Source organism: Oryza glaberrima, chromosome 11 (assembly GCF_000147395.1).
Source record: "Oryza glaberrima chromosome 11, OglaRS2, whole genome shotgun sequence".
Lineage (NCBI taxonomy): Eukaryota > Viridiplantae > Streptophyta > Magnoliopsida > Poales > Poaceae > Oryza > Oryza glaberrima.
Window position 1 is genome coordinate 19,168,459 of NC_068336.1, and position 141,637 is coordinate 19,310,095.

The 141,637-nt window shown below is 41.0% G+C and overlaps 12 protein-coding genes, 1 long non-coding RNA gene and 1 pseudogene across 16 annotated transcripts in view; 5 read left to right on the top strand and 9 right to left on the bottom strand.

Moving 5' to 3' along the window:
- Nucleotides 1-11,343, top strand: part of LOC127754013 (uncharacterized) — an 11,643-nt gene extending 300 nt beyond the window's left edge. Inside the window, exons 1-9 of the mRNA XM_052279467.1 lie at nt 1-1,402; nt 1,506-1,634; nt 1,720-1,791; nt 8,194-8,394; nt 8,835-9,092; nt 9,184-9,292; nt 9,910-10,043; nt 10,798-10,881; nt 10,971-11,343. The exon at nt 1-1,402 is cut by the window's left edge and continues 300 nt beyond it. Of these exons, the coding sequence (XP_052135427.1) occupies nt 1-1,402; nt 1,506-1,634; nt 1,720-1,791; nt 8,194-8,394; nt 8,835-9,092; nt 9,184-9,292; nt 9,910-10,043; nt 10,798-10,881; nt 10,971-11,057 (2,476 nt within the window). The 3' untranslated portion in view covers nt 11,058-11,343. The remainder of the gene's footprint in view (nt 1,403-1,505; nt 1,635-1,719; nt 1,792-8,193; nt 8,395-8,834; nt 9,093-9,183; nt 9,293-9,909; nt 10,044-10,797; nt 10,882-10,970) is intronic.
- Nucleotides 11,344-18,929: 7,586 nt separating this feature from the next.
- On the bottom strand, nt 18,930-22,375 carry LOC127754014 (purple acid phosphatase 17-like). Its single transcript, XM_052279468.1, has 7 exons — nt 22,107-22,375; nt 21,113-21,269; nt 20,670-20,777; nt 20,349-20,476; nt 20,094-20,222; nt 19,662-19,729; nt 18,930-19,555 (listed from the first exon to the last, which is right to left on the bottom strand). The coding sequence occupies exons 1-7, from the start codon at nt 22,272-22,274 to the stop codon at nt 19,348-19,350; spliced, it is 966 nt and encodes a 321-aa protein (XP_052135428.1). The 5' UTR covers nt 22,275-22,375; the 3' UTR covers nt 18,930-19,347.
- Nucleotides 22,376-25,341: 2,966 nt separating this feature from the next.
- LOC127754055 (purple acid phosphatase 4-like) lies at nt 25,342-30,531 on the bottom strand. The gene is made up of 7 exons (XM_052279516.1): nt 30,252-30,531; nt 27,682-27,841; nt 26,802-26,912; nt 26,541-26,659; nt 26,271-26,399; nt 26,046-26,113; nt 25,342-25,798 (listed from the first exon to the last, which is right to left on the bottom strand). Exons 1-7 carry the CDS (start codon nt 30,447-30,449, stop codon nt 25,591-25,593), a joined length of 993 nt encoding a protein of 330 aa, XP_052135476.1. The 5' UTR covers nt 30,450-30,531; the 3' UTR covers nt 25,342-25,590.
- Nucleotides 30,532-34,333: 3,802 nt separating this feature from the next.
- LOC127753649 (CASP-like protein 4D1) lies at nt 34,334-35,811 on the bottom strand. The gene is made up of 3 exons (XM_052279064.1): nt 35,639-35,811; nt 35,009-35,147; nt 34,334-34,749 (listed from the first exon to the last, which is right to left on the bottom strand). Exons 1-3 carry the CDS (start codon nt 35,809-35,811, stop codon nt 34,546-34,548), a joined length of 516 nt encoding a protein of 171 aa, XP_052135024.1. The 3' UTR covers nt 34,334-34,545.
- Nucleotides 35,812-40,334: 4,523 nt separating this feature from the next.
- Nucleotides 40,335-49,528, top strand: LOC127754787 (uncharacterized). The gene is made up of 16 exons (XM_052280368.1): nt 40,335-40,560; nt 40,691-40,774; nt 41,498-41,638; nt 41,727-41,797; nt 43,149-43,242; nt 44,124-44,201; nt 44,943-45,009; nt 45,597-45,682; nt 46,381-46,431; nt 46,692-46,739; nt 47,415-47,535; nt 47,963-48,143; nt 48,653-48,790; nt 48,881-48,993; nt 49,106-49,174; nt 49,312-49,528. Exons 1-16 carry the CDS (start codon nt 40,420-40,422, stop codon nt 49,395-49,397), a joined length of 1,569 nt encoding a protein of 522 aa, XP_052136328.1. The 5' UTR covers nt 40,335-40,419; the 3' UTR covers nt 49,398-49,528.
- A 189-nt stretch (nt 49,529-49,717) lies between these two features.
- Nucleotides 49,718-52,675, bottom strand: LOC127754788 (phosphatidate cytidylyltransferase, mitochondrial). 2 transcript variants are annotated; one of them, XM_052280369.1, is made up of 9 exons: nt 52,385-52,675; nt 52,196-52,255; nt 52,013-52,081; nt 51,796-51,888; nt 51,490-51,594; nt 51,323-51,400; nt 50,571-50,696; nt 50,201-50,294; nt 49,718-50,131 (listed from the first exon to the last, which is right to left on the bottom strand). In XM_052280369.1, exons 1-9 carry the CDS (start codon nt 52,562-52,564, stop codon nt 49,941-49,943), a joined length of 996 nt encoding a protein of 331 aa, XP_052136329.1. In that variant the 5' UTR covers nt 52,565-52,675; the 3' UTR covers nt 49,718-49,940. The 2 variants fall into 2 exon arrangements, with proteins under 2 accessions (XP_052136329.1, XP_052136330.1); XM_052280370.1 differs by lacking the exon at nt 51,490-51,594 and having other exon boundaries at nt 49,747-50,131.
- A 598-nt stretch (nt 52,676-53,273) lies between these two features.
- LOC127753865 (uncharacterized) lies at nt 53,274-59,046 on the bottom strand. Of its 2 annotated transcripts, XM_052279318.1 has the most exons (10): nt 58,411-59,038; nt 56,903-57,152; nt 56,699-56,770; nt 56,517-56,591; nt 55,961-56,044; nt 55,064-55,133; nt 54,879-54,970; nt 54,281-54,322; nt 54,019-54,099; nt 53,289-53,930 (listed from the first exon to the last, which is right to left on the bottom strand). In XM_052279318.1, the coding sequence occupies exons 1-10, from the start codon at nt 58,476-58,478 to the stop codon at nt 53,853-53,855; spliced, it is 912 nt and encodes a 303-aa protein (XP_052135278.1). In that variant the 5' UTR covers nt 58,479-59,038; the 3' UTR covers nt 53,289-53,852. The 2 variants fall into 2 exon arrangements, with proteins under 2 accessions (XP_052135277.1, XP_052135278.1); XM_052279317.1 differs by having other exon boundaries at nt 53,274-53,930; nt 54,879-55,133; nt 58,411-59,046.
- A 292-nt stretch (nt 59,047-59,338) lies between these two features.
- LOC127755019 (probable protein S-acyltransferase 23) lies at nt 59,339-65,692 on the top strand. The gene is made up of 13 exons (XM_052280648.1): nt 59,339-59,822; nt 59,922-60,062; nt 60,833-60,945; nt 61,608-61,687; nt 62,196-62,359; nt 62,570-62,699; nt 62,794-62,893; nt 63,091-63,139; nt 63,414-63,488; nt 63,666-63,764; nt 64,371-64,449; nt 64,522-64,670; nt 65,119-65,692. The coding sequence occupies exons 1-13, from the start codon at nt 59,541-59,543 to the stop codon at nt 65,311-65,313; spliced, it is 1,656 nt and encodes a 551-aa protein (XP_052136608.1). The 5' UTR covers nt 59,339-59,540; the 3' UTR covers nt 65,314-65,692.
- Nucleotides 65,693-67,018: 1,326 nt separating this feature from the next.
- LOC127754043 (uncharacterized) lies at nt 67,019-69,438 on the top strand. Its single transcript, XM_052279495.1, has 3 exons — nt 67,019-67,457; nt 68,451-68,558; nt 69,125-69,438. The coding sequence occupies exons 1-3, from the start codon at nt 67,074-67,076 to the stop codon at nt 69,245-69,247; spliced, it is 615 nt and encodes a 204-aa protein (XP_052135455.1). The 5' UTR covers nt 67,019-67,073; the 3' UTR covers nt 69,248-69,438.
- A 6,148-nt stretch (nt 69,439-75,586) lies between these two features.
- On the bottom strand, nt 75,587-80,882 carry LOC127755763 (disease resistance protein PIK6-NP-like; annotated as a pseudogene).
- A 932-nt stretch (nt 80,883-81,814) lies between these two features.
- Nucleotides 81,815-84,745, top strand: LOC127754082 (uncharacterized). Its single transcript, XR_008012759.1, has 3 exons — nt 81,815-82,561; nt 83,373-83,512; nt 83,599-84,745. It is a non-coding gene; the product is annotated as an uncharacterized LOC127754082 (long non-coding RNA).
- Nucleotides 84,746-85,992: 1,247 nt separating this feature from the next.
- Nucleotides 85,993-91,850, bottom strand: LOC127754239 (uncharacterized). The gene is made up of 2 exons (XM_052279728.1): nt 91,081-91,850; nt 85,993-87,066 (listed from the first exon to the last, which is right to left on the bottom strand). Exons 1-2 carry the CDS (start codon nt 91,451-91,453, stop codon nt 87,050-87,052), a joined length of 390 nt encoding a protein of 129 aa, XP_052135688.1. The 5' UTR covers nt 91,454-91,850; the 3' UTR covers nt 85,993-87,049.
- A 9,058-nt stretch (nt 91,851-100,908) lies between these two features.
- Nucleotides 100,909-101,814, bottom strand: LOC127755764 (uncharacterized). The gene has a single exon (XM_052281420.1). The coding sequence runs from the start codon at nt 101,812-101,814 to the stop codon at nt 100,909-100,911; it is 906 nt and encodes a 301-aa protein (XP_052137380.1).
- A 24,338-nt stretch (nt 101,815-126,152) lies between these two features.
- On the bottom strand, nt 126,153-136,969 carry LOC127754057 (disease resistance protein RGA5-like). 2 transcript variants are annotated; one of them, XM_052279518.1, is made up of 5 exons: nt 136,884-136,969; nt 131,342-132,440; nt 128,507-130,399; nt 127,530-127,653; nt 126,153-126,964 (listed from the first exon to the last, which is right to left on the bottom strand). In XM_052279518.1, exons 2-4 carry the CDS (start codon nt 132,163-132,165, stop codon nt 127,569-127,571), a joined length of 2,802 nt encoding a protein of 933 aa, XP_052135478.1. In that variant the 5' UTR covers nt 132,166-132,440; nt 136,884-136,969; the 3' UTR covers nt 126,153-126,964; nt 127,530-127,568. The 2 variants fall into 2 exon arrangements, with proteins under 2 accessions (XP_052135478.1, XP_052135477.1); XM_052279517.1 differs by having other exon boundaries at nt 126,153-127,653.
- Between the last annotated feature and the right edge of the window lie 4,668 nt (nt 136,970-141,637).

Below are 141,637 nucleotides of genomic sequence, written 5' to 3' on the forward strand. Positions count from 1 at the left end.
CGGCTCGCCGCTCGCCCACACCATCCTCGCGGAGGGGCACCGCGTGCGGGGGCGCCTGGAGGGGGCGAGGTCGAGCCTCGAGCGCGCGGCGGCGCTCGCGCCGGGGTGCCCGCGCACCGCCTTCATGCTCGCCGCCGTGCTCACGCGGATGGGCCTGCTCGACGAGGCGATGGAGGTGTGCGACCGCAGCCTCCGCGTGCCGCAGCCCACCGACCCGGCGCGCCACCTCCCCTACCCGAGGAACCGCATCGTCCCCAAGGACGCGGAGCATAGGATCGCTTATACCCGACAAGGGATCCGTCGGCTGCGTCTCGGGGCCGAGAAGTGCAGGGGAACCGCGGTTCTTCCACCGGAGTCCGCGTTGCCCGCGCCGGACTTGCCGCCGGAAAGCGCCGAGGCCAACCTCCAGGTGGTTCGCGATCTCTGGCGCGGCATGAGCGAGGAGGAGCAGCAAGCCTTCCTGAAGGTGAGCTTTCAAGATATGAAGTCGTACTGCCGCTCAGGAGGGGAGCTAGAGATGGTAAGTTTGCTCTCGGATGCCGAGCAGTTCGTCAAGTTATCTGCGTCGTCTTCGTGTTGGACTTGCCCTTTGTGCGGGTTCAAAATTATCCTTGATGAAGAGCGCTTCATGGTGCACATGGAGAACTTTCACATTGAGCATGAGGAGTACAAAAAATTGCGGTCATCATTACCTAAAAGAGTCCCTGACAATGAGATGGAGCTTCTCAAATCATGGAGATGGGAACCGATGCCAATCGATGGAGATGATTTGGCAGAGAGGACAGAGATCTTGAGCAAGCTTAAGAAACTTGTTTCTCAGCTCATTGATATGGAGGCCGTCTCTCTGTGCCTTCTGTATATCATGCACAAGTTCATAATGAGGCGGGTCAGGCCGGTGACACCATTGGTAGTATCCATGTGCGCGTGCTGTGGGATCAGACAGTTGAGTTCTGTGCACCTCAAGGAACTGTATGAATTTCTCCAGAAGCTTACACCTATCCTTGCAGATTATGTACATCAGAAGGCTCAGAATGGTGAACAAGAGAGCCAGCAGGATTCGCTTGCTGTGACTACCTGGTTGAAAGAGACAGGCACCTTGTCTTTTGATTATGGGAAGATTGTGTCAAGAAACACTGATGGTTCTAGCAACCCAGATGAAATTGTTGATGGTCTATTCCACGAATCTTTGCTTGAGGATCCCTTGGTATCATGGGGTGGTGTGTGGCAAAGATGTCTTGATCTTGGGCCTGATATCCTTAACAAGATAAGTGAAGCATTGAATAAACTGAAGGTTAACTGCAGCTCATGTGAAGAACTAAAACAAAAACTCGGAGATGTTTATTTCCTTCATGACGCAATCTTTGAGACTGATATTGACGTCAAGCCTTATTTTGATGATGGGGTATCACCTTCCTTTTTACCGCATTCTGTTTGCTCTCCAGTTCTGTTAAAATGCATTTTAAACTTGTTGATCAATGCTGAAATCCCACTTGCTGTATTTGCAGATTGGCTCTGTACAAGTTGAAATGCTATTAATTGATGCTGAGGTGGATTACCAGAAGAAAATGCTTTTGGAAGCCTGTAAAGTGGATTATCTTGCAGCCATTTTACCTATTGCAAAGGCTTGCCTTCGGGTCAGTACAGTACTTCTATCACCAACTGAACTCGTATTCACTTTTTCCATAACTTTTTCTTATGTATGATATTTAATGTTGACAGGCCAAAATGAATAATAACCTTCGTCCACCAAATGGTCTTGAACTACAAGCACCTTTGAATATTATTCTCCGGGTAACTTGTGTTTGCCTCGTTCAGTTTTTTATATTTAGCTATTGGTTTACTTTTCTCTAATTTTCTCTGACTATCTGCAGTCTTTGTGGCACATAAGGCGATTCCATGATACTCTCCAGAAGATACCATCTAAATGCACTGATGTTAAAGATGGAAACTCTCAAATTGGGTAGACATTGTGTAAAATCTTTGATTCTTGGGATAATGAGAAAGCGGGTAAACCATGTGACCCGTGTGATTCAACAAGATTTGCAGATTTTACAAATTCTCTGGTTTATAAAAAGGTCTGTTGCGTTCACTATTTGTCCCACCTATCTAATTGCAAATCTGTGGCCTCCAGCAAACAGTAACAACGTTCTTTTGTAACCAAATTGTAACCGTCTCCATGTTGTCTACACTCTACTCTTAGATCTTAGTTATATCAGATAAGTTGTTAATATAAATAAAGTGGATGAGCTTCTATTCCCTATGCTTGTTCTGACTCCGTTGTCCCCTTGAGCAACTCTTTTGGCCATTTTGTGCACCTCAATCTGCAGTTCTTTGGAGTAGATTAGATTAAAATCCTGTTTTTCTGGACAGAATATGACAGATTAAATTCTGCTGATGATCCTGTCACTAATTTGATCCATGAATCACCTTTATGTTGTCTCTAGACTACAGACCAAGTTCTGTTCCACATGCATTTCTGAGTGCATATTGACTGTAACATACATTTTTTTGTGCCTCATAGGCTCGTAGCTAATCAGTAAATCGGTTGTTGTTTGCAGGATGGACAAAGGAAAACTGCAATTGACATTGTGAAATTTATCTTTCGGAGGCTGCACACGTCACAAACTCCTTTGCATTTTGAGTTTAAGGGTGAAACTTTGGACCATCAAACACCAGTCGAGCCATCCTTCCTGGGTTGTATATGCCTAGTGCATGATCTTTTTGGGTTGCACATTTATGAAAATAAATTCAACTGTGTGAATGAGGTGTACACCGAATATCGGTATACTACATTCCTCCACAGCATTGATTTGGGTGCTGTTGGAAAAACTAAGGTGCGCACTGCACAGTGTATCCATTTCTCCTTTCCCTTTTTATGTATTTGGTTCAATTAGTTAGTAAACTAACATCTTTTCACTTATTCAGGTGGAATCTTTCAGTGAACTCTTGAAAGCTCGGAAGTCCAGGATTGAAAGTTGTGGGCATATGGTTTCCCAGTACTCTCTTGAATGTCCACCACGTTTGTTCATGACCGGTAGGGTTGTCTTTTCGACTGATATTCAGAATGTAATTATGTATATATCTTTCCTCTATTTAGGAGAAAAATATAGGTCAATTAAAGGAATCATGTGATCAGTATGCCATATGATTTTTTATTGCTGAAAACCAAATCAACTATTGAATATAAACATACCATATGTGCTAGTGTAATGATAATACAAAGTAATTAATGCCATGACATACTCCTGAGTTAATTTGAAATCAGCCTTCCGTACCCATAGACAATTTTATTCATTTCCTACAATTTAGGGAGCACCTAGGATGAAATAAGTATTGTTTTTATTAATATGAAGAAAGGAACTATGGAGGACTCTTAAGCTAAGTAATGGTGATTTTCCATGTACCGATCAGTACAGCATCTGCAGCTTTCATGAACTAGTAGAACAGAAAATATCTAGGAGGAACTAGATATATTGTTTCATTGAGGAGAACACCTCGATGTACTTGATATCTGGGTTTGGATCTCACATGTACTGAGCTTAGCTCTCCTCCTAAGTCCTAATGATAAGCTTTACACTTAAAACTTATTTGCTTTCTTTTCTTTTGCTGCTTTCTCACAGTTTTTGAATGGAAGGAAGACAAGGTGGGCCACATTAACATGCATGAAGTATTGATGAGCCTAGCTGTAGAGTTGGACATTAGTCATTTCTATGGAGATCTGCATTCAGGAAGCAAGTATACTCTGGTTTCTGCGGTATGTGCTGAGACAATCCTTTGCTATCTATGTTCCTGAGGTTAACATGTGCTTTGCTTTTCTTCTACGTTTTAGTGTGCTATCAACCGAGGCTTGGGGTGGGGTGGGTGGGGGGGGGGGGCAATGGGGAATTAATTAACTTGGAAGATGTTCAACTGTCATGATAATTAGAGGTGTGAATCCTCTATGACCGCTCTGCTATCAAATGTTAAGACTGGCCGTTATTCTTCCCTGGGATACACACATGATCATTTCTACTTTTTGTTTACTACAGATCCTTAAGTAAGCCCCAGATGAGATTTTAATATGGACTGCAATTTATACTTGTCAAATTAGTTGATTGAAATCATGAAATGTTCCATTGATTTCATCTTGAGAAAGTGGCGCTTCTGGTACATCATTGTAAATTTTGTGATATTTTCTTTTTCGACTGCTCAGTTGCTTGGCAATAGATGCTACACTGGTTCATTACTGTCAGGTTATCCCAAATGATAATACTTGCCTTACCAGCGCGGAGTTTTATTTCTGTTATTCTTGCAATACATCCTGTCTAATGCCTACCTTGGTAATTTTCACACTGTTTGTCAGGTCTGCTGTAATGATCAGGGGCAATACTTTTGCTTTGCTCGCGACAACAACAGATGGCTCATATATGACAACAACAGAAGACCCATGGTAATTCCCGGTCAACTTTGCGTATTTATGTTTTGACTCACATTTGGTCGAGCATTACTCGATATCATTATTTGTGTTTGTTTTGTCCTTCCAGTATGCTGAATCCTGGGAAGCATCAATCCAGCAGTACAGTCAGGCCAACCTCTGTCCTGAAATCATCTTCTTTGAGCGTGTCGAGGATCCAGAATTGGGCACCCACCGCCACCAGACTGCGCCTTGAACCATTCCATTCCTTTTAAGGTTTGATGTGGCTCAGTGGCTGTAGAGATTGGTTGGTTTTACCATTGGAGGCTTGCTGATTGTTGTGGTGCTTGTTTGCTGGGGCGTTTTGAGTGGGGAAACTCCTGTGCTTTTGAGATCATCGTGCCCACGGCATTCATGCTCATGTATATATACTGGAGTACTTGACGTTCTCTGCTTGGCGATGGCGAGATCTGGCATTTCTTTGCTGGCCTCTGGATCATGTAGGGTAGGAAAGTAGTATCAGTCGTCTGTTTGTTCTTCCTTGTTGCTCCTGCAAATACCTTTATTGCTGTGCATACAACAACGTTCTGTAACGCAGAATTCTGGGTTCGTATATACGGCAATAGAGCTTTGTCTTTTCTTTGATTACGAGTACTGATCTAGCAATGGATATGCATTTGCCTGCTCCCCACTACAATTTTGGATATCTCCAGTACTCCCTCCGTCTTATAATATTAAGGAATTTTGAATGGATATGACACATACTAGTACTACGAATCTGGATAGGCATCACATCCCTCCAAAATCCTTATATTGGAATTGGACGGAGGCAGTACTGCAGTAGTAGCGATTGTTATATGGGAGTGGATTCTAATCCCTCGAGGGGATATCCCCTCGTATATATTTTTCTTCCAAATTCGATGCAAATAGTTGTGAAAAAATCTAAAAAAAATTGACAATGTATAGTATAATGATACCTACTAGTCCACCAAAATTCATGTTCAAATTCGATCTACACATCGAGAAACAAAAAAGACAAATTTAGATATAAACAGTATGCTACTATTCATACGCTGAATTTGTCTTTTTTATATCTCGACGTGTGAGTTGAGTTTGGACTTAAGATTTTGTGAAGTTGTATATATGTGTTGTATGAATGTTGTCAAATTTTTCCAGAATTTTTCATAACCATTTAGATAATTTTTGAGCAAACGAGGGAACATCCCCTCGAGAGATTAGAATAGTTTCCCATTGTTATACCCACCCAACTATGCTCATCAGTAGTAGTGACGCAGTTTAGGCCCATCCATTTTTAAGCCCGTACTTGAGCCCATTTTTTTTGGGCCGAAGCACGACGCGGCCCAAATACAAGGCGGAACATTCAATACGGTAGAATTCCTCGGTACGGTCATTCGGGAAGTCCCCCCGAGGACGACTTTTACTGCACGAATCTCAAAGCTCCCCCCTCCTCCTTTCTTCCTCTTCCGACCTCTTTCCCTCTCCACCTGCCCCCCTCCCTCCTTCCCGCGCGCCGGCCCCCCGCTTCCAGAAGCTTCTAGAATGGAAGCGCGGCCGCCGCCGTACGTCCTCCTCCGCCTTCGCGAGTGGGCCCCACCTCCCCTCGCCTCTCCCGCTGGCGGAGGTGGGCCCCACCACCCCAAACGCCCCAATCCAAGTCACGCAACCGCCTCCTCCCCTCAGCTCCCTTCTCCGGCCAACGGTTACATTTATGCACTACCCTTCTCTCCTCGGAGAGACTTGCTCCCCACGCCATCTCATCCCCCTCACCCACACCCACCACGCAAGCCCGCCTCCTCCTCCGCTTCGGCATTTCGCCGAACACCTCGCGCGCGCGGGGGCGCGGCGTCGTGAGGCGTCCGCACGGGCGCCGCACCTCCACCCATGGCGGGCGTCGGGGAGCCGCGGCGGAGCCCGAGCAAGAGCAACCGGGACTGGCTGGACTGCGACCGGCGGTTCGCGCAGCAGGCCGACGGGGCGATCCTCCAGGTGCTCCGCCGGAGCCCGGACGCGGTCGAGCGCGCGACGCAGCTCATGTGCCGCTACAAGAAGTCGCCGCTCGCCTACGCCATCCTCGCGGAGGCGTGGCTCGCGTCCGGGAATCTGGTCATGGCGAAGACTCACCTCAGGAGCGCGACGGTGCTCGCCCCGCGCTGCCCGTACATCTCCTTGGCGCTCGCCGCGGTGCTCGTCCGCATGGGATCCTGGGAAGAGGATCCGCCTGCTGCGTTTCCGGGCCGAGAAGGGCAAGGGAATCACGGCTCCAATTGCGTCGGTGGCGCCCAAGTGGCCGCCGGAGAGCGCCAACCTCGACCATGCTCGCCATCGCTGGAGCCGCATGAGCGAGGAGGAGCGGCAAGCCTTCCTCACGGTGAGTTTTCAAGATATGAAGTCGCATTTCCTTTCAAGATCAGGAACGTCGCGGTGGCAGACGAGACGTGCGCTCTCAGGTGCTGAGGAGCTCGTCAACGGGTGTGGGTCGTTTTCGTATCGGCTTTGCCCTTTCTGCTTCGTCATCTTTGTGGATGCTACGGAGTTCATGTCGCACATCGACAGCTTCCACATTGCGGGTTGCAAGGAAGAATTGCGGTCATCAATGCCTGAAAGAGTAACTGGCAGTGAGATGGAGCTTCTCAAATCATGGAGATGGGAGCCGATGCCAATCGATGGAGATGATTTGGCAGAGAGGGCAGTGATCTTGAGCAAGGTTAAGAGCATTGTTTCTTGGCTCATTGATAAGGATGCCGTTTCTCTCAGCCTTCTGTACATCATGTACAAGTTCATAATGAGCCGGGTCAGGCCAGTAAAACCTTCTGTGATATCCATGTGCGGCTCCTGCGGGATTGGACAGCTGAGTTCTGCACACCTCAAGGAACTGCTTGATTTGCTTAAGTGGCTTCCACATACCCATACAGACTATAAACAAGAGAACCAGAAGGATTCGCTTGGTTTGGCTACATGGATGGAAGAGTCAGGCACCTTGTTTTTTGATTATCGGAAGAATGCTTCAAGAAAAACTGATGATTCTAGCCAGCCAGATGAATTTTTTGATTGGCTATTCTGCGAATCTTTGCTTGAGGATCGCTGTGAATCATGGCTTGGCATGCGGGAAAAATGTGTTAATCTTGGACCTGCCATCTTTAAAAAGATAACTGAAGAATTGGATAAACTGAAGCTGAAATGCAGCTCATGTGAAGAACTAAAACAAAAAGGAGGTGTATATTTCCTTCCTAAGGCCATCCTTGAGAGTGATATTGACATCGAGCCTTATTTTTATGATGGGGTATCGCCTTCCTTTTTACTGCATTCTGTTTGCTCTTCAGTTTTGTAAACAGCATCTTGAACTTGTTGATCAATGCTTAAATCCTACTTGCTGTATTTGCAGATTGGCTCTGTACAGGCTGAAATGCTATTAATTGATGCTGAGGTGGATTACCAGAAGAAAAGGCTTTTGGAAGCCTGTAAAGTGGATTATCTTGCAGCCATTTTACCTATTGCAAAGTCTTACCTTTGGGTCAGTACAGTTCTTCTATCACCAACTGATGAACTCCTATGCACTTTTTCTGTAACTTTTTCTTCAGTGTGCTATTTATTGTTGACAGGCCAAATTGAATAATAACCCCCCTGAGAAGGTTTTACCTCTTCCTCCACCAAATGGTCTTCAACTACAAGCTCCTTTGAATGTGATTCTCCGGGTAACTTGTGTTTGCCTCATTCATTTTTCTATATTTAGCTATTGCCTATTGGTTTAGTTTTTTCTAATTTCCGCTGACTATCTGCAGTCTTTGTGGCACATAAGGCGATTCCATGATACTCTCCAAAAGATTCCACGTGAATGTCGTGATGTTACAGTTGGAGACTTTCAAATTGAGAAGGAATTGCTTGAAATCTTTGATTCTTGGGATCTTGTGAAAGACGGCAAACCATGTGAACCAAGTGGTTCGACGAGATTTGCAGATTTTACAAGTTCTCTGATAAAAAAGGTCCGTTCCATTCACTATTTGTTTCCAACCTATTTAATTGCAATCTGTGACCTCCAGCAAAAGATAACACATACTTTTGTAACCAAAGTGTACCATCTCCATGTCTCTACAGTCTACTCTTAGTTATGTCAGATAAGTTGTAAATATAAATAAAGTAGATAAGGTTCTACTCACTATACATTGTTCTGACTCCATAGTCCCCTTGAGCAACACTTTTAGCCATTTTGTGCACTTCAATCTGAAGTTCTTTGGAGCAGATTAGATTAAAATCCTTTTTGTCCGGATAGAATATGGCAGGTTTAATTCTGCAGATTATTCTGTGACTAATTTGATCCTTGAATAACCTTTGTACTGTCCTTAGACTAGACCAGGTTCAGTTCTACTTCCATTTCTGCAGATAGGCTCATAGCTAATGAGAAAATGTTTTTTGTTTTTTGCAGAGTGGAAAAATGACTGCATCCAAAATTGTGAAAAGCCTTTTTCAGAGGCTGCACTCATCACATACTCCTTTGCATTTTGAGTTCAGGGGTGAAACTTCGGAACTGCAAACACCAACCGAGCCAAGTTTAGTGGGTTGTATATGCCTAGTGCATGATCTCTTTGGGTTACACCTTTATGAAAATAAATTCAACTGTCTGAATATGGTGCACACCAAATTTGCGTACTCTATTGAATTGGGCGCTGGAGGAGAAACTAAGGTGCACACTTCACAGTGTATTTTTTTTCCTTCCTTTTTTTTATATATTTAGTTCCATTAGTTAGTAAACTAACATCTCTTCACTTTTTCAGTTCAAGTCTTTCAGCGAACTCTTGGTAGCTAGAGAGTCCAGGAATGGAAGTGTTGGGCAGAAGGTTGCCCAGTACTCTCTTTTATGTCCACCACGTTTGTTCATGACCGGTAGGGTTGCCTTCTCAACTGAACTGACATTTCAATGTAAATTGTTTGAATATGTTTCATCTATTTAGGAGAAAAAGTAAGGTCAGTGGATGAAATCATTTGATCGGTATGGCATATGATGTTTTTTTTCTGAAAAGTGAACTAATTCAATCGTTGAATATAAAATATACCATATGTGCTAAGGGTAACGATAACATAAAAAAATTAATCGCCATGACGTACCCCTGAGTTAATTTCACATCATAAACCATTTTGTTCATTTCCAATAATTTAGGGAACACTTGGGAGGAAATAATTATTGCTTTTATTAATATGAAAAAAGGAACTATGGAGGACTCTTGTGCTGAGTAATGAGGGTCTTCTGTGAATTGATCGGTACTCCTGTGGTACATCTGCGTCTTCCATGAATTGAGCTAAGCGTAGAACTTAAATCAAGAATGTCTAGGAGGAACTAGATATATTGCTTCATTGAGGAGAAGACACCTAGATCAGAGCTAGAGGATGAATCTGGGTTGGGGATGTACACCTCCCATCTATTGAGCTTAGCTCTTATCCTAATGATAATATTTACAATTGCAAACTTATTTGATTTCTTTTATTTTGCTGTTTTCTCACAGTTTTTGATTGGGAGGATATCAATGGGAGCTACAATAACATGCATGAAGTATTAATCAGCTTAGCAACAGAGTTGGACATTAGTCATATCTACAGAGGTCTGCATTCAGGATGCATGTATACTCTGGTTTCTGCGGTATGTGCTGGGAGAAATCTCTGTTATCTTTGAAAATATGAATTCACTTGTCCTGATATTGACATGTGTTTTCCTTTTCTTCTAAGTTTTAGTGTGCTCTCAACTGAGGCTGTCGGCTGTCCATTACTTCTACTAGGGGACATAGGGAGGAAGTAAATGTAGTTAGCCATTTGATTGTATTAGTTAGCTTGAAGCTGTTCAACTGTCACAATAATTGTACGTGTGAATCCTTTGTGGCTGCTCTGGTATCAAATGTTAAAGACTAGTTACTCTTCCCTGAGATACACATACGAGCATTTCTATTTTGGATGCTACTCATTAGCTATTACAGATCCTAAGTATTCTGCTCCCGGAGTGATTTTAAGATATGTTGTAATTTGTGCCGGAAATATATATTGTCATTTATGTTATACTTGTCAGATCAGTTAACTTGAAATATTTCTGTGCTATCATATTGAGAAAGTTACGCTTATTGGAACATCACTGTAAATTTTTATTTTCCTTTTTGTGGGCTGCTTAGTTGCTAGCCGATAGATGTTACATTGGTTCTTTATTGTCAGATTATCACAAGTAATAATACTTGTCTTACCAGTGTGAAGTTTTACTTCTATTGTTCTCTCAATTGCATCTGTGTGCTACTCCAGTCAGAACTATTTGACGCCAGCACTGCTACGATTGGTGGCACCCGGCATAAAATATTCTTGACTGGATGGAAATAATACTTATCTGTGTAATTCCCATACTGTCTTGTCAGGTATGCTGTGATGATCAGAGGCAATACCGCTGCTTTGCTCGTGAGAAGAACAGGTGGATCATATATGATGGCAACACAGCCGAGGCAATTCCTGATCAACTTTCATATTTGAGTTTTTGACTAACATTTGGTTCAATATTCTCCATATCATTATTCTTTGTTTGTCCTTGCAGCCTGCTGGATCCTGGCAAGAGTCAATCGAGCGGTACCGTCAGTCCAAACTCCGCCCGGAAATCCTCTTCTTTGAGCGTGTTGAGTAGCATGGTCGTCGTTGTACTGTTGCTGGGATCGAGAATCGGCACCCACTGGAAGTGCCTTGACGGCCTTGATCCATCATCTGCACTGCGTTTGGAGCATCGAAAAAAAGTTCAATGTTTCATGTGTCTGTAGATTGGTAACCATTGAGACTTGCAGGCGTTAGCTGATTGATTTGGGTCCTCCTCTCCCTGGAGCACATGAAATGGCTGCAAAACGTTTTGCTGATTCCTGATTGTTGTGATGCTGATTGCTCTGGAGTTCTCATGCCTGATCGTTGGTGATGTACATACTGGAGAAACTTACATCGGCGAGAGATCGGCATTTCTTTGCTGACTTAGATCATCTTTTTTAGATAGTGTGCTGACTTGGATCATGTAGGCCTGATCTATTTGTTCTTCTGGTTTGCTGCTGCAAATACGGATACTGATGTATATGCGTTCCGGGTTTTTACATGGTACTAATCTGAAAGAAAAAAAAAGATATAATGATGCACAGTTCTGTTTTTTTTTTTTTTTTTGCCGGAATGACCGAAGGACATTCAATGTAATTACGATGGAAGAAAAGGTTACAAGAAAAGTTTTACATCGACAGCTGGCTGTCGAGGAAGGATGTGCACCAGAGCACACGCCCGAATCATGTGCCAACCGCCTAAACACACGCTACAGAGAGGGAAGCCAAGCACCGAACAGGCCATCGCTATGCGAGACCGATCGCCACCGGGCCAACAACACCACCACGAAACGAAGACTCTAAAACGACGCCCTCACGAGGGTCGCGACGCTGAAAGACGTCGTCGTCATCCGTCCAAAGAACTGGACAAGGTTTTCACCCAGAGCTCCTTGCCGAGGGAGGAAGGGTACCTCAACAGTGCCCTCAGGAGGGTTACCACGCCCGAAGGCGAAGTCACTGTTGGCCCAAAGAAATTGGGCTAAGCTTTCGCTCGGAACCCTATACCGCTGTGGTCCGTTGCCCAATCCGAATCCACCATCCGAACATCGGCGGCACATGGCTTCCGCCACACCCGAATCGACGCCCCTCCGTCGGCCGACTTCATCGAACCACCATCCCTGAGAGCTGACCCAGGACCCCTCCGTTCAACCACCCGTCGGCCTCCTCGCCAGATCTGGCCGAAGGAGAACCCGGGACTAGGTGGCATTGCTTCAGCAGCCTGAGCTTCCCCCACTGACAAGCTGCCGCCTCAATCCAGCCTAGAAACTCCCCACAAAGAAGGGGAGGAGCTCTAGGAAGGGCGAGGGTGCCGATCGACAACGAGGAAAACGACCACCGCCGCCAACTCCCTTTGCACTGCCATCTGGGCCTGCACCAATGCCGGAAACGCTACCGCTCCGGCTCCGGCGCCACCCGCCAGCGCCCCCTTTGTCTGGCCTCCTTGCCCCACCTAGCCGCGCCGCGCCGCTACCTAGCCGCTAAGGGCACCGCGACAGCCCGACTGCCTGACCGTCGAGGCCTAGCCACGCCATAGGGCCCGGCGGCAGCGAAGGCGGAGGCGGGGGCGGGGGCGGGGGAGGTGGCAGGGCGCTGGCAGCACCGCCGCCAGCATGGGGCAGGCCACGCCCCCGAGCTGCCACCGTCGCCGAGCCGCGACAGCGCCGCCGAGTCGCCACCGCCGCCCCTAGCCGCCTCGCGCCGAGATTCAGGCGAGGATGGCCGGATCCGGACTTGGGGACTCCGGATCCGCCGCCTCCCTGCACCGCCCCGACGTCGACGTCGCCAACTCCGACCGCGGTGGGGGTCTTCGTCGTTCGTCCCGTCCACGTCGCGCCGAGGAAGAAGACGCTAAGAAGAGAGGGGCCTCGCCGCCGCCATCCCTGCTCGCTGCCGGCTTCGCCGCTGGCGAGCTCCGGCGGCGGTGAGGTGGGGGGAAGAGGGGAGGCGCGGGCGGCTAGGGTTTTTCGCCCCCCGAGCCGCCCGCGCGAGAGCGACGCGGGGGAGAGCCCCTCTGATCCGTTGAAGCCCCACAAACTTTCCACCGCCTGTTTATTTTTTTAAATATGCCCGTCCTACAGTATTTTGAAGGCAACGTCGTCTCCTGTTTCAGACGAGAAGGTAACGATGGGCATATTTTTGCAAAACTTTGAAACAATAGTTTATATTTGTAAAACTTTAAGAAAAATAAATATGAAAAATCATGTATAATGGTATGCGCAATGCTAAAAACAAAACGTTGGATTTTAATCATGTCTAAAATACTCAACCAAAGCCCAGAATTAGCATACTTCGCTTCCACAGCTAAAAACATCGACAATTTTAACACCGGAGGGAGTATGATGCAGGTATGGTAGCATGCTCATGCGATACAAACGGGTTCCCGGGCGGGGGATGTGAGGAGAATTTTTTTTTTTGAACTTTTAAATTTTAATTTTAAAATAAATCCTTTTGAAACTTATTTTCAAAACCTGAACCTATTGGCATGCCAGCAGGACTGGTATGGCAAAACAACACTGTCACATCGGTCTGGCTAGTATGACAGCGTTATTTGGTCGCACACCCCTCGCTGACGTCACAGAACAAAACTATTACGCTCGTTATATGTGGCGTGTCAGTATTGTTTTTGCCACGAATACGAACCGGTGTGAGCAAAAAGTTCATATTATGAAAATAAGTTTTGGAGGGTCTATTTTAAAATTAAAAAAACAAAAAATAAAATGAAATAAAGGCGAGGATGCGTGTGGCAACAAATCAAGTACAAAGATTCGGATTCCCGTCGCCTCGCTTGGGCGTCGATCTGTCCGCACGCTTGGTCCAACCCTGCTGGAAACGTGGGCAATAATTATCTGTACTGATGAAGGGGAGATGGGTAAAGCTTTGTCCATTTTTCAAACTCATACCATCAAACAAAACCAAATTTATTTTAAGCTGAACTACAAAATGATGGCCAATATAATATAATGGCTTTACAGTGGAAATAATTTTATTTTATATTTTAAGATTAAAAGCGTAATATGGGCTGCGGGAGAACTATATAACAAAATAATATACATCAGTTGTAAAATTTATTTTCTTGCGTACTATTCAATTTTATTTTATGTGTTTTCTGTATCTTATACCTTAATCAATTATTCAAAAGTTATAAATGATTGAGATGCATGGTGTGGTTTTTTTGGAGAAAATGTGAATTTACTTTCTCGATGAATCATCTAAAACCAAAAACTAAAAAGGTGACGTTGTTTAGTTATAGAAGAAAGGATTAACATTAACTATATTGAGTGAGGATGAACTTTATAGATATATAGGATTCGGATCCTTCTTGTTATATATTACTCATGGGCATTAAACGTAGGAAAAGAAAAGGAAAACAGAAAACAGCCAAGATATGGCGTACTGGAATGGATCAGATACAGATAGCTAAGCTAGCCTCGGAAAATTGCTTAGAATATTCATCGACAAATAATACTTGAATCAAATCATTGCGTTTTCTTACGCACGCCATACTCCTGTAGATATCGACAGGTATATATGCTATTCCTTTGACAGGACTATATGTACTCACACTGTGTTTAGTTTCAATTTTTTTTTTCAAACTTCCAACTTTTCCATCACATCGAAACTTTCCTACACACATAAACTTTCAACTTTTCCGTCACATCATTTCAATTTCAACCAAACTTTTATTTTTGGCGTGAACTAAACACAGCAATTTAATTTTAAGAGTGAAGTATTTAGTAAAGTTGTGGGACGATGGAAACTTCGCTTCACCTTTTCAGTTTATTTTCTCATATCCCATTTTATTTGTTTATGAAGTTAAAATCGTTTTGTTCGTTCTATGTCTTAAAGAAGCTAAAGCTCTACTACCAATCTAGCAAACAGACCTCGTATCTCGATCTCGATCGGAACGTGACTCAGCTCACGCACGCACCGAATGGGGTCATGACTCACGAGTGTTGGAGCCAAACGGCATGCCAGACTGGCAAAAGGTACAAGGGATATACATTGTGCGTCACGCTGTCTGTGGATAATTCATTTTATCGTTTTATGACCAGTAGCACGTACGCATGTATGTGTGTGCATGCTAATTAGGCTCCGTTTAGTTCCTTAAATTTTTTTCCCAAAAATATCACATCGAATCTTTGGCCACATACATGAAGCATTAAATATAGATAAATAAAAAAACTAATTGTACAGTTAGGGGGAAATCGCGAGACGAATCTTTTGAGCCTAATTAGTCCATGATTAGCCATAAGTGCTACAGTCACCCACATCTGCTAATGCCGGATTAATTAGGCTCAAAAGTTTCGTCTTGCGGTTTCTAGGCAAGTTATGAAACTATTTTTTCTTTTGTGTCTAAAAAGCCCTTCCGACATCCGGTCAAACATCCGATGTGACACCAAAAAATTTATTTTCGCGAACTAAACAAGCCCTAAAGTGGGGGAGAAAAGCGCAAATCTTGGGCAAAAATTCCATCGTACGAAAATTCAAGTTCAACCAGGCTTGGACACCATGCTAGAGGTTTTGGGGTTGCCTTAATGCAGGTTATCAAATGTTAGAGCTGAAGGTAGTACTCAACATTATGTACTGCAGGTAAAAAATGGGTGGTTTTTCAATCTTATTAAAATGGGTGTTTTTCAATCTTATTAAATATTATATTTTAAGTAAGTGGATTAGGATTTAGGTCCTCTAATATTTTAGGCCTTATGACGGTTGGCAACACGGCACCACCTTACCATTAATGGTAAGTTTACAGTTTATAGAAAAACATGGGTGCCTAAGAACAGAGGCATTAACTAATGCTTGACCGGTTGACCTTAGGCTTGTCTCTAAAAAAATCTTGTTTAAATTTTGTTAAATCATCATGTAAATTTTGTAGAAAACCAAAACTTTGTTAGTTAAGCTTATGTTGATCTTAACCCTAGTCTACTGTAATGTCTGACTCCGTCACTGCCGGTGCCAACGAAAAAAATAAGTTGGTTAGAGAATTGAGAATAGACACAAACATATATGATTGGATATAATTGACGATAATCACTTTGCCCAAAGGAAACAACAAAACTAGTAGCAATGTGTGAAAACCACGGTGTCAATGTTGCAATGGGAAAGAGCCATCATGGTTAGACAAGGTGCATATCAGGACTACCTAATGTGACATTCAGCCTCACCGATCCACGTAGGAGATTTCATGCCACCTCAGCATCAGCCATTACCGACTGAGGTCCGGGGAGCCCAAGTTTGCCACCGGTTCCTCGTCAAAATTGGGCCCACATCCCGTGCAGCATGCGAAGAGAGCGGGAGGAGGGAGACGGAGGAGAGAGAGGTCCTCGGCGGTTGCTGCGTGGAGCTCGTCGGAGCCCTCCGTCGTCGTCGCCTCCTTGCCGCCGCGCCGCCCGGAGCTCGGTCGGGCCACCCTGCCGGCGCCGCCTCTGCTCGGGAGCTTGCGAGGACGACGAGGCGGTGCACCGCCCGGAGCTTGGTCGGGCCGCCCTGCCGGCGCCGCCTCCGCTCGGGGGCTTGTGAGGACGATGAGGCGGTGCGCCGCCCAGAGCTCGCTCGGACCGCCCTGCCGGCGCCGCCTCCGCTCGGGAGCTCACGAGGGTGACGAGGCGGTGCGCCGCCCGGACGCCGCTCGGGCCGCCCTGCCGCCCAGCGCCGTTGCCGGCTCGCCGCACGGGCCGAGCCCCTCTCCGGCCTTGGATTTGCCGGTGAGAAGAAAGAGGAGAGAGATTTGGGAGGTAGTACGAGTAGTGAGCAGGAGGTAGTACCGGTGGGAGAGGAGAGAGACTGGGAGATGAAAGGGAAAAAATAGTACCGGTGGGACCCACCATAGGTAACACTGTGGAGTGTGTTGCTTAAGAGGTTCTTGGTCCAGTTGGCATCTCAAGTTCGGCAAAACGAGAGGACACATTGTGAACGCCCTAAGGGGGTTGATTGGGGATAAGCCACTATGGTCACAGACTCACACCAAAAGGCTACTCCTCGTATAAATCAGTTGAGCATATTCTCCTTCGTCAAGGTAAACTTGAGGAGGTGGACAAGGAGTTCAAGCACCTTAGAAAATCTCTTATTTTACACATATATTGATGTGAAATTATTCCCTCTCAATTTTCTTCAATCCCCCTCAAACCGAACAAGTCCTGAAGGAGGAATTAGGCGAATAAGATTTCAATCAATCATAAGAAAACTCATCCCCGTTGACATAGCACCAAACACAACTACAAAAAAGGTCTTTGCATGCGGGCGGGAGAGATTTTCGCATGCGGTTGGCGCAACCGCATGCGGGAAATCATCTGTGAAAATCGCCAACTTTGCATGCGGCCACGGCACCTGCATGCGAAAATCGGATTTTCGCATGCGGGCGCTTAAGCCGACCGCATGCAAAGAGAAAAAAATCGCCCAAAAAAATAAAATTCCAAAACAAAAAAAAACCTAGCCCGCAGGCGGCGGTGCCACCGCCCGAGCTCGCCGGCCGCTCCCGTGCCACCTGCCCCCGCTCCCACCGCCGCCCGTCCCGGTCCCGCCGCCGCCTGCTCCCGCTCCCACTCCCACCGCCGGCCACCCCCGCTCTCGCCGGATCCGAGCGAGACGAGGCCCGCCACCGCCGGATCTGGACGGGACGAGGCCCGCGTCGCCGCCCAATCGTCGTTGTCGTCGGGATCGTCGTTGAGGTCGTCGTCGCGCCGCTCTCGGCCGCCTCCGCCCACCGGATCCGGGCGCCCACTCATCGGGGTCGTCGTCGTCATCGCGGGGTCGGCGTCGTCGTCGCGCCGCTCTCTGCTGCCTCCGCCCGCCAGATCCGGGCGCCCAGTCGTCGTCGTCATCGTCAGGGTTGTCCGCATCGGGGTCGTCGTCGTCATCGCGCAGCTCTCGGCCGCCTCCACGCGCCACGACGCTCCTGCACGACGCCACCGCGCGCCTTCAGCCGCCGCTCTCGGCCGCCGGCACCGCAGCTCGCCCTGCGCCTCCGCCCGCTCCCGGCGCCGCAACTCGCCAGGTGCCTCCGAAAGGTTGAGAGAGAGAAGAGAAAGAGTGAGTGAGAGAGAGAGAGGAAGAGAAAGAGATGAGGGGAAAATATCAGAGAGGGGAGAGAGAGGGGAGATAGGAGAAGAGATGAAAAATTTTGAAGTGGTGAGGAGGGAAAAAAATTAATCTAAAATCATGAGATCTTCGAATCAAATTTTATGATATTAAATGAACTCATATGAAAAAGTTACCAAAAACAAAGTTGTAGAACTCGTTGAGATCTACCAATTTTTTTTTGGTCATTTCTCCATCCAAGTTTGATTGAACTATATAAAATTTGAACTTTATAATATAAGAAATTCAAATAATTTTTTCACGCAGTAAATGATTTCAAATAGAAAAGTGTCAACAACAAAGTTGTATAACTTATCAAGATCTTCAACTTTTGTATTGGTCATTTTTCTATATGACTTTGTTTGGACCGTTTGAATTTAAATTTCAAAATATGACAACTTCAAATAACATTTTTAAATACAAAATGATTTTAACTGAAAAAGTCATCAATAACAAGGTTGTATAACTCATCAAGATATATAACTTCTATTTTGGTTATTTCTTCATCCAACAAAGTGATCTGTAAGATTGTTCACAAAATGCACATCTCTTATATAGTTTTATAGTTTTATATAAGAGATGTGCATTTTGTGAACAATCTTACAATCACTTTGTCGGATGAAGAAATGACCAAAATAGAAGTTATAGATCTTGATGAGTTATACAACCTTGTTATTGATGACTTTTTCAGTTGAAATCATTTACTACTTCAAAATATTATTTGAAGTTTTGAAATTCAAATTTTTAATTGATAAAACAAAGTCACAAGAAAAAATAGCCAAAATAATACTAGTAAGAACACAATAACATGATAGAGCATGATTTTAGAAATATTTAGGAAAAAAATTATCCAATTTGGAGTTCATATGGGTGAGATACACTAGTTTTAAATTTTTCAAATTTTATTTTCGCATACGGCTTTTTAAGTGGCCCGCATGGAAAAATCGATTTTTCCATGCGGACGCTTAAGTGAGCCGCATGCAAAATGAGCTCATTTTTACATGCGGCCCTCTTAAGAGGCCTATATGGGAAAATCGATTTTTCCATACAGGTCACTTAAGCAGCCGTATGGGAAAATGACCCTCGATTTTTGCAGACGCCACTGGTTACGGTCCGCATGGAAAAATGATGGGGTCTACTTTTGTAGTAGTGAAAACCCAAGTTTCACCGTCGAACACCTAGGGTTTAGGTTAAAACCACACACCGCTTGCCATTACACCATCAAGTACATCACAGAGCTAGCTAGCTGCTCGCAATCTCACTCTCTCAGTACCCGATGGCTGGTTTGGCGACCGTCCATGTGTGGAGGACCTCGCCGGCGACATCATAGAAGGCGAGGCTGGCCTCCGCCGCCGTCAGCCGCAGCGACATGAACCCCTGCCCGTCGTAGAAGAACTCCACCTTGTCCGCGTTCGCCGTCTGCACCCCGCGCCACGCCTTCGACCCGGCCCCACTCGTCAGGTACTGAATCTTGCTGCAATTTAGTTATAAGTTCTTTTTTTCAATTCAGAGTTTCAGACTAGGCAGAAATTCAGACGAATTTTATCGAGTTTGCAGAGAAATTCCGGCAAATTATGTACCTGTCCCTGCTGCTGATGTGCTCGAGGCAGTGGTCGTGGCCGTTGAGGTAGAGATCAACTCCATGTGCCTGCAATTTTTTTCATACAAATTTACACCATGGTGAAAAAAAGTTCAGAATATATATTTCAGATCACCAACTCGAGTCGATAAATGTTGGAAGCATCGGAGGTGTGGTGGTAGAGTCATACGTGTATGACTCCACCCATGGGATGGATTTAAATTCTGGGGTTTGCAAATACTGCGTATGCATAGATAGACTTTCAATAGAAATTTAGTGAGATCAGAGATATACCACTGGTTTTCGTTTATTAGAATATGTGTTAGGAACGCATTCACGGAATGTAAGCGTGATATTGCGTATATAGTAGTGTGTGAGCTTATGCGTCTGCCGCGTAATCGAAAAAAGAAAAAGAAATGCAGATACTACATACTTTGAGGATTGGAAGGAGATGCTCCAGGAGCTCCTTGGTATCGCCGTGCTGGCTGACGCTCCTGATGGCGTGGTGTCCGACCACGATCTTCCACGGCGCTTTGGACTGCTCCAGTGCATCCTCCAGATCCTGAAAACAAAAACGAATTAAATTAACACACGAGTTATGAAAAAAAAAGCAGCAAAGAATTCATCAGGAACGACTGCATGATCAGAGCTTAATTTCTTGGGATTAAATGATTATAAATTAATTTACCTTGAGGACATTTGCCATGTAGGTTTCACGGGGAGAAACCTCTCTCCAGTCGTACTTGCTGTTCTTGGGATCAGTCCAGTACTTGAGCACGAACGGCGTCGTGTCCACGAAGAAGAAATCCGCGATCTCTGATCAGTTTTAAATTTTTTTCATTCAAAACCAAAACCAAAAACCAACACAAAATGTGAACGAACTGCATACAAAGCACATATCAAATTCTTGATCTCAAATGGTGCCAGCTAATTTAACGGATCAGAGTAAGATGCTAAAGATTGAATCAAGACAAAGACTCTGTCAGACTGTCAGTTGTCGTTTACTCACCTGCGCTAACGACGAAGGACTTGATGCAGATCCAGCGGCTGTCGACCTTGCGAAGAACAGGGCTCAGCTGGGCGAGGGCGTCGCCCCTGTAGTCATGGTTGCCAAGAACTGCATGTTTGTTATCAATATCAAAATTATCAATTATCACCACACACAAACAGAAAATCAATAATCTATTTCTCTTTCTTCAGAGTAATTCAGATCAGTGCATGCAGTTTGATGGTGTGGTAGTAGCATTCAGATAATCAGATCGCATTGTATTTGATAATGTAGTGTTAAGAGATACGTGGTTTTAAATTCGAAGTCTCATATTCACAATTTTTTTAAAAAAAATGTTTGGAGGGGCGTCTCTCCCTCCAAATCTCGTTTTTTTTATCACATTGCATTTGGTGTGGTAGTAGCATTCAGATAATCAGATTGCATTGCGTTAGATTATTACTTACCAGTATACCATGGCTTGTGGAGGCTCTTGGCGGTGTAGATGTCGGAGAAGGATTCTTCGAAGGCCTTATCATCGACGCCGGTGAGGCCGTTCTTGTAGAAGTTGTCGCCGGTGGAGATGACGAAGTCGATGTCCATCTTCTCCCCTACTATCCCCATCTGCATGCACACATTTTGTTGCTCATTTGTTCATTTATGTGTTGTGCATTTGGGATGTAAAGGATTGGTGTCTAAATTCGTCACATACTCAAACTGAATTATTGATTATGTTGAAAAACGAAAGGAGGTTGTTATAAACTCTTCAAAGTCAAAATTAAATTATGTTGACTGCACACATCCTAAAACGTCATTCCTTGTTAAAACTAAATTATTATCAACTGAGCTAGACAGATGTGAAAAATGCCCATCAATTAAGGGTAATTTTACCATCCTAAAAAGATACCGTATTATATTTTCTAATGTAAAATTTAGTACTCTACGTAATAAATACCTTAAGGTAAAACAAATTTTAATGTAAAATTTAGATAACTCACTATATTTTTTCAAGGATGGTAAAATTCCTCATTGAATAAATAAAGAAGATAAAAGGTGAAAAGGCTCACTAGCCAGCTGCGCTATGTGTAGTTTAAATTAACGTTTTTCCGCACCTTTTCTTCTTTAATTTAATATAATACGAACAAATTTGCCTGATTTTAAAACAGTATCTTTTGAAACACACGTGATAGATAATAGTAGATACTACACTCTTTTCTTCCTAAAAAAACAAGAGAGCACTAAACATGAGCTTAATTTACAATTCCAGACGAATCATGACTGACGATGCCATTTAGCTGTAAACAAATCCTCCAAAAACAGAAAACCCAACCTCCTCGCTTCCTTCTACCATAACCCACACCCACATTAACCACAATTTCATACTTAAGCCATTATTAACCACGATTAGCAAAACGAGATCATCATCACCGCCAACTAATCAATCGATCGATCGGTAATTACCTGCGCGGCGACCATCGACTGGTTGTACGCGCCGCGGCGCCCCCAGTCGCCGACGGTGAGGAGGCTCAGCGACCCGTCGCCCTTGTGCGGGTGCTCCAGCCGCGGCATCTCCGCCGCCGCCGCCACGACGGCGACGAGGAAGACGAGGAGTGTAACTGGAGCATCCATGGCCGATCGAGCAGCTCGATCGCCAGCCGCCGCCGCCGCCGCTCCCTCAAGTTGCTCGCCGTGTGGAGTGGAGAGGAGGCGATGGACGGCTCGAGGTGGAAGAAGAGGGTGCGTGCGTGTATTTGTAGGGGGGAGTGGCAGTGGTGGTAAATATTAGGGGAAAAAAAGAGGAGTGGCAGTGGAGGTAAATATTAGGAAAAAGGGCACGGGGATAATGTGCGGCTGCAGGTGGGCCCGGATGGGGGGAATGGTGGGTGGGGCCCACGGTGTGGGACGTGGAGGTTTTGATGCCAGATTGCCAGGTCACGCTTTGCCTTTTTGCGCAGGAAAATAAGTACAGCACGCATGCTTGGAATGCATGAATTGAACATGTTAATTTTGTCTACAATCATGCAGCATGGAAGTGAAAGTTGTAGAAATGAGTGAAACAATCCATTAATTAAGAAGTCATTTGAAACATGGAAGTGAAAGTAATTTCTGATCATCGCAATGGCCGAAATTACTTTCATTATCTAAAAAGGTAATTTGGAACTATGCTATTATAATTTTGTAAAGTTTAAGATATGCTATCGGTATCTCAATGACATGTAGCACCCACATGAGTAAATGACATGTAGGTCAGGATGACATATCTTAAATTTTACAAAATTATACTGGCATGGTTCCAATTTTTCCTATCTAAAACTGTAATAAAACAATTGTTGCATGCCGTTGTTAGTTGTTATTGTTTGAATCCGTATGTTGGTAACAAAAATAGAAGGGAAAAATACATAGTGCAAACCACATATGTAGTGGAAACTTAAAAACTACCGTTGGATCAAGAAATGGACGAATTTTAACTCATGGTGACGTGGACGAATCTCGAGCATCCATTTCTCGATCCAACGGTAGTTTTTAAGTTGCCACTATATATATATATATGATTTGTACTGTATATTTTTCTCAGAAGGAAAGTACAGCTATGACGTTCTAGGACTAGCAAGTCACTAAACCTTTGACAAGGTCGGTCAATAGTGGAGTGCAGCCGCAGAAACCACATCGGCCCCAATGATCAATGATGCTATTTCAATGATGTGGTCATCTATATGACTATATAATGTAGAAACGGTTGGAAATAATGAAAAAGCAAAACTATCTAGATTGTAGTGCCAGCCTGCAAAATATGCTGCTTGAAGCTGTTTCTCTTCTCATACTAGAGAGTCAGCATACACAAGTACACAACCTTTGATCAACCCCTCTTTTTCATGTTTGGCTCACAGTTGTATGTTCTCCAATTCTCATTTTGAACTTGTAAGAGCAGTCCCAACTCATAGTGTCTATAAGCAGTGTCTATGGTGCCATGTCAATAAGACATCACAATAGAAACTACACTCTACAACCCATGGTTTCTTAAAGTGGGCCATTAATAAATACATCATCTCTCTTCTCTACCAATCATATTTATTCTTTATCTATTATGAAGACACTATTCTCTCCCAATGCAAAACTTGATAGTGTCTAGGGCATAGGTTCTCGTGTTGAAGCTGTGTCTTGAATAAGACCCAGTTTCTTCCTCTCTTCACTCTTTCTCTTAATTAATATAGTACCACATAAGATAAAAGTCCTACATGGCAATGTAGTTAGTGCCATAGATATCATCCTAGGTGGAGGGTTGGGACTACCCTAAGATTGCAGCTCGGAATTTCTCTCAGCTGTTTATTTTGTTCCCATTGGGTCCACCCCTTTCGGCTTTCCTGCCTATACTTCCCAACCTTCATTTAATTGATTGACTAGCTGAACGCTTGCCTCCTTTTCAATAAAAAGATTGGAAATTCAATCTGGGTAATTAGGGATTAGGATTCAACACTAATGGCAAAGTAGACATTTTTGACACAAATTAAGAAAATGGAGAGTATATATGTCTTGCAGGTAACTTTGTATGCTGCATCTAAGCTAACTTGTGTAGGGCGGAGCTACATATATAGGAGAGCTGGGGTGTAACCTGGTCCAAATTTTTCTTTACTATAGTTTATTTATTTTCACCGTATGCACATCACCTCGGTCTAAACTCAAGCACCCGAATTAGTCTAAATTCAGTCTAAAGCAAAATAAAGCAAGGGAGTGACACTCATTACATGTGTGTCTGGGCTTATCTGTTTCTCATCAGCACAATCCAGTAGATAGCTAGAACCCCATGTCAGGTGCTATTTTTGAGTTATACTGAATGACACCCGCGCTTTGCTACGTATGAATGAGTATATGTTAAATATTGTATAAATGATGGATGGATTTGGACTGAAATATTTTGAAAATGATGGTTAAGCATGTATTTGTTGAGTTTTAGAATGTAATAAATTGTAAATATAATTACTATGCTTGCATGTTAGGCTTATAATAAATACAATGTTTACATGTTAAACTTTAGGTGGTCAATGGGTTATAACTTAAAAGAAGATATATCTGGCTGACAACACAATTGCAGGAGCAAATTAAGCTCTTTTGTTAGCATCATGTCGAAAAAAAAAACTAATGGGCTTTGAAATGGCCCATCCAACAATGTTTTTGAACACACACAATTAGTGTATTTAGCCAGCAATGCTCTTTTGAGTTCAGTGGTTGCATTGGGCCCTAACAGGCTGACAGTGGTAGACGACTTGATCATGTGAATTCAAAGATTGATTCTTCATTTTCTATTGTGAATGTATCTGTAGTTGTTGGGGGTCCTAATTTGTGGTTATTTTGTACAAAATTTAGATTAGGTGTGGGTGAAATGCCTGTGAGCATGTGGTCATAATTTTGATTTTTTTTAAAAAAAAAACATAGAGTTTGCAACAATTATGTGTCGGTTCCTTCATATGTGAAATCCTCATTTGCTGAATTTCTCAACAAGGAGAGTTAGATAATTTAAAAAAGGATTAATTAGCTCCTCACCCAAAAAAAAAAGATCAAGTAGCAGTTTGGATTACCAGATGAAACGACATTATTCATTTCTGAACTACTTGAAGCACAAGCATTAATTTGTATATATTTTTTCGAGATAATGGATAAAAATCCTATCTACATATAACTATATAAGTATTAGCATATATACACACTCTGAAGTCCGAACAACATCATTTAGATAGCCAGTAACTTATCCCATGAACTTAGGATGCAATTACAAACAGCAACATTCTTACATACTTACGTATACAAACATACACACACTATTTAATTATTATACACCGTGCATCTTTTGTCACAGTATATATCGATAACTGAAGCAGTACATTGACTGTTCCAATTTCACACACATGGGTAGCTAATTAACACAATAATTAAGGGTTGACTTTGATCACTAGTTGGTGGAGGTTGACTTGGTGAGCTGCCAGCTGTACAGGACGGCGCCGGTGACGTCATAGAAAGCGAAGCTGGCCTCTGCCATCGTCAGCTGCATCGACAGGAACCCTTGCCCGTCGTAGATGAACTCCAGCTTGTCCGAGGTCTGCTTGAACTTCCCTGCCCACGCCCTCGACCCGCCCCCGCTCGTTATGAATTCAAGTGGGCTACAATTTTTGTTTCATCGAATTCGATAAGAAAAAGGATTTAAATTTGGCACCAATGGCTAGAGTGGTAACCAAAATGTAACAGTGGTACTGTGCTAAAGGACAAATTTTCCGTTTTTTGAGGAGATATCATGAGGTACAAGAATACCAAATTTTGCACTATACAAAATATATATATATGATACCTATTGAAGTATTGATGCCTTTCAAGGATCGTAAAAAAATTCCGTGCTAAAGTTATAATTACCTGTCAATGCTGGTGATGCGTTGCAAGCAATGATCATGGCCGTTGATGTACATGTCAGCCCCATAGGTCTGAAGTTTTCAAAAGTAAAAAAAAAAAGGAAAAAAGAAAAAAGAGAGGAGTGTTTCGGTCAGGATTTGCATTTAATTTGTGTGGATTTTGTCAGAGAATTTGAACTCAGCTCATACGTGAACTTAAACTGATCGATGATTCAATGTATAGGTGTACCTTGAGGACAGGGAGGAGCATGGCGACGAGGTCGGTGGTGTTGCCGTGCTCGCAGCCGCTGCTGATGGTGTGGTGTCCGACCACGATCTTCCACGTCGCGTTCGACTGCGACATCGCGTCCCCTAAATCCTGAATGCGTGCAAGCGACCGATTTAATTAATTAACATGTGACTAATCTTGATTAATTCATTCGGAAATAACAGCTCTAAGCTCTCGTGTACATATAGCTTCTGTTTAAGCAAAGGCCGGGTTTACATAATAATAACTTACCGTGAGTAGAGTGGAGAGGTAGGTGTCTCGAGGGGCGACCTGCCTCCAGTCGAACTTGCTCTCATTCCAATACTTCTGCACGAACGGCACCGTGTCCACCAAGAAGAACTCCGCGATATCTTTAATTTCATACGATTAATTTTGAAAAATGAGAAATTGTTACACATATTTCTTTTTCTTCTACAGATGTATCGTCCTATGAAAAGCTTTTGGATGAATTTGTTGGTACGATACGACGATGTGTCATATGCAAGTACATACCTGAGTCGACGATGAAGGACTTGTTAATGGAGGTCCAACGGCTGTCGACGGCACGAATGGCAGGGCTCTGCTGTGCGAGGGCATCTCCAGTGTAGTCATGGTTGCCGAGAACTACACACATGCAATTGCGCATATAAATATATGTGGGTACGAGAGATGAGAAATTTTACGGTACTTGAGAAAGTACTTGATTTTTTTTAAAAAAAAAGATATTTTGATACATCGAGATACCTGATATCAAATTTTATATTAAAAAATATGATACCTCATGTTATCTTTTCAAGAATAGGGAAATTACCCATGGGAGATCGATCGAGATCGAGGCACATAACCGATGATATCGTTTTATCATTGACATCTCAATAAATATATATATATATATATATATATATATATATATATATATATATATATATATATATTAAATTTGTTTGGTGCTCCATGGTGCCCGGGCACCATTGTTGAAATTGAGTATATACCCAATTCAAATGAGTATGAAACTTTTTTAATTACTTAGGTATTAACATTAACTACTTTACTAACTAGTTCAAAGCAAGTTTGAACTGAATTTGAACTTGTTTTTGTTAGATTTTGATTGTAGGTATATAGCATCCATACATATAATTAGTTAGGGGTAATCATGGATTGTGAAATAAAGTTAAATTTGAGTTGTTTTGTTGATAGGTATAGGTATGAATCGAATTATTATAACTAGGTATATACTCACAATTTGAAAATTTTGAAAAATTTGAGTGATTTTGTGCATTTGATACCATAGTGCCCGGGCACCATGGTGCCCCATATGAGTGTCCTCTATATATATATATATATATATATATATGGTGGACATAATATTATTGTTGGATGCAATTATTATTACCAATGTACCAAGGCTTCTGGAGGCTATCAGCGGTGTAGATGTTTGTGAAGGACTCCTGGAAGCTGGCCGTGTCGTTGTCGCCGGTGAGGCCATCGTTGTAGAAATTGTCGCCGGTAGAGAGGATGAAGTCGGCAGCCAACTCCTCCCCGATCACGCCCATCTGCATTTACAATTCAAGTACACACATTGTGGCCAGTCTTTGATAGGCATGCATGAGCTGGATGGCAACTTAATTATCATGCATATTAATTACTAATCAATTTTGATTTTGATTTGGAGGGAAATCATAAGCTAGTTATTATATCCACATTAGCTAAGTAATTTAGCTATAGGTTCAAGTTGACACATGCAGGGAGCTAGCTAGTAGTAGCTCTCTTGGGGAGACCCACCCAATCAATTTAAGTTTGTGGCCAACAATAATTTGAATATTGTCCATCTCAATTAATTTGAACTCGTTTGTTTGCTTCAGAAATAGCACTATATAATAGTGACATGGCTTACCTAACAAATACTTTCGGCTACTTATGTAAATGAAGACCCCATGCATGATAAGCTTCAGGGCACCAAACATGCATGCATTCACATTAATAATAACTAAAATTTGTTAGCTAGTTCATTATTGGTGCTCATTAATAGGGGCCTCCAAAGGCATTGAGAGAAGTCTTTGAGGTCAACCATAGTATGGTAGAGTCGATATCGTTCACAGACTAATTAATGTTGTACTTCTCCATTTGTCCATAAATAATTGATGGGTGCCAATGCAAGATCCAATTTAACTTGCAAAATTTGACCATATATAGCCTATATAATATAGTTAGTTTCAAAAAGTAATGACTTTAGATATATCTTAAAAAGTACTTTGTAATCTCCTAAACTTATTGTATTTTATAAATTTGTTCTAATATAAATTGTGCACACGTCCAAAAGTTGAAAAAGAAAGTTTTACCAAATGAAGTACTCCATCCGTTGCTCTATTATGATATCATTTATGTAATAAAAAACATAATCATAAGTAACTTAAATACGAATATCATAAATTTAGTTAGTTTTTTGTCAAAAGAAATTATATATCCTACTAGTTTGTTGGTCAAAGGTTTGTCCTACCGAAACAAACAAATAAACAATATACGCTTTATATTTTGAAACCGATGGAGTATTAATTTGTAGACAATAATCACCGATGACTTCATATTTTCTCACGAAAACAAATATATGGAAGGTTCATGTCAGTTATTGTCACCTATTCTATTCCACACAGTTGAGCCTTCTCCTGGCCCCAATATACCATGCTGCCAAAGTTGAAGCTATTTCATGGCTCGTGCTCTATAAACAGACCTGGCAGCTGGGTACGTAAAATATTAATTTGAGATAGAGACATCGAGTTGTCTCTAGTAGATCTATAATCAAAACAATTAATGTCTACAGTAATAGCGGTCAGCATACGTAGTGTTAGCTCTTTGGCTTGTGCAAGTGTTGTCGATGTGTAGTGGTTTTATTTTCTTTTTCTGATTATAGCTTTTCAGGGCTGTTGTTTGTAATTTTTTTTATATAAACCACTGCACTTTCAAAAAATATAATCAAAACAATAACTACAACGGCCAGCTATTACACTGTATGGCAGCCAACAAAATCAGTACGAGCTACACTGGTACTCTATGTTCTTTTGTTTTTTTTAAAAAAAAGAATTATTGTGCTTGAATATAAAGAATATTGTCTCTACATATAAAGGAATAATCATAGGCAGGCCGTTATACAGTTATTCTGCAAAATTGCCTTGCGGTCAGCTTAATCATGCATCCACCTACAATAATATGGTTTCACGAATAAATTTTCTACAATAATATCATTTCACGAACAAATTTTCTACAGATTGACTGTATATAGAGAAAGCCATTATTAAATAAACCTACGGATAAGTTGGTTGCTTGAGAAAATCATTTTTGTCCGCCTACAAAAATGTAATCTGCATATTCTAATTATGTGGTCTTAAGCACCAAAATATAAGCACTTCTAAAATACTATTTATCTTATCAACCATTCCCCATTTAATATTTTTCCCATATATAACCCTAACCACTCTCCCATCCCAATCATATCTAGGGCCATGCATTATAATCTTTTCTACTCAACCTTATTCTTTGTTAAAACTGTAAAATAAACATATTTTGCAATGGAGCTAGGGAGTATATATGCATGTATATATATTAGCTAGCCCTAATTAAAAATTACTCAAAGAAATGGGGAAAAAAAAGAGTGCAGCGGTTTAAAAGCGTGGTCGATCCACGATCAGTTGGTCTCACATCACAAATAAGCAATGTACATACCGGTTATACCTACTAGTCCTCTACTACCTGTATTGTAGCTCTACAAGAGCAATAATTGATCGACAACGTAATACATTCACGAGCGATGGATTGATCGACCGATCGAGCATTGCCGCCACCGAAAAAAATATAGAGGCGGCGCCTAAATTTACTTCGTTGTCAGCTACACACACCAGCCCGTAAATTCATTTATAAGTCAAATAAATAGATAAGTCGGGTCTCAAACATGCAATGTAATGTATATACCTGGGTGGCAACCAACGTCTGGTTGTACTGCCCCTTCCTCCCCCAGTCGCCAACGACGAGCACCGCCAGCGACCCGTCCTCCTTCGTCGGGTGCTCCACCCGAGCTAGCTCCCCCGTCACCGGCGACGCCACCATCACACCAACCATGACGACCACCACAACCACCGCCGCCGCCGACCAACCACACCTCATCATCATCCTCCTCCTCACCACCACTACACAGCTCCGGCGAGATGATCGTGAGAGATAGATGATCGATGGAGAATTGGAGATGGCGATCGACTTCGAGTTTTGAGAGAACGAACTCGCGGGAAAGCCTACTTTATAGCGACGGTCAGCTGGTGCCGATGTGAGGCTGCAGGTGGGCCCCACACCAGCGTCGGTTGGATTCAAAGTTGCATATATAATTATGCCTATATCCATCGTACGGCTGTGGTACGAGCCACGGATCACCCAACGGCGCGGATGGACGGATGGGATCATCGAAGCTAGCTTAGCTCGTACAGGATGAGTAATTAAGAGAGGAAGACTGCACGCCTTGTGTTTCGTCCGATCGAGTACGAAGTTGTTAACTCTCTTTGAAACAACGTGCGCCATTAATTTATTACTGTTAGTGGTTTTTGTAATTGTTTCGTAAAGCCATATATATGTGTGTGTGTGTTGCATTAATTAATTTGTGCTGGTACATACTTGTCTACGTGTACATGTGTACTATGTTTTGAATTAATAATAATTGATTAGTTTGAGAAGGCTCTAGATGCATTGGATAAGGTTAAAGTTAGTTGATTAGGGTTGCATCAAGTGATTAATTTTGGGCTTTCATGGCCGGAGAGGGTACGCTTACTAGGCTAGGGCCCAGGGAGAAAATGGGCCACGCTGCGCCTACCGGCTTGATTAATTATTAGTTAGTGGTTAATTAATTAATGCATCGTAAAGGAGCACTTAACCTCTAATAAATAGTTTTCGACTTTTTTTTATCTCACTTTACACACCACATGAGAACTGCTGAATACGGCTATTACTACTAGTATTTAACTTGCTGGGAGTATATTTTTTTCTTATTTACTATATTCAAGTAATTAAATTCAACGCAATACAGGAATTCAGCTGATACATACGATTAAGGCCCTGCCCTTTTCTGATTAAAATTTGTTAGCATGCTTTTCTGCTAACGGTGTATTTTGTATGAAAATTTTCTATATACAAGTTGTTTCAAAATATCAAATATATCCATTCACTACTGGAGAAGTGGTCTTTAGTCCCGGTTTGCAACTTCCTTTACTCCCGGGTTGCAAACTAGAACCCTGAATCTGGGACTAAAGATGGGCATCATCTTTAGTCCCGGTTGAAATAACCGGACTAATACGGGACTAAAAATAAAAGTGCCACGTGGCTGGCGTTTTTTCTTTTTTTTTTGCTACTTGCATATTGATTTCGCACCAAACTCAACAATAAAATCATCCACAAATTGACATCACAGATTCATCCGCAACTTCATAGAGACATCTAAAAATCATCCACAAATTTACATCACAAAATCATCTACAAATTCAAAAAAAACATCTAAAAATCATCACAAATTTACATCACAAAATCATCCCCAAAATCATCACAAAGTAATCGCCTCCGGCTTGCCCGCCGCCTGCCACCTCCCCTCCGTGTGTGCCACCACCCGCCGCCGCTCGCTGCTGCGCGGGCTGCAGCCGTCCTCCGCTGCGCGGGCCGACGCCGCTCGCTCTCTGCAAATGCCCGCCGCTCGCTCGAGGATAAGGGAGAAAAAGAAAAGGATAAGGAGGAAAGAGAGAGTGGAGAGAGGAGGAAAGGGAGAAGGAATTGTTTGCGCGCGAGGATGAGAGGATAAGGGTGAGGGATTATATACTCGCGTTGAATTTTACCGGGACTAAAGATAGAGAGGGACAGGACGATTTCTGAACCGGGAATAAAAATTATCTTTAGTCCGGTTGGTAACACCAACCGGGACCAAAGATCGTAAAAGTGAGGTGGGCTTGTCAACCGGGACAAAAAAAAAATGATTTTTAATCCCGATTACTATTGGAACCGGGACTATTGTAGTTTTAGACCGACCTAGTAAAGATCAGTTCTCCAGTGATGATTAATTTGTTATGTTTGTGATAATTAAAACTTAGTTAATCATATACTAATGACTTTCTTTTTTTTACATGCGCCGACTTAATCTTCATCGGTTTCAAACACCACCTAAGAGCAAGAAGTTAAAAATTAAAATATTGAATATATCGATACAGTAACTTGGCTCGATCGGTAGTCGATGTGTTTGCATTGTGTGGTTCAGATGACAGTAATGTCAGAAATTTTGCTATGTCAGCCATCCATCTAGGCGAGGATGCCACATCAGTTATATGGAACACCCCTGTGCAAAACCCTCCTTTTTTTTATTTTAGATAATGGAATATAATATCCCGGCCTTTGCTCAAGAAGAGCTACAGCCAATTATTACAAAATAACACTCGAGATAATAGTATAGTTCAAATAAAATAGAACACACTTAAATAGGAAAAGCCAAAATAAGAAGAACACATTTATTCCAGCCTATTTGTGAATCTCCATCCATAGTTGGCATAAAGTTGCATAACCATTGCAAAACCCTCCTAGAAGGGGTAGTGTAAATTATATGGAACACTGGATGACAAACCCATTCTTTGTGCACATTTTTTCTTCACCGATTCAGACACATATATAGGCAAACCGAGATCGCATTCGATTGTTCAACTTTACATTGGATTTTTTTGAACAACACGTATAGGATAGTGTAAATTGGCATACATCATGGGATAGTGCAAGCACACTGGATGATTTGTCAAAAGAACAAGCTGTAGGGAGTTGATCGGAATACATCATGGGATAGTGCAATTGGCATGCATCAGGACCACCTCTCCAATCATGTGTTGATGCTGATGTGCACCCTTGCCCGGGTGGATGGGTGTCGTGGCACAAATATCTTACATGACAACTTTAGCGGTCAAACTTACACCCTTGTCAAGTTATTGTACCGGTATCGGCATGGTAAATGGTCAAGTTTTTACATTCAATAAAACTCACCGATTTATTATATTACAAACGCAAATTACTCTAATCAATATTGGGAGTTGAGATACAAGGTACATGAGTGGTATTGTAGATAAGCTATGTTTTCAATCCTGGACATCCTTCCTCTTAGCTTGCCGACGACTGGCAGCCACTAGAGACAGAGAGGAAAGGAAGTCAAGCGAATGAAAGAAAATGACACTTTTTTTTCTCTACTCACTGACAGATAGAGAAGACAAAGCACTTCCTTTTTTTTCCTTCTTATAGAGTACATGTTTTCTTCTTAGTTCTTAAGGTGTGCGTGACTTAAGCTTTGAGAGATGGTTTAATGCTGGTCCAAAGATTGGGAATTAATAGGGTAATATTTCAGTCAGATTGTTTGCAGGTTGTCGATACCATGTTGAATGGAGGTTATGCGGCAACAGCCTCAACAGCTATTTACGAAGAATGTAATCTAATATGGAGAGGTTTTGATAGCACATCTATTGAACATTGTAATAGAGAAGCAAACAAAGTTGCTCATGCATTAGCCATGGTAGCTTTTAGTAGGAAAGAGTCGTGTATTTGGGTCGATGAACCTCCTGGCTATATTCTAAGTACTTTGGCAAACGATGTAACTATGTTCAATGATCAATAAAGCTAGCCAAATGGCACTAAAATAAAAGGTGTGGGTGACTTATTATTTTTCTCACTGGCCAGATGTTCTCAAAAATGTCTCGGTTAACGATGTGCGGTGCAAAGTGAGCGGTTTGGAAAAATGAGGAATCAATAGTATCTTAATTGAAAGTTTAAGTAGAAACAATTTTAAACTTCAACAAAAAAAATTAAGGATTTGCAATAAGTTTCACCTGAAAAAAGTTAAGGATTTTCAATAAGCTATATGTTTGGAATCATCATATCTCTCAAACATTTATTTTTCATAATAGAATTCAATCCAGACCACTCTGCATCAAAGATACATCAATCCAGCCACACATTATTGATCGGCATAGCAGAGAAATAGTATAATATAACAAACCCTCATCACAAAACAACCACATGTGCAGCTATTGGTGATTTAATATAAAGGAATTTAAATTAAAATTTACACGCAGTTGCTCCCCCAACGTACACCAAAATAATTAACTCTTGTCATCAGCTAGCTTTTTTTAGATAATGGAATATAATCCCAGCCTTTGCTGTCATAAGCTAGCTAGCTAACCATCATGCACCAATATATAATCTCGATCGATCACCTGACGAGCGAGTAGATGGAGAGCATTATGATGAGCGCCATGGCGGCGGCGGCGAGCAGCATGAGCCCGGCGGCGGCGTAGGCCATGTTGAAGAACCTGACCACTTCCCCCGGCAGCTTCGAGCCGCCAAACGCGCTCTTCGCGTCGTAGGTGAGGCCAAACCCGGCCCCCGCCCCCGTCGCCACCAGCAACGCGAATAACTGGCACATAGTGAAAATTCCACTAGCTATTGATCAAGCTCCTCAGAGGGTGGAGCGGAGCTAAGGAGTTGTCGCTCCATCCTCGTATAGTGTAATTTTTCAAGATCTCGAAAGTGTTTGATATAGTTGTAAGTGTCAGGTTTTGATCGGACCGTCATATTGATGTGTTATTCTGTAGCGGTGAGCCGTACCAAACGGGTATGCTGTTCTAGTTGGTCTTGAAATTCGAAATGTAATTAGAGCTAGATGAATGAGTTACCACATCGGCGAAGATGAGGAACAATGCCACATTCTCGCTGCCTCCTATCATCCTCTTCCTCTTGGCGATGCTGACGGCGACGAACGGGATCTGTAGCAGGGTGTAGGCACACCCAATGACAGCGATTGCGAGGACATACCTATACGATAGAACACAAATTAATTGAAAAGTTCTTTTATTTTGCCTTTTCTACCAATACATAGAATCGTGGCAGTTCTAGCATCACCGAAATATATAGCTAGTTAGACCCTTTGAAAAAGAAAAAAAAAAGCTAGTTGCCCCACTTGTCATGCATAATTGCGTATGTAGGTCACGCTCCTTTCTAATGAAGGGATAAATAGATTAAGCATGCTTATTGAATTGAATTCCTAAACAGTACGACTTTTACAAGTACTCTATATATGAATCTCTTATGATATTGTTTCATATTTATTTTCGAACCTTATAATTTTGTGTGTACCATCAAATAAGTATCTTCAGCTATTCAAATCATTCCGCCATTTAATGCGGATTTTATCAGATTTTCAGTGTTACTCCACTATAGTGATGCTGCTGCTTGTGATGGCAGGCAGCGCCAGCCAGCTCGATGTCTCATATATATGAATATGATTCCTATCACTAGGTGCTGACCTGTAGGCGTAGACGTCCTTGAAGGTGATCTTCTTCGGCGGGAGGCCACCGCCGAAGTCGAGGGTGAGCTTGTCGGCGGCGATGACGGCGAGCGACGCCGCGAGGAGTGCCAGCGTCAGGAGGCGGAGGGCCAGCACGGCGGACGGCAGAGCTGTCCTGGAAGACGACGCCATTGCTGCTGCTGTTGCCTCCTCTGCCCGAGGAACCGGTTTTTACATGCGTGACCACTTATGTTCCGCCTGCAATCTAACGGCGGCTCTATTATGGAATGAAAAACGGTTTTCCTAATAGTGCTTATCTGGCTAGCCAGCTATAGAAATTGGTTGTTGTTCATCGTTGAGATCGCTAAGAGGTTTTATATACAAGCAGCTAGAGCATCGGTATCTCGCATCGGCCTGCAGGGAATTTGGTGTTGGCTCCATCAAATTGTTCATTGTTCAGAACTTCAGATCGATCGCCGGCCGGCCGATCGTTGTTGGAGCTGGAACATGGCGACGACACATTATGGCTGTAGTCTTGAGATGGTTGGTTGTTAATTATGTTGACAGTTTTGATTTGGTCTCTTCTGTCTTGTCCGATATGGCGATATATTCAAATCGACAAGACGTAGAGCAGCTGTACCAAAGGACCAGAGGAGCAACTCGATCGATCGATACTTTCGATAGTGCTAAGGGCATTTGTAGTGTTGGTTAGGTAAGTCCGGTTCACAGAAGTCGAATAAACATTTGATTCGATCCATACAACGTTAAAATCGATTTTGGGTGGGACCCATGAAAAAAATCTTAATCCCACATTTCCCTTCCCCCTCACAGCCTGTAGCAACAAGTAATTTTTTATCATCAATGTTCGACTTCTATTTTGAAGTCGCTTTTTCATCTGACACATACGGTTCGCTTCCCATAGTGTGCATAGTTCGGTTTTTTCACGTTGAAATCGATTTTAGGTGCACACTGGAGCTGCTCTAAGGGGAACAGGATCTCTGACTTAGAGCAACCTACGTCAGAGCCTCAAAGGGACGTCCGATGCTGCAGCTACACCGCTTGATCGGCATCGGACGGAGGTGAACAAGCACCCATCCCGGCAGCAAGGCCCTCCTTACGATCACCATGCCGTTCAACTTGCAGGGGCTCAGCTCATCGCAAATGCCATTCACTAGCAAGAAGAGTGAAGATTCAGCAGCGCTCCATCTGAGCGTGAGCTCGAGGAGGCAGCTAGCCATGGCCCATGGCTCGGCCAGAAGCGCTGGCCCCAGCGACAGGAGGTCGGCGTAGGCGAACCAGACACTCAACGTGGACGGCGCCGCCGCAGGATATGCTGCGCTGCGGGCCTGCGGCACCGTCGGCGAAGAACTCGGCGGCATATGATGAGGGAAGCGGCCGGGAGCGAGCCTTTCCGTTTTCGTGGGTTGATTTTGTCAGCGTGGCCGAAAAGAAGCCAGATGGTCTGTCGTGCTTGTTTACCTCCGTCCGATGCCGGTACGCTGCTTGATCGGCAACGGACAGAAGTGAACAAGCATGGTAAATTAACGGAGTTACTAGAAATATAGCGCTATATGCTACAGTCGATTTTTTTTAAGGCACTTACACAGTAGTTACATCTTATTTACACTCCACTTATATATATAATTAGTATGTAATTTTTAAATTTACATATGTAATTTTAGTACTTACATATGTAATTTTGAGACTTACATTGTAAATACACTAAAATTACATATGTAATTTAGGGACTTACAATGTAAATATATGCCGACTATTTTTTCATGAAAAATATGGCGCCATACAGCTGCACCCTAAATTAATTGGCTTCTTTTGTGCTAAGGACATGCATGGATGATCCTAATGCAAAACTATCCATCGCAGCTTAATTTCATCGCGCCGGCGTTCTGTTTGTTTCCTTCAAGGTATTTTGGGTTCGAAGTAAGTCGAAAATTTTCAACTTCGATCAAGCTTAAGTAATTAAGGTTATAGAAAAATTTATTAATATCTACATCATAAAATTTACTATTGAGTATAATATGTTTTTATGTTATATTTGTTTTTATGAAAATGCTATTACACTTCCTATAAAACTTTGTCAATCTTTTAAGAAGTCTGATCACTGATGGAGAAACTATCTTTACTCCTAATTGGGAACCGCTTTAGTTCCGGTTTTATTACTGATGGATGGTTTTCCAACCGGGAGTAAGGATCCGGGACTAAAGAGACAATAGTGGTAGTACCAGATGGCCCCATTTTCTTTTTTCCCTTTTTATTTTCTCCCGAATCAAATAGGCAAATCCCCACATCAAAGTAACAATGTAATATCCCAAATTCACATCACCAAATCCACATCACAAATCATAAAGTTACTTATACACACAAATCAAATACATCACAAAATCGTAAAAATTACACACAAATCAAATACATCACAGATCCAAACAATGAATCACATATTTGACATATCAGTGAATCACAAATTAAAAAAAAAGAAAAAACAATGCCGCTGCCGCGCTCGCCACGACCGTTGGGATGGGAAGGGGAGGAGGGGGGAGGAGGAAGGGGAGGAGGTGGAGGAGAGGGGATGAGGAAGAGAGGATAGATCTAAGCAAACGGAGATAGATTCGATCTGTCTAAGTTGTAACTGTGTAGGAGAGGATAAGTAATAGGGATTATATAGTACACGTTCAATTTGATCTTTAGTCTCGGTTATTGACACCAACCGGGACTAAAGATTCTCGGCCCCCTGACATACATCTGACAGGGGATGGTTAGCAACCGGGACTAAAGATCAAAATTTTTATAACCGAGACTAAAAACAATTTTTAGTCTCGGTTCTTTTTGGAATCGGGACTATCGTGGATTTTGCCAGACCGACCAAAGATGGTTTCTTCACTAGTGAATTTTGGACAAATTTAAATGACTTATAATATAAGGAGCAGAGGGAATATGTTTTTATCTTTCATCCCTACGCTGTGCAAGTACAAGATCTATGGGTCCTTTGTTTGATATTGATGGCACGAATTATACCATGTCAAATAAACGTGTCAAATAAAAGATACTACTACTAAACTATGCACTGTGACAAAATAAACAATAAGAAGATTGCTAATTTTCAGGTGCTGCTCCCTGGCTATCGGACTGAGCCGTCTTCTACTTGTACACCAGACATGAGAGGAAAGAAGCATCTCAAAGAGAACTCGCTTGTCTAACATCGGTCCGAAGATGATGACAGTGGCCCAGATTTAGGTATCCAAGGGTAGCTATGGTGACGATGGGGGTAAGAGAGGGTTGGGGGTGGGGGGAGGGGCGGGGAGTGGAAGGTGTTTATTCGGGCTTGGAGGAATGGCTAGGGTTGCGGTGGGCGACGAAGCGGCAGTAGCGTATGCTTCTAGCGTGGGAAAAAAGGGTGAGTTGCTAGCATCAGTGGCAGGAGAGCCTTGTTGGAGTGTTATGAGGTGGGAGACCATAGTGGCGTGTCGTCTAGCGACACAAATCGTCCGATTAGACCTGGAAGACGGCAGAGCAAATACAACTCACCACCGCTATGTTTGGGGAGGAGGGGAAGGGATGTAAGAAGGGGAGGGGTGGAGGCCGGTCTAGCAGGACTCGGTGGCACTAGTGAGGCCGAGAGGCGGCTCGATGAGGTGAGAGAGGGGAAGGAGTGGTGACGGAGCTAATCGATCTCGACCTAGCCATTTCAATCAGACCAAGGGGAGGGAGAACATAAGGTTGCTATACAAATCTTGGCACAATCTGGACCATCCAATAGTGACTGAAATTTGTGTGTATTTTTAGGTGACTGTAGTCCCATAAAGATGATCAATTGTTTGTTTTTTTAAAAAAAATGTCACTTCTGGAAAGGGCAAGATTGCTCCATGAAGAATATACCCCTCTCATCCTAGTCTCGATCAATCTCAATCAATCACTATTTACCAAGTATACCACCATCTCCTGTTGTTGTTGCTAAGCACCTGTCGAATGAACCCTCCACTTCATCGGAGCCGTCAAGCCCCGTTGGCTGACCCATCTCATCTCTTCATCTTCCTTCTCCTTCTCTACCACCACCAACACCGTTGTTGTCTCCTCTCTTTCTCAAGTCAAGAAATCTTCCCTGTCCTACCTTTTCTTCTCACTGTATGGCTTATGACTCCTAATGACTTCAAGCATCACTGTTGTCCGAGGCTGCACCACAACTGCCTCACCGTTTCACCATAGCTGCCATCCACTGTCGGGCTTTTGTCCCAGACCTTTCTCTTAAACCATCCCCTCCTCTAACTGGCGACCTATTCTATCAAGGTTGCTGGAGATTGGACCACCATTAACATCTCTTCGCTGCCATTAGAGAAAATACACGAATGAGTCTTCTCGTCCATAGTCCTATTTCACCTGCCTCATCACTTATTTGAATCAGTTACGTGAATATTATTTTTGACAATTACGTGGAACTGGAAGACATACACTCTCTGTCCCATAAAAAACTCAACCCTAGAAGTGAATATGAACATATATTATCTGGAGATAGTGTATGTCCATTCAGGATTTGATTATTTTTAGACATAGGAGCATATCATATTATCATCAGCGATCATTTCATCTACACACATTTTCCGGTTTAACAAATTGTTCTTTTTATTCCTTTTTAAGATAACGGGTTGCAAATCCCCAATTTTTCACAAATTCCTAATTTCAATCGTCTTCTCGATAGAATTTTTTTTTCTCGAACATAGCACTACTCTGCTACTGCTCGACTGTTCCTCCATCCTCTCTCTAAACCCCAAACCCCTACCCCTCGCTGCAATGCTCCGCCGCCGCCGCGGCCCGCTCCTCCTCGCCGCCGCGGCGGGCGCCGTGGCGGCTGCGCTCCCCTCCGGAGAAGGCCGCGGCGCAGCCCCCTCCGTGCTCCACGCCGTCGCCCGCTCCTCCCGCGCCGTCTACACGGTTCGCCCCCAAATTTGAGAGACGCTAACCTCTATCTCTGTGTGTGTGTGTGTGTGTGTGTGTGTGTGGGTGGGTGGGTGGGTAATTCGGATGCTTCTCGTGCTCATTGCTGCGGATTTGGTTGTTCCAGATTGGCTTCGTGGTAGTGGACTACAAGTACTCGCTCCGTGGGCTGGCTCATGGGTCGGCGGATTACCGGGATAAGCTCTCCGAGGTTTGTATGGTTGCGCTGGCGGTTTGCGGATTGCACGCGTAAGCTGGTTAATGGCGATGGAAAACTGTAATTTGTTTTTTTGTTTCTCTCTCATGGATTATTAGGTAGGTAGGAATGAAGTCATTGATTTCTTCAATGTGGAAAATGAACTTGTAGGATTGTGGGAAGAAGGATTTATTTTGATACATGTGACCATGTGACCTATTGCTCCTGGCCTCTAACACTGTTTCAGTTGGCAAAGGAAGAACGGATATGAGGAACTTTGGGGATAGGAGAAGCTGTCTCACAATTTCTTTTTTTTTTTTCCTGTACGGCATCAAACCAACCGTTGTTAACAGCCTTATCTATTCTAATTATGAATTCAACATCGTGGTTTGGTACCAAACAGCGTCATTGATAGCTATTGCTTCTTTTAGAACTCAACACTTTTAGTTGGACAGCTTCCTTGACATAATTTTAGTTTTTCGTTTCATTTGATATTTTACTTTAGAAGGCCATCAATCAGATATCTCAAGCTTTTCCCATGTCTTCGTATTTTGATGGAAACAAAGTTGCACAATGTGGGTGCTCTGATGCTCATTTGAGTAGATTATGTTTCCAGGAGTTCCATCAGAGTTAGCATAACTTGATTAAACATGCGGCATTTCGAATGCAGTTACAAATAGCAAGAGCTCCAGATGGTTATAGATCTGTAAATCCTTAATGTTTACTTGTATATTGTAGGTTCATTTGCGTTCAGCAAAAAAGATACTCAAACTATGTGAAGCGAACAGAGGGTTTTATGTAAAGGCTGGTCAATTTGTTTCGTCAATAAGACAAGTACCAAAAGAATACTCATCAACACTCTCTTGTCTGCAAGATCAGGTTTACTAGTTAATTTCTATCTTAATGTTAGTGTACACTGTATAGCCTCATTAGTTTTTTTTTATTTAACATTTTTGTAATAATTCAGGCAACTCCATGCAACTTTCAAGATATCAAAATAGTGATAGAGCAGAAACTTGGCAAGGATTTACATAGCATGTAAGTATTAAAGGTTCATGATTTTTTAAACTTGATTGTGTTATCTGTAGTATGCAGAGCTGTGGTTATAGGCAGGTTCGGAGGATAGCGTGGACTTAACAGGGTTGTGGTCCCCCAGAAAATTTTCCTTTAGCTACTATGCAGCAGCAATTGGCACACAAGCCCATGTGTGGTAGCTAGTAGTATGCAGCATAGCAGCTGGGCCGTGTCTCAGTCCCAGTGTGGCTGATCATCCTCTCGGACCAGCTACTCAACAGTTAGGCTTAGTTCGTGAATTTTGATGGACTTGCCATATTAATTGCTCACTGCTGCTTATCTTTGTTTCTTGTGTGGTGACTGATGAGAGAGCTACACACCGTGGAAAGAAGTAACAGGATCTGTGAGAGCAATGTCCATTAAGCATGTGGCAGTTAGGCCTGATATTAGTGTGTAATAGATTCGTAGTGTATTTGTAGTACTAAATTTGGTATTTTAATAGTGTGTTAATGAATACCATTAACTTTTTGGTCCCCCATTGGTAGTTCACTCAAACTCCATCACTGGTTATAGGAAGTGAGATTTTCTCCATTTTGTTTCTTTTCAAAAAAAAAAATCTGTGTCATATGTCTTTATGTTGTCATTTTATGGTCTCTTAAAAGATTATCTAAGTTCAACATCAAATCTTCCTTAGGTATAGCTAAAAAAGGGTATCATAAACTTGTTCTCTACTGTATGCAGAGTGCTGAAAAGTAGAGTTTGCATGCTTTTCATTGCATAAAATTATCATATAACCTGTGATGTACCTGATGGTTACGCTGGTGTGGATCATTGTCGTCAGAGTAGATTGTGCATGAGTTTGCTTCTTAGCTGGTTCAATCTAGACATGCCATGGGCTCTTCGGTTTACTTTTTTACCCTTTGTCAGCCTGTGATGTGTGTCCTTGATAGCTTGTGTACCATCGCACTTGGCTGCTAGGATGCTTAGCTAAGGTTGGTTGACATTAGTGCTAGTGTCATCTCCTTGCCATTTGCATTAAGCAATGGCTATATGAATGCACTGACTTTATAACACTGTTGGACCAATTTGTTCACGTTTAGCTAGTAGTGGTGGGTTGAGTTTCCCATGGTTAGCTCTAGCTGCATTCGAACTTTCATGGACTACCTGTATCAACTAAGATTAAACTTTTAGGCTGAGTGGGGGTGAATGCATGTGTTCTTGCAAGCAGGACTTACCCAGGGCTGTATATTTAAAAGTTGATAGCTCTTGTCAGCTGTACAAATAGCTCGTAATTTTATTGAAATTTTCTGTTGATTAGTTGCATAGTTTCCAAATTCAGGCAAAAAGTGTTTAAGATTTAATACTTGAGTATCAGATTCCTGGAATTTGATGAACATCCGATTGCTGCTGCATCAATTGCTCAGGTTCATCGAGGTCGGTTGAATAATAATCAGGAAGTAGCTGTGAAGGTTGGTTGCTGTGAACATGTATCTCTTACCTGTCCCATTATTGTTCTCAAAGATATTTTAGTGATTGTTTGATCCTATACTGTTATGTCTTCACCATTCAAATGAAGCAGGGTGTAATGTCCTGTGCTCTGCAATACATTTATGTAAACCATTGAAAATATGTCCAGCTTGATATCATCACACTGCATGCTCACAGTTTCAAGACAGAAGTCAGAGAGATTGCATTTATGTGAAATCCACCATCCAGAGTTATAACTTGCACAGGGACCTAACAAATTTATATCCACCATCCCAGTTCTACCTTATAGCTTTGCACATCTATCAAATTTATGGATGCTTGTCAACAGAACTTTTAATTTAAGGATGGACAACTGCCAATTTCAAACTTTAGTAATTTATCCAACTCTTTACACAAATTACAAGTTGGAGTATTCTTCTAAATTTCACAGCCAATGAGAAAGTTGGATTACCTGAAAATTTTTTGATTATTAACTTAGGCTACAACAATTTCTAACTTTAGCTTAGCCATATGAAATGTTTATACACTAATTTTACATGGAAGCAGCTAAGCCATCCAATATCCATTGATGTGAACATGAATTTTTCATCTCAATTCTTTTGACTCAGAGCATAGCATAAACTGATCTCTTGCACCTTTTTTTTTTAAAAAAAATATAGCAATATGGTTTTATCATAATTTTGCTAGCAGAATTGTGGAAATGGACAGAAGCGAATATTTCCCCTCTCTTTACTGGAAATATCCTTTTATATTCAATTTGAAATGCCATTTCATTATTTCCCTATAATGTCTTGCTACATTGTCTTTCTTGGTGTGCATGTATATTAATCTAGAGGACTTCCATCTTAACTGTGTCATATAGGTTCAATATCCTGGGCTTGAGCGGCGCATGAAGATAGACATAATGACTATGTCTTTCTTGTCAAAATCTCTCTCTTGGGTATGTTACATGTTTCAATTTTGCGATTTCCATTGATTTGCAAATTGTATTTTGTGCATGTAGCTCATTTTACATGAAAACTATTTTTTACCCATGTAATTTATTACTATCATCTACACAATATTCTGAAAGAAGAGCAGGTAATGAGCACAGTTCAATTATATTGTCAACTGTCAGCTTTTTTAACATCAAGATTGTTACTTAAATTCTAAAAATAAACCATTCTTGAAGCACTAGTGTCCCTGGCAAAATTTTTGTAAAAAAGAGAGTATGCAATCCTAAGCAAGCAATTGTTTTTTTTTTTTGTTGATTAGCTTGACTCTTAACTGTTTTAAGTGGCAGTTGCCATAAGCGTACAACGTAAAATTTTCATTGATTGTAAAGCTTGACATGTGCCATGATATGTTTAAGGAGTGTTATCAGTGTTTTAGTTTGTGGCATCATTAATGAAAAGTTGATTTGGGGTTATTTCTTAAATCCAAAGCAAACCACTGATTTCTTATTAGCGTGATGCTACTTCTGTTTCTGACACTGTTTAGCCTTTTATGGTAGTTGCCATAATTGGATAACTTTAAAAAGTAAAGTACTTACTGACTACAATTGGTACAATAATTGACTTTTCCAGTGTGGTAAACTATTCTTATTTTCTTTTCTCATGCCTTATGTTTATTGAAGTTCAGATCTAAGAAATTAGAGTAATTTATTGGTGGAATTGAAAATTTGATGGTTTTCTATTTGCAGATTTTTCCTGATTATAGGTTTGAGAAGTTATTGACTGAGTTTGAGAGAACCATGTCAATGGAACTAGGTAAATGCATGGAAGTTTCTTTATTTCTAATAAATATTGTGTTACTTTTATGTATTATCAGTTGAAATAATTTTCTTTGATGTTCTGGTTTCATGATGTATAGAGCCATCTATTATTTTGCTCGAGCCATAGTATTGCATTCAGTAAAGCTAGTTGCTGTTGTCTTTTTTTTTTTAATCAGTTTGCCTGCTCCTTTCAAGGAATCAAAGATCAACAGTACAGATCTCGTGTTTGTTCAAATCAATCAATACATGCTTTTTTTAAAAGAAAAGTTCAATGTACTCTATATAACACGATTGGACATAGTTATATCAGTTAAATTCATTATACGTTTTCTTTTCAATTTCTTTAAATAATTCATGATGTGTTAAAACATCAGGTGTATCTCACCCCTTTGTGCACTTCTCTGTGCATTTTACTAGCATCAAACTTTGGTTAATCAGTGTATGTGGATTTTGGACACTGAAAATATTTCCGGGTCCCTGTAGCTGATTTTAGGCACTTAAAAAGTGAGGACCCCTATAGCTGCACTGTGCACTCAATTTGTTGTTTCTATTGTATAGAACTAACAGTGTGTTGTATTGCAGATTTTATCCAAGAGGCTAAGAATTCTGAGAGAACAGCTAGCTGCTTCAGGAAAAATAATGTTGTCAAAGTACCTTGCGTGTTTTGGGTATGGAGCCTGTCCAACCTTTATTCTTAGAGCATCTCCAACCAGTTGTACTTACCTTATGAAAACAGTTATATCTAAAGCCCTTCACATGATCTAGTGCTTATTTGAGAGAGATTACAAGCTAGTACTATTTTGGCCATCATCTAGTGCTTATTTTGCACCTAGCTTATAAAACCAGTAAGCCAAGAATGTGTGCATTCAGAGAAATTTGTTCACTAGAACCCTAGTTTTCTATTGAACAACAAAGAAATTAATGTCTTGCTACATCATGCAAGAAATGAGCATCCAATGTTGAACTTCGAACAACAGCTTGATTGCATTTTGAGAAGTGTAAATTAATACTTTATAGGATTAAACAATGAACAAGCAATTGGCTACCATAAAAAAAATGACTGCCTGAAACCAAAAGAAAATTAAAAGAATCATTTAGTTCTATCAGTTTTCCATGCTATCTATCGGTTGAACTTTTGTGATACTAAATGTTTTCCATTGGCTAAACTTTTGTGCTATTGAAGAGAAGTTTTCTATTGGATAAATTTTGTGCTACTGAAGTAAAATTTTCTTTGACAGACTTATTCAACTCATTGCTAATATTTTGGGTCATCAGTTGTTATATCACATTTTAATCTGTTGCTGCATACAGTGCTAATAATTTTGGTTTGTGTATATAACTTTGACTAAAGTTAAAGCTGTTATAGGAACTAACAAGCAAGGAGGTTTTGACAATGGAATTTTGTTCTGGCTACAAGGTAAATTGCTATTTCTTGGTGATATTTATAAAGTTTATATTGGAGCTTCATTCATCAATCAATTGGATCTCATCCATTATCGAAACATACTCTGTTAAGTGTAAACTCCATAAAGATATGGAAAAGGAAAGAGAGAAATTCTGCATAGAGAAAGGAATAGGAAGGAGGTGGAGGACATTACCTCCAGTTGCTATTGTATCTGAAAATTCTGTAATGCAAAAATAGATGAACATATTACATCTTTCTTACTTTTGTGACAGGTTGATAACTTGAACTCCCTAAGGAAAGCAGATATCAGTCCAACAAAGGTTTCTTTTTAGTTCTTGGCACCAAACATTTGTTTATCACTTTATCCTGAATGATTTCCTGAGAAATTTTCTTGCATGAATCCATATTGTTGATTTGACAAAAATTAGAAGGGGTTTCCAAACAGACAAGCACATAAGTGTGTACCTACATAAGATTGGTACAAGTAATATGGCATGCCCAGCCCAAATAAGGTTTAATGATTTGGATTGTTCATGCATAAGACATGGAAGATCTATTGCTACACTTCTATTTATCTGGTGTCATAGTTTTTGGTCACCTTTAGCTAGGAAGTCATTCAAATGTGTAGAGAATTGTTGATATAATATTCTTGTCTTATGACTTGTAAGCATTTTAGATTTCACAATTTGGAATTGTTGCTTAACACCTTACAGACAGATCTGTGGCATGGTTAGTTTAGAAAATGCTGTGCATTTTTCACTATTTGGTCCACATATTTTTATATAACACAGATTGTACAAGTGTATTCTTGTCGGAAGTATAATTGGTACTTGTTTATGTATTACCTAAGGAGATTGCAGAATCTGAAGTTCTGAACAAAGAAGGATATTAATTTATTCTAATTTTGCTTGTTATACTTGATATTAAAATTTTATTCACTGACTAGCTAATTGATTTTTCTCTGTTTTTGGTACCTTTCTATGCTTATCATTCAGGTAGCTAAAGCATTAATTGAACTGTTTGGCGAAATGATTTTTGTACATGGTTTTGTTCATGGTGATCCTCATCCTGGAAATATATTAGTTTCTCCTCAAGGCCAAGGGAAATTTTCATTAGGTGCTCTTTTTTGCTTAAAAACATGGCATTTCCTGCATGTCTATATGCATATATTTATATTGTAGGATTAGGTCCTCATCGTTTGCCCATATTTCTTAATAAGCTAAAATGGCTTATTAGGGAACAAAAATTAATTTGTAGGTAAAACTTTTATATATGTGCTCATATCGACTTAAAAGCCATCTGAAAAAGAAACTATGTTTAAAATATCTTAAAATCAACTTCAAAATTAAGTTTGAAAAATCAAATTTTGGCTTTTGCTTTGGCTTATTAGTGCAAAGCAATGGGGCTCTAAGAATGTACGGTATGGTGAGAAGCACATGGTTTGAAGAGAGTAGACACTTAATATATTCCAGTCATTAGATTCTATTTTGTAAAGTGAGCTTTAAATTATTTTTAGTTGGTTAAGTGATCCATATTTTTGCAGTGCTGCTTGATCATGGAATTTATAAAGAATTAGACCAAAAGTTCAGATTGGACTATTGTCAGCTGTGGAAAGCGTTGATATTGTTGGATTCTCAAAAAATTCTGGAGTTAGGTGAACACTTTGGTGTTGGCAAATATGCTAAGTACTTTCCCGTAATATTCACTGGGAGGACTATCGAAAGGTACATGCTTATGACCTTTTCCCAACAAAGCCTGATGCGTACTTGTCAAAACTGTAAAAATGTGAAAAAATATTTTCAGTCATTCAGATATTATTGGATTCTTTGAAATAAGAAGAAAAGGAACAACAAAAGATGAACATGTATTCATATTCTATAGTACTTTACCCATTTATTCTTTGACTGAAAAAGCCTGCATGGACTGTTTTCTGTATCTAATAAAATTATTTGCTCATAATGCTTGCTATTTCAGACATTTTATTCTTTACATGAATACACTTGCATGGTTTTGTTCTATGATTTTATTAGAGATATATGGTCCAACAATTGACCTATGAATAAGTTCAGACATGAGAACTCTGATAAAATGATTTTTTTTCCAGCATTGTAACTTGAGTTGATTCGTATCGCTAGAGCTCAATTACGTTTCATGTACTACCCTTTTACTTGTCATAATTTACTTACTGGTTATATTGTCGGCATAACCCGTGCATGATTGTCATGTTCATCAGCAAATCAATTCTTGGAACACAAATGTCTATTGAAGAGAAAATGCGTTTAAAGCAGGACCTGAACTCTCTGGGAATGGATGATATATCTTCGTTTATGGAGTCCTTGCCTCCTGACTTTCTCACCATACTTCGAACAGAGTAAGCAATATTTTTGTCAGTGCATAAGCATGTTACACTGCTTTCGTCTTTACCCATTTTTGCTGCTTACACTTGTGATATTTACTTCAGTGGACTACTGAGGTCAATTTTAGGTAATCTAGGTGCACCACGCCATGTGCGACTTCTTACCTATGCAAAATGCGCTTTGTACGGCCTTGAAGAACAGCCCAAATCACAGTCAGGTGTGTTTCAGTTAACTTCATTTATCGAAAATAGTTTAGACCTTATATCTTAGCTTCAATATAAGTCTGATTCTGATATCTCCAATATCCTGAGCTGTTCTATTGCATTTAGGCTCAATCAAGCGTACATTCTTGCAAGTCAAAATAAACATTAGCTATCTTCGTCTGAGGATACTTATCGGTAATTTACAATGGTGCCACTTTACAGTCCTTTTTATCTATCCAGTTTGTATACATACTGATCTGCTAATTGACGTGAAAATTGGTTATACTCACATGATGATCCTGAAAAATTCCTTTGTATCCTTTTTTTTTCAGAATTAGCAGGGTTTTTAATGCAAATTAATGATCTTAGGCATAAGATCATGAGCAGATTCAGACGTATCCTCCAGAACACTAGCTGAGCTTTCTCTTCTGATGTTACAGACCTCTTAACTCTTAAGTAATGTTCAAGTCGACCGAACAGGACAGGAAAGAGCCCATCGATACTTAAGCATTTCTAGGGTATAGTTTTAGCTACATCAATCAAACTGTACAGCTAAAACTTAGAACCTTGGATCCTGATGCTGATGAATTGTAATCACACCTCAATTATATGTAAACACAAAATTTGGGCTCCGACTAATACTGATTTGCTATGAATGAAATCTTCAGTTTCATGACAATTTTTCGGATGACAAACAAGATGGAAGAAAGTGGTCATCATACTGTATATGCCATGCATGGTCATCTGTGTCATTAACTTATTATACTGAGTGATCCTACAAAATTTGCGACTTAGCACAAGATGCTGAGTCATGAACTTGCTTCGACCAAGCTCCAACCTTGCTTCCGAGTCATGAACTTTTTACTCTCAAGACTATGTATCCTGTTGATCTAAGAGCAAAACCTACCCTAAATCCGTAACTAACAAAGGTGTATATAAAGCATCAGGTGTCAGCAACAACTTAAACTGTTCTTGATTTCCAGGCTTTGGATATCTTCTTCCCCAGATATCTAGCAGCAACAGCGCCACCTGAGGCCAGCAGTCCAGACATCGCTTGACGTGCACTTGAGACCATTACCCGGCGCCTCAAAGCCTTGCGGACACAGGTTGCTGTTACATCTTTTGAAGAAACTGAGGCACGAGTTGGCATTTCTGGAAATTAAACAATTTATCAGAATGTGTTATAGATTCGACGGTACTAATCTCGAATGACGTTAGTACCTTTGCAATTCGATGCAAATCTTCCTTGCAATCGCCTTTGGATTGTCCATGGGAGATAAGAGAACAATTCGTTTGTTGCAGATGCACCACAATCCTGCAAATATAGAACTCTTATCAGTTTTAGTTTATGAAGTTCCAAAAGAAAAAGACTTTCGTAGAGTACCAATAAAATATCTTATAAGTTTCAAAGGAGATAAATATACCACATTTGCGAGAACACGCCAATATGATAAACATTACGAGAAAAGTTTAAACATCTTGGTGGGCCACCAATGATGCATTTGTGATAGTAAGAAAGCATCTCAGTGAGAGGCTAAACATTTAACACTGTTTCAACAAACTGTATGCATGAGCAAAAGGAAACACAGGCCTGATGGAAAGCCTTCTGTTGTCCATAAGATGATGTCTTCAGTAGTCCTTCAGCAATGTACTCTTGTATCAGGGGTCTGTACATCGATTGAAATGATGGGAAACTACCCTCAACAATTTTCTTGACCTGATTCACAGCAGAGTATAATTGGCACCAATTCATAAGTTCCATTGTCATGGGAAAAAAAAAACAGCATGAAGAATAACAACCATATATTGATCTTTCAACCATACAGCAGACTAACAACAGCAATAGACACTATAAATAATCTTCCAACAGAAACACAGTCAATTTGCTTGTCAGTCCTTCCCACAAAACCCAGCAAACAGCAGTAACTCACTAATGTGCTCAATACAGCCAAATTGTACATCTTTTTTATATGCCATAGGTGCATGTATGTGCAGGATGACATACTAAACATATCACATGCATCACACTTTTTTTTAGATAATGACATGCATCACACTTAGAATGAATTACACGAACTACTGTGTACCATGCATCCCATGCTTTTTTTATAAGAAGCGTCCCATGTAATATTTGATTTTTTTTGTGGTCCACTTCTTTTTTTAAAAAAAAACTAACACGCCATTTCATTTTTCAAGGTGTATAGTAGAGTTGGCTTTCAGACATCCATATTGACAGCGTCACTATTGTGAGGAAGGAATGTTATTTCTGATGTTAATTGAGCTGAAATAAATTACAGGAAAATATTTAAGAATAACAACGTAGTATACATCTTATCAATTTACCTTGTTTTTGTCTTCGGCGAAGAGCATTCTTAAATCACCCATATATGATAGGCTGCAAATTTGGGCGTACAGGTCATACTGCACAAAAGGAATAAAAAGGGAAGGTGAAAACAAGCATAGAACCATATCATGGTTGTAACAACAATGCTGATACAGTGACACTAAACCTCAGTGAATTCTGCTGGCAAAAGGAGTAGAGAAGCTGATGTTGCCATTTTCAGATTAATTGTGTTAATCTTCCTTATATCCCAATTATCAACAAGAACATGAACCTACATGAATACAAAAGACAAATACTAGCTCTGATGTCAAATCTGCACTACCAGGCATATACATGCACTAAAATTAAAACAGGGGTTGAACTAAACATGAATGGTGATACACCCTGGATCAGGAACCACTACAGTGGCAAAACAAGATTATCAGTGCTCGCATCTTCCTTCCCACAGATATCAACAAGAGGGCATACATACAGGTTTCTGTAGCCGGCCGCTGAGGTAGAACCGGTCCCAGGTCAAGACATCCATGGCCAGGTCCTTCATCCTCACCACCCCGTACTTTATCCTCTGCATCCACATAGCTACAATTTTGTCACTCAGAACTAAATGCACATGCATGAAGACAAGTAAACCACAATGCACTCAAAGCATCAGGCTACAAAATTCAGGAGGCTTCATTGCAAATGCTAACCTTGTCCCTCCACTCAACAAATGGATTGAAGTACACCCCGACGCCGATGTTATCCGCGAGCCGAGTAATCTGAACTTCCACAAGGCACAAGCAACAACCAATCAATCACACAATCAGAGGAGCAATCAACCGGGGTAACCAAGTAAAAGGAGCGTGAATTTGGGGTGGGAAATGGGAGCTTACAGCGCCGGGGCCGAGGCGAGCCATCCATCCGGAGTAGTGATCAGGGTTCCTCTCCAAATTCTGCACCAATTAACCAAACCAAGAAACCATCCAAGAACCAAGATCGCATCAAAAAGTTCAAACCAAGAAGGGGACCAATTGGATGGAGTAATCTGGAAGAGTAGAAGAGTAGGGGTTCAATCACCCCACCTCGGAGTGCCACTGGAGCGGGTCGGGGACGCCGAGGATGTAGTCGACCATGGAGGACGCGTCGGGGCGGGCGTGGAGGAGCGTGGAGCCGTACGCGCAGCAGAAGTCCACCGGCGGGAGGAGCTCGCCGAGCGGGCCAGCCAGCGCCGCCGCCCTCGCCACCTCCTCCGCCGGCCGCATTCGGTGGATCGCGCGGGCGGAAGCTTCGGGGAGTGGAGGAACTGAAGAGATGGCCGGAGGAGCGACGCGAGATGGTCGCCGGCGGCGGCTGCCTCCGCTTCGCCGTGTGCGTGTCACGGCGGAGAAGAAGAAGAAACGAGATTGTCACCGACGTGTGGGCCCAAATCAAGTTGGGCCGAGAACGGGATTTTCACCTACAGGTGGGCCCAAATTATGTTGGGCTGGACAGGGATTTTCACCGAAGAGAGGGCCTATATTATGTTGGGCTGGAACGGTAGTGTCATCTTCATGAGGGCCCATATGAAGTTGGGCCCGGCCCACTATTCGTTCCGGTAGGTTTGTCTTGTGGGCAAAATGAACTGTTTCACGTGGAATTTGCAGAATTTTAGAAGCTGTCACATTCAGCATTTCAGATCAGACCGTAATTTTGTAGGTAGGGGTGATAATTAGTTAGACCAGGTTCTTTCACAACTCTAGCCCTTAACTATTTTTAGATAAAAAAAAATTAACAAAAATTGAGCCCGCCCCATTTTATACCTAGTCATCCAGCCCTCAAATTTTGTATGCTATAATGAATACTACTACCTTCATCTCATAATACAACGATCTAGTATAGGACGAGATACATCATTTGACAATGGTTGTGTTTAGTTCCTTCCAAAGTTGAAAGTTTGGGTTTGGGTTGAAATTGGTACGATGTGACTGAAAAGCTGTGTGTATATGACAGATTGATGTGATGGAAAAAGTTAGAAGTTTGGATCTAAAGTTTAGATCTAAACACAGCCAATATCTAAATTTGTCCTATCTAGTTTTAGTTTTAGGTAGATATGAGAAAAACTCAAGCACAGCAGACAAGATGTATGCCATCCAGTTTTAGGTACGTAGTTCCGAGAGAAACAAACAGTAGCAGAGTGTTCACTACAAACAGTTCGATTCACACAATGTAACCAGGACACAAGTCTTTTCGATTTAATATGTAAAAATTGCGAGTTCTTTTGCAACATTCTCATTCCCCATGGAGATATTGATTGAACGCTTCACAATGACAGTATATTCAGTCAACGTGTAAGTAGTACAATGATAGAATCTCATCAAAACAGTAGATAGAGGGACTCGAGTGTTCTTGCACACCATGCGTCTTCGTGTGTCGGGTTCTGAAATCCTTCAAAAGCTTTTGAACTAAAAAAATGGCTATGAGATACCAGTATACCACCATATCCCTGACAAATTTTCACTGATAAATATCGTAATAATGTGATAAATAATCAGAGCGCCAAATATTACTAGGCTAAGCGGACAATGCATCCTGAATTAATTTGTTTGCAAGATCCTTCGAGATCCCCATTACAGTGTCACTAGAACCAACCTGCATAAAAAGGAGACCAAGTTTGCATTAGTTTGAAATGTCATGTATACATAAGACTTGTGAAAAATAAGGTGAGATAGACACTAACCACTGCTTCAACAAATGGTAATGTCAATGGATGTTCAAGCAACAAGCCACCAGCGACCCTAAATACTACCCCCTCATCGATCTGTTGACAGTCAAGGGGGTAGAGAGAGCAGGTCAGATGCATAAAAACAATGCAATTTTTTAAAATATTGGATCCTATGATGATAATATAGGAATTAACCAGCACTGCTGCTTCAACTATAAATGTTAGATTCGGCAAATAATCAGATAATAAATTACAGAGTAGAATAAATGAGACCAACCAGGTTTTCGATGATCTCATCTGGTATATCATGGAAGTACACCTGCAAAATGATGACAAAAGGCAACCTTAACTGAATTTTCCATGATATACATACACAATTCAGTTACCTTTTTACTGGCAGAATTCAAATATTATGTACTGACTTTTGCGCTAGTTGCCTTACATACTAACAACAGAGAACAAAGTAAATTGTTGCTTTGCAGTCAGATCTCTTGCATTAATAGAATTTGAATGGCCTCATCTTTCAAAAGTTCCTCCTGAACACACACACACACTAAGAAACTCGTTTTATTGTTAATTTAATATAACAAAAAGAGGACCAAGAACTGCAACAACTATATCTAGCTAGATGCCCACAACAAAGTTCGCCACACAAACAAGTATGAAAACTACAATCGTCATTAGTCACTGGATCGTGAAGAAATCCTTTGCTTTTTTTTACACATTTACAGGGCTTGGATGAATCATATTCTGTCAAAGATGTTGATCAATAGCCTTTGGTCGCACATATCAATGGGATCACCCGCATTGCCAAATCTGACTTGAACACAAACAGCTTCTATCAAATAAGTGCTGTAACTACAAAAGTAAATTACCTCAGCTTTGTCTAGGCTTTCAAGCCTCTTCCCAGTTGTCAGATTAGTTACGACTACAGACCCCACGGTTGAGACATGGCTGCCAGAATAACCTGGAGAAAGTAAACGTTCAAGTAATAAATAATACAATAAAACATTGCAGAACAAGAATATAAGATGCATGTTGTCTTGGCATGTGGACACACCTTTCAGGAATTGGCGTGCTTCTTCCTTAGTGGTTGGCTTTTCTCTGATAATCCCTTCATGGACGACCACCTCAAGGTCAACTACAGTTCAGTATGACAGTAATGCGAATGACAACATTCTAGTAAATAAAGCTGATATGTTCAACCAAATATTCATGAATTTCAGCGTTCAGCCACAAAGAGAATATGACCAACAAAATGTTAAAACAGGAATGACTTGCGTTATGCATAATTACCAAACATTATGGTTATCCTGTTAACGGAACCAAATCTACTCCTTCATTGTATTGATTAAGCAAGAGGTTTTGACCGTGATGACCATCCATCCCATCCGTGAGATGTACGGTTTTCGAAGTGACCCATTCAAGATGGTAAAGGTGAGTGTACAGCGTGAGACCATCTGGCTAGACAGGGCAGTGCTGTCATGCTACACACTGTCCTTGCTTGAATATAAAAAAAACACAGTGTGCACAGCATGCACTCATCCAGCCATTGCTCTTGCTGGTGTTTATAAGGCGCCTAATTTTGTCATTCACGGGGACTGGCCAGCTTCATTCTTAAATACGATAAAGTATTGATCTATTCAGCATTGATAATGCACATCTTAGGAATTTAAAATTTATTTTTTCAGGATCAATTCCAATCGATTAACGTATGTGTATGACATTTGGATTTGGTGACATCGAAAAGGCCTATCCACACAAATGTGTAATAACAAAAACATGGCACAAAAATAGTCATACTTAAAATTGATGTACATGGAACTCCTAACTATAAAAAAAAAATCAAAGGAGAACCGAAATTGAGGCATTGTCATATTCCAAACATATTATTTTGTGATGAATAAAACATCCAAGTTCGACGTAAAATAGCAGAGCAAAGGAAATAAAGGCATACTATGTCAGAAGTGATCAGGAGTGTTGGCCTGTCGCCTTCTTTCTGGTAATCAGAAATATTCAATCTGGACATGATAGCATCAGCCTGAAAAAGATGCTCGAAGTGGTCAGTTTCTTTATAGGGGAAAAACCGACAACAAAGAAACAATATCACAATGCAGATCTACACGAAGTTATGGTATGCTCTTTCTTCTATGACCAATTCAGCAGCAATGTACCACTGAGACACAACCAGAGACGAACCAGAGCCTTCCATTCTTTAATTTAGAGTTACAATTCAAGTCTATAACTAATTCAAAACCTACTCGGTCTAGTCCAATCCAAATGCCCCATTGGAGCTGCCAAGGTTTCACTTTTCTCAAATTCAAGCACTTGGTACAGACCAATCATCACCATAAATACCATCTAATTTTGCACAAGGTAATAGTAATACATGGCACTAGACATGGAGTCGGCAACACATTTGCTACTGTAGCGGTGGGAGTGGGACGCCAATGCTGAAGCTGTAAAAACATCCAAAGAAATGGGGAAAAAAACAAAAGAAGAAAATGCCGCACCTTGGCCTCCGCAAGAACCGTCACTAGCTCGTCAGGGTTCTCCCTCCTGATGCTCTTCTCGTCGATATCTGCAGTCTGAAACCACAAAAATCATTTCATCCCCAAGAGAACATTCCCGAAAGCAAGCAATCCCCCCAAAAAGGGGGGAAAATGCAGAACGGGAGAAAAGCGCCGCAACCCACCATGACTTCGAACTCGAGCCCCATCTCGGTGAGGATGTGCTTCCTGGCCACCGACGATGACCCCAGGATCAGCTGCGACGAGCCACAGCGAGTATAGCAATCACCATCACCGTTGTCGCCAAGACGAACAGATCAAATTAGGCTCAACTCTTCAAACAAAGAACAGATTAATTTAATCGGCGGAGCTGCTGCTGGACCCCGAACCTTGAAGGGCTGGGAGCTCGCGGGGATGGAGGCCGCGGCCATCAGGCACTCGCGCCGCGATGAGCCAAGCTTCTGCGGCGGCGGTGGCGGCGGCGAGGGGAGGAGAGGAGGCGAGCCGCGGCGGCGTCGGCGGTGGCGAGAAGATGTGGAGAGGTGGAGTTGTGGGAGATAGCGGGGGAAGCAGATGAAAGGCTCGTTTGGATGGGCCGGAAGGCCCGGAATCAGACGGCCTCCGGCCCAATCAGCCCATCTGCAAAAACAATTTATCATCGTGTATTTTTTTCTTTGTGTCGATTTTTCATTGTGTATTTGGCTACAAGAGAGGAGAGGAAAAGAAAAGTCTCGATCATTTTTGCAGGTTAGATATGGGGGTGTTATGTTAGTCTTTAAATTTCATTTTGTTACGTGTCACACTTAGAAGTAACTTTATATAATATAAGACTTTGCTCCTTTTATGGATACGTAATAAACTTATTTTTAAAGAAAACTAGAAAGAGACGCGGCTTTGCCGCGTAGCTAGCTATTAGGAAATTTTCTGTGTAAGACACATTATGCAGACTTCTATTAATACCATCAAGCAAGCAAACTTCTATTAAGACAATTATAGGAATTTTTTTATAAAAAAATTGATTTTAATGGAAAATCACAAAAATATGGGTCGGTTAAGTGAAATCGTAAATTTAGCACCCTATCGAACAACCGTGGTTCGACAGGGAACCTATCGAACCACTGCTGTTCGACAGGCTAGTTGGTCCAAGAAAAAAAAATAAAAAAGTACTTGCACAGTACCGGCAGGGACATATCGAACTTTGCATGTTCGATAGGGGCGCGGCTACACGCTACAATGATGCTACAGTATTTTTTTTATCTTTTTTAAAATTATTTTATCACCTGTTGGTTGTTCGATAGATGCTAAACTTGCGATTTCGTCTAACCGACATATATTTAGCGATTTTCCATTAAAATCGAATTATTTTCAAAAAAAATTCCAATTATAGTGCTGCTAACTGTGTTCACCCTTGGTGCTAAACTGAACGGTCTGAGCAATAAGCCCCCGTTCAAGAGTAAATAGTCCATTATGTGAAAATAATCAGCAATTTATCATTAAATTAGTTTCATGAGAAAATATCTTATACAGATTGTTATATCACAAAGGACATACTCCAAAGTAAAAAAAATTAAGATCAATACGTTTTTAATTGAATCTTCTATTATCAATTATATATCATGAATTTGAACTCATAACTTCCAAGTAGATACTATGCTTGGATAAATCATTGTCAAATTTGGTGTTTTGTTGGTAGTAATTGATAGAGTAGATGATCAATGTCAGCTTGAAAAGTGCTCAAATTAAATCATTTGAGGAATTCACCATTTAAATAACAAATCAATCAATAGGCAATAGTTTTGTATTCTAAGATTGTAAAAGAAATGCAATGAACATTTTGATCCAGACTCCAACTATGAGATTGACAAGTAATTTAGAGCATAACAGTGAGTTTACTTACTTGTAATCATATTGGGTACATGGACATTTCTCTCTCCTGCACTTCATTATGGTGCCATTCCATAGCATCTTACTGCTGCATATCTTACAAGCTTGATAACACCATCTTTTTTCCTTAATTCTAATAATAATGACAGATGATAGCTTGATAATAGGTTGTTTCTTGATTATTCTAGAGATGTGAAGAGGCACCTCTTCAGCTTCTTAAAGGGGCATTTTTTTTAATTATGTACACAGGACATACCAAGAGTTGACACGTGGCAATATTTTAGAGATGGTTAGCTCTTTTTCCAGCTTGCCACGTGGCCCAATAACGTGCTAGGATCAGCACCTTGCAATCAGTATTAGAGATGTGTCACAACTGTGACTAACTATTATGTGGCGTCAAAAGATTACGCTATTTCATATATCTTTTACACTAAAGTTTGACAAACCAGTAAAATAACAATACCTAAAGGCAAATAACATAATTGACCAAAATTTAATCATTGGACTAAATACATTGATAGGTCTATCAATGTACTCCTTTCCTCGTTTCACATTATAAGTCGTTTGACTTTTTTTTAGTTAAATTACTTGAGTTTGACAAAGTTTATAAAAATATATAGTATTTTCAATAAAAAACAAACTTATTGCTCCTTATCAAAATATATTCAATGTTAGATTTAATAAAATCAATTTAATATTTTTAATATTGCTAAATTTTGTTATAAACTTAATCGAACTTAATAAAATCTGTCTATAAAAATAATCAAAGAGTAAACAACGGAGTGAGTAGAAATTAGTAGAAAGTTAGGTAAACAACCGTTCGTCGCTTGGTCTGCAGCGCAACACAACCACAGCCGTCCGATCGGCCACCGGCCGGATCGGACGGCTCACCGGCGCCGAGCATCTCCCCTCACACACCCCTCCACCCGCCACCACCTCTTCCCCAACTACCCCCCACCGGCCGGCGGCGGCTGCCTCCCCTCTCGGAGACTTGTCGGTGGTCACCGCCGCCGCCGCCTTGCCTTCGCCTCCAAGCAATCTTGACCTAGCCAACCTCACCTCCTCCCCCTCGCGCGCGCAAAAAAAAAAAAAACAGAGAGAGAAAGAGAGAGAGAGAGAGAGAGGAAAACCTAGCTCGCCTCGATGGCGGAGATCGAGGTGGTCGGCGACGGCGGCGGCGGCGGCGGAGGTGGAGGGGTGAAGCAGGGGGTGGTGGAGGTGAGGGAGGCGCGGGCGAACGGCGGGGAGGGGGACCCCGTGGTGGACGTGTACTCCGCCGCGGCGTACGGGGACCTGGAGCGTCTGCGCGGGTTCGTGGAGCGGGACGGCGGCGCGTCGCTCGCGGCGCCCGACGGCAACGGCTACCACGCGCTCCAGTGGGCCACGCTCAACAACTACCCCCACGTCGCGCTCTACATCATCGAGGTCCAGCTGCTCTACTGTTTGGGCTCCTCGCTGCCCTCAGATTGGGGTGTTTGCTCTGTTCCCTTTTTTTTTTTGGTTGATGGGGTTTGGTATGAGCAGCATGGAGGCGACGTCAACGCCGGGGACAATGCGCAGCAGACGGCCCTGCACTGGGCGGCGGTGCGTGGAGCCATAGCTGCGGCGGACGTGTTGCTGGAGAACGGCGCGAGGGTCGAGGCGGCCGATGTGAATGGCTACCGGGTAATGCAGTCGTTTTGTTGCTCTGAAAACTCTAGGTGGTCTTAGGAGATCAGTTGGGAGATTAGAATGTAGGATGTTTGTTGAGTTTAGACTTTAGATTGTTCTGAAACAGATAGCAATGAGCCAGTGGTGGAGCCAGAACCGTCGTAAAGCCCGGGCGAGTGGGCGACTAGTAACGTTTTGTGGTGACCTACTGATTTTTATACGCGTCGATGGCTAATGGCAATGGAGACGGCAATGGTGGAGCCCAGGTGGCCGCCTAACCTGTCCGGGAGCTGTCCCCGCCGCTGCAATAAGTTAACCTCTTGTTAATAAGTGCTACATTATGCAAATAGAAATGAGATCAGCGATTTACTAAATCAATCATGGTTTTTTAGTTTGGTAATACATGGATTGCTGGTTGATCAAGATTGAAGTTATTGCTCAAGGAACTACTGTAGAATTTGCTGTACGTCTTTTTTTTTTCTCTAATGAAAAATCACCTGCATTGAGTTTCAAAATATATCAATCTTTTTGCCATCTGCTGTGCAAATCTAATTCATTGGAAAAGCTGTTTGTAAAAAAAATTCTATCAGCTAACAGGAGTACAGGGAGGAAACTTCTTGAATCATGCTTACTTTTCTGGATAACCTGTCTTGTTATTAGCTTTTCAACTTTTATGGAGTCACACTGCTGGAGATAATATAACCCCGTCTATCTATATTTTTAGCGTTTTGTAATGTGAGTGAAATCTTATGGTTCACATTTCTTTGTTTCGATCATTATGTCAGGCAGTTCATGTTGCAGCTCAGTATGGACAAACAGCATTCTTGCACCACATTATCTCAAAGTACGGTGCAGACTTTGAGTGTTTGGACAATGATGGGAGGAGTCCATTGCACTGGTACTTGATTATGATGATACTCTTTACCTTTTAGATGCATGTTTTCTCCTAGTTTCACAAGCCTTTCCCATGAAGAACATACAAGAAAATGGTTGATTTGAAACGTATCCTGGTTGAAATTTTGTCTCAAACTGTTCATGCAAGTGAATCATTGATATGGCAAATATCTTCGAGAAGTAGAACTGCAGAAGAATCAATGATACATCTGTATCATTTGGTGCTGATTTGTTGGCTATCTTGCATGATCATCAGTTAAATTTAACAGCCATCATGAGTTACTCATCTTGCTCTGCTCCTGTCCCTCATACTGAAGAATTAGCAAGCCCCAAAATGTGAATAATCTGTTACCAATTTACTTGTTATGTAATATACTTCACAACAAATCATTTGTCGGTTGTCTTCTGAGTTTTCACTCTTCTTAATGATTTAATCTATTTTTGTTGGACAAAAAATGCATCGGCTATTATAATATTCCAGAATTATAGTACAAAAATGTTTACATAAAGTTTGAATGCCCATGTCAGTCCTGAAGAGTTAATTAATTTATCGTAATACATTGTTAGCTTGATTTCTGTTTTCAAGACATCCATAATATGAATACTTTTATGTATTCTTTCAGCTATCTTATCTGGTTGTGTAACTGTATATTCTAACATATTCAGGGCTGCCTACAAAGGAAATGCTGATACAATTAGGTTACTGCTGTTTATGGATGCTAATCAAGTAAGGCAAGACAAAAATGGTACCATTCACATGACAATCTTCTTCTTTTATGTGATATTAGTTACATGTGTTAGCTCCGTGCTAAGAGCAAAATATATTGACTAGTGTTCCTGATCACTATCTACGTTATTCATGCATATGTATATTTTCCATCCTGTGTAATTTATAGGAGTAGTTAGAGAATTATTAGTTTTATTTTTGGTGAAAGCTATGGACAGCTGGAAATGTGGAACATAAAATTTTTCTTTCTTGTCACTGAAAAGTGAAAACTATGGGTCCTAAATTCTGTTTAGCATGTGTTCTAGTTGAAAAATTAGTCTCTTGTTACATATTTGTTATAAAACATTTGCATGGTTTTGTTTGTTTCACTGGTCATATTCCTTCTTGTTTAGAGCATGGGAAATGTTGATTTTTTTTCTAGGAATAGCCAAATTATATATGTCAGTAGTTGCTACATGCTAGTAATTTATTTGAGGAAGCTCTTAAAAGTCACATTTGTATTAACTATATGTTGTGATGTCATGTAGGTTGTACTCCATTACACTGGGCAGCAATAAGAGGAAATTATGAGGTGTGCACTGTTCTTGTACATGCTGGTACCAAGGAGGAACTCACATTGAAGGATAGCGGTGGGTTTACTCCTGTGGAACTTGCAAACGACAAAGGTCATCGGCATCTTTCCTATATCCTTGTAGGTTCCTCCAGCATTAATTATAAGATCTAGCCTTCTTTTCTTGAAAATATTCGCTGCATGTTTGAGCACGAACTAATACGGGCTACCATTGAGTCTGCATACACTACAGCGGCTATTTAGGTGTGGGCTGCTGTAAATGGTGTGGATTTCCACAATATTTATTCAGTTGCTGGTTATTAAGTTCTAATATGGTCCTTTCTCTTGTAGTCCAATGCTACAAAAGTAACATTTGAAGACAAGTACTGCTCAGGGAGATCGCGGAAGATTGGATATGCTCCTATCCTGTTTTGCTTTCTTATTGTCCTTATCACCCTTTTTCTGAACTCAATTATTTTTGGTAAGCATTGCTTGTGATTTTCATTTTTTGTATTCAAACTTGAACTTGTATAGCATTTATTCAAATAACTGATTTGATTGTAAAAATTTTCCAGCACCGAATTTTTCTAGAATAACTGCCGCTGTTGGTATTTGGTCATGGGGTGCTATTTCTCTTGCCTTTGCTTCATTGGTGATGTTCTACAGAGTAAGCAGGTAGGTTATGTGAGTGCATAATGATGAGGAGATGAGAAACTTATTTAATACTTTGCTTATTGGTGTGGCACTCTCCATTTTTAGTTTTTAGTTACATTTCTTAATTTTGAAGACGTTAATTTATTTTCTTATAAGCATATTTTCTGTGCCTACACCCTGATTGAGGTTAAATTTGTGCTCTTATGGTCTTTGGATAGAAAAAATCCAGGCTACATCCAAGCCAATACCAAGCGACTTGATCCAAAGGTAAAACGCCTTAAGTATTGTTCAAACAATTTTCCATCCACATGTACTTCAACAAAATGCCCCTCATTATCATTTGTATAGCATCTCGTCCCTGGAAATTATGTTCGAACAAAGAGTTAAAATTTGTTACTTCAGGAACATAAATGTTATCTGGATTGAATTTGTTGCTGTTCATGCAATCATCTGTAATGATAACTTTGTACTCCAGCAGTAATATCATATAATTAAGATTTTGGTGTTATCATAATGATGATTATTAATATTGTCTTTACAGGAACCACTTATGGAGATTAACCTTAATTCTTCTGCTTGGACAGGCAATTGGTCTCAGTTATGCCCCACATGCAAGGTATTTTAAGAACCTATTTTTATTTTTATTCTTTTTAATTCCAAATTCCTTTTTTCCTTTCATATTTTTGTGTATTTCTTCATACTGAAATGACCATATCTGCATATGATATTTATTTTTTTCTATTCTTATGTATGTCAGAAATACCAATTACATCTTTTTTTTGTGACTTACCAGATAATTCGCCCAATGCGCTCCAAACATTGTCCAACTTGTAAGCACTGTGTTGAGCAGTTTGACCATCACTGTCCTTGGATATCAAATTGTGTTGGAAGGGTAAGACGGGAGCAATTTTGGAATTCCACCTGAAGTTTTCAATATAGCTTGTCTTCCATTGGAAGAAAGTTCTCTTCCGTGCTGTTGCAGCTGTATTACCAACTAGCGATTGCTTAATAGAAGTCACATAACCATAGCCTATCATATCCTGCTAACAAACAGGAAACATATTCCACTGTAGCACAATGGGTATAATGTCTCTCTGCGCTGTTCCAGTGATTTGTTACAGATTAAGTTTCGAATGGGATTATGTAGCCATACCTTTTATTCTTGCCATACTACTACCAAAAGTTCTATTCATCGACTGGAGCATTGTAGTAATTTCCTCTGAATATTCCATCCACCTAATAAATAGGAGGGAAATTTTTTTTTTCTCCCTGGAAGAACATGCTGCTTAACTCTGGAGATGATTAAGAAATCAGAACAATTTATTATACCTATATATGTACGTTCTATTTACCATTTAGTGCTTTGAAACATTGGGAATATATCTAAATTGCCTCGTTTTGGTGTTAAAAAATGATGGATATAAATATCTAATGTTCAATTATATCCTGAAAACAGATTTGCTGGGTTTCCCTATAACCACATACGCTTTGCTTGCAGAGAAATAAGTGGGACTTTTTTGTGTTCCTTTGTATGGGAACAACTACAGCATTTCTGGGCGCTGCGATTGGGTTCCACAGTAAGGAGATCCAGTAAATAAAACTCGTAATTATTCATTAAAGGGTAAACTCACGAGGACATTTAATGACAGGACTTTGGACAGAGCCCATTATACTCTCATCTTCTGAGTCATGGATTAACTTCATGCTGTCAAACCATCCTGGTGCTGTACTGTTCATGTTCATGGATGTCTTTTTATTGACTGGAGCGCTTATTCTGACAGGAGCACAAGCAACACAGGTAAAATTGTTACATGGAGTGGTTGTTTAGGCCGTACAATCGTTTGATTTGTTGAGCTGCCTCATTCCAATGCACCATGTTGCATGTTTTGAATAAATATGCATTAATTATGAATGAGAAATTTAATTTATTTGTATGCTAATTTTTATTTTTATCTGGACATTTTAGACAGTACTAATTGCAAAGTAGCATAATATTTTTATTTTGTTGCTTGAAGTCTTTATAGTATGTAGCACAAGAGTATTTAAATCTCTGCTATTTTTGCATCTGACTGCATATATCATGTAGCTTAAAGTATTCTATATTTCTATTACTCCCCTATGGCGTATGTTCTTGGAAGAGCAAATGGTAACAGAGTTAAACTGCATATTTCATCTGACTGAATGAACAAGCTTTTCAAAAAAAAAAAAAAAAGCCTGACCCATTTACATGGAATGTTTCATTTCAGATAGCACGCAATCTCACAACTAATGAAGCAGCAAACCAGTCACGCTATGCATATCTTCGGGGGCCTGACGGACGCTTCAGGAATCCTTACAGTCGAGGATGCCGGAGGAACTGCACTGATTTTCTTGTAAATGGATACAGTAATGACGAGGAGGCTGCATGGCCAACGCTTCAACAAACAGTGCAACGAAGCTAGTCTCACAAATTTCTGGAGCAAATACCAGTCTTATACAGTCACACAGTTCATAAGATCCAGGAGAGAAGGTTTGAACAATTTTCTGACTTGGATGGACAACAACAGGTGCGGAAAGCGATCTCCCCTTTGAGCCACTCTGCTTCATCCAGGTGTTTATACAAGGTTGAGTCATGGGAATGGTTTGATTTTGTAGATTATGTGTATGTGCTATATATGTATTCTTTTTTGGCGGTTACATCACTATTACCATACATATCGTGTTGTATTCGATTTCGAGTGCCAATAGATGAGAAATGCAGGTTTGAACTTCTGATGTATAATAATCTGTAACATTAGATGCTTTCGTGCAAGTAGACAAATACCCTGAGAAATTTTCACCTGTTTGATCTGTTCAACTTAAGTTTGGCAGTTTCTTCTTGTTGCAAGGAAGGCATTTCTCCTAACTTACTTCCTTTATTTGCATTTCCAGCAGTGATGGCCACTACGACCTGCTCCAAGATCGTGTCAGGTCGATGCAAAAACGAAATCGTTTATAGAGACGATAGATCTTGCATTCACAGCTACTCCCTCCGGTTAGGACAATTTGACGTTTTCGAGGTCATTTTCAGTCTCTGAAACGACAGAAAATTCTGTCCGGAGGGAGCATCTTATTCTTCTAGCTCGATGTAGCCGCTTTTGTTGTCTTCCTCAGAATTTTTGCAGCAACAGCAGGTGCTATCTTCACCACAAGTGCCAAATAGTTCAGGCAAGTTAGGCTCTGTTCGTTCCAGGGTGATAGAGGAGATTGAGTCTCGTTTTTCACGCGCACGTTTTTCAAACTACTAAATAGTGCGTTTTTTGCAAAAAATTTCTATAGGAAAGTTGCTTTAAAAAAATCATATTAATCCATTTTTGAAATTTAAAATAGTTAATACTTAATTAATCATGAGCTAATGGCTCACCTCATTTTGCGTATCTTCCCAATCTTCTTAATCCCCTTCCCTCAAACACACCCTTAGAGAAGCAAGCTTGTAACAATGTAATCCATCGTGTTCAAGAGCTTTTCACTTTAAAACACTCTTCAATTGGTAGCAAGCACCTCGTGAAATTAGTTGATTGAGTATATCACCCTACTTACACTCTCTTTTCTTGCTATCCCTCCCAAACATTTAGATGCTGAACAAATCCGCGCCTCTAAAATGAAGGAAATTTAGATGAACTGAAAGTCATAAAAAACCATAAAATAATCTATACGTTTCAAAGGAACCGCGTCTCTAAAATGAAGGAAATTTAGACGAACTAAAAGTCATAAAAAACCATAAAATAATCTATGCATTTCAAAGAAATCCTTGGACTGAAAAATGTCGGATATGTCGCATTTCAACCCAACGTATCCAAAATCCGTGGATCTAGCAGCAAAGATCCAAGCACTCACGTTAGAGTGCCGTGAAAAACACCGATAAATCCATGCCAAACTCCCTAATTCATTGCACATTCGAGTGGCCGAACGGTACACTCTACAGGTGGGCCCCGCTCGCCCTCTCCCTGCCCAACCACAGCCATACACGTGTCCACCCTCCCGCCCGCTTCCTTCCTCCGCTCTCTCCCCAGCCGCACGAGTCCTCCACCACATCCCCACCCTCCATCCCTCCCCCGCACGAATCTCCGCGCGGATCCGACGGCCGGATCCCCGCCTCGCCGGCCATCATCAAGTCCACTCGACCTCCTCCGATCTCGAAGCTCCACGAAGCCCACCACCTCCTCCTCCTCCACCACCACCAATGGCGACCATGGCCGTGATCCGCCTCGCGCTCCCGGCGATCCCGGCGGCCGCGTCGTCGTCGTCGGGGTGCAGTGTGAGGACGCGCGCGCGGGGGCGTGTGGTGCGGATGCGGGTGAGGTGCCGCGCTGTGGGGAGCGAGGGTGGGGAAGGGGAGGGGGAGGGGGAGGGGGAGGGGGAGGAGGCGCCGGAGTCGCTGTTCGCAAAGGAGCTGATGCGGAGGGGGATGGCGTCGGGGGCGGCGGCGGCGGGCGCCGGGGAGAAGGAGGTGGGGGCGGAGGAGGGCGGGAGGAAGCGGGTGGCGGCGGCGGAGTTCGAGCGGGCGGCCGCCGGGGCGGATGGGCAGCGGGCGAGGTCCATGGCTCTCAACAGCGAGGGCCTCGAGGTTCGCGCCCAATCTCTCTCTCTCACACACGCACACACCGATTAACTTGCTGGATTCCATACTTGATTTGGCGATGATCAGAAAATGCATTCTAATTTTGTTTACTCCCAAGTGAAAATCGTTGGTGAAGTGTTGTCCTAGCTGTGGATTGGTAATTTGGTAGTACTCCGTAACTGGAAATTGCACAGTGTTTTCTTTTCTGTATTTGGAGTACTGAGGAGAAAAGAAATGAAACTAGTTGAGGATGAATCTTGCTTGACTCTTTTGGTCATAGTTGCTTGGATAATTTGACCAAGGAAGATGGTAATCGAGGAAAGCTGTAAATGATTCTGGTTTAGTATCAGGTTGACAAGCACAAGTGTCAAAATGGAACAGGAAGGGAGAGATGCACTGGCCATTAAATTTCTGAATGATGTTTCTTTGGCGCTAGGCAATGAACATAATTGTGGCTCAATCGAGATTGGTCTTTGTTCAATTGTTCTTTGGCATGAATATTTTGTCAGACATTTAAATGTCGCGTGATGCAAGTGATATACCTAAATAGAAAAGTAATAGGTGATTCACTGGTAGCATTGATTTATTTTGTGTTCCAAATAATCGTACTCCCTCCGTTTCAGGTTATAAGATATTTTGACTTTGGTCAAAATCAAACTGCTTCAAGTTTGACTAAGCTTATAGACAAATATAGTAGTATTTGTATTACCAAATTAGTTTTATTAAATTAATAATTAAATATATTTTTATAATAAATTTATCTTGGGTCGAAAATATTACTATTTTTTTTATAAACTTGGTTAAACTTAAAGCAGTTTGACTTTGACCAAAGTTAAAACATCATATAATCTGAAACGGAGGGAGTACTTACATTTGTATAGTAAACAGTCATGATTTATGGCTGCTGGCCGCTGGGTTATTTAACCATTCTCAGTGATATATGAGAATGAGATAATCAACAAGCTATTGCCTTTAACGTAGTAATTTATTTCTTTTCAGGGTCTTGTTCCACGGGCAAAGTTGCTGTTGTCACTTGGCAGTACATTTTTTCTGGGATTTGCCCCTTTGATTCTTGTCACGGTTTCTCTGTTTGCTGTTCTTTATGTGGTAAGTTCTTTAATTTCTTTCCCGTGCTCTTGCTGGACAGAAAGTGCTTTGATCCTATTTCACATGTATGGCAACAAACAATATATATCAAAACATACATACATATCTTAAGAGTTAGAAAATTAGAGAGGTCCCCGCAAAAAAAAAAGTTTAGAGAAGCTGATTGACAATTTAATATTTATATTAATCTGTATTCAGGATGCTTTATTTGGAATGCAGAATGCACTCCTCTCAATCAAAACGAATAGCTAGCATGTGTCTTGCTCTTAATTTACCCGTGTACCACTTCATGGAGCATATTGTGACATTACATGCATATATTATAGCGTTTGAAAATCAGAGTTGCTTATGATCTTGTTATATTGATATTTTGTTTAGCATATTGCCCTTGAATCTAATGAGAAGCTAAATAAAGCAAAAATAATAATAATTACAGTTCATATTAATTGTTCTTCAACAAAATCATATGTTCTACCTGTTACATGTTGAGCAAAAGAGTCTGTCTTCTGAGTTTTTTTACATATGAGCAAATTGAAAATATGGCTGATCTCACTTTCCAATTACAGTATTTTGGACCAAGTTTTGTACACGATGCAAGCAAGACACCAGTATCGCCTCCACCATACATTGATCCATATGAGCTACTGGAAGATGAACGACTCTCTCGACCCTCCCCAGATGTCTTCTAAACTTAAGGGCACACGAATATGGGAAATATATATCATGAAAACGTTATATATAGCTCGATAGTTTTCTTCTTTTACTAGACGTGCTTGTAGCTGTAAATGCAAAGCTAGCTGTAGACTGTAATTGTCTAACATTTCCATATAATCTGCGTGCTAAAATGTCAGATCGTAATCCATTAGTTCTGATTTGTCCACGGCTTGTTTGTTTCAATGTGAAGGGTAGGCAAGAAATTTCCATATAATCCGTGTGATAAAATGTCAGATCGTAATCCATTGGTTCTGATTTGTCCACGGCTTCTTGTTTGTTTCAATGTGAAGGGCAGGCAAAAAAACTCTAATATTGATAACCGGATAACTGAGCTCACAATTGACAACTGTTTGAGATGATTTTGACTACAAGTTTCTAAGTGATAGTCGACAGGTTTTACTGTATATAGGCACTAGTTGATGACTACCTGATGTGGTTAGCAAGTAATGACTTTAACGCCTTAAGCACCATGTCATAGCACATGACAGTAGAAACCGCAAGCATCTTTAGAAGTGTTGATCTTTGAGTCAAAACTTACTGAAATAATACTCGAATTTTCATTATGCATTATGCCAATTCATAATTTTGCGGTTGAGTGTCCTCGTTGTGATCGATGATAGAGATTAACCTGGTAAAATATCTTTGATCCGTCGTCTCCAGCCTTGGGGATAGGCTATGTCCTAGATGATGACATTTACAAGTTCATATCAAAACAGAGATTATCTAGACCATATCATCATACAATATAGCTATATATTACTACTAAAATAATTCTGAATAATAGATGATTCTGAATAACGAAGCGAAAAAGGAGCAAACATAATAAAAACAGATCCGACAGCATAGTGATATTCTGGTATTCATCCTTTAAACTGATACCTACTTCTTTATATACACACCTTTGATACCTACTTAGCTAATAGTCTCATTTTCTTCTAGCTCGTAATCTTTATCCTTATGGTAATCATCATTAGCAGCAAATACATATAAGTAATCATCATCAGCAGCAAATACATATGCAAAGCCTGGCAACAGTTTTGAGCGTGAAACTGCTCTGTAAGAACTTTACCATGAGCAATGCCAGCAAATATACTTCCCAAAACATTTTTCCCAATATTTAGGAGTAACTTGCACTGTAAAAAATATTAAATTGTTCCACACTTTCATAAGGACTAGTGACAAGATAACACGACGCCTAAACCGAATACCTCCATTTATCTTATAGGTAGGAAGTGCTATTCCATTAGACAACATTAGAGATTTCACTTCTCCGACTCATCATCGGTGTAAAAGCACCAATATTTATATAATAGGTGTGAAGTGCTATAGTATTAGGTAACATTAGGGATTTCACAACGTTCTTTCGAAAGTCTTCACCAATTCATCATTTGTGTAAAAACACTAACATGTAGCATCTGCACTATTATTGTTCATTATAGTTTGGAACACCTAACATATTAAATGCGTAATTTAATATTACAAACAATAATATTATACATGTCATATATACAACTTATGTATTGTGTTTAAATTCAGTTTAAGAATATAAAGTATAAAATATAAAATGTCACATATCATCCAGACTTAGGTTTAAATTCAATTAAGAGTTGTGCTAAAATGTAGTTATAATAGGACATGTATGATTATCTCATTGGATACAACCATATTTTGAAAATTCGTATATTCTTCATAGTCTAATGAGAGATCAATACAACATATGTTGCGGTATTCATAAACTTGCACTAATATAGCGTCTTAAAAATCTTCCCCAAAATACTCATAAAAAATATTTCTCGAAGACCTCCCTTAGATCGTAGCTATTGCCTTAGCTAGATCTGGGAAGGAATTGAGAAAAACTCAGAAAAATCTTGATAGTTCGAGCAGTTCAACCTATCTACATGCCCGAAAGCAATTAAGATTGCCTCTCTCTTCATGGCAAGACATAAACATCTAAATTATTTATTTAAATTGCGAAAGGAGAGAGGATGCAAGCACTGAAATAAAATTCCACAACTTCAAAAAATATTAATTATAAAAGTGTTGAAAGAAAAGACTCAACGACAAATAAACATACATCTTCACATGTATTTGAATTTAACTCTTCAAAAGGCCTAAAAGCAAATTCTCACAAATCTCTCACAAAAAGGAACAAGGGACACCCTCACCCTAGCATTCATTCCTCTACTTATAGCAATTAAGATGCCTGAAATCCCCTAAGATAATATCACAAATAACCTTAGAGCGAAAACCTAACTCAGGCCAAATGTCAGCCGTTCGTTGATCCTTAGCTCCTAAGAAAACCATCTCAAGATGAATGCCACGTTGCCACCACACATGGATCCCACTTTTTCATAAAATAAATGTGCTACTAGTAGTACAAAAGTTACACAATAGCTGCAATTGTACCTACAATTGCATCTCTGTAGTGCATAAAAAAATTTGTTCATTCTTAAATGCGGTCAGGTAAGCATATGTCGCCATGTGTCTATATCCAACGCCTGGGAGGCTGTATCGCCTCCCACCACATTAAGGCTTTATGCATCGCGCATAAACTCAATAGAAGGGCATCGGCATCATTTTAACAGGGGATGCATCATGACAGTTTACGCAAACCACTCCAACCAGGATCATCGCCGGTTTACTCACATCCTACCGGACGATATGGTTACTGCGAAAAACAGCAACCGTCACCGGAGAAGATAGACAATTTTGTTCTTGCACATGGTTTATGTTAATATAGTTATGGTTTACGCTAATGGCGAAGGACCTGCCATGGCCGAAATTTATTAATTCTTACCAGGCCGCTACTTATTTAGCGTTCGTAGAACACAAGTTATATATGTAATTTTCTGTATACACCTAAATATACTAGAGTTTAGATGACCCGTCGTAGAAGATCCGGAGTAAGTGAATGGTTATTCGTTTACATAAGTTCCTACTTGGTTACGCAAAAACTTATTGCATGTACATTGCCACAACAGATCCGGACTAAATGAATGGATTGCTGTCGATGAAATGGGCCCGGGGGTACGCACAGTAGAGGGAAGTATCCTTCCCATCTAGTCGCGTGGCTACACGGCCGCCTCCCCCCGCCCCTCGGGTAGCGTTGAGGTGGCTAGGGGGCCTCGGGGTGCCATGTCGGACCCCTCGGGCTTTCGGGGCGTGCTACCCCGAGGCCCTCGCCCGACCACCACGTGGCGGGGAGAGCGGGCGGGACGAAAGACACTGCTCCGCGCCTTCAATGTGCAGCGCTCCAACCGCCCCATGCCGCATTAAATGCGGCGTGGAGGGACGCGCGACGCCGCTCGATTGACCCATGTCAATCGAGCTTGACCGGCCTGTGACCGGTCACAGGCGACGGGACAGGGGCAGTGCCCCCACGTTCCGCCCTGTGTCAGGCCGAGTGGGGGCAGGTATGCCCAGTCCCATCGGCACGCTGCCAGGGGCGCCCCACGCGTGTGGTGAGCCACCGAAGTTTTCGCACAATTAATAAGGAATGACAGGGATGTCCCCCGTGTCAGGTGGGGGGCGGCGCTGGGCCCCACCTGAAGCCAGGCGACCATGTTTCTTCCGGTTGAAGCAAAGGATAGCGGTATGAATAGGGCCATGTGGGCCCCCCTCCCTGGGAGGGGTAGGTGCAAACGGTGCATATGGTATCCCCTTAAACTATAAAAGGAGGACCTCACCCACCGAGAAAGGGGACGACTCTCAGAGAATTTGAGCTCGGAGGAAGAACAACTAGGTTTCCCTTAGAGCTCAAAACCTCTTGTAAAAATTCACCATAATCCCACACAGAAGAGTAGGGTATTACGCTCGATAGCGGCTCGAACCTGTATAATCCTTGATCTCCCACTCAGTCACAAGAGCGATCTAGTGATTAGACTGTAAGCGGAAGTAAGCCCTTGATCATCGCGCCATTTCCCCCGGCTGAACTCACAAGGGGGGGGGGGGGGTCTCACGACCACCCGCTAGAGAGGATCACTCCTCGACAATTGCGTTCTGTTAAATAATAATGTTCTGTTGTGGGCCAACCCCACAAACCATTGGGTTCATAAACATCGTATTTTTTTTTTAAAAAAAAACTAAAAAGCCTCATTACAATTCATAGCGGATGGCCCAACAGAAGTACATGAAAATAGCCCATCTGCGCTGTACTATTTTACTACTAAAACCCTTATGTTTTCATAATTATGCTCAAGTTCTTACATATGTATTCCATTTAGCCCCTTAATATTTTTCAAATTTTGTAACTATAGTTAGATATTTTATATGATACCCCTAGATTGATAGGTAATTAATTATGTTTGTATCTCTCAAAGGTAATTGCATAAATCGTTACTCTCATAGGATCTATCACAACTATTATTCATCCTCCTTGGAACATTTAAAAATTGGACCTTGTGATGAGGACATCCTAGCTACAAATGACATAAAAAAGGGATGAATTACATCATACATCACATAACAAAATTGAAGATGATGAAAACAAGTTGATGGTGAACTCACTCTTTGCTCAAGTTAACCCAAATATTTGTGAGAATTTTATTCTACCTAAATGCTCTACCATTGTATTGCTAAAGGTTAACACCCGAAGACATTATCACTACACCAAAAGAGATGGATTATGTCGAGGACGACAAGGGTTACGCCAAGCAGGGAATCAACCAATGCACTATACCAATGGCTATCTACGTCAACAAGATGATAGTTTACATTGCAAAAGGTCAACTTCCAAGGCTTGTACGACCCGTCCAATCATGAGATGGGTTGCATGGCATATATGGTTGGAAAGAAGGACAAGTCTACTTTCCAATGCAACAAACCCCACTTCAATATCATTTCCCAATGAGAAGTTAGAACATTTTTTACTGAAGGCTGCATAGTAGGTTGTGCACGAACTTGTGAAAACTCTTTGCATTCTCAGTTATGATCCCAAGTTCCCAACGTTGCCCGTACACCGTGCATGGCTTGACTGCCGATGGCCCCAAGCTCAGAACACGTTACGGACGGCTGGCCGGCCGGGCATGGGGCAGCTCAGGTACCCCTCTCACAGCCATAAGAGGCTTACATACCACCAATTACGCCTATGTCGGGATTTTGGACGTAAACACATAGAGCGTACCGCCTACAACACGGTTTACGCGTGCGTGATGGCTGCTAGTTCACGAGACGTGCTTGAAGCCGTGCATACTCTATGTGTACGCGGAGATCGCTAGGTGCCTACATGGTTCACGCCTACCCATGGATCGCGGATGGAACCACATCCATTCTACACTAGCTCACAATCTACCCATGGATCGCGGACGGAACCACATCCATCCTACACTAGCTCACAATGTCATTGTACGCGAGACATACGTGCTCGGCAGATTGAGATGCGGTGACCGCCTACTCTAATCTCTCAGAAATATGCCGGCCTCTACATCCAACCGGATATATACTGCCTTTTTTTAATCGGGAACTTAGCCCTCAAATAATCCAATTTGAAATTCGCTCCTATGGAGATTTGAACTTACGACCTTGGGGTGCTACTCAGGTCACTACAACCACTAGGCTACATGCCATTTCACAACCAAGGAGGATTCATAATTTCTGATTTCTATGATTATTGATTTCTGTTTTGTGAAAATGGATACGTGGGAAAATACTGCAGATTGTTTCCGATTGATTTTGGTTTCCGCTTGATACTTGCTTTACTGTATTTGTTTTTGTTTCCTCAGAGAAAAATAAATCCCAATCTGTTTTCGTTTTCAATGGTAGGAAGTCATTCTTTTGGGGAGAGAGGTATAGTACTTGACTAGCTAGGATTCTCACATTCCAATTCATTTTCAATCTTTCCAGATTTGATTTGAACTAGGACTCCTAATACTACTTGGACTAGATTCCCTCACATTGCAATTATTTGTTCGATTTTTTTTCAAATTTGGACTCCTTCCATATTAGACCCCATTTTTCAATTACGCAAACCTCCCGTGTGTGCTATATGGATGGAAACATCAACTTCATGTGCACCAATTTTTAGCTGGAGTGTCTTGCATGACATCCTTCTCTCTCTGGACCTCAACTCCCCTTGAGTTTAGTCCCAACCCATCACGAACCACGGCACCACGCTCCTCAAACCTCAAGCAAAGCTTGCACATGAACACCGACCAAACCATATTCCAAGGACAAGTTTCTCCCAAGTTAACTCAGTTCAGTGAAAACACAGTATATGTAATGTACATGGACCACTATAAAATCAAACAAATTAAAGCCAACACATATCTTGGCCAATTGTTCATCACAACGTAATCATCACCATGATTTTACAGTTACTACATGCTCAAGTCAAGTGTGGGGCTGTTGGGATTCATATGGATCTGTCTTCTAATTCCAGCCTCGACAACCTCGTGCATTTCCTCAGGGCAGTTGTCAAGATATAAATAGGCATGCTCAAGGGCAGAGAGGTTCTCCAGGCCAAAATCCACATGATCATGTGTCTTGTGCACATCGATGAATAATTTAAGTGTTCGAAGATTCTGCATGGCTCCTTGTGCAAACTCGATCTCCATGGTGTCACTCCAGTACTCGAAAAGTGATAGGCACTGGAATCGGTAGCTGATTATCAGCCTCTCATCCCTGTCCACTGTGGGTTTCTCCACTCCTAGGTAGAGACGACTAAGAGATGGTATGCTCCCAAGTATTTGCAGGTCCCTCTCTTTCAGTGTGTCTAATTTGATAGTTAGATTGGAGAGGGTGGATTGGGAGACCATCCAGTTTGGCACTGCATGGATGGTGCTATTCCACATGCCAATGGAACATAGCTGTTGAGGTCTAGGCGATGAATCACCACATGCAGAATCTAAGCTGCCAAAGCAACCAGCTATTGTGAGGTCCTCAAGGCTGACCAGATTAGATAAACATTGGTGCAAAGGTTCCTTCCAGCTCGTTTCCCATTCTTGGAACTCAATATGCAATCGCCTAAGCTCGATCAGCTTGCCAAGATCATGCACATTGGTTAGAGATCCGATGAGGATTCTTCCTTTAAGTTCTTGCAGAGACTTTAGACTCCCAAACCCATCTGGTATTCGGGTTTTCAAGTAGACATTCAGGTACAAAATTCGTCCTAGTCGAACAAAGGTGGATGGCAAATCTTCTATTTCAATGCCATTTATGCACAGTACCTGCAAAGATTGCAGATTCTCGATCTCTCTCGGGATCTCTGTAACAGATGTCCTGGACAGGTTCAAATACCTTAGGTGAAACAAGTACAAGCAAATATCCTTGCAGTGATTGTTATCCACTTTCTTGCAGCCACTTAAGTTCAATACACGTAATAGTGGGAAGCTTGAGTAGGCAGGAAATGAATTGAAGCCTTTGAAAAAAATTAGTGACCTGACATGCGACAAGTTCGAAATAGATAACTGCTTGAAATCATCTTCATTGCTAGAATGGAGAGATAGTCGACGGATCTTAGCATCTGTAGTAATAGGATGTTCACCACGTAGTGTTGTTAAAAAATGTTCCTCATTTGACAAAGAGGTAATGAGGTCAAGCACCATATCATGAACACGGCAAGATATTGCGTTATTATCTCCCTTCCTAATAAATGCCGGTTGTATCAAGCTTTTGTTCATAAGTTCATTGAAGTATTCCTCCCCAACTTCATACAAGCTCTTCCCCAATTGTTTGTGGACAAAACCTTCACCAAACCATCTCCATATCAAATCATATTTATAGATCTCACTATCCTCTGGATATAAGCCTAAATATAAGAAACATGACTTTAAATGTGGAGCCAGGTCAGAATAACTTATTGATAGTATACTTCTCATGTGGTTCATATCTTGACTATCTTCTATCCCAGAACCAATAGATAGATATACCTACTTATGTGCGTTTTCATTCTCTATTTTACTGGCCAACATACTCGCTATGGTAATGATAGCCAAGGGTACTCCGCTACATTTCTTCAAAATTCTCTCTGACAATTCAGCCAACTGAGGAGGACATTTGTCTTCAGCACCAAATATTCTCAGATTAAACAATTTCCTTGAGTCAACATGACAAAGAGGTTTTAGTTGATAAACACCACCAACTTCTTTTGCAACATCAACATTGCGAGTTGTTGTGATTATTCCACTTCCATTTTCACTATCAACAAAAGAACACTTGATCTTTTCCCAGGCGGATATATCCCATATATCATCAATGACAATTAAGTACCTATAAGGAAATATGAGAAGACCAATTACTTGATTTTTTTTCCTTTCAGTACGATATAGCTAATTAAGTGAAATGGTATTTATAAAAGAAAATCTGAGGGCACCAAAATAATTCATACTACCTTCGGTTTTTAATAGATGTGTTTAATTGTAGATGCATGTTTGACCATTCATCTTAGTCTAAATATTCGTGCAGATATGAAAAATGTAAGTCACAATAAGTAGCTTTGATTATAAACCAAGTCACAATAAAACGAATGGTTCTTTTTTAGTAAGACAAGTCAACCCTATGTCCAAAAGTCAACGGTATCATTTATTAAAAACCGGAGAGAGTAGCAAGGTAGACATAAGGATGGATGGATACAAGAACATGAAACAGAGAAAGTACAGCACTAACGCACCTCTCTAGGTGACTGTGGTAGTTAAATTTCTATGGCAACTATAAGGGGCGGATCCAACGGGGGTGCTGGGGGGACCTGAGTTCCCGCTACCCCGCTGGATCACCATTGATAGAAGGAGAGATGAAAGGGGAAGAAGAGGAAGAAAATGAAGAGTAGGGGGGCTGAAGAAGGAAGAAGGAGATGAGTCCCCCTTCAATCTGGTTCTGGATCCGCCCCTGGCAAATATGGTACACTTGGCACAATAATATTTTTCAAAATTTTAATTGATACATCGTTGACATTACTAAAGCACTCACTATATGTGTTCAACATTCATAAATCAAACTCACATGTTCAGAAAAAAAATTTAAGTAAGAAGAATACTAATCAAGAGCACATGATACTGATTTAGAAAAGTCCCTTGCTTTGTGCAACTAAAGCATATCTAAAAATGCATGCTATATGCAAAACTAGTGAATACCCCACGCACTACAGCGAGAAGTTTTAAAATAATTCCCAGAAAACTTGGAAATCATGTACTCGTAATGCCTGAAAAGAAACTATTTTCAGAACTATAGCAGTTTACGTGGAATTGCAACACTATATGACACATGGATGGTTATGCTCGATCCAGAATGAGAGATCCAACGCTATTGGACCGGTTATTTTTGAAAATGCCTAAAATGCCCTTTACAAGATTGACAATTAATTGATTTATCCTATTAGAAATTTCATAAATTTATTATTATTATTATTGTGTATCCCCTCACACAATATAGAAGTTTGTGTATACTATGTTTCAAACGAAACATTCATGTGTTTTTTTATAAAGTTATTCCTTGCAGCATATGAGAGAGGAATCATATACACAAAATAAAATAACACAAAAATATTTTGTGTAGCATAAGGAAGATTGTTTACATTAAAAACAACAATAAAAAATACTATATGTAGCATATAATAGACAAATTATGTTTTATAAAAGACTGGTAATCCTAGTGTTTAATATATATACAAATTTCTATGCCGTATAAGGAAGCTAAAAAGAAAAAAAACATTTTTTAACTTTTAATAGGATAAATCCATCAACACTGTATGTCTATAAGGGTATTTTGGGTATTAATTTTAAAATTATCCAACCCAATAGCATATTATAGAAACAACAGATAAACTCAATGATATATTATACAATCAATGGCAAATCACTGAACTGATGTACATAGAGTAAATTTTCTCTTCATTTTATTTTATAATTTTTACTTTATTTCTCTTGTTTAGTATATTTGTATTGAAACACTTTTGCTGACTAATAAAATATCTTGGCATGCTCTTGGCGACGTATATGCATGTTGGTACTAAAAGTCCAAACAAATTTGACTACCGTCTTCTCAGAATTCCTGCTACCAATCAAAACAAAATTTACTTCCCTCCGCTTCAATGACGTACACTGTTGCTTGAGCTGATCCAACTCGGTTTTCCTTGGCAAGACTCTACTCATATAGCTGATATAATACTTACTCAACAAGTACAAAGTTACTACTAGACTATCTACGAGTGTAAAATAGAAGATTACGTAATAAAAAAACACAGAATTGACCGTTTGATTAGACCATAGGAAAACACAGAAATTGAATGAGAGAGAGACTCAGAGAAAATTTTCCAAGGTTGAAGCTCTTGCTAAGTTTCCTCTAAATCTATACGTAATAGTAAGATATTCCATAGGATTTCAGAAACTCTAATCCTTTATATCAAATGGCCAAATAGAAAATGATTTGAATCCAATGAAACTTCTTTATAAATCCTTCTAATCAAAAGGACCCTAGTCAATATCATTTTAGCTTCTATCTGGCACCATACAAGCTACGTTTAGCTCATGGTAAAACCCAAATCCACTTGCTCATTTTACTACGGTCATTGCTTGTGTAATTATCTAGCTTGCATACACATGCTTTGTTCTTAAGCATACATATTTGATCTTTGCTCTCATGACTACAAAGTAATATCTTACAACAGATACGTAGGTATAAGTTAATATATCATAGACATACATATATGAAGGCGAGTCTCATCATGAATTATAATTTGAGGATACCAGCCACTACAATTTAGTAACAGATCATAATGATTATGCATACACATATATGAACCACTTATACGCACCTTTTGTTTCTAAGGAATTCTCTCAGTTCTACGATGAGTTGTGCTTCATCCCATGTTGCCTCATTGATGTTCCAATACTTTTTCTTATCAAACTGATGGAGCATATTCTTGAATATCTTCTCCATGTTAGGAGTAAGAGAGACGGGAACAAAGGCAAAGCAATAGAATTGTGTTTTAAGCCTCTCATACACAACATTAGCCAGAGTCGTCTTTCCTAATCCTCCAACTCCGACAATCGAAACTATCTTCAATTTCTGCTTCGACTCTTCACTCACATCCCTTTTTCTTTTTCTTATCGATGACTCGCCTGTCCCCATTAGCATTCTTACAAGCTCATCGCTCTTCTCATCGATGCCAACAAACTCGTTTACCCTTTTATACAAGGTTGATAGACGAAGGCTATCAACAGTTGGTCCTATAGGCTTGGTCAAAACGCCATCAACCTTGTACCTATCATGCCGATCATTCACCTCCTTGATGTGGCTCTTGATCCCTTTGATGTCTGTGCCGATCTTGTGGCGAAACTTGGCTCTATTCAGCAAATCCATGCTTCTGTAAACAAAGCCCCCGAAGCTACACGAGTTGTTCGGCGTACGGTTGTCGATACGCACCATGAACTCGTCGACGCTGTCCTCGATGTCATACGACAGATCCCTGACGTCCCTAGCCCAGATCTTGACTTGGCGGTCAGGCGGTTGGTCGATCGGCGCCTCAGAAACCTTGAGGAGTGCAGCCTCCATGCTCTCCAGCTCGGATTTCAAGAAGGTGATCTCCTCCCTGAGGTTCCTGTGAAGCTTATACTCCTCCTTGAGCAGGTTGCCCAGCTTGGACAGCAAGGCGCCCATCGCCCCAGTCACCACCTCCATCCACGCTCCAGCTCTGCTGATCAAACTAAGTTTGGCTTTAATTTCCAACGACGGCCGATCGATCGAGAACCTACAGGGTTCCAATATCCCCAAAATCAAAGTGCCCTAGCGAAAAAAAATCAATCAAGCCTTTTATATATATATCATGAAATATGTGGAACAAGAAACACACAGGAGAATCGCACTCAATTTTCCATAAGCCAACGAACCTTAATTAGCACCCGCGGCGCGAGCGCGACGGCCGGCGGTCGTGTAGAGCAATCGACATGATGGCGGGTCACCGAGGTAGCTAGCTGCAGCCTGCCGTGAAAGCAGAGATCGAGATTACGGCAAGGGACAGACGCTAGCAGACAGCTATAGCAGCATGTTTTTTTATTTTTTTTACTGTACCAAGAAGAAAATATGGACGGTCTAGATGCAACCTGATCACAAGAGAGGGACACACACAACACAGACAGGGACAGGGCAATAATTGATCGAGTTCCTTTGAAAAGAAAAAAAAAAGGGTTCACTGTTCACAGCTTCATCACACCATTACACCAATACAGGTCTCTTGCACTGATTCTTCGCTGGTAGTAACTCGGAAACTCAGTGTAAGAGGGAATTTTTCTACAGGAATTTTGAGAAGTCGGAAACAAGGGAAAGTTCTGCGTAATACTACTTGTTACGTGTAGGAAAATTCCTATACAAGTTTTCTATATAAACCGCCATTAACCTAACATAAGTTACTAAGTTTTACAGTAGAAAATACTGGTATCTTCCGATATCTTCTCAAGAATTATAAAATTACTCTTATATTTTAAACAAAAGAAAGTGATTGGGTAGCTATTTTTAAATAATCTACCCTATAATTCACCAACTACACTCCTACAAACCTCATTCATCAAATCCGATGATCCAGAATCATCGAATCCAACGGCTCGAGATCGTCCCACGTCTCCCCTCCGTACGCACCCCTCTCCCCTCCCCTCTCTCACACACACCCTCCTCTCGGTCGCTCCCCTCAACTGCCGCCGCCTCCTTGATCCACGCCGCCGCCGCCTCCTCGATCCACGCCGCCGCCGCCGCAACCCCGATCCACGCCGCGCCGCTGCATCACCGTCTAATTCCGCCCCTGTCTACGCCCCCTCCAACGCCGTCGCATCCACGCCACACCCGCACGCCCGTAAAATCACGCCGCCATCGCGCCCTCCATATCGACGCGACGACGCCGCCAGCGCTCCCTCACGCCGTCCACGACTCGCGACAACGCCGGCGACCTCACTCCAACCTCGACTCGCAACGCCGCCGATACCCCATCATCGACCCGTGCAGACTGGAGAGCAGAGGCAAGACGGCGCGGTAGGCACATGAGGGAGGCGACGATCTGGGGGGTGCTGGCGATAAGGATGCCATTGGCGTGGGCACTGGGAGGGGAACTGACCTTAATTTAACTTCCAAATTAATCCACGAGAGTAAATGTGCAGCAGTTGGAACTGACCTTTTTCCATCATTGTCATTATTCCTTTTTTATTCGAGGCAACGTGGTATTTTTAATTTGTTGACATTAATAAGCAACTGAAAATTTCCTTTGATCTATGTAGCGCACCATCATCTTCCATTGACATTAATAGCTGAAGTGCTCTGCTAATTGAAATGCTCTGTTGGATGAAAAATTATTGGATGATTCTTATCATTTTGTAAGTCAATGCCTTGGATGATCCTGTTGCTCCTTTTTATCTTCTTGTTTGTTTTCATCTAGCTTGGGGGAATGTTGGGTATTCTAGAGTATTTGGTGAAAGAATCTTTCTTTTTGCTCATATTGTTCAATGAAATAGATTTTTGGTCCTATTTCTGACAAAGTGTTGATATAGCATTTTCTTATTCATGTAGATTTACAATTGATTTCACAAGTAAATGAAAGAATACGTGTTTTCCCAGCTTATTTGGAATGGGTCCAAATTTATATTCAGCATCGTAGCTAATAGAGAAAGGAGAGTTTTTAATAAAAACAAAGGAAAGGATATGCTCTCTGAAACATGATACAACAGCAATTTTTTACCACAGCTTTTTTACTTGGGCATTCCATAAAATGAATAGGTGCTTAGCTTGGTTCTTAAAAATTGGTCTGATCTGAGAGTTAAGTTGATTTAGTTTGTGTACTTTTTTTCTACTTCAGACTTTTAGGTAAAAGGGAATTGTTTTAAGCTGGGTATGTGTCCTATATAAACTGCATATATGATTTTGACTGCTTATTCATTCAAAATATCCATGTTACTTGAAACAGAAATCTGCATGGGATTAGTGATGTTTGTTGATGTACTTCTAATATTTTACTCTAGAAAAGTGAAGCATACAAGAAAATCTTACTGTTTAGTAAGAATTTTCTGATTTGTGCTTTGGTGTATGCTGCAATGTAACATATATGCAGAGAGCGGAAACCTTTTATTTTCTCTATCACCTGATCTTTTATGTTGGCTACAGTTATATATATATTTTTTTGTTGGTTAGGAGTTGAAAGAATGGCAACAGTGATCGATCATACTAGGAAATACAAAAATAGATTAACATGGAAGCGTTGTTCATGTGGGCATTTCATTCCACTGCATGGGATGGACAACTGTTTGGCCTCCTCTGCTGCTGTTGCTACGGTGAGTTTGCGATTCATCTGCTGTTGGTGCCTCAATTCCTCATGAACCATTTGTCTAACAATGTTGAAATGTTGTTCAATTGATAGATCCTCCTGCACCTCCATGTAGTATGCTCAGGACAATTTGAGATTGACTTACAAAGTGTACAGATGCAGCCTACTGATCATTTTTAGGAAATAGTTCTGTCATTACAGATTTCTGGGTAGATTTATATCTTAAAGTGACTGTAATTACTACTTGCCTACCTTTTCTTTTACGGATAATCCTTTTACATCTGTTTGCAACTACCGGTGACAGGTCTTTTGTTTGAATCTCTCTGATTTCATTAGATAACTGAAACACTGATCTCACAATACATGGAATGTTTATCTACAAAATGCTATACTTTACTATCCTGAAATATCTCCGCAGGTTAGATAACCTTTCAAATATGTACAAGTCATCCATGCGAATATAAAAGTGTATTTTCATGTGGGAGGGTGGCTGATCTAGCTACAATAGATTTGATGCTGTATTTTTCCATATAACACTATAATCCCATGCATCTTTTTCTTGATGATACTGATATTAGACTAAGTCTCAGGAAAATGCTTTCATGGATGTTCAGCAGCTGTTGGCAAGATATGTGTTTAGCTGGACATCTACAATTTTCTTTTCTTTTTTTAATAATGGCATACAGAAGACATACTTCCATTTCACATCTCTTGGTTACATGATTCAGTTTCAGATAAGCCAACACCTGATCTTGGAAAGGATTCATTTAGTCTTTGTGCATCCATTTTCTTATTTAGTTAATCCGCGTCGCCAAGGAACCATGACCGCTGCGAGATGAAAATTTTCATTCTGTATATAAGAGTAGCAAAGAGAACTTGGATCTGAACGCTGGTGTTATACATCTCTTGATCTGGCATTTTTTTTATTTCTTAAAATTAATCTCATTTTATATTTGATTGTCAAAATATATATTGTTTTTTGGTAGCTTAATATAAATATTACCGTAGCGTTAGCACGGGCATGCTACTAGTCGACTATAATTTGGCCTACTTCAAAGAAGCTCCAGCCACTTATTACAAATATCCGCTCAACAGAGAGCACAAAGCATTACTCACAAAGAGCACAGAAAATTCAGGAAGTGAAACAAAGACTTAAAAACCACCAACACTCGATAAAGAACCAATACTTATTGGAGCCTATACTTAAATCTCCATCCGTAGTTGACGTAATCTACATAATTTTGTCTCTAGCTTATGGCATGCATCATGCATGTGTTGCTGCCCTCATATCACCTTTATAGTTGTGCCCAAAATCAGAACCAGTATATTGCCCTGAAAAGTATTAGCATATAAGATTTATATGGAGATTTATCAAAGACCATATCGTTTCTACTAAGCCAGAGAGCGCAACATACAGTGGATGCTCTTACAACAAGGATTAGTTTCTTTGTTTTTGGATCAATAGAGCCAATTCTCAAATATATGCGATATACTATTAGAAGGATATAGACCAAAAGAGAAATATACTGATCTCCATACAAATTTAGCGAAGTGGCAATAAAAAAAATAGTAAATGATATATCATCTTATTTTTCATACAAAAAGAACATCTCAAACTGTACCGACAGAGATTAGATGGACTTGGTGCGGAAGTGCTTCCTCAGCATCCTGCTGCCCGATGAAGGCGTGGTCACTGGCGACACCACCTGCAGTGGGAGCCTTTGTGCCTAGGTGTGGAGGCCACCGGCCTACTTAAGCTCAGGGAGAGCAACATGTGTGGCGCCAAAGGGTAATATAGGAGGTGTGGCGTCGACAGAGAGATGGACTGCTTGTCGTCATACTCCGAGCCATCTGAGTGAGTCAGACTCGTTGCCATCGACACCGAGAGAAGCGGACCTTGGGCGTCTCCTACCCGCGGTGCGGCTGGCCATGGAGCACAATCTGTGGCATGGGCGGCACGGGCGAAGCTAGTGAAGGAGGAGACGACGACGGGGACCCCTCGGCCAGTCGATCGGTGGCCCATCGGCCCATCGCTCAGGTATCACTCCTGCGAGCATTCTGCAGCCGGTGTGCGTGGTGACAGAGGAGAGGGGGATAGAGAGAAGGAAAGAAGAGGGATGGGAGAGCTAACATATGGGTCTAGAGGTATTTATGATATTCCACATAATTTATCTTTCCTATTCAACCGAAAATTAATATTTTAATGGGTTCAGTTTCTGTCGGTAAACATTCAACTTTTGAAAGTGTCTTCATCTAAGAAGGTCACTCTTGCATGGTGTCGTGCAGTTAAAACTACGAAGTCATACTGTTTTGTAGCAAAATTTGCCATTGACTTAACACCAGTCCTTGATGAAAGATGAAGGGTAATTTTGTTGCATGAGGTTGGGGAAAGGAAAAAAAAGGATTTATTTTGGTGTATTAACGTTTACAGGTATTATAATATTGTCTTGACAGTTATGTGAAAATAGTCTCTAGATGTCATGTATTACACGACAATATGTGAACATTCGAATATAATATATACACTAGCAATCATGCCCGTGCGTTGCAACGGGAATAAAAAAAAATAGAAATTGCTTTGCACCTTTACTGCGGAGTTGACGTGAATGCTATCTTTATCCATCCAATCTATGCAAGCACATACACACACAAATTCATTCTCCAAATTCTTCTGCTTTGATGTGATGCGGTTTGCCAACTTTAGCCTAAAACATAAACTCATCTGAACTACGCAAGCCTAGCCATACACATATTCATTCCCTAAATTTTCTACTTTGATGTGATGTAGTGTGCCAACGAGGTTGCAATGTTTGAGAACGACGATAGTGACACTGACAAAAGTTACTTCCTCAGTTTCTCCGGCCTGATGAGTAGATGTTGTTCTGGCAGGACAAGACCAGAACTCTTGTCGTCACAGTGGCCATGTCATAGTGGTCATGGTGGCTGGCATAGTCAAACGGCATTGCATTCAAATGTTCTTGTAGAATGCATCCAAGGGACAGTGTAATCCACTACCCCACCGGCCCCGTAACACATCCGGTCGCTCTCACCCTTTCTGCATGGCCGCTCTTGATCCTGCACCGGCCAGCCCATGCCTACTCGTTGGTGCCATCGCCATCTTCGCTGTTGTGATGACCCTATCACCACGACAAGCTCGTCTCTTCATCTGGTAGTGGCGACTCCTTTCCTCGTCCTCTTTTCTCATGTGTGTATTTTTGAAACTGAGGCCACTAGGCCCGGCTTTTTAATAGAAAGCCAAACACGGCATCGTTATGGGGGATACCTATTTTACATCACGCACAGAAAAGGTCCAGAATTAACACCATTAGGGGGGGGGGGGGGGGGGGGATAAAAACTGAACAGCATTAACAGGAACCAAAACAACTCTAAGACAGTCTTAACAACAAAACTCTCAAGCTAAGTAAACGACTAAGAACTAAAAACTTCAGACAATCAGCCAACTCCAGATCTTGGTTGTCTCAGAGTTGAAGTAGCATCCATGAGCTTCCCAGTAATCTTGTCAAATTTCTCAGCGTCCTTGCTGCTAAGGATTCTCCAGAGCTGCAAAAATGAATTGATTTGGAACATCAATGATAGGGGTGAGTAGACTAATTTTTCTCTAAAAATCATGTTGTTCCTAGTGGACCACAGCACCCAGCAAACTGCAGCAAGTAGGGACAAAAGAACTCTCAGATCATCCCCACCCAAAGAGCCATTGATCAGGTAGAAATCCTCAAAAGACCTAGGTATAATACTCCAGTCAAAAGCATATCTGCAAATGCACCAAACTAAAGAGGCCATTGGGCATTGGAAAAGAATGTGATGAGTGGTTTTAAGCATCCCACAAAGAACACAAAACTCAGAACCCTTCCACCCTTTTTTCTTCAGCTGTTCAGCAGATTGAATCCTGTTTTTCAAAGCAAGCCACAGAAAGTGTTTAATTTTTTCAGGGCAGGGACAATTCCACACACCCTGCATTCTAGTGTCAATCACTCCCCTAAAGAGAATTGCTCGATACATGGATTTAGAGGTGTAGGTTTTATTCCTATTAAGCCCCCAAAGAAACACATCTGGGCCATCAGACAACTCAATAGAGTTAATGATATCCACAATAGCTAGCCATTCCTCAGATTCTCTCTCCCCAAAAGACCTTCTAAAAGTGAGAGCATTAGCATTTGCAGTGACCTCAGCAACTAAGATGTTTTGTAGATTGCAAATCTCAAAAATTCTTGGGAAGCAAATTTTCAAGGGGCATGTGCCATGCCACACATCATGCCAGAACCAGATATGGTCACCCTTCCCCAAAGCCCATTCTGAACCAAGTCTCAGCCATTTCCTAATGTTCATTATCCCCTTCCAGAACTGGGAGCCAGAATCTGAACATTGGAAAACTCCAGAATTCCTCAAATATTTTTTTCTTAAAAGCTCAGCACACAAACTCTTATCATGAGACTCTACTTTAACCACCCATTTAGCAAGCAAAGCAATGTTTAAAGCTCTTGTTTCAGTGAGACCTAAACCACCAAAATCCTTAGGAAAAGCTAAATCAGTCCACTTAATCATATGATATTTCCTTGCATGTTTGTCACCAGCCCAATAGTATCTGCTTCTTATATTGTCAAAACTCTGATGGATCCCCTCAGGCAGCTGATAGAAACCCATTGTGTAAGAAGGTACTGTTGAAAGGCAAGCATTAATATGCACTACTCTCCCAGCTTTTGTTAGCCCTCTACCATTCCAGAAACTCAATTTTTTCTCCATCTTTTGTGCAAGGAAATTCAGATCAGGGGAAAGAATTTTGTCAGGACCAATTGGTAGACCCAAGTATTTCATAGGAAAAGAACCAGTAGGACAGTTTAACATTTGAGCAACTCTTAATTCCTCTGCAACCTCTAAACCCACAGAAAATACCTCACTTTTGTGGTAGTTAATTTTCATGCCAGCCATCTCTACAAAGCAATATAAAAGGAACTTAGTGGTAATAATTTGATTTGTATCAAAAGGAATGAAAATAACAGTATCATCTGCATATTGAAGGTGAGAAATGCCATTTGGGAAAATGTTAGGGGTAAGACCAGTGAGGAAACCAGATTTTTTTTGCATTGTCAAAAATGGCAGCCAAGGCACCACTAACCAAGTTTAACAGGATGGGAGAGAGAGGGTCACCCTGCCTAAGACCCCTAAAGGTTCTAAAGAAATCACTCCTTTCCCCATTAATGTTGACACAGACTCTACCCCCCATGACACAGGCCTTGATCCACTTAATAGATTTCTCAGGGAAACCTTTCTTGTTTAACACCTCGAATAAGAAATCCCAACAAACTCTATCATATGCTTTCTCAAAATCAATTTTCAAGATCACACCTTGCTGGTTTTTTACTTTCAATTCATGTAACACCTCGTGGATAATCACACAGCCCTCAAGAATAAATCTGCCTGGTATAAAGGCAGTCTGAGAAGGGGAAATGACAGAGTCAGCAGTCTCTGTAAATCTGTTGGTGATCACCTTACGCAGGAACTTAAAACAGTCATTCAGAACACAGATCGGTCTGAACTGTTTGATGTTGGTAGGATCAGAACTCTTAGGGATCAGAGAGATAACTCCAAAGTTTAGGCGTTTCAAGTCAAGGTGGTCATTGTAAAGCATCAGGAGCATCTCAAATAGGTCATTTCTTACTTCAGGCCAAAAAGCTCTATAAAAATGAATGTTGAAACCATCAGGGCCAGGTGCAGTATTTAATTTAGCCTCTCGAACCACTTTGTCCAACTCTTCTATTGTAAAAGGTCTAATCAAACAAGCTGCTTGTTGATCATTGAGACAGAATTCAGAACTCCAAATGTCTTGTGCAAGATGAATGGAAGAAGGGGGGTCAGCTCTAAATAAGGCTTTGTAATAGCCAACTATGTGATCCCTCAACTCATTTTTTTCTGAAAAAACTCTTCCATCTTCCTCCAAGGAGGAGATAGTACACCTTCTCTTCCTCCCATTGGCTATCTTGTGAAAAAACTCAGTGTTTCTGTCCCCTAAGGTTAGTTGTTGGTCACCACTTCTTTTATGCCAGAAAAGTTCCTCTATCTCATAAATCTTTTCTAGCTCAGCTTCTAAATCATAATCTCATAGACCACTCCTCTGAGGACAAATCTCTATTCTCAGCTAAATCATCTAACTGTTGGATGTTCCCCTGCAGCTCTCTTTTGGATTGGTGATCAATGAGTCTCATGTTCATCTCCCAGCCTTTCAAAAAACGTCGAAGACTAGATTGTTTGTTGTTCCAGAACTCCAGGATATAGCTAGCATCTCTTGGTAACATCTTTTGAGACACCATCTCTTTGAAACCCTCCTTAGCTAACCAAGCAGATTCAAATCTGAAGTATCTAGGAGGGTGAGTTAGACTTTCACCAGTGTCAAGAATCAGGGGGGGTATGATCAGAACCAATCCTAGTAATGGAATGAAGGGAAGAAAGAGGATAAATGGACTCCCAGTCATGACTAATTAGCACTCTGTCTAATACCTCCAAGGTGGGACATTCTTGTTTGTTGGACCAAGTAAATTTTGGACCATTTCTATATAACTCATTTACCTCTAGATCCTAAATGAAAGAATTGAACAAATTCATAGCTCTAAGATCCAAATTGCTATTTGATTTTTTGTTGGCAAATCTGTAAAATTGAAGTCTCCCCCAATTATAAAAGGGTGTGAAGGGTTTTGAAAATGCCAGCTCAGCTCAGCTAAAAAGGATTGTTTAAGGGAGTCAATAACAGGGCCATACACCACCATAATTTCCCAAATCTCTTGATTATATTTATGTCTGATTACACAGCTGAGGAAAAAAGCTCCTGCATGGTGTCTGATCAAGTCTATCTTCTCATTATTTATCCCAATAAGAATACCTCCTGATGCCCCTCTAGAAGCCTTCCAGGCCCAAGAAAAATTCTTGGAACCCTAAAAGGAGTTCAGTTCTCCAGAGGAGAAATTCTCCTTCTTAGTTTCCTGCAAGCCTACAGTGTCAATATCTCTAGATCTAATCACCTCTTTCAATTGTCCCTTTCTAGCATTATTCCCAAGACCTCTTATATTCCAAAACAAGATTTTCATTTTTTCTTAGATTTCCTGTTACCACCTCTCTTAGTTATCACAGGGGACCTAGGGGGGCTTACAACCTCTTGTTGTCCACCCACACCAGAGGTTCCAACTTGCACCTCATCTATCATCAACTCTGTAGGGGGAAAACTCTCAATCCCCAAAGCACAGTTTTTTTGTGACAGCTCTTGTAAGTTCCCTTGACAAGGCAAGTCAGATGACTCAGCAGAATTACCTAAGAACTCTTGACATGGGTTATCAGTTGACACTGCAGAATCAGTTTTGGATTTCCCTTTCTCTTTCCCCATCTCTTGTTTCCATCTCAAATCGGCCAACTTTGCCTGAGCCAATTCTTTAGCTTTGATGGTTTCAATGTTTTTATTTATCTCAGTCAGATTACTACCCAAAGATATATTAGCAGCTATAGCAATTTTATTCAAATCATCAGGATTAATTAATTGAAAAACAGCAAAAGGATTATTAGGATTGTTACCTTGATACTCCAGATTCTTCCTTTGCATCAGCATCTCAGCTCTCTTTGGGATGGTTACAGCTGCCATCTCTCTGTTCCTCAAGCTCATTCTAGAAGTGACAGCAGGTTCCATTTTCTTGGTTTTGGATCTTTTCTTGTAAGAAACCTCCTGAAAGTTATCTTCTTCTTCCAACTCTTCTTCTTCCCTCAACCTCTCAATATCAGACATGGAGGGGATATCACATTTTTCTTGGGAGTCATCAGTCAAAGTTATCTCAGCTCCTTCTTGTGTTTCTTGACCACTAGGTGGGAAATCAACTTCTTGAGAATCTTGCAGCATATCAGTGTCTGTTCCCCACACAATCATAGCGGAAGAATTTTTTTCCCTCAACATCTTTGCATTCTATCAAACTCAACTTTTTACAGGCCATCTTTTTCACCGTACCCAGGTGGCTTTTGGGAGAATCCAGCACAGACTTCCCCTTGTATGCAGGAGGGGCAGAGTGAAGAGGTCCTCTGCCTCCCAATTGCGAGCCTCTATCTGAATTCTGTCTACCTCTTGGGGGGCTTTGTTTTTTAAAATCATCATCAAGGTTCATATCCTCATTCTCATCTTCATCTTTAGTATCATCATCTCCATCATCACGAGGTGGTGACTGTTTGTTCTCATAAGGAAGGAAACTCTCTGGCTCCCACCTTATCTTGTATCCTACCTTGTTGATGTACATCATGTGTGTATGTAGCTTCCATCCAGGTCCAATCATGAGATTTGGGTGGCGTAAGATAAAACTAAAAATAGGAACCCTTAATAACATAAAAATAATAGTTAATATATTTTTTTTTCATTATGCATGCCTGATACATATTTGTCGACGGTATTCTATTTAGGATGAACTAATAATGAAAATATGAACATGTTAGTGGTTAACTTCATATAAATTACAACGCTATAAAACTACAAAAGTATCAGAATAATTGAAACTAATCTAAATCTTACCAATTAGTTCTGTGGCTTTCGGCGCTGCTAGCTTAACTGATTCAGTGATTCATCCAAACCTCCAAGGCTCCACAATAACCTCACAAGGCCAATTAGGCAGTTAGCCAAAGGCAAGTAAAATTAATTAAGCAAACCAACAATGGCAAGGCAAGTAGGCAACGTGGCATTGATCAGTTGGCTTGTTGCAATGCCGCTACTTACCTCGTATTCAAATAAGAGCAAGGTCAATAGTATCTCACTGCTAGCTCCAAAATTTCTCCATATCATCAAGAACTAACTCATACAGCATGTTGACTATAAGCTGACTACAAGCTACATATAATATTTACATGGGCATAACAACTATTGAGATCAATTCTGCCATTCATCTTTGTGGCCATTTTGGTGTAACACTGACTGACAACAAAACTAACACCAACTCAGCTAGAAATTGAACGAGCTTTAGCAATCCACCAGAAATGTTAAGTTTTTCTATATGTAAGTGAAGTGGTATAGTACAATCTGACAAGAAAACAGATAAAGGGTAAATTATTCCACTAAAACAACAAAAAAAAAATGCTGAGTTGAATCATAACCGAATGGTATCAGTTAAGTGATACATTGGTGTCAAAATCTAATTATCAATCGTCAAAAGAACTCACCCCTGCACTTCTAGTGAGTTGTACTAGTAAACTACTCCGTACATCTTTCCACAGAGAAGTCATGATCGGGATGCACATATGTACCACAAAAAATAGCTAGCAAATCAGACTGTTTACTACCGGCAACACTTTTGCTTTCAAAACTTTGAATTACAACTAGCAAATCACAGGGCAGGGACATAAGTGCCACTCTTCAACTTCAGGATGGCTGTTGGCTGGATGAGGATCTGCCATGCTCCAATGCCAGCCCCGGTTGCACCAACATACCTAGCGTCAGGAGCAGAGGAACCCATCATGGCTTGCAACGGTGGCGTGGGGAAACAAGGGCATATCATCCCTCTTCGACCGACGGGACATGGATCTCGACGATTTTGGAGCGGCGGATGTGGATTTTTCGTGTGGATTTCTTGTCAACGGAAGAAGGGGATTTCTTGTGGGGGTGCTGAACGGGACTTGCGCGAGCGGTTGGAAACTTGGATTTTGAGTTGATTGAAAGCGAAGTTTTCGCTACTGATTTTCACGCCGCCTGCAAAAATTTGATGGTAAATAGTCTAAATTCTCGGAGCAAAAGAGGAGCCGCGTGGGAGGAGGAACCGAGGAAGAGGCATTGTGCACGGGCACGCCTAATGGGCGGGTGATCACCCGTCCGTCCCCCTACTCCCCCCCCTCTCTCTCCCCTCTTCCTCCTCCCCTTCTTCTCTTCTTACTACAGTAAACTACAAAATTTTTTTTTTTAAAAAATAAAAAGTTAGAAAAATTTATGTATAGAAATACTATATATAAAAAATTTAAATTCAAACTCAAATTTGAATCAGATATGTAAACTTTTGACTTATAAACTTTGCGTCTATAAACTTTAGGTGTATAAACTTTAGATGTATAGAAATACTATATATAGAAAATATTTGAATTCAAATTCAAATTTGAATCGGGTATGTAAACTTTTGACTTATAAACTTTGGATAACTTTAGGTGTATAAACTTTAGATGTATAGAAATACTATATATAGAAAATATTTGAATTCAAATTCAAATTTGAATCGGATATAATTCAAATTCAAATTTAAAACGGGTATATAAACTTTTGACTTATAAACTTTAGGTGTATAAACTTTAAATGTATAGAAATACTATATATAGAAAATATTTGAATTCAAATTCAAATTTGAATCGGATATATAAACTTTTGACTTATAAACTTTTGATCTCTAAACTTTAGATGTGTAAACTCGAGGTGTATAAACTTTAGGTGCATAAATTTACTAAAATAGGAAAGTAAGACGGTGCCAAAAAAGGAAACCAGGTGGAGGGGGGGGGGCACCCGATCGCTACCCCATCGGCTGGGCGATCGATCGCCCATTAGAGGTTTCGATTGTGCACGGGATCAGATGGGGTAGTTGAGGGGGGGGGGGGGGGCGCCTGATGGGTGCTCGCTCTAAGCGAGCGATCCAGCGATCGGTCCCGCCGCCCCCCCTCCTTTCTCCCCCTTCCTCCTTCCCTTCTTTTCCTATTACAGTACACCACAAAAAAATTTTAAAAAAACAAAAAAGTTAGAAAAATTTATGTATAAAAAATTTGAATTCAAATTCAAATTTGAATCAGGTACGTAAACTTTTGAGTTATAAACTTTGGATCTATAAACTTTAGGTGTACAAACTTTAGATGTATAGAAATACTATATATAGAAAATATTTGAATTATTTGAATTCAAATTCAAATTTGAATCGGGTATATAAACTTTAGTTCTATAAACTATAGGTGTATAAACTTTAGATGTATAGAAATATTATATATGAAAAATATTTGAATTCAAATTCAAATTTGAATCGGATATTTGAATTCAAATTCAAATTTGAATCGGACATAATTCAAATTCAAATTTGAATCGGATATATAAACTTTAGGTCTATAAACTTTAGGTGTATAAATTTTAGATGTATAGAAATACTATATATAAAAAGTATTTGAATTCAAATTCAAATTTGAATCGGATATATAAACTTTTGACTTATAAACTTTTGGTCTCTAAACTTTAGATGTGTAAACTTGAGGTGTATAAACTTTAGGTGCATAAATTTACTAAAATAGGAAAGTAATACGGTGCCAAAAAAGGAAACCAGGTGGAGGGAGGGGGGAACCCGATCGCTACCCCATCGGCTGGGCGATCGATCGCCCATTAGAGGTTTCGATTGTGCACGGGATCGGATGGGGTAGTTGAGGGGGGAGGGGCGCCTGATGGGCGCTCACTCTAAGCGAGCGATCCAGCGATCGGTCCCGCCGCCGCCCCTCCTTTCTCCCCCTTCCTCCTCCCCTCCTTTTCCTATTACAGTACACCACAAAATATTTTTAAAAAAAACAAAAAGTTAGAAAAATTTATGTATAAAAAATTTGAATTCAAATTCAAATTTGAATCAGGTACGTAAACTTTTGACTTATAAACTTTGAATCTATAAACTTGGTGTATAAACTTTAGATGTATAGAAATACTATATATAGAAAATATTTGAATTATTTGAATTCAAATTCAAATTTGAATTGGGTATATAAACTTTAGTTCTATAAACTTTAGGTGTATAAACTTTAGATGTATAGAAATATTATATATGAAAAATATTTGAATTCAAATTCAAATTTGAATCGGACATAATTCAAATTCAAATTTGAATCGGATATATAAACTTTAGGTCTATAAACTTTAGGTGTATAAACTTTAGATGTATAGAAATACTATATATAAAAAGTATTTGAATTCAAATTCAAATTTGAATCGGATATATAAACTTTTGACTTATAAACTTTTGGTCTCTAAACTTTAGATGTGTAAACTTGAGGTGTATAAACTTTAGGTGCATAAATTTACTAAAATAGGAAAGTAACGCGGTGCCAAACAAGGAAACCAGGTAGAGGTAGGGAGGGGGATGGGGGGGGGGGGGGGGTGGGAGCCGATCGCTCTGGGCGAGCGAGGGCGATCGCTCGTCCAGTAGCATTTCTGAGTTGAAGGGCCTACAAAACATGTTTTCTACCGCCTTCTGCGTGGATATTTGTGTAACGTCGGGCGCCAGATCTATCGTCCGTTTTCTTCCCCTCCACATATGAATATGATGATGTGGAATACTTTTGTTTATTCTGTCATCTTCACATATGAATATAATGATGTGAAATATTTTGGAGCCTGCTGACTACCTGCTCTAATGCAGAAGAAATAAGCAGATCCAGTGGCTGTTGAATGAGCGGCGGCCCGCGAGGCAACGGCCAATGGCGAGCTAGGTTTGCTAGGTCATGGCAGCAATTTTGTGAGCGCGTTTCATCGCTTCCCCGCGATGGGGCAAACCCGAGTTAGGACGCAACAGACAATGAAATATCTAAGGTCTGGTTTAGTTCTCAACTTTTTCTTCAAACTTTCAACTTTTTTATCACATCAAAACTTTCCTACACACACAAACTTCCAACTTTTTCGTCACATCGTTCCAATTTCAATCAAACTTCTAATTTTGGCGTGAACTAAACACACCTTAACGCCGTGTTTAGTTCCAAAGTTTTTCTTCAAACTTTCAATTTTTCCATCACATCAAAACTTTTCTACGCACACAAACTTTCAACTTTTCCATCACATCGTTTCAATTTCAACCAAACTTCCAATTTTAGCGTGAATTAAACACAGCCTAAGTAGATGAGGCCAGCCAGCACTATCTGCCCATTGGAAAAATCCCATGATATGTAAGACGATCGAGGGTGGATCGATGCGGGGAAATAGCTCCCTTCCCTTGGACCCAATCGCACAGGCACAACCGCCCCGCCACCAACGCTGCCGCCGGCGACTCATCCTCCTCCTTGTCCTTTCAAATTAGCAGAGTCAATGGCTTCATTAGAGGTGGCGTCACGACCACCTTCCAAGCAGCCGGCTTCTTCGCCGCCGCAGCGGTATGTATGACGCATGAGAAGAACCACTATTATGATCAATGGAACACTCCATGACAGAACCGAATTGGAATCGATCTCCCCGATCGCATCGCACGTGGACTCGATGTGGGTAGGACAACGATCTGGTGTAGCAAACGGATGCACCACGTGAGAGCGGGAGACAGACGCAGAGTCCCAATTCAAGACGAACGTATCGGCACTCGCTCACAGAATTATATAAAATTAAACCAACTTAAACACCGATGACGTACCAAAACTTCTGACAAAAACATCTTTAATTTTTGTAATAGGTAGAGATAGAACCCGCGCTTTGTTGAAAGCATAGAATGGATTGACTTATTTTCTAATTCTGGTAATTGTTTCTTGGTCAAGTTCGTCCATTTAGGCAAATAGCAGATATAATTTAACACGTTCATTCAAAAAATACCTAAATCAACCCCATGGCGAGATTCCAGTATCCTGACTAAAAAGAACAAGATGGAATACCTAACAAATGAGTTAAAGAATCAAACTTTTTGCCTAAATATACCTACTGCTGATCTAGCAACCAGAACTACAACAACAAAGCCTTATATCCATACTGAAAAAAATCACGACATATTTTTCTGGAAACACCGTTAAAGATTGGGATGAAAGAGCCAACATGCCACAAACAACAGCAGAATAATTAATGTTTATAATTTATATTTCCTCAGTTATTAGACAACAGTAGTATCGCTGTCCCGGAAAAAAAGTAAAGAAGAAAAGAGAGCACCACATCATGGTTGCCACTTCAACAGGAAATACAAAAGATAGTGTCACGGAGTTGCGACATGAGCATACCAGATTATACACATTATAGTGTTGACCATGGAGTATTGGAGTCTAATATGACAGTTAAGATCTGTCTTCATAATCTCAGAGAGCAAATAGCAGCACCAAACACCCAGTTAGATCAGCTTTGCTGCGAAGCATCATTCAGTGAAATAAATGCAAGAGGCAAAACAATTTTTTCCATGAATAATCGGTGGTGGGTTCATCGACCAATATCTCCCGATCCAGCCCTGTAGCATATATAACATACTTAGATGATCAGTTGATCACTCGTTCCATTCTCTAGAACTGTACCCAGAAATTCTACGACAGATGTGACACACTGCCACTCCAGCAGGCAGCAGCCAAACTTAAAGTCACACGGCCGGATCGATGGGCTGCGTATTGTTGCGAACAAAATATGAAATCAGTAGAACCTGAACCTGCAAAGTGATAGTTAATTAGCAGCAAGGTGGTTAATTAATAATAATGGCTGGAAAAAAGAAAGGTAGCCATTTCTAAGGTACTACCACTTAATTGAACACATATGTGCTGCATGAAAGAGATAAGCATCACTACTAGAAAAACAATTTTTCATGGCGTCGCATTATAATTTTCACTGGCGGTTATATGCTAAAACCGCCAGCAAAAACATCAAGAGGGGTGGGGGGTATAGGACCGCTAGCGAAAACCTATTTTTCCTGACGGCCACGTTAAGACGTCCGCCATAAAAAATACTCTATTTTTCGAGACGGACCTCTTAAATGTCCGCCAGCGAAAACCAACATTTTTACTGGCGGTTACTAAACAGTTCCGCCAGCGAAAAAACATAGCCCGCCAAAAAAAATTCAACGTCATTTAAAATCATGCGCGCTGAGATATTCCCTTCAAGGCTTCAACCACCCACTGCCTCTCTCCTCTATCTCCTCTCCACCCACCTCTGTAGGATCGAGATGTCGACTAGAGGGGGGTGAATAGGCGATTTAAAACTAAATAACACCTAATCAAAACTAACCTAAGTTGCTAGGCTTGGTGAGGGTGAACTCTAACTAAGCAACTAAGTTATGTTTTGCAAACCTAAGGTGATAGTGGCTCAATTATATCTCTAGGAAAGTAAATCACACTCCTATGTCAATGTTTTGCAATCCTAGGGTGATATGGTCTCAAGTATGTCTCTAGAAATGTAAATTGCACAAATGTAAATGCGACAATCAAATGAGACAAGGAGACAAGAGATTTTTCACCGAGGTTCGGAAACTAGCCGGTTTCCTACTCCCCATTGAGGCGAGCCCAACTCCATCGCTCAACCACGAAGCCACCGCACGCCCCCTTCGTCAAGGGGTGGGCAAGGCAGGAACCGGCCCACGGAGAGGATTACCCAAGCCTCGATCACTAGGGTAGTTCTTCCTTCACTCCGAAGGTGGTGAACTCCAAACCACTCACAAACCGGCGCCGGGCCTCCTCCACAATCTTCTCGGAGAGGTCACCGGGCAACTCCTCCACAAGCCGTCTAGGAGGCGGCAACCTCCAAGAGTAACAAGCAATGACCCGGCGTGGAGATGATCAAGTGCCACACTAGCTCTACAATGGAAGCAAATGCACTTGACTCTTGGCTAAACAACCCTCTAACACACTAGATGGATGAACACAAAGCTCAAGTGAGTGTGAGAGAGGTGCAATGCAATTGAATTGGGTGCCAAGAGAGCCCCCTTGCTGCTGGTGGGGGAGTATTTATACTCCCACCCACCAAAACTAGCCGTTCGGGGCGAAATCCCCCAACTCTGTGCTCTGCTGGTCTGACTGGAGGTATGTGGCCGGTCAGACCGTGCTACTCTGCAACGGCTAGAAAACTAGCCGTTGTAGCTCTGTCAGAGGGCCCCATCGGCCTGGCCGGTCAGACCGGCCTCGGCTCGGTCAGACCACCATCGGCTTGGTCTGACCGAATACGGCTCCGTCGGCTCTGTATCGGCCACCCCGAGCAGCACCATCTCGGCCCCCAGGGGGCCGGTCTGACCGCGCATGTGCCGCCGGTCAGACCGGCCTTATGCGCCGGTCTGACCGCCGTCTTGCGGCCTGTCAGACCGGCCAGGGCACGCCGGTCAGACCGCCACTATGTGGCCGGTCTGACCGCCCCTGGTCAGGCCGAACCCAGTGAATTTCAAGGTGATTTTGTGTGTGTGATGAAAATATGACCACAAGTGAAAATGCAATGACCTAATGTGGCAATTTAATCATCTCTTTGCTAGGTCATTACCCCCCTTGATAGTACGGTGAAAACTAACAATAAACTAGCAAATTTGATCGCCCTACACCTCGATCAATTCTAAATTAAAGCGCTAGTTTTACCGTCTTCTTTCCATTTGCTTTGCGCCGTCAATTTTAATCCATCGATAATCATCCATGCGCACATATGACGTGGACCTAACTTAAAATGTATAGCTCAAAGACAATGGTTAGTCCACAATTAGCGCTTGTCATTAATTACCAAAATTAACACCGGGGGCCTAGATGCTTCAACCTCCCTCCTCCTCCTCCCCCACTGAGACCCCTCCTCCTTCCCTGTGCGGCTGCGCCCCTAGCCTCCTCCTCCGGGGAGGGGCGCGGCGCTGACGACGGCGACCACGACGACGGGAGGGGCACGGCGCGGATGTGCACGGCGACAACGGCAACTAGCGACAGCGACGACGGCGAGCACGACGGAAGCGGCGACGACGGCGACCACGAAGGAAGTTGCGACGACAGCAACCACAAAGGAAGCGGCGGACGATGGCGACCACGACCATCCTGTGCGTGCTGTCCTTCACCGACTCGTTGTCCTACCTCGGATTCCATGTCAGGAGCATCGACAAGAGGGAGAGCAGCTGCAGCTACCTGTACTGGGCGCCGCGCCCTCCCATCCCATCCTCTCCCCTCTCCCAGATCTGTCTGAGGGGAGGAGGCCGCCGCCGGGGAGGACGGGCACGGGGAGGACGGATCCACCACAGCGGCGCGGGGAGCACGGCCGCGGGGCCTCGGGCGGTGGAGCGCGACCGTCGGCCTCGACCTCGTCACGACCGACGCTGCCGGGCCGCGGGCGGTGGTGCTCAGATTTATGTGGATTAGTGTGCATTTGTGTGGATTTCTGTGGCTTGTGAATGGAAAATATCTGTTGATTTGTGTGGATTTGTGTTGATTGTGAATGGGAAATTTTGACTGTTTTTATTGTAAATTATTGATGTAAATTTCTGTGAATTTGTGAATCGAGGAGTGGATTTGGGAATAATTTGAATTAGTGTTGACAGAGGTGAATGGGGCGGTGTTGCTCTGTTATTTTTTTAACCTGTGCCACTATTTTCACAGGCGGCTGGTATAACACAACCGCCAGCGAAAATCGATAACCGCTAGCGATGATTTTGATCTTTACTGGCCTTTGCTTTGTGGCGGTTGCAAAAACCGCCAGCGAAAATCTAAAATGGCTGCCACAAAAAATGGTTTTCGTAGTAGGGCATAGTAATTAAGTTACCTCTGCAACCTGAGGGTGGGGTTGTTGGGGTTCATAGTGACTGCCTTCCGGAGAGCATCCTTCACTGCTTCTATCTCCTCAGGCACTGCACCATAACAGTTCACAAGTTGAATGGAGGCATCCTGAAGTGAAGAGAGGTTCTCCAGGCCAAGATCCATGTCGCCTCCAAATAGCTCTTTCGTATTCTGCATCTCAAAGCGTAAACTGAGGGTGCGGAGCTTTGGCATGGTTCCCTTGGCAAACGCCACCTCCATGGCATCATCATAGAGGCTGAAGCATGTTAGGCCCATGAATGGATAGGCATCGCCAGTGGTAAGCCTTTCATCTCTCTCCAATGTGGGTTCCTCCACTGTTATATTTAAATATCTAAGAGATGGTAGACTCCCAAGCACTTGAAGGTCCCCCTCTCCTAGTGTTTTCAACTGTATAGTAAGAGTGGAGACAGAGGATAGAGAAGCTTGCCAGTTTGGTACTGAGTGGTGGATGCTGCTGTCAGATATGTCAATAATCTGATGTTGTTGAGGTCCCAATGACAAACTGCTAGTTATTTTAAGGTCCCGGAGGTTGGTCAGCTTGGCTAGACACTGGAGGAAGGGTGCCTCATAGCTCTTGTCCCACCAATAGTTGAAATCAATAGACAATTGCCTGAGCTCGGTCAGCTTACCTAGATATTCCAACATGGTCGGAGAATCGACAATGATATCCCCTCCCAATTCTTGTAGAGATTTCAAATTCCCAAACCCATCTGGTAGCCTTATCTTGAAGTAGAAAAACAGGGACCCTAGTTGTTCCAGTTGAAGAAAGGTTGATGGTAGCTCTTTTATTTTAGTTTCATTTATGTATTGTACTTTTAGAAACCGTAGATTCTTGATCTCTTTTGGTCTGTGATAGATGTACCCCATAGATCCAAAGACCTCTGGTGAAACAAATTGCACATGTCCTTAACATGCTGATTTTTAACTTGCACACAATTATTTAAACACAGTACACATAATATTGGGAATGTTTTGCTCAAAGGGGTAGGCAGCAACTTGAATTCCGGAGAACAATAAGTGATTACGTGGGACAAGCTCATGGTTTCAAGCTTCTTAAGAGAATATTCGTGGCTAGTTTGGAGGGATAGTCGACGGACCTTGGAATAGGCAAAAGATGCTGACCACGTAATGTTGCTACAAGAGAGAATATATTTTATACCACTGAGTTTGTTCGAGTTCAATAATTTACCATCGACATTGTTGTCGCTTTATATTATTATACCGACGACTTTATCAATTGTTCTACAATACGCCATTGGGCTAGGCATTTTTTCAAAAATACCCAAAATACCCTTATGGACATACAAGGTTAACAATTTATTTATCTAATTTGAAGTTTCAATAAAATATGAAAACTTTTAGTGGCCTCCTTACACAGCATGGAAATTTGTATAGAAGTTTCTAGTTTTTTATATTTCTATATTTTATAAAAAAATATAACTTATTTGTAATATGCTATATAAAATAAATTTTTATTGTTGTTTTTAATATAAATCATCTTCATACATTACATAAGATATTTTTGTGCTATTATGTCTTGTATAAGCAAATTCTCTCATATACCACATAAAAATATTTTTTCTAAAAACTACACATATAGAAAAAAACTTGAAACTTGTATACAAACTTCCATGTTGTATAAGGAGGCCACATAAAAATTTTCATATTTTTTTAAACTTTTGATGAGATAAATCAATTGTTAATCTTGTATGTCTCTAAGGGTATTTTGGGTATTTTTTGAAAAGGAAGTCCAACGCAATAGCGTATTGTACAAACAATTGATAAAGTCGCCAGTATATTATAGAAAGAGATAATGTCGATGGCAAATCGTTGAACTCGAACAAACTCAGTGGTATAGAATAGATTCTCTCTACCTTGGACCAGTACATATGCTCATCTTCCTTCTCCAATTTACTTGCCAACATACTGGCTATTGTAATGAGCCAATGGTACTCCACCATATTTTTTCAAGATGTCGTCGGATGCTTTCACCAATTGATTACGAAATCTGTCTTCCGCTCCAAATATTCTTAGATAGAATAACTTTCTGGAGTCATCTAGAGAAAGAGGTGTCATTTGATAAACACCACCGATCGACTTGTTTAGCAACCTCATGTATGCGAGTTGTCGTGATTATTCAACTTCCATTTATGTTCTCAAACAAACAATATTTGATTATCTCCCACGCTAATTTATCCCAGATATTGTCTATAATTCACTGGTGGAGAAACCATCTTTGGTCGGTGTTGACAGAAAACACGAGGCCTGGGAGATCTGCTTAACTCCAGTGCAGGTCCAATACTCGCCTTCGGATGTATGAGCGTGCCAGTTGATTTGATCCTGCAATCAACAAGAAACAAAGACAAAGAAACCGTGATTAAATCCATAAATGATAGTCGATCGGCTAGATGCCGATGACATATCATTTATCTTTGAGCCGATGTCATATGTAAATCGATCGGCAAGTGTTAAGTAAACAAATCAGAACTAAATCTACTCGATCGGCTGTAGATATCAATGATATATAATCCTTATATCGATATATACTTGAATCAAGTGATTGGGATAGATCGGTCACCTTGCCGAGACAGTATAAATCACTTAGATCGAAATATATATTAATAATGAGATTATATATATATTCATAGCATAGCCGATCAGATAGATATAGCATGTATCGGCTAATACTCCGATACTACTTTGTATTAAGATATTAAAGCAAGTAGAATATACTAAACAGAAGTCTAATATACTTAAATGCAACAAGATCTTGACATAAAGGGCAGATTTAACATGTCAATCGAGCATATAGGATAAAAACAGTTAGATCAGATAAGATCGGCTGAAACTCCGATACTACCCTAATCGGCAACTAGTAGGCAGGCTAGAGATTGAAATTGTAAGCACGACTTAATAGATCAAACTCAACTGATACAGCATTAAGTATGAAAAGAAGAACAATATCTAGACAATCAAGCCGCTGGATGTTTCATAGAGTCGCGGATATCTCATATAATCTAAGCCAACGTCGTTGTTTAACCTAATCGGCTGCCTTCTAGTAACAGATGTTAGCCGATTGTAGGTTAGATGACGATATTGTCAAGGATTATACAAGATATATGATAACTTGACGGATTACATGAACAAGATTAGAGTATCATAAAGATGGAAGCACTAATCTCGAGAACACAAACCGCCATAACAAGTTTTACCTCTTGTTGAAGATCGAAACCGATGCAGCTCAACCCGAAAGCAAGAACTCGTCGAAATGAAACTAAAGCAAAAAGGGTGGCGATGCGCCGAAATTGTATTGAACGTGTGTGTTAATCATTACATGGGGCTCGGGGTCTATTTATACCCGAGAATTACAAGATATGTCCATATTGGACACGACTCTTATCTCTAACAAACTCTAAGATACCATAAGTTTTTGCGGCAGACTTTTACCACATTTATCTCTAAGGAATTTACATAAAATATCCTAATTAATAGATACAATTGCCTTCCCAGGACTTTATCCATGCGTGGCAATCATCTTGAAGCACATCAACTCGAACCCGATGTCACACACGGGTCGTATTGTCGGAATCGGCTGTATCACTTAACCAGTCTAACTCAGACTTAGCTGATCCCAGTCGTAGCCGATCCAGAATCCAGCCGACTCTTGCTCTGTTTCCGCAACAATCCTTATCTTCGATTCCGCTTCGATCCCATCTTCATCTCCGATGCTGATATTACCAAATTTAGTCGTTAACACATGCCCCCCAAGTCTGGGATATTTGGTAATGTTCCGGATTTGCCGAATACCGACTCTAATTAAGTTTCGCACTTTACCATTTTCCGACCGTTATTCCAGCGCTTTAAATACTAACCGTTATCCCCGAGAAATCTTCACACCGTGACTTCCGTTTTCACCGCTTAAGCGAAACTTTACCCTCTCTCTCTCCGGCGATTCCTCCGACGCACAAGGCGATTTCCAGGCGACTTCCTCCCCGACGAGACTTCCGCCCACAGCAATGTCGTCTTCCGCCGGCCCATCTGATGCGCCATCAGCCGAGTACGCTGAGGTAAGTTCCCATCGGCTAAATCCCCTCTTTCTTCATCAGATCGGTTTTCTCTTGACTCTTATTGCTTTCCTCTTCTTGGTTATTTTGAACTTGTAGCATCTCTCCAATCTAGTCGCAATTCCAAGCTTGTCGCACGAAAATTACTACTTTCTCGGCCCAACCAGTTACCCTGATCCCACTGAGTTCATTATTGGTGAAACCAATAAGATTCCTTTCAGATTAACCAACCCATATCTAGGCCACTGGAAGAATACCTTTAATTCTTGGCCTTCTCTAGAAAAAACCTCGCCCGAGAAAAGTTGGACTACATGGTTCAAGCGCATGTCGGCTAGTAAAAGGGTTCACTGGGATGAAATTGTAATCGGCCAAGCACTTGACCTAACTATTGCAAACTCAGCCAAGGATGAACCTCTAATGGTAGCTGCTTCTTACTTTTGGTCCAACGCCATCAACGCCTTCCTATTCAACCAAGGCCGATGACTCCAACTCTCATAGATATCATCATGATCACGGGTCTGGATGTCACTTCATCGGCTAACCCCTTGAGTCTGAACACAAAAACCAATATGACTTTAAGACCAAGAGCATAGGAGGTTGGTCAGGCTATGTAGCAGCATACATGGGTCAGGGTTCTGTCACCCCTCGAGAACATGTGGCCTTTTTGCTTATGTGGTTAGAGAAATTCCTTTTTTGTGGATCAAGCTGTGGCCCTACGACCAACTGGCAATTTATAGCCGAAGCCCTGGAGTCAAAGAAACAATTCCCTTTAGGAAAGATCCTCCTTGGCTATCTATATCAAATGCTAAACAATGCATCAGCTAAGTTAGCTGTCGGCTCAGTAGTTGGAGCAGGTGGACCATGGTGGCTACTGCAGACTTGGCTGAATCTAGTAGTCATGAAAGTCGTCAATCGGCCATCCGTAATAGAAGCTGAATTCCCAAGACTAGAGCTGATCATAGAAGATGACGAAGAACGCACTCATCGCCGATGTATATCATACGGAGAATACGCATCCACACCGGCCGACGCTGGAGCAAAATTATCAGCCGAACTGCTCAAAGATTGGTTCTGCAGTTTCTATGAAGGCTTTCAGAAAGATGCTCGAGTTTGGTTTCCTTATATAGATTCAGCAGACCTTGAGCTCCCATCAGATTTCAGATTTGAAGACATTAATCATGAAAGATTCCAAACATCCAGGGAAGTCTTCACTGCAGTCAGCCCATGCATCCTTCCGGTTGGCATCCATCAGGGAAGAAACATCCAAGCCTCTTATGAATTCTATCACCCAATGAGTTCAGCTAGACAGCTTGGAATGAGCCAACTCCCAATTGGCTTATTTTTTGCCGATAAGATCCAATGCCGAGGAGAGATTTCAACAACTTTAATGATGGATCGGCTGCTCAACCTCCAAGGACCTCCATTGGGCAGTATTGAAAGCATAGAGTTGGCACAATTTAGGAGCAAAAACTTCGACAGATGGTGGGGTGAATGGAAACTGCATCTATTTCATCAACCAGCTTCGATGTATATGACAGACCTTTTTCCAGATGTTGTCCCTCAGGTATATCCTAACTCACTTGATTTCACTTAAATAATCACTTAGCTGATTAACCTTAGCTAGTTTTTCCTTTTGACTTGCAGACAACAGAATCCTCTCCTCCTCATCAAAGCAACAGTGGCAGGGATATCGCCTATGCCCCAGGCTTAATTCCTAATGGAGGTGGGCCATCTCCTCCTGTCATCGGCTATGATGCCCCCAAGACTTCAGCTCTTCTTCAAGGGCTCATCAGAGAACCAGCCGATGCCGGTAAGAAAAGAAAAACCAAATCATCGGCTGTAGATACTTTAGCCCCAGCTCCAAAGAAGAAGATCAAAAAGAAAGCTAAACCAGCTGATGATCTGCCTGCCCTAGATCCATCCATTGAACAAGCTCTGGATGAAGAAGAAATCGGAGAAGATGTTGATCAAGCCGCAGCCGAAGTAAGCGATACTGAAAGAACACCATCGGCTTCACCTAAGCAAGCCCCTCCAACTCCTTCTGCTCCAACTCATTTTACAAGAGTAAGCAACCTTCTCTAACCACTTTTGTAATCATCTCACTTTATGACCGATTGCTCACATACTTGGTAACTGCAGAAAAGGAAGGCTGCTGTGAAGAAGAAATCGGCTCCAATGAAATCTAAACCAGCTCCACCGGTACAATAATTATAACTCTTTCATCAGTTAATCTCATCCGATTTTGTATAACACTTGTCTATTTTTAGCCTCCTTCCCCTCCTCCTCTTGCTCAACAATCATCAAGCGATTGGACCCCATCAACTGTAGGGAGTCATCACATAGAAGAAGAAGTTCAACCAACTGCTCCGGCTATCCCAGTAAATTTCTTATAACCAACATATGCAGATCGGCTATGCCTACTTGATCTCTAACTCTCTTTAAATCATCACTGCAGGTTTTGGCCGATCTTTTCTCTTTTGATATCAGAGATTATCTTGATGAAGAGACAGAGGTTGACACTACTAGCAAAGCTCTAGCTCCTTTGTCTGATGACGTGAAGAAAACTCTTGAAGATATCTCTCATCGGCTAGAGACATCGTCACTAGACAGCCTAGTAGTCGACTGTGGATCAATTAGGACTCGGCTTCATGAGGTCCAAGCTCAAATCCCAGATGAGTTAGCCGATATCCTTACTCCAGCTGTTTATCTTGAACAACATCAATTTAAGCTGGAAAAGGCCAAGCTGAGATTAGCCGAGCGTCGAGAGCGCAAAGACATTGAAGCAACAATCCAGGCCAATCGGCAACTTGTTCATGAAGAAAAAGCCAAGCTCGATCAATTATCTGAAGGCCCAATCAAATCCAATATTGACCGGCTTGAAGCTCGCAAGATCGAATTCTTAGCACAACTTCAAGAATGCAATGCCGAACTGGATCTAGAGCACAAGAGGTTAGCCGATCTCCCACAGTCTATCGAAGAACAAAAAGCAAGGTTAAAATCGGCTATCAAGAATGTTGCTGATATGACCAAATCTTTGAAGGTCATTCCTAGAACCAACGCTCAAGATGCCCGAGCCATAGAAGAAGTAGAACAGATTAGGCAAAGAGCTATATCGGCTATCCAGTGATACTTATCTCAATAATCTTTGTGTAATATGACTTGGAATTTTGTAATCGGCTAAGACATTCCGATTAATATGACGTATAAGCTTTGCTCAAAAATTTTGCACCGTATTGTGATATATATATATATATATATATATATATATATATATATATATATATATATATATATATATATATATATATATATATATATATATATATATATATATATATATATGCCCCCCTAGTTTTACAATGTCAAGAGCATTGATAAAAATACGAAACAACTAAGGGCGATATAACAATATCGGCCATTGTACATCGGCAAACCACAACCGATTACAATAAGAGAACTAAGGGCGATATTACAATATCGGCCATCTCAAGACGATGCAAATGCACCGGCTATCATGTATCGGCAACACTAGCCGATCATGCGTTAACCCAAACACTTGGGTAATATTTCTTCAAATACTTGCCATTAAGCGCTCGCCCATAAACTTCTCCATCGAGTCCTTGCAACATGTACGCTCCTTTAGACACAACCTTATGGACTTGAAACAGCCCTTCCCAATTTGGTGACCACTTGCCGAATTTGCTATCCTGGGTTCCAATCGGCAAAATCAATTTACACACAAGCTCACCTTTCGAAAAAGTCTTAGGCACCACTTTCTTATTATAATGCCGTGCAACACGTTCCTTATCCCTAGTAACGTTTGCAAGTGCTCGCAATCACGACTGAACCAAGTCCTCCCGTTCATCGGCCATAAGATTATAGTACTCATCGGCTGTCAAATCATTTTGCAACTCTGTTCTTCTTGAACCGATTCGAACTTCCCATGGTAAAACAGCTTCATGTCCATAAAACAAGTTTATAAGGAGGAACTTGGATTGATCCATGACAAGCCATCCGATAAGACCACAATGCTTGGGCTAAACGAGTATGCCATTGCCGAGGATAATCAGAAATTTTCCTTTTAATCAACTTGATCAAACTTTTGTTAGATGCCTCGGTTTGCCCATTAGCTTGTGCATAATATGGTGAAGAATTCAACAACTTTATACCCATACTATCAGCAAACTGAACAAACTCATCAGATACAAAGATTGAACCTTGATCAGTCGTAACAGTCTGAGGAATACCAAATCGATAGATTATATGTTCTTGGACAAACTGTATTGCATCCCCAGAATCAGCCTTCTTCAAAGGAATCGCCTCTACCCATTTGGTGAAATAATCAGTTGCCACCAATATAAACTTATGTCCTTTACTCGATGGTGGATTAATCATGCCGATCATATCAATTCCCCATCCTCTGAATGGCCATGGTTTAATGATGGGATTCATAGCCGACGCCGGCGCTCGCTGAATTGCTCCAAATTTCTGACAATCTTGACAACCTTTGTAATATCTGAAACAATCTTCTAACATCGTCGGCCAAAAATACCCCGCACGCCGAAGTAACCACTTCATCTTATGAGCCGATTGATGAGTACCACAAATTCCCTCATGAACCTCGCCGATTGCAACTTTAGCCTGATCAGCACTCAAACACTTAAGCAACACTCCATCAATCGTTCGATAATAAAGCTCATCATCCAATAAAGCATATTTCAACGCTTTATATCTTAACTTCCTAGAAGCTGACTGAGATGGATTTTGTAAATATTGATGCACATCATATCTCCAATCATCGGCCGTCATGGCAGAAACTTTAATCTGAACATCCTTGATCATCGGCTTATATCCCGATGCCCCTTGAGCTAAATCATTGGCCTCAATATTCTGCTCTCGAGATACATGCTTCAAAGTTACTAGCCGAAATTCCTTCATCAGTTCTTGGCACTTCTCATTATAAACTATCAATGTATCATTCTTGCACTCATATTCTCCTGCCAACTGACTGATCACTAACAAAGAATCCCCCATGATTTCAATAGCATCGGCTTCAACCTCCTTGAGCAATTGCAACCCTTTAAGAACTGCCTCATACTCAGCTTGATTATTCGTCGCATAAGGTTTAATAGTATAAGCAAACTCAAAGCATGCCCCCCGAGGCGAAATTGTAACTAAGCCGATACCACAACCATGAGTACAAACTGATCCATCAAAAAATAAAGTCCATGGCACAATCTTAACCGAGCCGATTGAATCATCACGATAATCAACTATGAAATCGGCTATAGCTTGCTCTTTGATCGCCTTCGGTGATTCATATCGAAGATCGAATTCAGTTAAAGAAAATATCCATTTTCCAATCCTTCCTTTCAAAATTGGAGCCGACAACATGTACTTAACAACATCGGCTTTACAAATGACAGTGCATTCATTGGACAACAGATAATGCCTTAACCTTGTACATGAAAAATATAGGCATAAACACAACTTTTCCATAGAAGAATATCTAGTCTTCGCATCCAAGAGCCTACGACTTAAATAAAACACAACTCTTTCTTTTCCTTCGAGCTCTTGAATCAAAACTGAGCCGATTGACTTCTCACCGGCCGACAAATATAACCGAAAAGGTACCCCTTTATGTGGAGAAATTAAAACTGGAGGAGAACTCAAATATTCCTTAATATTATCCAAAGCTTTTTGCTGCTCTGCCCTCCAAGTAAACTGCTGATCGGCCTTTAATCGTAATAATGGCGTAAAAGGCTCTAATCTTCCAGACAAATTAGAAATAAACCTTCTAACGAAACTAATCTTGCCGATCATCTCCTGCAATTCTGTTTTATCCTCCGGAGGCTTAATCTTCTTGATCGCATTGATACTTCTTTGGGTAATCTCGATCCCCCTCTCATGAACAAGAAATCCCAAGAACTGACTAGCCGACACACCAAAAGCACATTTTGTTGGATTCATCTTCAAGCCATATTTCCTGGTTCTCTCAATAACCTTCCTCAAATCAGCTATGTGGTCCTCTATCTCTTTAGACTTAACAACCACATCATCAATGTAGACCTCAACCAACCAGCCGATTAAATCATGGTATATATAATTCATAGCTCTTTGATACGTTGCTCCAGCACTTTTCAAGCTGAAAGTCATCACAACCCACTCAAACAACCCGATTGCACCAGGACACCTAAAAGCCGTCTTATGAATGTCGTCTTCGGCCATAAAAATTTGATTGTATACGGCATTTCCATCCATAAAACTCAAAATCTTGTGCCCTGACGCAGCATCAACCAGTTGATCGGCCACCGGCATTCGATATTCGTCCTTTGGGGTAGCTTTATTCAAATTTCTAAAATCAATGCACACCCTAACCTTGCCGTTTTTCTTGATAACAGGAACTATACTAGAAATCCACTCAGCATATCGATAAGGACGAATAAAACCAGCATCATATAAACATTGAATCTCAGCCTTAACAGGTTCAAGCATATTGGCTTTGCATCTTCTCGGCGGTTGCTGATGTGGTCTGACCTCGGGTTTGATAGGTAGCTGATGTTCAACAATCGATCGGCTGAGTCCTGGCATTTCATAATATTCCCAAGCAAAGCAATCTCTAAATTCCTTTAAGAGCTCTATCAACTTGGTCCTGAATTCTGCAGATAAATTCTTACTAATAAATGTCGGCCTTGGCCGATCGCCTGGACCTATATCAATTTCCTCTAGATCATCAGCCGACATAAAACCTTGACCTTGTTTGTTATCGAGATCATCTACTGTATCCTTGGTGTAGACGTTCGAACCCTCCACGACGCCCTCAAAATAATAACTTGGGTTCTCCATCTTCAATTGGCTATATATCAAAATCAGATACTTTTAAAAAATCTCCATTCCAAACTTTTCTAGATAAACAATCAAGGCCATCCATCTCCCAAAGAGCTAAATCGGCACTAGCAACATTGACTGACCTGTCGGCTGGCACGATCTCTATCTTGTCGCCTTGCCACTGAATCAAGCATTGGTGCATGGTTGAAGGAATACAACAATTAGCATGAATCCAATCCCTTCCAAGCAACAAGCTATAAGAACCCTTTCCATCGATGACAAAAAATGTCATAGGGATTGTTTTACTGCCGACTGTCACCTCCACGTTCAGAACCCCTTTGGTCTCTGATGGATTGCCACCTAAGTCTTTAAGCACCATGTTCGTCTTTATGAGGTCTTCGGCGTTGCTACCCAATTTCCTGAATGTAGCATAAGACATCAAGTTTACTGCAGCCCCACGATCGACCATCATCTTAGACATCGGCTTCCCATTGACATAGCCGTTTATATACAATGGTTTAATATGCCGATTCTCTGTCCCCTCAGGCTTCTCGAACACTAATTGCTCCGGTGACAGAACCAACTTAGCCGATTCCTCTTCTACCTCGTCTACATCAGCTTGATCGATCCCAAATTCGGCTGGCAATGTAAAGACCATGTTAATTGGTGTCGTTACAACACTCTTCCCTTTTGCCAACCTCTTTGCCTCATCAGTTGCAACATCATCGGCTACAGGAACTTGATTCTTAACACGCCATTCCTGTCTTGGCTTTGCTTTCTTCAGCCGATGGTTAATTTCTTGTTCAATCTCCTGAAGGCGCTCCTTGTTCCTTAATCTTTGAACCCTTCTCTTCTGAATCTTTGTGAAAATACCAGAAGTACACCATTGATTTATCCTAACTACGTCATCCTCCTGGCCACGACCTTGATTCACTGGGCCAAATCTTTGATGAACAGACATTCTTTCCTGCCTCAGCCGATTACCCCTACTATATGACTGGTTTGAGCTCTCAATGATATCACTGCACCCAGGGCAGTTTTCGATAGACGGCAACCTCATACCTTCATTCCAGCAAAACCTAAAGAACTCACAACCCCAATGAGGATCAAAACCATCATTGTGTTCTTCATAATTCTTCTCCTGCTGTTTGTCATACTTCCTCTGATATTTGTTGATTATCTGTCACATCCTAAAAATCCTAAAAATATAAATTGCTGTTTAATTGGAATTATTAGAATTTATTTTAAAAGCCTTGAAAAGAAGATCTAATTTTAAATAATAAATTCCAATATAAAATAGGGCCAGATAAAATTTCATTAAATACTTTGCTTGATTCTATAATTCCTAGATTTTTCTGGGATTTATTTGAGCTAAGGAAGTATTTTTAATAAATGGAATTGCATTTCATGAATAATTTAAATTGAAAAAGGTTTTTAAAAGTCTCTTTTGGCTTTGGGCCGAAAGTCGGCCCAAAACCCTCTCTCTCTTCTCCTCGGCCCAAGTCGGCCCAGTCCGCAGCCGAGCCGCCGCCCGCTCGCGCGTCCGCCCACTGACAGGTGGGGCCCACCTGTCAGTCTTCGTCTTCCTCGCGCCGCCGCCGCCGCCCGAAACCCTAGCCGCGCCGCGCCACCGCCGCCATTCCAATTCGGCCGATCCTTTCCGTTTCCGATGAAATCGATAGAGGGGAAATGATCTTCTCGATCTCCTCTATCTTTTCTCTTTTGGAATCATCAGCTAAAATCGTTTGGAAATTCGTGGATTCGAGGTCGAATCGGATCGGTCTCTCTCCTCCGAACCCTAGACTTTCCATCCCGCCGCCGGTCGCCGTGGGCCTCCGTCGCCGCCTCCTAGCCGCTATAAAAGCACCCCCAAGCCCGCCGCTACCCGCCGCCACCCTCGCGTTCGTCCCTCGCCGCCCGTAGCGCCCTAGCCCCGTGCAGTCTAGCGCCGCCGTCGCCGCTGTCGCTCCAGCCGTGCGCCGCCGTCGCTCCGGTCGTCGCCGTCGCTCGGGAAGGCCGCCGTCGTGGTCGTCGTTGCGTCGCCGTCCTCGTCCGCCCCTCCGCCGTCGCTGTCGACCGCCGGAACTCCGTCACCGTCGTCAAGCCGAAGGTTGCCGCCGCTTCTTCCTCGTCGCCGACGTCGTCCGGTCATCGTCCGCCGTCGCTTTGGTCGCCGGTGAGTTCGCCGTGCCGCCCGCAACCCGTAGAGGCTTTCCGTTCGCGCTGTCGTGCCGTGGTTCGCCGGCGAGCTCGCCGGTTCGGTCGCCGCCGGTGGTGACGTCATCGCCGAAGTCATCGATGCCGTCCGCCGTGGTCCGGCCGTGGACCGGTCGATCTCGGCCGTTCGTTTTGGATGGATCGATCTCGGCCGTCCAATCTCGTGAACCGCCGCCGTGCACCTGGTCCACCGCAAACCCTAGCCGCTGATGCAATAAATCCTCTTTTCCTTTTCAAAAATAATTCATTATTGCGGCATAATTCAATTAAAATCCATATAAGTGTTTTAATCCGATTTAATCTTTAAAAATTCATAACTAATTCATCTTAGCTCGGATTTAGTTGGTTCAAGTTTCTAAATTTTTCTAAAATTGAGATCTACATGTTAAAAATATCCACATGTACTGTTCATGCTTGTTTATGTGCTGTTTTGGTGTTTTTGCTCTTTTCTGTTTAGATTCCGACGTTTCCGAAGAGTCCGTTTTCGTAGGAGAAGAATTTGAGGAGTTCCGAGGCCAGCAAGGCAAGTCACACAGATCCCAAACAACCCTTTGAACATGTTGATCCCGTTTAAAGCTATTGTTTCTATTCAACTATTGCATTTATTTTCGAATGTCATTGGGTGGAATTAACCTATTGTTTGTTATAGCCCTTTTGTTCTTGATTACTTTATTCCTTGATACCTTGGGTTATTATAAATTGACTAGTTGAGCTTTATATATTGGTTCAGCTAGATATTAGATGTGATTGCTTAGCCATACTTAGAAACTTTAGCACACTATTGGGATAACTTATGACTCACTATTATTTAATGATGGCTTAATGATAGCTCATGATGGTTAATCATAATTGGTTAATTAATTAATTTGCCAACTAAAACCTGATAATGGTGGGTTGTGAGCACATGGTTTTGATGGTCGTGCTCATGACAATTAAGGACCGGTTCACGAGTTTCGGTTGTGAAACATTAATCGTGCCAACCACAAACCAGCGTGGGCAACGGCTTTACCTTTTGTATAGCATGGTTCATTGCGGGGCACCAGACTGAGAAGTGGCGAAGATAAGCCCACGGGGGTCGCTGGGGAGTCCATGCCTTGTTTATAAGGGGGTGATTATGATCCAGGAATGGTGCGCTGTGGTGGATTGTGTTGTGCGAGGGGTACTGTCACAGCTCCTTTCCGAGGTACCGTGGTGGTATTGAGGCACATGGTGACATGTTGTGGGGCTGCGTCTTGTGGGTACAGTGGTACACCTCTGGCCAGAGTAAAACTATTCGAATAGCCGTGCCCGCGGTTATGGGCGGGTCTAACAATGTCTTTCGTGATTAGTCTCACACCTCTCATCATAATGAAAGATGCTATAACTGGTAATAATTTGATTAGCTCCTAGTTTGGAATGGTATATTCCTGGTTTGGAGATAGAACAGTGCAGCCGGGATTGGTTGTTCAGAATGGTTGGGCCTATGCAACAGGGTATGTTGTATAGCGTTGGATTAATATTGTTTAATTATTACTTAACTGTTTTATTAAATTCTGAAATGTTTATTAAATGCTGTTTATGCAAATGAAACCCTACTATGCCATCCTTTGTTATCCTGTGCACTTGCATATTTGCTGCGTGGCTTGCTGAGTATGTCATATACTCACCTTGCAATCATTCATCAGAGGAGGAGTTCTGCAGTGATGCTGATGGTGTGGAGGATTAGGTGTAGCCCTGGTCAAGCTGCCTGTGGAGTGGAGTCGTCTGTGCCGTTTATCTTATTTTTCCGCTGCTTAGATCTTTATTGATTGAGAGGGACTATCTACCCCTGTAATGACATTTTATTCGCTTATTAATTAGAGTAATAATTGTACTCTATTATCAATTTGTTATTGTGTGCCTCTGCTGATTCCTGGACGAGGATTCACACACATGTAAGCGTTTGGAATTTTGGATAGAAATTCCGGGCGTGACATTATCTTGGCCGAATTCACCTGAAAACCCTTTGCACGGCCCCTATCGGCCGATTGGCCAGCTGTATGCACCATATTAACAGGAAAAGGATTACCATCGACCTTCATTGGCCTCTTCAAATCATCAAACTTGATTTTTCCTCCTTCAATAGCCGTTTGGATCTGCTGGCTGAAGACCTTGCAGTCATTAGTCGTATGAGACCCAGAATTATGCCACTTACAATACCTCTTCTTGCCCAACTGTTCAGCCAATGGAATTGTATGTCCGGCAGGAAGTTGAATCTGTTTTTCTCGAAGTAGCAAATCAAATATCTTATCAGCCTTAGTTATGTCAAAGTCATACCTCTCCTCTTTTCCTGAGCTCTTCACCTATTGGCATGGTATAACCTTTTTACTCCTGACCCACTCGGTTGCAGCTATTTCGGAATCATCATCCTCATCATCCAATCCATACATATAAGGATAGACATGATTAATCTTCCTAGAGTTCTTCCTAGCTTTCGCGAACCTTTGTTCATGCAAAGCTACCTTCTGTGTAAGGTGCGACAAGCTTTCGAAATCTTTAGATGAGAATTTTTCCCTGATCAGAGCAATCATCCCTTGAAAAGCCAAATCAGCTAACTGGGCATCAGTCAAACTCAAGCTGTAACATTTATTCCTCATTTCCCTGAACCTTTGAATATACTCATGCACCGGCTCATCATGCTTTTGCTTGATTGACGTGAGATCAGACAGTTTTATCTCGTGAATCCCACTATAGAAATAACTATGAAACTGCTTTTCTAAATCGGCCCAACTGTTAATCGACCCATGTGGCAGAGAAAAAAACCAAGTAAAAGCCGACCCAGCCAATGACAACTGGAATAACCTAACCCTCAAAGTATCTATAGCCGATGCCTCACCACACTGAGCTAAGAATCGGCTGATGTGCTCATAAGTCGATGTAGTGTCTTGTCCTGAAAATTTTGAGAAATCTGGTACTTTAAACCGGTTAGGTAAAGGAACTCTTTCAAACCATTCAGGGTAAGGTTGTCGGTACAAATTCCCAGTCTCTTTTGGTTTAAGCCCAAATTGCTCCCTCATCACATCAGCTATCACATCGGCCCATGGTCACTGTTGAGGTGTTTCTTGAGGTTGTTGTGGTGTAGGCTCAAACTGGTTGTAGAACTGAGGTTGAACCAATCCTGCCTGTTGGTACTGAACTTGGGGTGATGGAGGCTGATATTGATAACTCAAATTGCCCCCCTGGTAATTATGAAGGTTCGGCTGAATACCACGCGCCAAATGCTCAGGAATAACTTGAGGTACTACTGAACCATCTGGTTTCACATGATGAACCAGGTGTACCGGGACAACCTGATTTGTAGTGTACTGCACAGGCTGACCACCAGGCATTGCAAACCCAGCCGACGCGTTCATTGAGGCTTGCTGCTGAATCGGCTGAACGACCTGCTGTCTCAACGGTGTCTGCTGAATCGGCTGTAAAGCCGGTCGCCTTGGTGGCGTCTGCTGAACTAGATGCACAACCTGCTGGATTGGGGATGTTTGTTGAATAGGCTGCACAACCTGTTGCCTGGGCGGTGGTTGCTGAATCGGCTGCTGCTGAGCCGAATTAATAGCATTCTGAGGAGGTAGAAACATAGATGCAACAAAGACAAAGAAACCGTGATTAAATCCATAAATGATAGTCGATTGGCTAGATGCCGATGACATATCATTTATCTTTGAGCCGATGTCATATGTAAATCGATCGGCAAGTGTTAAGTAAACAAATCAGAACTAAATCTACTCGATCGGCTGTAGATATCAATGATATATAATCCTTATATCGATATATACTTGAATCAAGTGATTTTTCTGCACACTTTGTCCTCACTCGTGTACACCCGGGAAGAATTTCCCAGTCGGTCACCCATCCCAAATTGCTCCAGGCCAAGCACGCTTAACCTTGGAGTTCTTTGGAGATTGGCTTCCGAAAAAGAAGTTGCAACTTGTTGATATGAGTATTCTATTAATCCTATTAAGCCCTAGGCCAGGATGTTACACCCTCACCCCCTTAAGAGAGATCGACGCCCCCGTCGATCAACCCCAGGCCAGGAACGTCCTCTCTTGGCCACGTCCATGTGTCCAGTGCCAGCGCATGTGCCATGCTGTGTAACCACTCCCGGTCTACACCAGCCATGCGCACCATGCCTGCGTATACCTGCGCAACTGCGACACACGCGCCCGTGAAACCGCGAGAGTCGGCTCTGATACCATTTTGTAACGACCCGCCTCTCCCAGGCCGGGCCCACTTACATCTGGCAGCTTTCATAGGTCATAGACTGCCCTCACAGACCAACACATGTCTTTTCTGCACACTTTGTCCTCACTCGTGTACACCCGGGAAGAATTTCCCAGTCGGTCACCCATCCCAAATTGCTCCAGGCCAAGCACGCTTAACCTTGGAGTTCTTTGGAGATTGGCTTCCGAAAAAGAAGTTGCAACTTGTTGATATGAGTATTCTATTAATCCTATTAAGCCCTAGGCCAGGATGTTACAATATATTAATAATGAGATTATATATATATATATATATATATTCATAGCATAGCCGATCAGATAGATATAGCATGTATCGGCTAATACTCCGATACTACTTTGTATTAAGATATTAAAGCAAGTAGAATATACTAAACAGAAGTCTAATATACTTAAATGCAACAAGATCTTGACATAAAGGGCAGATCTAACATGTCAATCGAGCATATAGGATAAACGCAGTTAGATCAGATAAGATCGGCTGAAACTCCGATACTACCCTAATCGGCAACCAGTAGGCAGGCTAGAGATTGAAATTCTAAGCACGACTTGATAGATCAAACTCAACTGATACAGCATTAAGTATGAAAAGAAGAACAATATCTAGACAATCAAGCCGCTGGATGTTTCATAGAGTGGTGGATATCTCATATAATCTAAGCCAACATTGTTGTTTAACCTAATCGGCTGCCTTCTGGTAACAGATGTTAGCCGATTGTAGGTTAGATGACGATATTGTCAAGGATTATGCAAGATATATGATAACTTGACGGATTACATGAACAAGATTAGAGTATCATAAAGATGGAAGCACTAATCTCGAGAACACAAACCGCCATAACAAGTTTTACCTCTTGTTGAAGATCGAAACCGATGCAGCTCAACCCGAAAGCAAGAACTCGTCGAAATAAAACTAAAGCAAAAAGGGTGGCGATGCGCCGAAATTGTATTGAACGTGTGTGTTAATCATTACATGGGGCTCGGGGTCTATTTATACCCGAGAATTACAAGATATGTCCATATTGGACACGACTCTTATCTCTAACAAACTCTAAGATACCATAAGTCTTTGCGGCAGACTTTTACCACATTTATCTCTAAGGAATTTACATAAAATATCCTAATTAATAGATACAATTGCCTTCCCAGGACTTTATCCATGCGTGGCAATCATCTTGAAGCACATCAACTCGAACCCGAGGTCACACACGGGTCGTATTGTCGGAATCAGCTGTATCACTTAACCAGTCTAACTCAGACTTAGCCGATCCTAGTCGTAGCCAATCCAGACTCCAGCTGACTCTTGCTCTGTTTCCGCAACAATCCTTATCTTCGATTTCGCTTCGATCCCATCTTCATCTCCGATGCTGATATTACCAAATTTAGTCGTTAACAGTCCGTCCACCAATTTCCACAATAGTCCCGGTTACATTAAAAACCGGGACTAAAAACGATTTTTAGTCCCGGTTAAAAAAATTTTGATCTAACACTAACCGGGACTAAAGATCATCTTTAGTCCCGGTTCAAAAAGTCGTCGGGTCAAATTCAGGCCCTAATTATCTTTAGTCCCAGTTGGTATAAACAACCGGGACTAAAAATCTATTTTTAGTCCTGGTTGTTTATACCAACCGGGACCAAAAATAAGACCACCCGCACGCGCCACAGAGTCTCGATCTTATCGTTCCATCCCTCTTCCTCTCTCTCTACTCCCTAGCTCTCATAAACAGCAACCTCAGATCGGATCTGGCATTCTACCACATAGTCTTCTCTTCTCCCCTTTCCTCCCCTTCCCCTCTCCTCCCCCTCCCCACCTCCTCCTCTACCAGAGCGAGTGCAGGCGGCCGAGCCCGGGCGGCGGCTGGCGGCTGGAGGCGGGCCGCGGGTGGCAGGGAGCGCGGCAGCGGGCAGTGGCGGGCGGCGGCTGGCGGTTGGCCACGGGTGGCAGGGAGCGCGGCCACGGGCGGCGGCTGGCGGTGGGCCGCGGGCGGCAGGGAGCGCGGTGGTGGCGGGAGCTGGCGGCCGGCGGCGCCCTCTCCTCTGCAGTGGCAGGGAGGCGGCAGCGAAGCACAATTTTCTTTTTTTTCCCCTGAATTTGTGATACATTTGGATCTAAGAACTTGTGATTCATTGGATCTGTGATGTTTGGGATCTAAGAACTTGTGATTCATTGGATCTGTGATGTATTTGATGTTTGGATCTGTGATGTATTTCTTTAAGAATTTGTGTTGTATTTTTTTGAGAATTTGTGATGTGAATGATTCATTGATTTTAGATGATACTTTGATTTTGGGATATTTGGGGAGATTTTGGAAGGAGCAACTCTTTGGAAAGAAACAATGAAAATAAAAAAAAGAAAAAAAATAGTGACCAACCGGGACTGTGCTGCTATCTTAATTTAGTCTCGATTGGTAACACCAACCGGGACTAAAGATGCATTTTTAGTCCCGGTTATTTCAACCAGGACTAAAGATAGTGATCTTTAGTCCCGGATTCGTAGTCCCGGTTGGAAAACCGGGACTAGAAAGGGGTTACCAACCGGGACTACAAACCATCTCTCCACCAGTGTATAACAACTAAATACCTATAAGGAAATACAAAGAGTCCAAATATCAACAAATTTTTCACTAGTGCTTTGATGTAAAATACAGCAGATTTCTCTGTACAACTTTGGTGTAACTCCTTGGTTGGAGCACCAAAGCACAACTAACATGGGCCTTAGCCCAGCTCTTCTAATGAGTGGGCCTACACACACATACACATGGTATGAAAGAACTCCATACGAGTTATTTTCCTTGTTCTATGTTTAGGGGCCCTTTTCAGTTTGTTCATGTTATATTGTTGATGCGAAAAACACGTGGCCTGGGAGATCTGCTTAACTTCAGTGCAGGTCCAAAAATCTTACCTTTAGGTTCGTGAGCGTGCCAGTTGATTTGATCCTACAATCAACAAGAAACAAAGACAAGAAAATAGCAGTTAAATCCATAAATGATAGCCGATCGGCCAGTCGCCGATGACATATCATTTATCTTTGAGCTGATGTCATCTTTGCATCAATCGACAGTCATGAATAAACAAGAAAGAAACTAAACTAATCAATCGGCTGTAGATATTAATGGTATATAGCCTTTATGTCGATATATACTTAAATCAAGTGATTGGGATAGATCGGTCGCCATGACGAGACAATATAAATCACTTAGATCGAAATATATATTAACAAGAAGATTATAAACATTCATAGCGTAGCTGATCAGATAGATCTAGCACATGTATCGGCTAATACTCCGAACCACTCTATATTGAGATATTAAAGCAAGCAAAATATATCAAACAGGAAGCTTAATATACCTAAAAGCAGTAAAATCTCAATATAAAGGGCAGATCTAGCATATCAATTAAGCATATAAGATATAAGACTAAATCAGGTAAGATCGGCTGAAACCCCGATACTACCCTAATCGGCAACCAAAGATAGGCTAAAGATTGAGATTCTAATCACGACTTATAAGGTCAAACTCAACTGATGCAGCTATAAGTATGAAAAGAAAGACAATATCTAGACAATCAAGTCGTTGGATGTTTCATAGGGTGATAGATACCCTATATAATCTAAATCAATGTTGGAATTTAACCTAATCACCTGCCCTCTAGTGATAGATGTTAGCCGACTAAGGGTTAAATAACAATATTGCCAGAGATTATATAGGATATATGATAACTCGACAACTCACATAAACAAGATTAGAGTGTCATAAAGATGGAAGCACTAATCCCGAGAACGCAAGCCGCCATAACAAGTTTTACCTCTAGTTGAATATCGAAACTGATGTAGCTCAACCCGAAAGTAAGAACTCGTCGAAAACAAAACAAAAGTAAAGGTTGGCGATGCGTCGAGATTGTTATTGAACGTGTGTTAATTGATTACATGAGGCTCGGGGTCTATTTATACCCGAGATTACAAAATATGTCCATATCGGACACGACTCTTATCTCTAACCAACTCTAAAATACCATAAGTCTTTGCGGGAGACTTTCGCCCAAGCTTATCTCTAAGAAAATTACATAAAATATCCTAATTAATAGATACAATTGCCTTCTTAGGACTCAATCCATGCATGGCAATCCATATGAAGCACTTCAACCTAACCCGATGACGTATAAGGAGTCGTATTGTCGGAATCGGCTCAATCGGCTAACCTTGTCCGACTCGAACTCTGCCGATTCTGGTCGCAGCCGATTCGGATTTCAGCCGATTCTTGCTCTGTTTCCGGAACGATCTATCTCTTGGATTCCACTTCGGTTTTATCTTCATCTTCGATACTGAAATTACTAAATTTGGTCGTTAACACATATCCTTTCTTTTTGTGTAATTTAATTCAGTGTAGTTACAACTACATGGAGCCACTATCAGAAGCATCTCGTTATTTGTCTTTAATATCTTTGGTTGGCATCTTAATTAGCCTATAGTCTTTCTAGCTTGCAACAGTTCTTTTTAGCTATTGGATTAATTATTTTCTCAGCTTCATATATAACAATTTTGCGACAGCACTATACGCACCATCTCACATCAACACGCCGAGGTGTCTCATATGACACAATTTACAAAAAATGCCCACTAAGTCAGTTTATATCATACTCCCTCCGATTCTTTTTGTATGACGCTGATTAGTTCAATATATTAAGGGATGTAGGTAGTATTTCAAAAACAAAAAATCTCCCTTGTGGAAATCAGTGTGTGGTCATCGCGGCATTTTTGTTCTCTTTTCCTTTATTTAACGTACGTATCCGTATATATGAATTTGCGCGCGACATCATTGCAATATCTCTGAACTCCATCTAATTTATACAAATGGACATAAATATTTAATGCAACACAATAAGAATCTAGAAAAGGGACAGTAAATGTAGAATAAATTTAGATTGTTTAGATAAAAGGAAAAGAAAAAGAAAAATTAATCTAGATGGTAGAACATGATACGCATACAGGATAAACAAATACACCCACATATATATATGCACAGATCCTGCAATCTTGACTAGATCGCCAGACTATTGTCACCAACGAAAAATGAGATCAGTTGAAATTGACCTAAATGGACTAGAGGTTGGCAATTTCCATGGATTAGAGGTTGCAAACAATTTGATTAAAGGTCTCGTGACGAATAATCACTTTTACTTTAACTAGAAAGAAAGCCCGCGCGGATACGCGGGCATGCTATTTATTGTTCATAAAAGAAATGCTAAAAGAAAGCCTACCTCATCGTATTCATTATTAGTACGATAAACTAAATATAACCAGAAAACACTAAAAATAAATATTTATATTGTGAAATATATTATAGACTTTGATATCTGAATGTCATATTAAAAAAAATTCACTTTGTCCCGATTATATCTACACTCACCAATCACGACTATTTAGTATCTTTGTCTTGTAAGTTGAGTCCCTTTTTATATATGAAATTACATTAGTATGACAAAAATAAGCATAATACATTATTCATATAATAACAAAATCATTTCCACCGTGCGGCAATTTAGGAGCATTTGTACGAGTGCCATGTGATAGCCTAAGTACGTTTTTTCAACTTCACATAACTAAATGGCTTAACTAAACTAAAAGAAGCTAAATTCGACTATATTTCTCCTGAGTTGAAAGAAAAGATAGGAAATTATCGTCCCAATAAAAATATTATTTGGGTGATATATCAAGTTTAGCGGTGCATGTTTTTGGTAATTTATGATGGTTTAATTTATGTTGAGTTTGATTTTAAGTTTTTTTTAACTCTTTGGATAACATGTAAATTAAGGGGTAGAACATAGTCCCACGTGCCTCTTTTTAATCAAAACATAGCGTTAACCTAGATATTTTTTAGAAAGCTAGTAGTTTTTGAATTCCATTATCCAACAATTTGCCTTAAAATATCTCGGTAGTAAGAATCATATGAAAAAAAATATTTTCTCGAGCAATAATCCCTCACCAACAAATGAGTCAATTTGTGTTTTGGCATTTTATCCCTGTATTATAGATGTAATATAGCTAGGCATGTATGTAGGGTTAATATCGAAAATATGTGTGTTAATATGGGTTTTGATATTTATTCTCTTCTATTATAGATCTAATTTAGTTATAATTTATGTTGTCAGTTTTGTTTTACTAACTATAAGACTTTGGATGAGAATAATATGAAAATGGATATAGTTTAGTTATATGCGATATTTTTAAATAAAAATGTAGTTAATACATTTGTCAAATTTCTACAGAAAAGATGAGTGTTCAAGGTTCGTAAATGAATATAGTGTCTGTTATGAATTACTTAAAAACAAACAAATGGAGTAGTTAGTAAGAATATTTAGATGAGCAAGGCATAAAGGACTAATATGTTTCCATGTAATATTTTTTAATTAAAGTATAGTTAATGTGGGATGTACTCGTAATATTTTTCTCTTGCGTAATAGATCTAATTTAGATCTTCTTACCTTTTTGTTTTTGTTTCTTTGTAAAACTAAAGTACTATACATGTGTGTTGTGGTGTGATACAAATGCAATGGCGATGAGACCACAGTGTTTTTCTGTTTGTGGTAGCAACAAACTGGAAGAGCACTATATGAGCTCTGAACTAATAGGATTAAACGTGATTAACTCACTAAGGATAAAATTACCCTTTTTAAATAACATTTATGGTGTTAGGCCATTCATCTTCTTTAAAATCCATGCATTTTTTTTCTTAGGAGGGTATCGAAGCACATTTCATATTATAGAAATATTTTTATTCGGTGAATAGTAGGGAGAACATATGTACACAGGATTTTTTTTAGCTTTTTCACTGGTGAACAGTACTGCTTTGTATTTATATGTACACGGGATAATTTTTTGGGTTTGGGAGGCATTATTTTTTTTAATAGATCTGATCTAATGATACAAAATAATCCACCAATTTAAGTGAAAATCGAAGGTTGGATGTTTTGTTTTTTTAGAATTTGTAGGACTTGCTATTATAATTACATATTTTTTTTACTAATACAAATATAAATTTTAAACCAACTGCACACTACTCCCTTTGTAGCTTATATATATATCGAATATATACTATGTGGAGAAAGTCATAGCTGCTACCTTTCTTCTCCTGGTTTGCGTGCGTTTCCTGCATGCTTGCTTCTGTGGTGTGCTATTAGCAACTTATCTACCGTGCTAGGGTATTACAAATGAAAATAAATATGAAAGGAAAAAAATAGGAAGTAAAAAAAGATGGGTATGTACGTAACCTGTGAACTAACAGGGTGAGGAGGCGTACGTACGTACATGCGGGAAGATGAGGAGAATTTAGACTATTTACCATTAAATTCGCGTGCCTCAATTTTTTTACCACCCAATACGCATGTCCTCTATAATATGTCATTAGGATTGCTAATTAGTCTATTTGGTATGTTTTTCATATATTTCTCATTTTATAATCCCATTTGTATTTTGTTCTAAGCTTTGAGGACTGTTTTGCCCCTAGGCCCACTGTCAGATCGAAGAAGAGATTTCCTCTTCTCCAGGCGTCGCTCGGCACGGCCGTCAGCGCCACCACCTCGGCGCCGTTCGCCGCCACCAAGGCGCTGGACACCGCCAACCCCGCTGGACCGAGCGCCTCCCCCAACACCCCGCCGCCCCACCACTGAGATCGCCGCCAACGCCCCGAGCGCCGCCAACCGGGCCGCCGCCCAGGCATTCAGCTAGTTTTAATCTGCCAACTGGATTGAACTCGGATGCAACAACAGATCATCGTATTCTCAGAAAAGACGTCAGCTTCGCAATGTCACAATCATCAGATAATGAGTTCATATTCCGTATGAGGAGGGGGTAAACGACATCAATATTAAACACGGATCGCAATCCAGTTCAGATATGATCAGAGTGACCAACATCAATTTGACCCGTGTACAGAACTGACATGTAATCCTCTGCCGGCTTCCCAATAAAATTTTTCAGACAATGTACAGTGTTTGCAATATATAGAGTAAAATGAAGCTGTCCTTTTTGGGTAAAATGAAGCATATAGATAATTAACACATATAATGTGTTAAGATATCAAGATATATGCTGTAGAAAGAAACCTTAATTCGTTTGGGACTTTGGTCAGCAACTCTTCCAGTGAATCATGTGTTAGGTAGCAGGTAGCAACACCCTGCTAGCTTCCATTTTTCGTCTACTGCTACTAACACAGTGATGTTTGTGTAGCCACAGAACCACAGATCGTGCGGTGGGGTCGTCGAGTTGGGGCGAGCGGGGGCGCACAGTGGCGCCGCCGGCGCTCGGCGGTGGCCTGGCGTCGAGTCAGCTGCGGTGGCGGCAGCGCTCGGTGGTTGGGGCGGCGAGCTGGGGGCGGCGATCTGCGGCGGCGAGCTTGCGCACCCTGGCGGCGGCGGGGTGGTGGGGCGGCGCTCGGTCCGGCGGGGTTGGCGGCGCCCAGCGGCGAGATTGGCGGCGTCCGGCGGCTTGGTGGCGGCGCCCGGCGGCGGGGCGCTGGGGCTGGCGGCGAACGGCGCCGAGGTGGTAGCGCTGACGGCCGTGCCGAGCGACGCTTGCGGATTGAAGGAATCGAACGATCCAGAGAAGGAAATCTCTTCTTCGATCTGACAGTGGGCCCAGAGGCAAAATAGTCCACAAAGCTTGGAAAAAAATACAAATGGGTTTATAAAATAAGGAATACATGAAAAACATACATAGTGGTACCAAATAGACTAATTAGCTGTCCCAATGACATATTATAGAGGGCATGCGTATTGGGTGGTAAAAAAGTTGAGGCGCGTGAATTTGATGTTAAATAGTCCAAAATCTCGGAAGGTGAGAGGGGAAACTATTTTTTTTAATCTAATTTAATCTAATGGTCTAAAATAATGGACCCACTGGTTTAAGTGAAAATCGACGGCTAGATGTTTTTAATATATTAAAATGCCACGTGGTAGTATAGGAGTGTTTTTAGGAATCCCGTGTGGCGGCTTGAGAGCATTTGTAGGAAGTTTAATGGACTTTTATTATATAATAGATAATAGATAATAGATAGGGAAGATAGTTTGCGAGACAAGTAGAGAGATGGCAAAGAGTTCAAAGGATTACTAATCATCCCTAATCTATTTTCTTTAAGATAATGAATGATCATCAGCTAGTAAGTAAGCTTGTAGAGAACGAATTCGAGACAAACTGCAAGGGAGAGTGGGGGATATATTGACCTACCACGCTAACTACAACAAATCGTCCTCATTACTATCATTGCTATTTTTTTTCCTCTCCGTCATCATCATCATGATCATCATTGTCATTGTAGTCATCATCATCATCGGTGCTGTTGTCGTCGTCCCTTAAAATTGCAAAGTAGGTAGGTGAAGTGAGAGTTAGTAGCAAGATGGATAAGAGTTAGCAGACTGCTCGTCCAGATTTGTAGTTCTAAGAAATGTCCCATCCGATATTAGGTTCTTATATTTTGGGACGGATGGAGTAATATTTGCTGAAGGACACCATAAAAGTATAAATATATTCGTTCTAGGATAATCTGTTTTGTCTTCATTTATCAAAACACACTATGATCATTATCTTAACATATCTAGTTCAATTGATAAATAACAACTTTAGAATGATGCTTTTTATCCTTATATCATCCATCATCAAACGTCTAAAAAATGATCAAGCAATCTAAATGAGAGTAATTATATGGAAACACGGAACTGCATTTATCGTTAATGTAATATTGTGACCTAATTGCACTAGTTGAACAAATTGAAAAAGGGTAAAAGCACCATTTCTCAAAGGTTCTCTCTCCAGTTGAACCATATGTTAAAGTAATGGCCATAGAATGTTCTGAAAAATTACATAAAAAAATAGTGCCGAGCCACGTTATTTTCTTTGTCCTACTCTAATACCACAAAATTAAGATGTTCTATATTTTTTTTCCAAAAAGAAACAAGTAGCCATTTCAGAGGTAATGCTAATTAGTTACTTCCTCCGTTTCATATTACAATACTTTCTAGTATTACCCACATTCATATATATGTTAATGAATATAAACATATATATATATATATATACCTAGGATTCATTAATATCTATATAATATGGGCAATGCTAGAAAGTCTTATAACCTGAAACGAGTGTAGTATTAGTTATATGAGCGTACTATATATGTGCTGCACTGAAGAGATCAGCATGGAAGTTACCTCTCCAACTCGAGGCTGGGGCTATTGGGATTTATATCGACAGCTTTCTGGAGTGCATTTTCCACAGCCTCTAACTCCTCAGGCATTACACCAGAACAGTTACACAAGTAGATATGGGCATGCCGAAGTGAAGACAGGTTCTCCAGGCCAAGATCCACACTGTTAAATAGCTCTATTGTCTTCCACACATCAAAGAGTAAAGTAAGGGTATGGAGCCTTTGCATGGCTCCCTTTGAAAACACCACCTCGATTGTTTCACTCGAGTACCTGAACCTTGTAAGGCACATGAATGGATAGGCATTGCTAATGGTTAGCCTTTCATCTCTGTCTAGTGTGGGCTCCTCCACTGCTATACCTAGATCTCTAAGAGATGGTAGACTCCCAAGCACTTGAAGGTCATCCTCTCCTAGTGTTTTCAACTGTATAGTAAGAGTGGAGACGGAGGATAGAGAAGCTTGCCAGTTTGGTATTGAGTGGATGCCGCTGTCGGGTATGTCAATAGTCGGACGTCGTTGAGGTCCCAATGATAAACTGCTAGTTATTTGAAGGTCCGAGAGGTTGGTCAGCTTGGTTAGACACTGGAGAAAGGCTGTCTCATAGCTATTGTCCCACCAATCGTTGAAATCAATAGACAATTGCCTGAGCTCGGTCAGCCTACCCAGATCGTCCAGCATGGTCGGAGAATCGACAATGATATCCCCTCCCAATTCTTGTAGAGATTTCAGATTCCCAAACCCATCTGGTAGCCTCATCTTGAAGTAGAAAAGCAGGGACTCTAGTTGTTCCAGTTGAACAAAGGTTGATGGTAGCTCTTCTATTTTAGTTTCACATATGTATAGTACTTTTAGAAACCGTAGATTCTTGATCTCTTTTGGTAACTCTGTGATAGATGTAGACCATAGATCCAAAGACCTCAGGTGAAACAAATTGCATATGTCCTTAACATGCTGATTTTTAACTTGCACACAATTATTTAAACACAGTACACGTAATATTGGGAATGTTTTGCTCAAAGGGGTAGGCAGCAACTTGAATTCCTGAAGAACAATAAGTGACCTTACGTGGGACAAGCTCATGGTTTCAAGCTTCTTAAGAGAATCTTCATGGCTAGTTTGGAGGGATAGTCGACGGACCTTGGAATTAATAGGTGAAAGATGCACACCACGTAGCGTTGTTACAAAACACTCCTTATTTGACAAGGAAGCAATGAGATCATGCACCATATCATGCACACCACAAAAGCCTGCCTTGTTATCAATACCAACATCGATTGGTTCGATCAAGCTTTTGTTGATAAGTTCATTGAAGTAATCCTCTCCCACTTGATACATGCTCTTCCCTTGTTCATTATGGACAAAACCTTCACATACCCATAGCCGTATCAAGTGTTCTCTGGCAATCTGATAATCCTCTGGATATAAACATAGATACAATAAACATGTTTTTAGACGTGGAGGTAGGTCATAATAATTAATTGATAGTATCCTTCTCATGTCATTAAGATGGGGATTATCTTCGAGACCAGAACCCATAGAGCGGCATACCTTGGACCAGTACATATGGTCATCTTCCTTCCCCAATTTACTTGCCAACATACTGGCTATTGTAATGATAGCCAATGGTACTCCACCGCATTTTCTCAAGATGACTTTAGATGCTTTTGCCAAATGATTAGGACATGTGTCTTCAGCACCAAATATTCTTAGATAGAATAACTTTCTGGAGTCATCTAGAGAAAGAGGTGTCATTTGATAAACACCACCGACTTGTCTAGCAACATCATGAATACGAGTTGTCGTGATTATTCGACTTCCGTTTTCATTCTCAAATAAAGAGTATTTGATTCTTTCCCATGCTGATTTGTCCCAGATGTCATCTATAACAATTAAATACCTATAAGAAAATACAAATAAGCAAACTATCAACAAATTTCCCAACAGTGCTTTGATGTAAAATATATATTAGCATATTTCTCAGAAAGCTTTGGTGTAAACTCCTTGATTGGAGCAACATGGCACTACTAACAGGTGGGTTTGTTACAATTCCCCCCTTAACCCAACTCTTCTCCACTTACACTTATGTTATCGCTTCGTATCAAAGGGTTAACTGGAGGTAATGCATACTATATGGTTACATAACCAAAGCTTATAATTTAGCTGACCCTCAGTCACCTAAACTTACAAGGTGATAGTAAACCCACCGCCTACTACAACCCTAGCTGGATCATATGGGCTAACAACAAGCACCACTAGCAGGTTGTTTATGGGCTACAACGTTACATTTGTATGCTCCTTCAGAAAAGTTGAGGAATTAAACATATCACAAAGTTGTTGTTATAGTGACAAACTTGTACTGCTTAATTTCTAACTTCTCTATTAGTGTATTAGGCAATTATTCCTTCTATTAGTGTATTCACTATTGTAGCTGTCTCCTAATTATCATATCCTATTGAACCCTATATCCCCAACTATGGATGTATCTATCTATTTTAACCCTAGAAGAAACACATCGGCCCTGATCCATAGATGTTTCATTCATGGCTTTAATATGTTTAAGTTATTAATAAATAAATTATCTATAACTTTAATTATTCAATGTTTTCCCATGAAGAGAATGAATTCCACCAAGTCATCAACCTACAATGTCGTATCGCTTCATTTCCAATATAATACAATGTCCTTCAGGATTGTAGCGTTGATTTTCATACTTTCCTTTTAACTAATTAAACATAAGGCAATGATGATCATAGTTAATATGAGTACCTTTTTCACTTCAAATTACTGACGATTTACAAAAAAAAATACACAAACAAATATATCAACCGGCCATACGCACCTTTTGTCTTGAAGGAATTCTCTCAGTTCGAAGAGGAGGTATTCTTCACTCCATGTTGCCTGGTAGATGTCACTATACTTGTCTTTGTCAAGTTGATGGAGCATATCCTTGAATATCTTCTCCATGTTAGGAGTAAAAGAGACTGAAACAATGGCAAAACAATCAAATTGCATTTTAAGCCTCTCACACACAACTTTAGCAATAGTTGTTTTGCCTATTCCTCCAAACCCAACAATAGAGACTATCCTCATCTGTTTCTTCGACATCTCATCCCCTTCCATCAGCCTTCTGACTAGCTCATTGCTCTTCTCATCGGTGCCAACGAGCTCTTTTGCTCTTTTGTAAAGAGCTGATAGACGAAGACTATCAACAGTTGGGTAAACAGGTTTGGCCACAACAACATCAACCTTGTACCTCTTCTGACGCTCGCTCACCTCCTTGACACGGCTATTGATCTGTTCGATGTCGATGCAAATGTTGTAGCGAATCTTTGCTCTAGTCAACAACTTCACGCTTCTATCAATCAAATCCCTAAAGCTGTTGTTTGATGCACGAGTGTCGATGAGCACCATGAATTTGTCAACGCTGTCCTCTATGTCATAAGAAAGCTCCTTAACATCCCTAGCCCAAAGCTTCGATTGATTGTCGGGAGGTTGGTCAATTGGTGTCTCAGAAATCTTGAGGAGGGCAGCCTCCATGCTCTCCAACTCAGCTTTCAAGAACATGATCTGACCCCTGAGGTTCTTATATTGCTTGTACTCCTCGGTGAGTAGGTTAGCCAGCTTGGGAAATAGGGTGCCCATCGCCTCTGTCACCACCTCCATCCTCGTTCCCCCTGTAACTAAGGATGGGTTTGGATTCCAAGCAAAATGTCTTCTAGCCTTGCTTGTCCAAGATGGGTGTTTGGTATTGACAAAATAAGCTTCAGGGGGTTAACTTGAACATGGATTGTGCCGTCAAAAAAGTTGGGCGTTTGCAAGCTCAAAATGTTGGAAGTTAAATAAAGTGTGGCCACAACTATGAAGAAAGATGACCGTAGCACATGAACCACTGAAAAGGCTAGTATTGTGCGCGGCTTCTAGCCTTTCGATGGTGAATCCTGCAGGACCCAATAACCAAGATCACACCCAGATGGAATATACATGTTTGCTAGCTAAATTATAATAACTCAGTACTTATTACTTTTCAATTTCTGAATTAGATAAAAAAAAAGCTTATTTGAGACTTCAACAGGATCAAGAACAAATTAGGATGAGCTAGGAAGGTAACCCACGTACATGTGCGGGGGCACCTTATTTGATATTGTTTGAATTTTTATTATAATGCTTATGTGTGAGTGATTTATTTTTTAGAATATTCTTTGACTATATTCTAAACCTGTTTTTTTTCAATATTTGATTGCTTTCAAGATTGGTGATTTTCTTCTAATATCCTTCGCAACATATAAATTCTAAATTAAAATTACTTGGAACGGTGCAGTCTTGAATTTATAAGAAAATATTTGTCCAGTCTTGAATGGTGGAGTTCGTTCCTATGAAACTACCATTTGTGCTATGTGTGTATCTTTTTTTGGAATATTTAGCACATATTATTTTTCTAAAATTTTAGTAACAAGTTTTATTTTATACTTATATATTTATGAATTTTAGGGTATATTAATTGAAGATATCTGTTAAAAATATGGCTAATAGAATTGTTTCATCTAATTAAAGGCATATTTCTATTTACTTCTAGTCCCTCCATTCTTTTCTATCCTTTCATATTTTCTTTGAAAAATGAATTTGATTTCAAATAAGAGCATAATTGCATAAATATAATTAGTATGTGTAGAGTATTTATACATGTTTAAACACCATGGATTAAAGTACACTTTGGTTAGGTAGAATCTTATTATAAAGTATGTTTTTATTTCATGAATTTTCATATATAAGTTTAGTATTATTTGTGTTCCCTAGTTGACTAAACTTAGTATGAAATACCCACATACCATGTGTATTTAATAGAAATCAAAGACAAAAAAGCATGACATGAACTCCCTCTGTTTTTTTACTTATTATTTAGGGCATTGATATAGTCCAAAAAATATAGAACTTATACATGGTGGTAAATACTCCCTCCGTTTCATATTATAAGACATTTTGACATATTTTTCACATCAAACTTCTTTAAGTTCATTAAGTTTATAAAAAAAATATAGCAACATCTACAACATCAAATTAGTTTTATTAATCTAACATTGAATTATATATTGATACTATATTGTTATGTGTTAAAATTTTTACTACCATTTTCTAGATCTATTTTAGCTATGTATGTTTATGGGGTACTATATGTGGAATAATCTATGCTGAATTTGTTTGTAATTATTGATGACTATATTTGGATATTGTACAAAGAGCGGAAGTATATGTCCACATGCTATTTTTCAAGATATAAACAGATCTTAAATTATTGGTATTTAGCTGTGCATATTTTTGGGTAATATACGAAACAATCTACACCATAAAATTTGTTTGTATTTTTTATGACTGATTGGATGCTACTGTAGAAAGAGCTAGAGTATAGATCGACATGCTATTTTTTTAAAACATATATAATGTTGGTTTTAATTTGTGAGGAATCTGAATTTTGAAACGAATTAAAACTTATATTTGTTGTTTACTAGTTAATAAATATTATGGTTATTTAAATATCATTTATTCAATAAATAGCCGTAAGAATAGAAGGGTAGGCGAAGTGGATGGGGATAACTTTGGCAGTTGTAAGTACGTGCAATTTTTTTTTGACACATGTAAACATGTACATACATATACTACTCCTTATAAAGGAGAAGATGAGTCCATACAAAAGGGTTTTATAAATTTATATCTTAACTAACTGCAAGAGAGAAAAATGAGTAAAGTTAGGGGAGAGGGCAAAGGTGAACGGGAGAGGGTCGGTGTGTGTGCACGTAATACGTGCTTGTGAGGATCGAGATTTTTTTTAATGACAAATCCAACGGTGTAAAATAATGGATTCAATAGAGTAAAAGAAAACTATGGCTTGATGTTTTTTTCTTAGAATTTATAGGAATTTATCTAGTTTATTAGAGCACCATGTACATGTGTGGCGGGCTAAGAGCGCTCCAAAGAATGTTTAATGTATTTTTAGTACATAATATATTAGTTCTGAATTTTAGAACTGTTAAATTAAGAAAATGGATAGAAACTAAAGAAAGAAACGTAGTATAACCACTATATTTAATTCCATGATTACACTTTTTTTTACTTTTGAAGTACACGTAAAATAAAATTCTTAATATATCTTTCAGCAGAATCTATAGCTATGGATCTTAAAACAAAATTTTGTCATAATTTTAGCAAAATTTAGTTCTAAATATCCTGAAAAAAAAGTTGTAACTATATATATATATAGTAAATTTGTTTGGTGCTCCATGGTGCCCGGGCACCATGATTCAAATTGAGTATATACCCAATTCAAATGAGTATAAAACTTTTTTAAATGTTTAAGTATTAACATTAACTACTTTACTAACTAGTTCAAAGAAAGTTTGAACTGAATTTGAACTTGTTTTTGTTAGATTTTGATTCTATGTATATAACATCCAAACATATAAATAGTTTTCCATGTAATCATGGATTGTGAAATAAATTTAAATTTGAGTTGTTTTGTTGATAGGTATAGGTATGAATCGAATTCATATATAAACTATTCATATATATATATATATATATATATATATATATAAACTATTCTACACCCGGGGTATAGAATATTCTATACCCCCTCTCTTCCAAGAGTCAAACCCACCTCCCACCTCAGTCAAAGGTCGGTCAAAAGCATCCCACGTCAGTCAAACCACGGTCAAACTCCTCCCACCACCCACCTCTTCTCAGCTCTGTCTCGCGGAACGGTGCAGTAACGCGACGGTCAACGTGCAGTAACACTACGTCTTATGTGTAGTAACATCGCTCAAATATTGTTAAAATATAGTCATGATGGATCTACTTTTGATAAGCGTTTTTTTCTAGCATCATGGTGCAAACGATTTTAAAAAATAGTACATCATGTGAGAGATATTGTTCTTCAAATCTTGGCTTTTTTAGAATTTGACTCTCCACAAGTAGTAATGCTATAGCATTACTTGTTACTACTGTTAGTTGCACGTTACTACAATCCCATCGCATCGTTACTATAAGAGTGCAGTAAAAATTATAAGTTTTTGCAGTAACTGTGTTTTACTGTATTTTTTGGATAGTGTTACTGCATAAACACGTGGTAACGTGTACCTGCCTTTGCAGTAACACTCCACTTTTGTGTAGTAACAAATATATTTAGCATGTGAGACATTAACCCATATATCCTCCACATGCAGTAACACTATAGCATCATTGTGAAAACGGTTTTAAAAATAATACATATCTTGTGAGATATTGTTTTTCAAATATTGGCATTTTGAACTTTAGCACTCCATATGCAGTAACAGAATATGTAATTTGCAGTAACATGGGTATATACATGTAGTAACATGGTTTTACCAAATGTATAAAATTGTTCAAAACACTCGTACATCAATCAGACCTCACTCAAAGCCACCTACAGACTTTACCTATAGCCCACCTATTCGATTTTCATCTCGTAAAACTGACATAATAAAACTACGATTATCGTGCAGTAACATAACTACTTGGAAGTGGTAACATGTACCTATTATGTAGTAACACTTCTACTTTTGTGCAGTAACAAGTATATGGTTAGCATGTGAGGCTTTAACACATATATTTTTGTTTCGTTTCCTGGCCTACTACAATTTTACTACGACGTTACTGCCAAAAGTGCAGTAATGTCCTATATGTTCTACAGTAACGTCACATGTTACTGTACTTTTACAACAATGTTATTACTGGAGCATAGTAACATGTTATGAGTTTCGGTAGTGAAAGATATTAGAATTGATAATCATATTGTTTTCTCACAAAATTCTTGAACCAAATCACATCATTAGATGAATTGGTTAGAAGAATGTGCTTTGAACTATGAGGTCATGGGTTCAAGTCTTGAATTTGACAATTTATTTTTTATTTTCCTAGAAAAGAGAAAAAATGTTTCAGGGAGAAAAGAAACAGAAAAAAGAAAGAGAGAGATCGGGAGAAGGGAGGGGGTATAAAATAGTTATTCTATATAAGTGTAGAATAATCTTACCCTCAAGTTTAGCAAACAGAGAGCAAGAAAAAAAAAAGATTGGAGCAAAATGGACAGATCGACTACTGGGATGGGACAATACTATTGATTGGGGCTCCTGTGTTTCATATCATAAGTCGTTTGATCTTTTTTGAAAACTTTTTTAGTTTAACCAAATTTATAAAAAAAAACAACTACAACATCAAATTAGTTTTATTAAATTTAATATTAAATATATTTTTTCTATATTTAAAAGTTACTATATTTTATTATAAATTTGATTAAATTTAATTTAAAGAATTTTGACTAAGAAAAAAACTTATAATATAAAATGAAGGGAGTACATAATATATACACATACCTTTATTAGCCTTACGAACGATGATAGACGGTGAAGCAAAACCAGATCGGGCTGCAAGACATAGATCAGCACTGACAAGCCGCGATAGAGCAGCAAGAAGATCAGGTTAGCATAAAGAAGGGATATCATATGATACGATATATATAGACTCTAGCAAAGGAAAGAGATATCGCAATGCAGTCAAAGTTGGCCGAACTTAGCACTGCCAAATAATTGTTGGGCAACTGTGCATGTGATGTCAGTAGCGAGCTGACAATTTAATAGTAGGATATGGTTTCAAAAAAACAATTTTAATAGTAGGATATGGTTTCAAAAAACAATTTTAATTATTATTTTCTATTATAACATATATAGAAATATAATATAAGTCAGCAAATATATGATTTTATTGAAGTATTTCCACCCAACTTTTAGCTATGAATCACTTATCGGGATTTATGGCTAAAATTTGTTATATTCTTGAACAAAGGAAATATTTTTTAATACTTACCTATACATATTTATGGTCTCGGTATATCAAGATAAAATTTTTAAAAATTATTCATAGTCAAAGACTTTGACATTAACTTTATCCAAAACGATAAATATTCTTAACCTAGGGGAGTAGCAATTTTAGAATTTAAATTATTTTAAAAATATAGTTTCTCTATCTACACTCTCAACTCAACCAAAACTATAGCGAAACCATAAATATAACTACATTTTTAGGTTTAACTTTTTCCACTCTTTTATGCCACTCCCAACACTATAGCGTTAGTTGACTGTAAGTCACATGTTAGTTTTTTCGTAAATGACCAATATGCCCTCTCAACTAAAAAAAATGTGTAAACTTTAAAAAATCATAACTAATTTATTTTAAATCATTTTTGAGTGAACAAAATTTTGTCAGAACCAGTGAAAAATGCTTTTTGTATTAAAAATATTGTTGGAAAACTGCATGTTTCATGTTTATATTGAAAAATTATTTGTGATGGTGATGGCTAAAATTGCATGTGATGAAAAAAAAATCATTTTTTATATGTTGTATCCCGTAGCTATATTAGTACTAAAATGCCTATCATTGGTTGTATACCAACTCTCAAGGGCAAATGCGTCTTTTCACTGCGAAGTTAACGGTCAACTAACGGTGGAGTGACGGCAATGGCATAAAAGGGAGAACAAACTTGAACCGGTGGTATAGAAGGGAAAAGCCAATTTAAAGTAGCATATAAGGGAACCGGTTAATTTGGAGTGGTATATAAGGGATTCTCCCTAATATTATTCTACTCCCTTTGTTTCATATTATAAGTCGTTTTGACTTTTTTAACTCAAACTTTTTGAAAATTTAACAAAGTTTATAGAAAAATTAGTTTCATTGCATATGATATTAAACATTTGATAGTTTTTTTTTCGTTTTGTGTGGAAAATATTGCTATACTTTTATATAAATTTAGTCAAACCTAAAGAATTTGACTTAAAAATGTTAAAACGATTTATAATATAAAGCAGAAGTAGTATTCAATTTTACATATAGCAAACTTTTTTAATTCCTCAAAACATTTAGAAATGCATATATTTTATAACGGAGGGAGTAGCGCCTACTTGCTCGTAAAAGAACAAATCCCTTTTCAAAAGTCAAAACTATCCACTACGTAGAAATTTTGTGCAGGCGCCAGGCGGAGCTGCAACTTGCAACCAGTACCTACCGCACTGCAGGCTACAGCAGCAACTGGGCAGCTCGGCGACGACTAAACGTGACGAGGAAACGTGTCAAACTGGGTGAGGAGGGAGACTCACGTCCGTCAGATCGAAAGGTCCGTGGAGCGGACGGTCCAGATCGGCGTAGCGTCGCCTTCCTGGAAGCGAGTTGGCTGAACGCCTGAACCCCAGAGGTATCGTCGACTGAAGCGTGGGCCCGTAAATGGATTTGGCTTGAGCCGCATCTTCTTTCCTTTCTCGTTTTCTTTTACATCCTGTTCATGTTACAAGTTGTTTTAATTTTTTTAGTAATTATTTTTTTTAAAATTTAGTTAAGTATTTTTGTCACAAAACAAATAATATATTAAATGCTAGTTTCAATGAAACTTATTTCGTATTGTAGATTTTGCTATTTTTTAATAAACTTGATCAAACTTTTTTAATTAGAAAATAGATTAAAGTCAGTTATAATATAAAACGGAAGGCGGAAGTAGTATTTTGTTTTTCATTAATGTCTTCTTTGGTTTGGTTTGGTTGCGCCGTCGGCTGCCAGTTTGGCTCACGTGGATGACTATTTCTGATCTTCTTTTTTGCACTTTTAAGTCAGCCTCCCAACCACTCCTCCGAACGCACAAAAAAAAAAAAAAGGTGCTGCCAGTAGGAAGTCATAAGAGCACGTGCTACACGAACAGGTAGAATCATCCGACAAACCATCACCAGTTAACATGTTACTCATAGATGATAGACTTTCGTGGTTTAATTTTGCATAGCTCGCGGATGAAGCATTTTAATTTTTTTATTGATCTTATTTACAAAGAAGCAACACACAAGATACTCTTTCTCCCAAAATGTTACAACCTAGTTTTTTTTCTTAGGACAAGGAGTCTATATATTGGGACGGAGTTAGTATATATACACACTTACTTGTAACGGTATGACCTGTGTTTATAATTTTCGTCCGAAATTTTTGACATTTTGGAAACCACAGAACTGTTTTGCCCAAATTTTATAATATTTTCCTTTTTGCTGTGAATTTAGTTAACATTTGATGAAATTCGGTTAAAACTTCAAAACAATTTGTTCCAAAATTTCAGAGATGCAAAACGAATTATCTTATTAGCATATATAGATAGTTTTTTTTAACGACTCGCACGAGACAGTGCGAAGTTTTATTGATAGAGAGGAAGAAAAATTACAAGATTATAACCCTTGAAGGTTGTAACCATGAATAATAGAAAAGTATACCACCACCAACACACCGACAACGCCGACACACAGAACCAAGAGAAGGCTAGCACCGGATCGATAGCCGCTAGGCCAACAAAGAAACATGGCCGAGATCGCCCAAAATTCAACCCTTACAGTCAATACAAAGCCCGCTCTATCTAAGTCTTCAGGAGTTAGGGAGAGAGGGCGAAAGAGAATAATGGAACTCCTTCCCCCTAGTCCCTCCGACGTGGTCAACTTATAGAGACTAGGATGCTGCCACAAGAGGATGAAATCTAAAGAGAGCTTGGTTGGGGGGTTTTGGCTAGGGAATGCCTAAACGACGTCTTCAAGGAGAGAAGCAACGGAAAACACCGCCGCCACCGTCCGTCAAGGTCTCAAAGAGAACCGAGACTAGGCTTTCGCCCGACATCCACACATGAGGGATGAGACAGCACGACAACGCCCTCAGGAGGAGAATGACGCTTCGAGCTTCGATGTTGCCGGCCCGGCCGAGGCTGGGATGGCCGGGTTTTCACCCGCTGCTCACCACCTGCGAGTCCACGGCTGGTGCCACAATGCTCCACCATCGTCCAACCTCTGCCGACATGTGGGACCATTGCACCGGCACCCCCTGTCGGCCTGCCTTTGTGCGCCGTAGACCGCACCGCACCCACCGGCAGCTCCTCCTTGCATCGTGCCTGCCTCCGTCACCACCAGCCGCGCCTCGTCGTGCTGTGTCGTCCTCCTCCGCCGCCGCTCGTGCCTCACCGCGCTAGGCTAGCCTCATCCACCACCGGCCGCGCCATGTTGCCCCAACCGGCCTTCCACTGTCGGCCGCGCCTCCTCGCGCCAAGCTGGCCTCCACAGCCGCCGGCTATGCCTCCTCGTGCCGTGCCGGCCTCCACTGCCACCGGCCGCGCTTCTACGCACCGAGCTGGCCTCCGAGCACTCCTCCTGCCGCTACCGCGCTAGCCAAATGCGGTCATCTGCCACGCCTCCCTGGCTAGTCGCCTGTGGTAGTCCGTGCCTCCTCTGCCGAAATGCCCACGGCACGTGTCCTCCCGTCCACCGACAATCGCCGCTGTAGAGCAGATGACGTCCATGCCGCGGAGGAGCGGCCATGACGCTGCTGCCACCACCACCAGAACCATTGCCACCCCACTCAACGTCGCCACCTTCCGTCACCCTGCTGCCACCACCGCCACCGTGCCAGCCTCCACCGGCCGTGCACCGCCGCCACCATGCTGGCCTCACCTCCTCACGCGCGCTGCGCTGGGTTTCACCGTCGCGGGCCGCGCCGCCCTGACACTGCCACTCCAGCCGTTGCCGGCGCCATCGCATGGGCTCCACGCGCGCCTCCGTCGGCCACCATTGTTGCGGGCTTCCGCCGCTCTCCGCCCACCGGCCGCAGCCGTTGCGCTGCCCGCCTCTATCTGGCCGCTGTCACAGGGTCGTCGCCGGCCAGATCCATGCTCGGGGGTCCAGATCCGCCACCGGCGAGCCCAGATCCGTCGCGGCCGCACTCTGTCGACCGCCGCGGCCGCCGCCTCTCGACCAGCGCGCGCCGCTCCGCCTCCCATGCCGAGGAGGCGCTTTGCCACCGGGTTGTTCTCCCCGCCGTCGCCTTCTTGGCCGGCCGCGCAGTTTCTGGTGGCGGGCTCCGGCAGCGGCGAGGCGGCTAGAGGAGGAGGGAGGTGGCGGCGCGGGCGGCTAGGGTTTCTCCCCCGAGCTTCCCGTGTGAGAGCGACGCGAGGGGGTCCGCTAGTACAAAACGGCTGTATATATAGATAGTTAGCTCAAGATACATCCAGGGGCGGATCCAACGTGGGTGCAGGGAGGACTCGAGACCCATGGATACCCCCCCGGAG

Excerpts from the sequence above, each read along its gene's own strand:
- LOC127754788 (XM_052280369.1), bottom strand. The coding sequence starts at position 52,564 with ATGCGGCCGGCGGAGGAGGTGGCGAGGGCGGCGGCGCTGGCTGGCCCG. Across the intron at positions 50,697-51,322 it reads TCGCCGAAGACAAAAACAAG|GTCAAGAAAATTGTTGAGGG; the intron begins GTAAATTGATAA and ends GCTGTGAATCAG. Across the intron at positions 50,295-50,570 it reads AACAGAAGGCTTTCCATCAG|GATTGTGGTGCATCTGCAAC; the intron begins GCCTGTGTTTCC and ends CTATATTTGCAG.
- LOC127754239 (XM_052279728.1), bottom strand. The coding sequence starts at position 91,453 with ATGTTGAGGGAAAAAAATTCTTCCGCTATGATTGTGTGGGGAACAGAC.
- LOC127754014 (XM_052279468.1), bottom strand. The coding sequence starts at position 22,274 with ATGGATGCTCCAGTTACACTCCTCGTCTTCCTCGTCGCCGTCGTGGCG. Across the intron at positions 21,270-22,106 it reads AGTCGATGGTCGCCGCGCAG|ATGGGGATAGTAGGGGAGAA; the intron begins GTAATTACCGAT and ends GTGTGCATGCAG. Across the intron at positions 20,223-20,348 it reads ACATGGCAAATGTCCTCAAG|GATCTGGAGGATGCACTGGA; the intron begins GTAAATTAATTT and ends TTTTGTTTTCAG.
- LOC127754787 (XM_052280368.1), top strand. The coding sequence starts at position 40,420 with ATGCTCCGCCGCCGCCGCGGCCCGCTCCTCCTCGCCGCCGCGGCGGGC. Across the intron at positions 43,243-44,123 it reads ATCAGGAAGTAGCTGTGAAG|GTTCAATATCCTGGGCTTGA; the intron begins GTTGGTTGCTGT and ends TGTGTCATATAG. Across the intron at positions 46,740-47,414 it reads CAGATATCAGTCCAACAAAG|GTAGCTAAAGCATTAATTGA; the intron begins GTTTCTTTTTAG and ends CTTATCATTCAG.
- LOC127755019 (XM_052280648.1), top strand. The coding sequence starts at position 59,541 with ATGGCGGAGATCGAGGTGGTCGGCGACGGCGGCGGCGGCGGCGGAGGT. Across the intron at positions 60,946-61,607 it reads GGGAGGAGTCCATTGCACTG|GGCTGCCTACAAAGGAAATG; the intron begins GTACTTGATTAT and ends TAACATATTCAG. Across the intron at positions 62,700-62,793 it reads TCTGAACTCAATTATTTTTG|CACCGAATTTTTCTAGAATA; the intron begins GTAAGCATTGCT and ends AAAATTTTCCAG.
- LOC127755764 (XM_052281420.1), bottom strand. The coding sequence starts at position 101,814 with ATGGGGTACATCTATCACAGACCAAAAGAGATCAAGAATCTACGGTTT.
- LOC127753865 (XM_052279317.1), bottom strand. The coding sequence starts at position 58,478 with ATGCTATGGAATGGCACCATAATGAAGTGCAGGAGAGAGAAATGTCCA. Across the intron at positions 56,771-56,902 it reads CGAGCTCCCAGCCCTTCAAG|CTGATCCTGGGGTCATCGTC; the intron begins GTTCGGGGTCCA and ends GGCTCGTCGCAG. Across the intron at positions 53,931-54,018 it reads TACCATTTGTTGAAGCAGTG|GTTGGTTCTAGTGACACTGT; the intron begins GTTAGTGTCTAT and ends CTTTTTATGCAG.
- LOC127753649 (XM_052279064.1), bottom strand. The coding sequence starts at position 35,811 with ATGGCGTCGTCTTCCAGGACAGCTCTGCCGTCCGCCGTGCTGGCCCTC. Across the intron at positions 35,148-35,638 it reads AAGGACGTCTACGCCTACAG|GTATGTCCTCGCAATCGCTG; the intron begins GTCAGCACCTAG and ends TCTATCGTATAG. Across the intron at positions 34,750-35,008 it reads TCCTCATCTTCGCCGATGTG|TTATTCGCGTTGCTGGTGGC; the intron begins GTAACTCATTCA and ends ACTATGTGCCAG.
- LOC127754057 (XM_052279518.1), bottom strand. The coding sequence starts at position 132,165 with ATGGAGGTGGTGACAGAGGCGATGGGCACCCTATTTCCCAAGCTGGCT. Across the intron at positions 130,400-131,341 it reads GAATTCCTTCAAGACAAAAG|GTATTTAATTGTTATAGATG; the intron begins GTGCGTATGGCC and ends ATTTTCTTATAG. Across the intron at positions 127,654-128,506 it reads CCCAGCCTCGAGTTGGAGAG|GGACGACGACAACAGCACCG; the intron begins GTAACTTCCATG and ends TGCAATTTTAAG.
- LOC127754055 (XM_052279516.1), bottom strand. The coding sequence starts at position 30,449 with ATGATGATGAGGTGTGGTTGGTCGGCGGCGGCGGTGGTTGTGGTGGTC. Across the intron at positions 27,842-30,251 it reads AGACGTTGGTTGCCACCCAG|ATGGGCGTGATCGGGGAGGA; the intron begins GTATATACATTA and ends TTGTAAATGCAG. Across the intron at positions 25,799-26,045 it reads CGCATCACCAGCATTGACAG|CCCACTTGAATTCATAACGA; the intron begins GTAATTATAACT and ends CAAAAATTGTAG.
- LOC127754043 (XM_052279495.1), top strand. The coding sequence starts at position 67,074 with ATGGCGACCATGGCCGTGATCCGCCTCGCGCTCCCGGCGATCCCGGCG. Across the intron at positions 67,458-68,450 it reads TCAACAGCGAGGGCCTCGAG|GGTCTTGTTCCACGGGCAAA; the intron begins GTTCGCGCCCAA and ends ATTTCTTTTCAG. Across the intron at positions 68,559-69,124 it reads TGTTTGCTGTTCTTTATGTG|TATTTTGGACCAAGTTTTGT; the intron begins GTAAGTTCTTTA and ends TTCCAATTACAG.